This window comes from Phasianus colchicus, chromosome 2 (assembly GCF_987193195.1).
Source record: "Phasianus colchicus chromosome 2, bPhaCol1.hap1.1, whole genome shotgun sequence".
Taxonomy (NCBI): Eukaryota; Metazoa; Chordata; class Aves; order Galliformes; family Phasianidae; genus Phasianus; species Phasianus colchicus.
In genome coordinates, this window is record NC_143437.1 from 32,328,750 (window position 1) to 32,472,928 (window position 144,179).

The 144,179-nt window shown below is 38.1% G+C and overlaps 2 long non-coding RNA genes across 3 annotated transcripts; both read right to left on the reverse strand.

The window, feature by feature from the left end:
• Positions 1-23,690: 23,690 nt before the first annotated feature.
• On the reverse strand, positions 23,691-65,187 carry LOC116232927 (uncharacterized). 2 transcript variants are annotated; one of them, XR_016464664.1, is made up of 4 exons: positions 65,064-65,187; positions 64,353-64,418; positions 62,006-62,076; positions 23,691-24,336 (listed from the first exon to the last, which is right to left on the reverse strand). It is a non-coding gene; the product is annotated as an uncharacterized LOC116232927 (long non-coding RNA). The 2 variants fall into 2 exon arrangements; XR_004167833.2 differs by lacking the exon at positions 23,691-24,336 and adding an exon at positions 61,728-61,885.
• On the reverse strand, positions 40,829-42,846 carry LOC116232933 (uncharacterized). The gene is made up of 3 exons (XR_004167837.2): positions 42,639-42,846; positions 41,625-41,688; positions 40,829-41,427 (listed from the first exon to the last, which is right to left on the reverse strand). It is a non-coding gene; the product is annotated as an uncharacterized LOC116232933 (long non-coding RNA).
• Positions 65,188-144,179: the final 78,992 nt, after the last annotated feature.

Consider the following 144,179-nt stretch of genomic DNA (forward strand, 5'->3'; position numbering starts at 1 on the left):
GTATTTAGTCAGGGGAGCTCTGAAGGTCATATTACACTTGGACTGAATGTTATGGCAGACTGGAGGTGTTGTATCAATGGCTGTATCAGCACATTAAGCAAGAACTTTTGTAAAATGCTGAAAAATTTTCACTATTTCCTCAAAAATCCCTTCCTCAGCCTCAGCCCACTGGCGTCAGTCTCCCAAAGCACCTGCAGGGGTCAGAATACTTTTAATTCACCAGAAGTTTCCACCAAAAAAAAAAAACCAAACCCAAACAACACTGTGATTTGGAAGAGAACAGTTTGTAAAAGCATAATGTTTCCTATGATCTGGAAACACTGCCTTTTGGTCATGTCTCTTACCGATGAGGCGTGTGATGGGGTGTTACCTTCTGTGTGTAGCTTTGCCAAGATGGATTTTAAAATGAGGCATGCAGTTCTTGTGGATGTATTTTTAAAACGCTATTCACAAATCTGAGATCGTGCAGACGGGAATTTTAAAAGCAATTTCAGCTCTAGAAATGATGCTGCACAATATAATATGTAATGAAAGACTAAAATTCAACTTGCTTAAGTTATCGAAAGATGCAAAGTGATCTAATAACAGTGCATTACAAACTTCAAGTTGAAAAAGGAGCTGGTCTGTGCAAAATATGTAGGTATTTTTCCAGGACTGGTGAACACAGCCAGCATGGAAATCCCAGACGTCAGATTGTACGCACAGGAGGCTCAATATTTCCCAGACATGCCAGCCTTATGAGACTTGTGCTGCACTGATGTGTGGTGTACTCAAGGCACAAAGAATTCATTGGACCTAATGTGTCTTTGCATGTGTGGGAACAAAGAAGCATTAGAAGCAGTACAAAACCAGATGAAGAAGAAAGCTAGAGACAGCTTAGATAAGAATGTTGTAGGGCCCTGAGAAAAAGAGAACAAATTTTTGAGACGAGTGCCAACAGAGAGAGGCTTCAGCTGTGAGCAGGATTAGCACCCTGCGTCACAGGCTGCTTACCCAATAATAGCTTCATGGGAGGGAGCAAAACACAGAAATATTTATGCAACAAGGACCAGAATTTAGGGTTCCCATACACTCACGCCTTGTCCTTTACGTGTGAGACATAAGCGACTCTTATGCTTGTATTTCCTTTTTCTGGCCCCGCTAAATTCTTCATTGCACAGTGGCACAGGTTCAACAGGAAAGGTAGAGGAGGCTCTTGCCCCAAATCTGAGGACAGTCCATAGAGGCAATGGAAATCCTTGGAAATCAGCAAATCCGGTATTTGCTGACTTTGCAGGGCACGTGAATTTTCCTGCTTTCTCCAGCAAGAAGCAGGGTGGACCCTTACAAGGAAATTCACTTGACTTACTGCCTCTTGATTTACTAAGGAGTCTACAGATCCAAATTGCTTCACAGCAAGTAGATTGAGGTACTGAAGTGAAATCCAGCTCTTAATTTTCCCTAGAAACAGTTTAGTAAATACCACAAAATACAGCTGTGAGAGGAAGAGAAACATTCTGATAAACAAGCTGTAGCAGCTGAATCTTCCTGGGCTTATTTTTCTGTAATGCTAGCATTACAACCGCTTCTAGGCTGGATGAAGTTGAAGAACTAATAGGAGTGGAGTTACAGCTTGGTCAGTATAGAACTTTTGCAAAACTGGGCAGTGCTAATGAGAAACAATTACCCCATCCACTAATTCCTCACTTCTGTATTATTCACTCCTCTAGGGCTGAATATCTCTGTGTGAAAAAGTGGTGCTCAGCATAAATGTCCAGATAATTATGATACTCACAGTAGTGACAACTGAAATACAGAGTTTGTTTTATGACACAGGTAGAGATAATATCTATAGTATGAAAAATGATTTTTTTTCTAATCCAAAAGCAGAACATCAAGTTGTCTTCATTTTCACCATTTCACATTTTCACAACTTCAACATTTGCTTTTACAGAGTTGGTATATATTGATTACTCCTTGTGAATCTCCTCTAAGTTCTGGAACAGTGGTGATTTTAATATTCAAGTTATACTTTTTTTCTATGCAAATGTTTCTTTTCTGTACTTCTTTGTATTTAATGTTGCACATTACATGCCTTCTCTATTCTTTAGTGGGCTAAGACCACTCTTGTCTCCTTTGTAGCAGTCTCTAGACATAAACTTTTCCATAAATAGGTTGTACATATGAGCAATTGGGTCTGCTCCCAGAGACAGTGATCAAGATGAAACCTGCCCCTATTACAAGCAGTGCTGAATCAGTCTAAAACACATGAGAATAATTTCTCTCTTCTGCACAGAAGTATAGAGTTATTGCAGTAGTAGCTGCAAGGTGTTTCAAAACCCTTAAATGGAAAATTGTGTGAAACTGCAAAACTGAATATGAGAATTCAGTTTAATGAAAACAATCTTTTTGAAAAAAGAATTGTTTAGAACCAGTTCCTAATACATACATACATACATACATACAGATATATACATATATATTTCCTGTCAAGGTAGTCCCTGTTTTCTTCAATCCTATAAACCTTTCCTCTCTGTTGAATTCTTAGCTTGGAATAACACAGTAGTTTAACATTTAAGTCTGGAATAACTGACAGACAGAAGTGTTTGCAGCTTTCTCCTAATGCATCTTGGGCTGCTCATATAGAACATACAAGTGAAAGGACCTGCTTTTTCAATAGAGCCAGAGCAACTGCATAAGCAATCTTAAAATAAAATTGCATTACTAATTTACTTCTGCATGCTTTTAAACAGATAGAAGCTATAAATTAATAAAATTGATTAATAAATAACCAATAAATTCATATGACCGGCTATTTACATATGCAGCTCTTCACATTTCATTTGGATTACTGAAAGCATTGCACATTCTAGCTAAGGTTTTGGGTTTTTTTTTATATAGGCACTTCACGATATTTATCATAGAAATTACAAGGTTAAACTACCAGGGAGTCAATATCTGTTTAACGCTATCTACCAGGAGGCTATCAGGAGAAAAAACTGCTGTGTATAGAAATCCAATTTTGTATTTAAATTGATCATCCTCAAGGTCATGTAGGTTTTAGCTTCTTTAGCATGAAGAAAATCTTTTGAACAAGAAAATACTGTTAGTAAAGATGGAAAATTTGCTGTCAGTTTACAAAAGAAAAGTAGAAGTATTTAAAATGAATATGTCAATCTAGCAAATATATGCATTTTTATTACAGAAAATCTGGCCACCAGAAAAGTAGGTGGATTAGATCAGCATTAGATCTACATTCATTTTCATAGTGCTGCACACTGACAAGATTTTAAATGTTAAAGTATAAAACTGAAAATATTGTTTATTTCACTGCAATCTTCTGTATATCAATAACTACGGTACCAAATAGATAAAATCAAGTAGGATGAGGGACATAGTAGATGTGATCTAAAAGCACTGTAACTAACTTCCCAGCTCAGTAAGTCCAAAGGAAGTTATCTTCACAGAGTGCAAGGCAAGGAACTAATTTTTCTCAAACGTGGTTTTGAACTCTTGAAGGAAAAGCATGAGAAGGTAAAGTTAGCAGGACTAAGCTGCTGGGTAGCTGCTTATCAAGTCAAGTCAGGCCTCAGTTGCAATACTCTTTATTTCTGCTTAAATTCATCATAACTTGACTGAGCTTCAAACTCTTAAAAATTTGACTGAGCCTCAAAAACCAATTCTTACAAGGACAAGAAGTCTTATCCTTTGTTTTGCATGAATCAAATACTGAAAGGAGGAATGTTTAATTATGAGTGAAGAGCAGCCTTAAGCAGAGGCTACATAAATTGATTTTTAAAGGGATAATTTTAAAATGATATTTAATAACAAAATTAATGGAAGTCTCACTTTTCTTTTTCTAAGAGAATTACTCTTAGTACTCTTAGAAAATGTCTTAAAACATCTATAAAATGTCTAAAAACATATGCTTTTTGTGCTAGAGAAATTTTACTTCATCAGTACATTCATATGTGTGAGCCTATTTGGCCGTTGCTTATCAAGAGTAACATGAAAAATGGAAATAAAAAAACACACAAACCACCATCAACACAACCCCCAAACCCACAGGCAGTATTTAAGTGAGAATGCACAACAAGAACATACAGAAACGAGAGGAGGTTGTCAATACTGTTGGCTGTAGAGGTGGGGATGCCTGAGCTAGCTGACCCGGTGGATGTGCCCCTTGCAGATGTCTCTGCTCTTGCAATATAGTTAATCCATAACCCAGACAAGGTATCAGCTGTTAATTGGGAGGCACTGCATGGCAAGGGGGCTATATAAAGCTCTGCGAGTTTCCTGACAGTATTTGCTATAAATTTCTGGGCAGTGTTTCATATTCTGGCTGTGTTCTGACTGTCTGAACTCATGGAAGCCAGGGTAAGACGATCTCAACCTGGTCCTTTAGTATTTAGCAGATCATGACTATTTTTGATGTCTTTATTAAAGCTGGATAGACCTTTCATTCCAAAAAATCATAGCATATTTCCAGTGTTTTTTCTAACACTTTCTAGATTTTAATGCTGATAAATGTAACTGGCCATAAAACGACCAATCTCTACTGATTTGCTTCCATTCGTGTCTCTAATCACCTTCTCAGTTTCTTCTGATGATGTGGCTTAGCAAAAATGTTTAGGACAAAGTCAAATGCTCTTCTGGATATTACAACTTCATGTATATCAAATTAAGAAGTTTGGTTTCTGATATATACCAAGTATGTAGGGGAAATCAGATTTTGATGGTTTGTCCATCTTTGTAAATTAATGTTGCTTATGAGAATAAAGTAGAGAGTTTTTCCCAGTGTGAAACACTACTTCTGTAAATTGTATGAGCTTCTAAATTTCTCTTCGTGGATAGAAAATAATGAGTCTAACTGTTCAGTTTCTTTTGGTTAGAACTGCACACAGCTTGGATACCATTTGCAAAGCCCATATGTCTAAAGCTACTGCAGTATGTTTACAGAAAAAGATTAGTACAAATCAGCATTTATACTTGTTTCAACATGTTCGTTTTTAAAACTTCTTTGGGCAAAAATAGATTACAGATATTTTTTTCAGGACTAACTAAGCCTTATTCCTTCCTTGTTTTCTGTCATGATTTCCCTTTTTGTGCTAATAGTTGGCCTTCCAGAGCTGATTTGAGTATACTAAAAGAACTATTCAATAACATCTGTCATTTTTCTTCAAATTATTAGAAATAAGGTGGTTTGTCTTCTAAACTGTTAACTAGACAGAGAGACTTTGCCAGTTTGGAGTTCATGGAGGCTTCAACAAATGTTAATGCACTCAGCCTATACCAGAAGATGTTCAACATCATGCAAGATCATGTGCCTTTTCTTTCAGGATCAAGAAGACCTATTCAGTAGATCTCCTGTTCTGGCTTGACTAAAATAAATAAATGGATGTTTTAAGAACAGTGTTTTGAGCAGCATTTATCTTTTAAAGTATGAATTTGGAATCATAATTTTAGGGAGAAAGTGGGGTTACAGATAGCAACAGATTTAGGAAGCCAACACAGAATCTGCTTAACAAACTTAGTATGTCATATAATGAGGGGAAAACAGTGGTACAGGGAAGCAAAGCCTGAACAGCAGAGAAGCCTCAGCAGTAAGAAAGGTGGGAAGGAAGCTGATTTGATTAGTATGGATCAAATAGAGAGGAATTGGGCAGGAAGATGTAATGTGGAATAGCCTCCTAACGTTAGTAGGAACTTTCAAGATATTAGCAGTTTCCTAGACATTTTAAGCTTGCTCACTGCCTAGCAATAAAACACATGGCTTTATCAGTATTGTGCTCCTAGTCCTTCACTCCTAGTATAACAGTGCTAATCAACTCTCACAAGCCAATCTTTGATTACTACCAAAAACACTGCCATTGTCTCTTTGTTATTTTCTGTCAGTAAACCTTTTTGAGTTTTCTTACTTAGTAAGGAGAAATTCTTTTTTATAAGGAGAAAGACTTGCTGCTGTACTTTGTCTGCTTACTACTTTGCAGCAATGCAGACTAGCAGTAAAATATTATTTTTCATTAGCCAATTAATCTGGCTCTAGAGGCGATTTTTTATTGCTAGATTTGCAAATAGCAAGCAGATAACTCCTGAGAATATGATTCAGACTATGTACAGCCTTTTCACAATCTATCTCAGCTGGAACCTATCATGGGAAAGCGTAGCACTGTCATCATCCTGACTTGAGTCTTATAAATGCTTTTCCATGCATTCAGCTCAATCTCTTGATGAGATCAAGATTAGACTGCTGCTGCAGTCACGCTGTCCTCCTACTCCATGAAGTACATTTTAGAAGGCTAATACTACTGTTGTCATTAATATTTCCACACAGATGTTGTCTGAAGAAAATGAACAGGTGAGCAGGAAGAGGACAATAGTTCACAGTCCCTCTGACAGATTTAAAAGAGACTGAAAACAACTGAGGGTAAGATGTAACTGCAGTCAAGTCCTTCCTACACCTTCTGAATCAGTTTTTATATCCAGCACCAAGAGCAAAAGCACCTTAAGCCACTTTCCTTTCTTTGGTCATCCAATATAGGCTTCAGTAGATCAAGCTGCCAGTGAACTACATTATTAATATTTTCCTGTTAGTTTAGAGCATTTTCTTTTTCTTCCATACAATAAAACACGTTCTTTGATTTAAGCTGAAATCATAAATTGTAATCATATCAGTTTTTAAATTAATATGGTGTTTTGTAGAAAAACAGTCAGAATAAATATAAAAAGTTTACTTATTTCTTGAATTTCTTTGTCTTCATTCTCTGTACAGTGATTCTGAGACAATTAAAGGTTTGTGTTGTTTTTATTAAAAAAAAAAAACACAACAGAATGTATTTTCAGTTCTGTAAGTGAAGCTAAAAAAAATAACAGTTACACAGTATTTCAAGTCCAGTTGTTAATTAAAATTTTTTCAATAATATTCACGATAATTTCAATTTGTTGTACGAAAAGAAGGCCTCCATAATCAAAGCCATGTTCACTCAGTTGTTTTTGAATCAGGAAATACCTCTTCTGGAAAATCTAAGGAGATAGAAATAAGAATTTAAGAGAAATAAAGGTATGTTAATTCCCTTCTTACCTTCATCCTACCTACAGTGCTATTACTATGAATCTACGTTTCTATGATTCTATAGTAAAGAGCTGTGGTACTTCATAACGTTTATACTTCTGTTGACTACAGAAATGGAAAAGAAATAGAAACTCCACCTTTAAGCTTCCACTTATTTAACTTCTATTTATGTAACTTTGATAGTGGTCAGGCATGCTTCTATCGTACAGTGTCAACTGACCAACACATCTGCCTTCCATACATTGGCAAAGACATTTTTCCCTTAGTTCCACAGAGATTTTCTGTTTTAGCTGAAATTGTTGCAGCTGTCATTATGGCCTGTGGCCGACAGCCTGAATCGTTATAGCTTCCACTGAAAAGCCAGCACCTCTGGGCAAGAGCTACAACAAACTGGAATTTCTATGAGATGAAGGCAGTGGTCGATGCATAGACGTAGAACTCAGTGGGAAGGAAAATGACTGATGTCTAAATGAAAAGTTTATCTGGTGGCTCTGACTATGGTTTGACAGTGATGGGTGATTTTAACCCTGGCTCATGGGTGATCAGCTTTAATGTATATTCTTAGCGTTTGGACTGAGCAATCATTTCAAGATCTGCAGCGGTGTTTAATCACTTGCCTTTCAGATATTAACTTTAAATCCCCACTACACACACAGGCATGTGACAGAAATGGTTGCTGTAATGTTTTGCTCTTTGCAGAAGAGCTATGAAACTCTTTGATTTGATAGAAAATTATCTAGTGAGTTGTTAATAGTTATCATTAGCAACTACATCATTAGTCCTTTCCTAATTCTACCTAATCAGCAAGAGAGGGTTTTAGCAGCTCTTCTGTATTGGAGGTTTTGGTTTTGTCATAAAAGGAAATGAGGTACCTGGGAATTTTAGATAGCAGCTAGAAGTAGTGAAAGCTGGTATTTTTCCTCTTACTGTAGGAAATATGTCTCCAAGTTTCTAGGGTATTAGGAAAGTCTTCTTGTTTTGTTTTGCTTTTCTTTGTATTAATAGATAAGCCAGGGCAGATTTGTCACTGATATCTCTGGGTTCAGTAGAGATCTCTGGCTGAGTAGAGAAATATATGACAAAGAGAAAATGTGTTATTGCAGGAGAGAACTCAAAGTAATTTTTTTTTTTTTCCTCTTTTTACAAAATAGGCCAAAAAAAGTGAAAATTATCAAAAGGAATACTCCTTGGACATTTAGTGTTCTTTCTGTATCAATTAATTTTTCCACATTGCCATGAATAATTCATGTAGACATCTTAGTTTATATTCCACACTTTGTCTTTTTGCTACTTCAATGCAATTTCTAATAAGTGAGATTTAAAGCTTAAGTGCAACAAAAAGGGTCTTGGTTTAACTATGGATTTATAATGAACATATTTTTAACAGAAAAATCCACATTTGTCTTGCTCACAGGCTTACCCTTTTCTAGTCACAGAAGTAGTATAAGAGGCTGTATTGCTTACCTTCATTATACATCTAATTGATCTCAGTTTTTATACATATTACTAACTTAGCCAGACTGTAGCCACGACAATATTGATAACATTTGTAGAATGAACAGGACACAAAACTGTTTACCTAAGAAGAGACATCATTTGTAGAATACTACTACATAGTAGAATACTACCAGGATATTTGCAATTCTTAGATGCAGATTAAGCTTTAGATACTCGCATCATTTCCCATCCTAAAAGCAATTGATCCTGAAATTGTTGTTACTAAGAAATACTTGCTGCTCAGAATTCTTTTTGACTTTGTATAGGGCTGAAGAGGCTCTACTGGATCATTTTTTCCCTTGCTATGCCACAGATATGGCTCGCTGGCTGTCTACCTGATCTATTGGGTGGAAAGAGCAGAGCTGTGGTTAGAACTGCTACTTTACTGCATGACCATGGTTCTATTATTTCATTTTTGTTTCCATTTATCTATTTATTGTCTGATTTGATTATATAGCTGGATCATCCTCTGTTACGTGTATATGCGGTGTATGGCAACTTGGTCCTAAATAAATACATAATAAGAATAATTCAGTGACTTTTCTTACCATGTATTAAGAAACTTTAAGTACAGTGGAAACAGAAGGGGAAACAAAAAGTTCTTTTGTCTCACATTTGTATCTAAGTTTATGGTAATTTGTATGAAATTTTTTTTTTTTTTTTTTTTTTTTTTGTTATACATTAATCCAGTCTATCAATTCTATCCCAATAGCTATCACTAAATGTACAGAAGGCTAAACCTGACAGTTATCCTTTAAATTATATTCACTTAAATGTTAAAAATGTGTCTCTATTTAATCCTTCTGCTGGACAAATATCCTTTCGGGTGCTGTGTTGATTTGATTTCTGATTCTTTGGCTTTGTATTTAACCTCACAGTGAAATTTCACCATTCACAGCACCCAGTGCTGATTTTTTAAAACCTGAGATCTTGATGCAAAGCACTTCATTTCTGATGTAGAAATATTTGATTATATTGCTATCATACAGTCTGAAATTATTGTTTGGAGTTTACATCAGAGCAATCAGATGCCCTGCTTTTTGCAAAACTTCCCGTTCATTCCAAAATACTATTTTATTTGTACCTGTTTTCTGAAAGATTTTCCTCATCTATGTTTTACAGTTCAGAGCTTTGTCTCATTTCAGTCAATACAAAGGTGCAACAGGGCCATAAAATGAGCTTTGTTGACAATCTGGGGACAGTACAGATGACTGCCATCACTTGTTGTGTCATGTATTTCAGATGACTCAGATAGAACTCAGGTTTGACAGTACACTGGCAATTTCTGTCAGTTGGAACAGGTTATTGATGACCTTTACTACTGGATGAAACCTAAAGGAAACCTGAAACTCAATATAACGCTGGGCGGGGGAGGGAGCAAAATTCTCTGGTAGTCCTAGGATTCCATTTAGGTATGTTTTCCTGCTTCTTCCACAGCTATACTGTGCATAAAAGTCTTCCTTTCTCTTTGTTAATTTTGTTAGTACAACAACAACAAACGAAGTGGCCAGTGTTAGTCAAACCACCATTTCTAAATTTACATCTGCAGTCACCACGATACTGTTAAATTATCAAAGGCTGATACCAAGTATCAAATTCAGCAAATAAAGGTAAAAATAATAATGAGCTAAAATAAGAAGAGGGAGATAATTTCTATGGGCAACTAACAAATGCTGAATTTCAGGAAACAGATAGCTATTTTCTGTCACAACCACACATTAGGTTTTACACTGCTTTAAATAGATATAGCATTGGCACTAATTGTAAGTGAATATGAAGGAGAGTGGCAGCAGGAGGCAAGTGAAGGGCTGTTCATCATTACATCACATAAGCAAGATGTAATAAGGGAGTTAGGGCCTGCTGATTTTGTATCTTTTGGGCAGTATCTTCATACCTCAAGGTATCATTTGTTCCTGGTCTCAACTGTCTATCTCTATGGCTATCTTCCAGGGAAACATTTACAAATAGTTTTTTAATTAGCTGGAACCCACCTGTGGTCTAAAGGAAACCCTAGTAAATACAGACAAAATATCTCTAAGACTTGGGGAAGCGCACTGTCTAAAGCTGTGGAAACTTGGACATTTAGGGTAACTATCTGCAAACTGCCTTTGCAGCCTGAAGACACTTCTCACCCACATCAATATTCTCTATGCAGCCTCCTTCAATCTTGGCTAGAATTGCACTCTCTACTTTTTTTTTTTCCTCACTCTCTTTTTTTAAGTGGGCAGTGATGAAGGGGTTTGTGAATAAGCGAGTTAGTCAAGTTTAAAAGCACAATTTCTACAGGTTTTGCAGATCTTTAGCTATCTCTGCTCACATTGTCATATGAAATTGAATTTATATTGAACCTGAGGGGAAAAAAAACAACTCTGCAAGATATTTCTGTAGTTTGGATATTTAAGAGAGCTCACTTCTTGCTTGAGTTAACTTTGCCGTTAAACATAAGTTCCTCCAAAGATCTGGAGAATTATTTGAAGCACTGGCTTTGTGCATTACCACACTGGATATGACTGTCCCAGGAGCTTTAACTAACAGCCACAAGATAAATTCTCTAGGGCAACAGAGTTTCTTCTGCACCTTCATATCTTTGAAATTAATTTCCTTTACCAGTTTTGACAGAACACAAGTTTTGTTAGTTTCAGAATGCAAAGAAAAAGTACTTATTTAAGTGAGCTTCTTTGATTCTCTACTTTCCACTCAGACATGGAAACAGTCCAGACTCTAAATGCAATCTTTGCAAACTACAAGGATCTGACTCTGCTTTCATAACATAAGTGTATCTTTAGTAGAGAAATTGAGGTAATATTTAAAAGACATGCATAGTAGCAAAGGAAGAAAAGACTGTAGTCAGAACATAGGCTGAAAATGCTGGAATACAGCATTCTCTGACATCAAATACATAGCACACAAAAAGGAGAATTAATGTTGCCTGTTGATGAAAGTGGTTGCTGAATAGACCAAATCCTCCTTTAACATGAATACTCATGTAATATCAGTGACAGATAGCATATTCTATCTGGGAAAAATAGGCATTTGGTGACATTTTTAAAAGTTTAGTATTAATTAAAATAATTTGTTTGAATGTTGTTTGTGGAAATGTATAAAATTACATTTTGTAATAGATTATATAATTAAATCACTCAGATTCTTGGAAATGAAAACATTTGTGCTCAACAAATGCCATTTTTAGTTTAAGTCTCTTGCTTGTATACAATAGCAATCAGCAGCAAACACGACAGCATTCTTCTAAGATATGGGAGGTATGGTAGCAATGATAATATTGTGCCTCAGTGACCATTAACCTACATCAGCAAATGCCAACTGGAAATCTAAAGGGTACTAAGACAATTTTCACTGCCCCAGATATGCAGATGAGAAAGCTGAACATCTCTGTATGTATCCAAATGTGCATTAAATGATCACATGAATTCCTAACGGTCAGAAAAGTTACATTCCACTAACTGCTATGAAATTCAGTCAGAAAACAGACCATGAATTATTCAGCAACATCTGAATGAGATTTTCTTTGAATGGTGACAGTTATTTCTGTTACACAATACAAGGAACCTTGGTTTGAGACAAAGATTTTTATTTTCGCTTTTGTTGTTGTTACTCTGTTGCAAATAATAATAATAATAATAATAATAATAACAGGCAATAATACTATTAGCGTATTTTTATTATCAAGATTAAAACCTAGAAAATTAAATGGAACCCACTTCTTCCAGAATAGGGAAATCTTATTTTTGACCTCCAAACCTGGATTTTCTTGGAAGTATTGACTTAAGTTTGCTATTTCCTTTCAGTTTTCACATGCACACTGATAAAAGTCAGGGAAATGGAGGTTTAGAATCATAACAACATAGAACATCTTGAGTGGAAGGGGCCCACAAGGTTCCTGAACACTGGCAGCTGGGGGCCGTGCCCACTGCCCTGGGCAGCCCGTTCCATGCCCATCACCCTCCAGTGCAGGCCCTGTCCCTAACCCCCAGCTGCCCCTCCCCTGACAGCTCCACACCGTTCCCTCGCAGCCCTCTGCTCCTTGTGAGGAGCTGCAGTCACCATCAGGCCTCCCCTCAGCTCCTCTGCTCTTGGCTACACAAACACAGGAGCCTCACTGCTCCTTGCACACCTTGCCCTACAGACCCTTCACCATCTTTGTAGTTCTTTCTTAGGATGCTCTCTAATAGTTTTATATCCATATACTGTGGCACCTAAAACTGCACACAGTTCTTGAGGTGGGGCTGCACAGTGCAGAGCAGAGTAAGACAATTGCTCTCCGGGCCCATTGGCAATGCCAGGTCTGGTGCACCCCAGGGTGCAGTTGGCCTTTGGGCTGCCCGGGCACACTGCTGGCTCATGTTCAACTTGTTGACATTCTATTCTATATTACACCATGGAGTTTGAGTCCAGATGTTCCATACCTTCATTAGCTATCAATTGCTGCATTGTCTCCCTACCTCTCTCTGTCTAAATGAGTCACTCTCAGTGAAAGATATTGAGAAACCCTACCTGTACTACATTAAGGAATAGTGAGGGGCTAGTGCAACTCTTCAGTAACACCAGTTCAAAACTTCTCAAGATGTCTCCAATTCCTAATCTAAATGGCCTAATTACAGAACATTTCTTTGACTTTTATTCACTGTTACAATCAGAAAGGTCAACACAGTCAAAGGACAACATAGAGGTGTAGTAGCAAAGGAACTAGCACAAATGGAATAGTCTTACAAAAGAAAAGGTGCTCATCCATCTCCAACTATCCAGGCTCACAGAGAAAACTCCACAAAACAGAGATCTCCTACCAGATATCCTTCCCCAGTGGCAGTCAACCCTTAAATGAAGTGCAGCCAGGCTCCACCCCTTCTGGTCACACAGCTGAATTGCCTTCACCTGTGCTCCCAGGGTTGACCAGGTTCTTTCCCCAGGTGATCAATCAGTGGTTCAGGCCATGACACAAAAGTTACCATACAGTCACATACACAAATATTGATATGTTGAAACATATATGATATATATATCAGAGTGCTTTTTTTAATATATTTTAAGAGCATTTCTGCTAAAGTTACTTGGCTGATTCAAACTAAATTGCTATCTTTGTTTTTCTCAACCTTTTTTTTTTTTAGTGATATCCTCCCCAAAAGCTGTTGATTTCTCTGTTGGTTTTGTTTTTTTTTTTCATCCTTCATGGGGAGAGAAGGAAACAATTTCAAATTTCTTTACAATAAAACTGTTGCAGGATGTCTAAATACATTCTGAATGATATATAGTAAACACTTTTATATAGTAAACACTTTTTAACGAAATTTAAGAGTAATAAGGGAATATCTACAAGCAGTAAAGTCCAGCATTCCAAGCAAGGTCTGTTTCATTAAAGTACTTTCAGGTATTTCTGAGAGCCAGCAGAAATTGGGAATTTTTAATGCTCCAAAGCTGCCTTCCTCATAAAATTAGCATTCTGATAATCATTCAGATATGTAGCCTGTAGATATATCTGTTACTGGTTACTCACAGATGTGGTTAGCAAATAGCAGACTGATTTCTTACTATTTTGTTGTTAAATATGATCCAGCTTCTCTATTTTCTTCTCTTGCAGCAGGCCAGGTTTCCTCTGCAGAAAACTTCTCTTTTTCTGACACATTTTAGCTAATTGTATCTGTAATGCAACTGTCTGTTTACCAAGCACCGAGTGGCATGCTGTTCTTTTTAGTGTTTTGTAGTACATGGTGATCCTCTAACAAAAATATTTTTTGGTCAAAATTAACAGCAGATCAGATAATTAAAATTGAAATTTCTTATAAATATTTTAAATTAAATACTACTCCCATAACTCTTCAAAGCTTCCCCACTCTGAATTCTTTTCCTTCCACTAAATGATCCTCAAGCAAAACTGGCAATAAGTTGATATCTATCTCTCAGAATAGACACCTCAAATATAGAATTCATTTAGTAAACTGATATTGTCTCAATAATAATATTTTTAAAAGTAAGATTTCATTTTATTTTAAGAAATAAAAGCTCAGGGATGAATATATTTTCAGTCCCTCTTCCAAATATGATTACTACCATAACCTAGAGCAGTGTATGGAAAATATTTTAATGTTTAATTTTAAGGATAATGAAGTTACATGTTATATGTCTATATATGTTATATATATGAATCTGGAATGATTTCAAAGACATACCTTTCTGGAGAAATCATCATCTAAAAATACTTCATGCAACTAGGTACTCTTTATAAGAGAAAAAAACAGGTAGGAATCAGCTAATTTAGTACTTTCAGTATAACAAAAGGTGTCAAAAATTAATGTATTAACTGAGTTGGAAACAGTATCAGTCCATACCTGAAAGTTTACAGAATTTTAGTTTTTAGTTTAAACTTACAAAGAAAAAAATCTTTTAGGAAAATTAACTACTAATACGTAATTAACTAGACTAGAACAGACTACATGTTCTGTTAAATTTGGCAGTAGCATCTCTCTAGCTTTGAGAAACAATGGATCAAATATCAGGGATCCATCTTCACAGAAGAAATGGAATTGCAAATGTCTCCTGTGGTCTGCTTTTTGGTCTGCTTTTTTACTGGGGTGTCACCATTTTACTAACAGTATACGTTGCCCTTTCTCCCATTTATGTTAACACAAAAATTCATATTTTCATTAATGGAAACAGATTTGGATCTTAAAACTTCAGTCTTCCCTGACAATTCATAGACTGTGGTTCTATCAAGAGCAATTGAATCTAAATTCATTCCATAAGGGCCTGAAAAAAAAAGTATTCCAGCAGTGAAATGTTATATAAAAATTTCCAGTGTGTCCTGGTTAATGAAGGTGTTTATGTTCTGTGTCAAAAGCCATAATCCTGTTGAAGAACCTACTTATTGTGTGACTTGAACAAGGCACAGTTTAGATTTTTGCATGCATATATGTGCTTAAGGTATTTTCAGAAAACTCCTAAAAGCTTTTGTTGATTTGAAAGATCTAGTCTTCTCAGTCATTTATGCTCCATCACGTCTTACTAGTTTGCTACCAGTGCCCACAGTCATCCAGTTCATGGGACGTGATGGAGCATGCTACTGTCTGGCCCATGCAAGTGCTTTCTTTGCTTGCTTTTCATGAAGGCAAGAACAAGAATATGAGAGAGAAAGACTAATTTATACACTTGGCCTGCTATTCATTTAGGATCCAGTCTGGGCACATTCCTGGACTGGAAACTGTTCCTGTATGTACAGCTTATTTTTAAGCCTCTTTCTTTTTTCCTTTCAAAAAGTATTTGGTCAGCACACATACATATTGATACAATGATCAGCAGCTTAATGTAGGCTTAAGCAGGCCAAACAGTTTCCAGTAGCAAAAAAATATAACCCCAAGATGAATTCTATAGATGGAAACAGTGTTTCCTTTTCAGGAATGTTCCTCCTATTTTTGGACATTGAGGACTTGCCATAAAGAGAAGTAAAACCAGGCACTCAGGTCTACAAGCAGTATTGTCTTAACTGACATTAACTTTGCCTGGCCACATTTAACCTTTTTTTCTTCTGTTATAGTGGCAATTAGTGAGGCAGTTCTTGACAGTACAGTTCTCTGGGAGATGAGGACCCAAACTGCAATCTGAAGATGCTGACACTGAGTGTGCTTGGTTGTAGATCCCAATTAAACTTACGAGAGCCACTTGGGCTGTAACCACTGCTTATTCTGCCGGAATACAGGCTTTCTTTTTCTTACTGAAAGAACAATACAGTGGAAACTCTTTTAGGAGTGTATCACGGAATTTCCATTTCCTCGTGCAGGATTTTCCTGTAGAAGCCTAATCTGGACAGTTAATGGTTTCTTAGCTGAGCTGTAACATAGGTTTCAAAAGCATATGAATGCTCTCATGGGTGGAATAGCAGGCTACTGGAGGATATGAAATATTTCCTCTATGGAGACATTTACTGAAGCCACTGTAGAACTTCCATGATTCTATGAAAGCCAAGTCTTCTGAAAATTTTCATGCTAATTTATATAGATGTTTTAAAAAAGGAGTCATGGAATTCCATACCTCATATACATTAATTTTCCATCCAACAGAATAACTTTGGCTATCTTGTATGTCAGTGAAAACCACCTCTGTAAGCAGAGTGTGACTGAAAACGAACTAGCATAATGGAAAGTTTCATTTCCAAAATATAATAAAGTTGCAGGAGCAGCGAAGGAAGTGAACATTACTTGCACTTATGGTACACTCATTTATGCTTTTATGAATATGAATTTATGTTTTCCTTGTATGCTGCTGTTTACATAACTGAAATCTACCATGGCATTTAAAACTGGATTCAAATGTTTCTTTTGTTTCTGTTTTTTTTTTTTTTTTTTGGTCTTTTATAGAGTAAATTATGTTTTAATATTGCTATTATAAAAGTTTATGATGGGTAAAAATATTCAAGGACATAGTCTAACTCCCACATAAGCAAGTGGAAAGATTCCTTTGATGTTCATGATGGCTGAATCAGACAATTGATATGTCTACATATAGTAGCGTACAGAAGTGTTAATGCTCTATGAATTAGCAAAGACACTATTATCATCTGAATTTCCAGTCCAGATATATTACCTAAAACAAGTAGTTCCATGAGCAGTGGAATTAATGAGGCCTAGTTTTCTATAATTTATATCTGAGGGTGAATTTCCATGTTATTTCTCTGAAAGCCTTTCCTGTTATGGGAGCAATGAGTGTGTCCTTCTCCTCTCCTGGTTACTTATGTTCACAGAATTTTTAGAAAATGAATACAGAGAGAATTTGGGTGAAAACAGCCAATAGTTTTACTAGGGACTGGCAAATAGGTGACAAAAAAGCTTACAAATGTTATACTTACAAGACACATTCCTGAGCAAACTGGACTACAAGTAAACGAATGCACACACTGGACTTTGTATCATCAGACTTTGATATTATGCTAAGGGAACAGTTAATAAGAAACCACAAATGTAGATTTAAAAGGAGCCAGAAGTAATCTGAGTTTTAATAAGCAACAGAGAAATCTTGGTTATTCCCTTAAACATAGCTATGCATTACATAACCTCTTGACTTCCCAGGGGATGATAGAAGCATCTCCTTCCAATGAGACCCAATGCCTCCTTGAGCTTCCCAGCATAGAGGAAGTATTTAAAATATTTATGGTATTGCTAAATGCCTTTGGGAGTATGTGACTTGCAAGAATTAAGATTTGCTTTGTAAGCCAAAGCAGAAGGAGAACATATCCTGCCTTGGTTCTTCCCTCTGTCCTTTGGTAAATGAAATAGGAAAAGATCTTATTTCATTCCAGGGGAATGCACTCCAAATAACAAGAAAAGTCCTTACATGAGTCAGAGGATGGAAAAGAAGAATTCACAGCATCAGACTTTATGTCCTTTTTTTTTTTCCTTTTTTTTTTTTTTTTTTTTTTAAATTCCTTCCATCCTCTGAATCTGCATTCTTGAAAAGGTATTTGCAGAAGAGTATTGGGCCAAAGCCAAACTGATCATTAGAATTGACTTCCTTAAGTTATTCTGGGAGGAATTTGATCCTAACAGTTGTTGGCTTAAGTTGTTGTTGTTTCTTTGCTTGTTTTTAAATTAATTGCATTAATATTTTATAATTTAGAAGAGATTATAATGTACTTCATAGATGTAATAATCTTATATACTTATATATATATTCTTATATATATACTTATATATAATTATATATATACTTATATTCTTACATATTTACCCACAGTGGATCACAGTAAATAATATAGAAATTAATACATTTTAGGAGTTCCTAGTAGGATTAAAAGTAAACATTTTCTATTTGTCTTTATTACAGTTAACTATAGCTTTGCCCTGAAATGAAAACAATTTATTCTCTATTCCGAGAAGATTTTATATTTTAACTTAAATTAAATAGAAATGAAAATAACATATCTGTGAGGAAGAAATATCAGTGCAAATATTGTTCATCTTTACTTTTCAAGAATCAATATTTTTTTTGTAAAGCTGTGTCATCCAGATCAAGAATATTCAGAAAGACTGGAAGAGCAGAATTAATGTCCTGAATTAAGACAAGTGGACACACTGATCTCAGGAACATCTAGAAAGAACTGGCCAACTGGTTTATATTGACGATTATCATTTGTTCATTGTCAATAGAGTTTTTTGAAGGCTTGCTGATAAAAGTCTCAAAACTTCTCATCTGTACTTTATGACTAAGATTTTCAAGTAACTGGCATTAATTTTGTGAGCGCAACAAGTTGCATAACCTTTGTTAGGCTAATTTGTGTGCCTAATTCATGAGATATTCCTCTCTCTGCCTTTTAGGGTGTGAGATGGGTGATGCAGTCCATCTTTCTGGCACAAGAGCCAGAAAGAAATGTTCTCTTTTACTTCTCTGTACCAAAGCAGGATCTGCAAAATCTTTGCCAGGAGCTGTTGTGTACTGTTGAACAAAACTGTTGTAGTGCAAATAGTGCATAGTTCGAGTAGGTCAAATCAAATATATTTTAATCGTGCCATTTTATCACTTTGCTATCACACGATTCTTCTAAGAGCATATTGATTTGAAATCAAATGTATCTGATTTATGATCCACTATATCAGTTAATAAAACATAGTTTATCTGTGACTGTTTGATACATTAATTTCTGTTCAATAAACCATGTTAGAACTCATGATGCTATTAGGAAGAACTTTTCTTTATCCTGCTGGCTGCTCAAGGAGAGAGTTTTTCAAAAACTCAATGTTAGCATTTTTGTTGCAAACATTTTGCTGGATATAAAACGTCTCATGTGCAGTGCAATACATTGAATATGGCTGTTTGTTGTTCATCTTGTAGTGTATCATCTTATGAAATTACTCCCACATTTTTGAGACCGTGTATCCATCATGCTATGGACTATCCTCTCAAATCTATTTGTTGTATGTTGTTTCCACAACATGAATGTGCAAACACTTTGAAATCAATACAGAATGCTCTGTCATGTAGGTGGTAACCAAAAGTCTCTTCAAATTTGGCTGCATATTTTATAGCACCTGTTTCACTAGCTTTTAGCACCTGCTCTTCTCATGGGAGTATTAATACTTTCTTCAGTAGGAATAACATCCGATCACTTGTTTGTTGATATTCTCATAGGGTATCATCAGTTATAATACTCGAAGAAACAAACAGTATTTATTTCCTTCCTCAGAGTACATGAGCAGGATAGACAAGCCCACAGATCTTTCTTTCTTAATGATGTGGCTATTTCTGTTACAACTAAGTGTTGTCTACTACAGATAAAGTAAGCAGAATGCCAAATTTGTACCTCCCTGTGTTCCTGGTGAAGACAACATGAAATAAGGGGTTTGCAGAATATGGGTTTATGCTTTATACAACCCAGTGCATTGCTTTTTTTGTACCATAACATGATAATGATTTAAGAGAGGGAAGAGAACGGACAGCAAATTTGCACACAGTCTGTCTACTTCTGACACTCCACTTCAGAGTGCTTCATTAGATACTACTTGGTCAGTCTGTGAGAGATTAGGAATTAACTGTACTAATGGAGAATTTCAACACTTATTAGGGCATAGGCCTCCTCATACGGATGTTTGTGCTTGACTATTGTGATCATTTATGTGATCAGAACAGTTTTAAGTGCAAATTATCAGTTATCTCTCCCTCAACTGCATATGAGACAATTACATTGTGATGAGGATTACAAATGCAATATTTCACAGTACATATACATAATTTCCCTAGCCAGACTCTGATTTAAGAGGCCACTGAAGTTTGAGATCCTTCTAGTTTATCAGAGTGGAATATGGATTTTTAGTATAAATGAGAAACAGGGACTGAAAGTTTCAACTTTGCTGGTAAATACTGGATAATCACTGAACAGATTGCCAGGCACTGCTATTTAAAAGCAAATCTGCTGTAACAATTGCCAGTGATCACTTTCTGTCATTTCAGTTGAAAATGAAGATAAATAATGTAGCATTTTTATCAATTATTTCAAAGCATTTAAAAAAAAAAATGTCAGGATAAAAATCTTTTTTAATTAATGAAGAAACTGAGGAAGAGCAAAAAAAATGTGGAAAAGAAAGGAAAACATTATTTTCTCAGTATTACGAGGCAGGTAACCCAGGCACTATGTGCTGCTGTGGGACAAGAAGGGACAAAGCAGAATCAGGTACCTTTGGAACTCTTACTTTACAGCCCCACACAATCATCCTTAGCCTGTAGAGGAAAATAGGCGTGTGCAGTATCTCTTTCTCCTCCTCCCATCTCAGGATGAAAACTAGAAAAGAATGCTCTGTACTTGCATTTCAAAGGCATAGTCTAGTCCTTAGCATGTGGTCTGAATTGGAAAGATACTGCTGAAGTTAATATTAGATTTTCAAGAAAAGTTCTTTTTTATTTACTCAGTCTTTTAAAAAATCCAAATTCATAATGTTGAATGCACAAATTTTATTTTCTATTAACATACTGTAAGTTTCTTGAATTGGTAGCAAACAGAATTTTAAACAACAGTGGCAGATGACCGAAATACCTCTTCAGGGTGACTGGAAGGGACGGTCACTGTTTTACTCGATAGAGTATGCTGAAGTGTATTGAGATAATACGGACTGGATGTGTATTTCTGCATTAGAAATAAGACATATGATTTTGGCGAGAGTTTTTGTCTGCCCCCCCTTCTGATCCAGAGAGCCCCTAATTTAGTATAAGAGTTCATTATGAAAAATGTAATAGACCTGAAGCTGGACGACTGGGTCCTGGGAGCTATTCAGCTATTCCATTATTTTATTTTATTTTATTTTAAAGACACTGAGGATTGTACCATATGTTTCTTTAATTGTATTCCTGCTAAAAATCTGATTTTGATTGGCACAAATTGAATGTATTCCATATATCCTAAACTATTACAAGTTATCCTTACCCTAGCAATTGAACTTTAGCTCTACTTCAGAAAAAAGAAAAAAGTGTGCAAAGGCAATTGTTTTCAAGTCTTTGCCAGATGAAGCTGAATAGAAATACTGTCAGAGTAAGAAATTCAGGATTTGACCCTCTGAGTAGATTTTATTTTCAAAGCAGGTTCCCAGAAGCCACAGAGAAAAGGGAAACAAAGCTAAAATTGGGACAAGGTCAACTGGATACAGAAGAGACTGTAACAAACCTAAAATAGTTCTGTTATTTTTGTTTCAGCTAAAGTTCACAGAAATTTTATTAATAATCTAACCTAGATATTTAGGCAGGAATCAGACAGAACAACTTTTTAATGACTGCCCAGCGGGAAGGTTATATTCATAACTAGTGTTAACTTCATACTTGACACTGACAGATACAGTTACTGCCTTAAATATCCAAAGCCTAAGAAGTATCCCTCTACAAAGTGTATAACACATTATAGAAACTTGAAGAAATCTTTTGAGTGCGTTCATTGTTTGGAAACATATATATTATACATACATATAAACAATGAGAAACACATGTATTTTATCAGGATAAGGTACAATTATTTGCAACCAGTATGAGTAGGAGAAGGATCAGGTCTTATTTTAACATGATAGAAATGCAGACTGGGAAAATTTTCCGAGCAGAAATTCATAATTTCAAATCAGTAGATAGAGTTAATTAATCTTAATTAAAAAAAATGAAGATACTATTTTTACTTCAGACTCTTCTCTAAAGTAATTATACCACAGATGAAGCATATACTTACTCTGATCCATCACCAACTTCCCCAATCCCCCCAAAAAAGAAAAATAATAACAGAAACAAGACTGCACTCCAAAAAAAAAACCAACAACAACAAAAAAAAAACCCAAAATTAGGCATGGGATATCACAAGTCACAGTGGTACTCAACTTAGAGGTCCTTCTGTTGCTAAGAATAGAAATTACCATTAGAAGTCTCTCTGAAAAGGTGTCTGTAATTAAGAATTCATTTTATGTCCAATTTAAAGTAGCTTAAATTTATTTGTTCTCCTTCAGAGGTTATACTTTAACATGAAAAACACTGAAGAGTGTATATTGTTTAGATCTGGGAACATTTCATTTAGATCTATTCTAGGTTTTACTGCTAGTGTTAATATTCTGTCATTCTTTCAGTTCTGCAATGATCTAACAGTGAATTTTTCACTGGTGCAACATGCAGATATTATTCTATTTTATATACATTTAAGTAAATATTAAACAAGTATATAAAATATGTATACAGGGTACTGCAGTATAGGGCCTACTCTGTATGCTTATGATGAAGATTGTTGTCCACTCTTCTGAAAGATGACACTCAAGAATTCAGATGACATGGAAAATACAGAGGTTTTAAATAGTGATACAGCTAAAATGCAAAACTCAGCCAATGACAGCAATATCCTTTCCAAACTCTTTTTAATAGACACAAACTACTAAATCCTTAAACTACAGAATTGAGTCTGACTGACAGCTGAAGAAAAGTGCACCTGGTATTTAGAGATAAACACATATCACTCTCAGTGTCATAAAAAGGTATGCCAGATCCAACCTTCAGCCTGGACCTAGAATGTCACAGTACAAAGGAAAATATTTTCGTTTTTATTCTTTGTCATTATCAGGCTGACTGAGCCAGGAGCTGGCTCTAAGACTTCCTTAAAAATGAGAGCAAAAAAAGTAATGTATTAACATTGTAATCACAAAAATGCCAAAATAATTTGCATACTTTGTTAATAGTCCTAATGCCTTTCCAGGAAATGCACATAGAGTAGTTACTTTTAGTGTTAAAATCATGGATCTGTTAAATGTGTTAGCAAATTATGATCTTTATTGTATAATTAGTAAGAGCTCTTGATTCTCATTGCTTAAAATCCCAGTAAAGCACAAAAGAAGATAGGGGCTACTTTCTCTCTTTTACAGTGGATAAGCTTGGGTGCATGAAGATAAAATCCTGCCAAAGGCCAGGCAGGGAATCCTTAAGCAAAGCCCAGAGCCCTTTAAGTTTCATCTGAGTACTTTAACATCACAGCAGCAATTTTTATCACCCTTTTAATTTCACTGAAAAAGCCTTTAAATACTCAACATCGTAACAGGTGACTGAAGGATGATCTTCAGGTAACTTGAGAGGAGGAGATTTTTCTGCTTTCCACCTTAAAAAAGCACGGGGATATTAAACAATGAGAACTGACAACAAAGGTAAGCTAAAAGCGAAACATAATAAGACACTGTTTTCAGCATTTCAAAAGAACTAAATACAACACATCAGCAGCTTCAAAATCCTTTTGAACAAATGCACTCAGAAACAACTAACTGGCAAACAAAGCTATTAGGAAGATGACAGGCTGGTCAGTGAACTTTTGGCACATCAACTCTATAAAGTGTAAGCCTCTAGAAATATTCCTCACATTTGAGTAAGTATAAAAGCAAATTTAACAACAGATACTGAGGTCTGGGTACTATAATTTGTTGATTTTTACAAAGTTTAATAGTCCCTAAAATGAGAAGTATATCCCTTATTTATTGCTGAAAGGATTTGATTTACTTTAAATTTTAAAGGATGGATATAGTGATCAGAATTTCAGAGATTCAGTCGCATTACTTAGGTTAATTTTTATTCTGCCGAAGCAATATAGAAACATCTTAAACAGCTCTTATAACATAAGATGTCCTGAACCCTATCATATATAATAATTTCTAGATAATTAAGGTGATCTCAATGGACAGATAGAAGATTATGCTAGTTTACAAAGACTACAAAGCATGGTTCAAATAGTACATGGAAATGACAACATCCTTCAAGTCTTCTTCAGCTGCTGGTTTTGTGTAACTATGCACAAGAAGCTGTGTAGAAAAAAAGAATCAGTCTCATTAATAAGGAATGCTATTAAAAAAATGTAGGTAATCATGTCTCATTATCTTTCAAGAACATCATAGCAGAATCAATACAGCTTCAGTGAGTAGACTGCCAGGTTGCTTCCCTTCTCATAGCTTTCAGAAAGACTATCATTATATTTTCAGTAACAAATCTTCACAATTTGTAGGATTGTAAAAATGCTGAATAAGAATGTCTGTTATTAAAAAGGAAGAAATCGAGTTGAATTTTATTTCTAATATCATAAACACTGCTGTGTCCACAAAGTCCATCTGCTAGGCTTTGATTAATGAATGTCATTAATGCTTGAATTTAACTTTCCTCAACAGGAGGACTTTAAGGATTAATATGGGCCTCTGGAGATGACATATGAGATGTTCTGAAGGATGCTAACCTCCCAGACTGAACAGGACAGAAGCTATGAACTGATCTCTAACAATCTCTTCTATAACACTAAACTCAGAGTTACAACAGCAAAGGTGAACCTGCAGCTATGCTGTCTCAGCTCATGATGAGTATCATCTTGTCTTTTAGTTTTTGTTCTTTACATTTTGAATTGTTTCAGCACATCTATTTTATTGTATCTTTCTTTATAATTGCACATTTCAGAGCTACATACTCTGTTGATTTTATTTCTGAACATCTTTTAAAAATGTTTGATGTATGTATGTAATGAGATTTGTATCGTTAGAAAGATCTGTTCAGCATATTGTTTCATTAAGAATGGGTCACTTGCACAATTTTAAAGGCAATCACTACAGTAGAGATCCTTGTTGGCTTTTCTCAGTATTTTTTTCCATTTGATATCCTGTTTGTTTAAATAGCCTTTTTTATAATGTCATGTTTCTTTTGAAATGTTCGCATGTTGATAAAACATATGTATATGTATATGTATATGTATATGTATATGTATATGTATATGTATATGTATATGTATATGTATATGTATAAACAAGATACAACATTGATACAATAAAGACCATGCTGATACAAAATTCAAACTATAGACAACATACTTCAGATCTTAATTATTTAAAAAAAAAAGAAATGTAGCAACGAATTAGGGGAAAAAGGAAAGAAAAAAGCTTATAGAACTAATCAAAGCTGATAAAATAGCCTTAAATGGACAGTCCTTTTTCTCTTTGGCATCTTCTGGCATCTATGGATCTGGACTAAAATAAGCTCATCAGCTACTTTGCTGGACATAAACATTTAATTCACAGTGACAAACATGACTGTTCTTTCTTGTGCTGGAGATTTATCTGAAATTGATAACAGTGTCCTTCTACATTTTCCACAGTGGGAATGTACTCAACACACTTTAAAATTCACTTAAGGGTCACAAATAACTTGCACAAATATCACTATTAGATGCTTAAACTATGAACTGATTCAGTTAGTTGAGCAAGCATGATAAATCACAAATTATTCACCCCACCTTATTAGATGAGCACACAAGCACTTACCAGTAAAATAATCAACTAGTTCTGTAATCTCAAGCCTGTAGTTTTGAAAATCACCAAACATGAATGTTATTAAATTTCAATTGCCAAATATTCAGAGAAAACATGTACTGGAACTTTCTTTCTCTTTTTTTTTTTTCCCCTTTCCTTTTAACAAGCTAATGGAGTGTCTGTGGGATTTTTGCAACAATATCCTGCCAAGCTTTTAGCTTCTACATAAATATCTTTTTTTTTTTTTTTGCATGATCACTGTTCTAGACAGAAGCTCAAAGTCACTTATGGGGGAAAAAAACAACGATGAAACAAAAAAGAAAATTAGAGCACACAAAATACAAAAGCAGGATGGATTATGTGTGATACTTTGAAATACAGAATGCAAACTAAACTATTCAGTTTTTGTGAAATTATAGTATCAATTTGAACAATGAAATTCAGGAAAAATGAAAAGTTGCTACAGACTCTGAACAACCAAGTCTCAACTACATAATTTAAGTATGTACATGTTTCTATGGGATGTGTTAAAAACAAAGAGGAAATTTTTATTTTCCCATGAAAATATCATTTCTGAAAGACTTTTTACCATTGCTCTGCTATATAGAAAATTATTTTTCCTTCATTGTAAAACTACTGAATTGTGGAGAGATGTACTCAGTGCCTAGATGACCTGAAGGCTCTTCCTAAATATCACGCAGAGCACCTAAATTTCACTCCAGCTTTGACTCCAGTACTGCTGTTTCATGCCTGTTTTAAACCGATGTAAAACTGCTGTCCTGGAAAGGAGCAGTCCTGCCTTTCCTCCCCTTCCCATGCTCATTCCTGCCCTTCCCTTGTATGAGCTCTACTGATGTGTAGCCACAGGTAGATACGTCAGCAAACAGTTACTGAAAGCTGCTATTTTTTAAAAATTATATTTTCCCAGAATTAACATGAAATTTATTCAACGCGGTAATAGGAAAGAAGCATCAGAAATGGGATGAACCCTGGACCATGCATGAGATGATATTCATCACTAAGGTGAACATTCAGCAAGAAGCTTTGCTGAAGATTACTATACAAATAGTCAGTTGTCAGTTTCTCACTCTAATAAAAAATGCTTATACTACACCTGACTTGGTCTTTTTTTTACGGTTCTTGCCTAACGGTGTTTTATGTCAAAGAATATATAGAATATTTTTGAATTTACATCTGTAAACTTAATGTCCAGAATCATATTTACCTCTTACTTCCTCTCCTATCTTTCCTATTTTTCCCATCTTACTATGGTGCTGCACATTATATCATCAGTAGACATTACTGTTGTGACTTATATTGAAATATATTATTTATATCAGAAAGCATAGCTCAACATTAAACACAAAGAGATGATGCTCACAACAAAACTTCTTTAAAACTTCTCATATTCAGGCTCAGACATAATTCATTCTTATCCAGAATGTTTTTCCCAGACAACAAGCAACATAATTATTTTTAACATCACACAAGTTCACTCAAGCATCTCTAGAGCTGTGTGGCAGAGCTGTGCCTAAATCTGGTAAACTGTTGCTTCTCAGTGTCTCTGTTTCTTTCTGCATGTGAGATATCTGGTACATCTCAAAGCTAGTTGTTATTTTCCCCTCTAAGCTCGACAAATGGAATCAGATCCATTCAAAACTCTGCTTCAAAGACAGTTTCCTTGTTCTTGTCTTGGGCAGATTTATCCCTTCCTGTGCCTTACCACATGGCTCCCTGTCTTTCACTGCCTGCAATACAGGGCCCCGCTCTTTTCACTCAGACTTCCTCCCACCTTGTTTGGCCCACTCATCTCTTCATATCGGTTTTAAGATCTTCCTTCAATTTCCTGTCATGTTAAAATGTTAATGCCTATTGCATATTCATTAACATTTTGGAATGTGTGTTTTTGAATCTGTTTCTCGCATTGCTTAAAGTTAGGAGGTTTTCCTTGTGCATTTATGCAAAATCACCATTTTATTCTCCTGTAATGCAAATTCTAAGTGGATATGTGAATGAAGAAGAAACACTGTTTTTCCAGGCTGGATTAATTTTTCCTTCCGAAAACATGCTCTTCAGCATCTGTAACCCTCTGTCTGTGTATCACATTAAAGTGATTCTTTGCACAAAAGCCCTCCTGCTGAACTCCCACTGTCCAGCAGAAACTAGACACAGCAGAAGGATGTTCCTTCTTGACACTATCAGAAAGAGTTGCTTCTGACCTCAGCATTTGGGCAACATCTTGACACTACGTATAGAATTAACTGTGAAATAATCTATGTTTATTCATCTATAGCTCTTCCGATTCCCCAGTTTGGATGAGAAATTGTGTCTGCTCCTCAGAAGAAGAAAAAAAATAAAGACTGGAGAAGATGCAGGTATCCCTTATCTTCATGAACCTCATTTTAGCAGATAAAAAGATACTGAGTCTGGAGAGTATATGAGCTGGATCTATTACCACATTTGTATTACTCATGGTTGTTAGAACTGATTATGCCTTCTGGCACCAAAATCTAGTAATCCTTGCAGTCGACCCTTGTTCATGGTAATCAGCCTAGCTGAGGGCATTCTGCTTTTCAGTGTCCTTGTCAATGCTAGCATAGAGATAGAAACATGCTTCTTCATGCTCAGAGCTCTCTTAGGGCTTCAGTCTCTTCATCCTGGGTAGTCCAGGTGTGGCATACAACAGAGACATTTGAAGAAGTGGTCAACAAAACATTATAGATGTGGTGAGGGGAAGCTTGGAAAGTAGTTCAACAGGTGGATTTGTGCCTGTGGAAGTTTATGGGCATGTTGGTAATCTGTGCCAGGACTTTTGAGCTGCTTGCTAATATCCTTGCCAAAAGCCATGGAGCTTAGATTTACATGGAGTATATTTGTCGTTAGGATTGGTATTCATCAAATGTAACCTCGGTATCTTGTATTACTAAATGTTTTGATGCGAGTTGTTTTAATTTTTCCAGAGATAACCCTGGACTTATCTTTAAAGCACTCAACATCCAATCTCCTTCTGTTTTGCCTTTGCTTAGCTCTCAGCTCTCTGTGTTGAGTGTGAGTGGTGACCTTTTTAAAGAAAGGTATCATCACTAAAAGTCTCCTCATTGACAGCATCCATACTCATGTTTTGGAGGTAATGGATTTTTTACTTCTAAAACATTATGCAAAGTTTTGTCTCAGTAAAGCTTACATAGTGCTGTAAGGTGATGTATGCAGCTTAAAGGAGTGGCCCCTCTAAGAGCTGCTGGCATATGGGTTATTATGTATTAGAGTCTGTAAATGAGATACCACTCGCAAAGATTAACCATGTTTCAGGACTGTGTGCCAGATGGTAAAAGCCATACGAGCTGCAGAGCCCTTAGAGATTTTTTTTTAGTTTGTTTTTGTTTATCATAGAGAATATGCTTCTGGGTTCATAAAGTTTCAGCATGTTCTGTCTAATGCGTCATGGAGAAAAATATATTAACTCTATCCTGAATCCAGGCCACCGACAGCTATAAAAATAGCCTTTAAAAGAGGAGGTAGGCAGGCTATTTCCTGGGAGAAAAAAATAGCGGTTTTAAAATACTTTCTGCGTTGATGCTAAAATTAATGAGTTGTTATTATTATTCTCTGAAATGATCTATTCAGAAGATAAAGCAAGATTTTTTGAAACCAACATATTTGCCTGGTAATGTAGTATCGTTCTTACTACAATGAATTACATGTACTTGGGCATAAGCATACATTCAAACAGTACCACAGAGCAGCTTCCTCAGTCAGGTATACAAATGACTGGAGATCCGTGGAAGCCGTGGTGGTGTGAGGTCACAGGCCAGGCAAGTCAGTGCAGGTCATGGCACACAGCAGGCTTTAACAAGGCTCTTGAGTGTACCCTGCTTGGGAGTAAGGCTTGCTGTATATGGTCTGTAGGAGGGCGATGAACCCATGGTTTTTAGCACAGATCTCCTGCGATAAAGAGGACACGCCGTAAGTTATTAAATTGGACTGCAGAATTTCTATTTTCTTTGCTGATGGAAATTCATCTAAAAACAGTCTCCATGTTGGAAAGCAGGCAGCGGTCACGCGAGGTGCGTGGAGATGCAGGATAGAAGGGACCCTTAAGGCAGTGAGGCCCAGGCCGGCCTGGTGTGGGACGAACCGCTGCCCGCACCGCTTCCGTTGCCCGTAATACGGAGGTCTGCCCTCGCCGCCGCGCTTTCGCTGCGGTTTCAGCCACCGCCGCGGAGCGCCCGCCGGCCGCTGCGATCGGTGAGATGGCAGCTCCGCCTCGGGGCGCCGCCAGGTGGCGCACGCGCGCCCCCTCTTCCGCCGGCCGACGGCCGGGGCACGCGGCGCACGGCGGCGTCACCCTGGCAACGGCGCGGGGCTCCCGGGGCGGGGCAGCGGCACCATGTTTTCCTGTTTGTTGTGCCTCAAATAGCTGACCTTGGGAGAGGCGCTGAGCCGCTTCGCCTCGCTGTTATCAGCGGCTTGTTTTGCTGGGTTGGGAGGCTGGGAGCCACGGGCCGAGGCCTGTGCCAAGTTCGGGATTTTTCCACAGGCTCCACTCGTTTATTTTCAGTCCCTATTGGTAACAGTCTCCTGGCACGGAACGTAGGACCCGGTTTTACAGTTTGTGCAGGGGTCCCTCAGAGAGCAGAAGTGGTTATCAATGATGCCTAAAATGCCATAAGTTTATATGAAAATGAAGTAACCTTGGGTTCAGCATGAATGTCCATATTAAAAATCCTCACTTTGTGCCTCGAATCAGACTGAGTCATATCATAGAATCACAGAATGGCCTGGGTTGAAAAGGACCACAGATCATCCAGTTTCAATCCCCCTGCTATGTGCAGAGCCACCAACCACCAGACCAGGCTGCCCAGAACCACATCCAGCCTGGCCCTGAAGTCCCTTGAGCAAGGCTCCCATTGCCATACAGGCTATGGATGCGATCCAGGAAAAGAAGATATTTTGAGACTTGGGGAAGTTTGTGTTGCTCACTGGTAAAATTATTCATTTTTATTGAAACCTGTAATTCCCTGGGTGAATCACGCTGTGATAAACACGGGTAAAACACAGCTTGAGTATTAATAGTAAGCTGCATATGGCTTTGTGTGAATGAGAGCTCAGTGCTCCTTGTTGAGGTGTCTCAGTCTAATTCCAGCTGTAGACAAAATGGACAGCACGTCTACATGATAGACATGGCAGATGAACTGCCCAAATGTTTTATATTAGTACATTTGAAGCGTAAATGGATAGCTGCAATTCTGTAGCTGTAGACAGGGCTGAAGCTTAAGGGTGCTGTTAGCTATAAGAAGCAGAAACTCAGCAGAAGTCTCTACTCCCTTCTAAAAGCTGGGAAATGAACTAACTTGCAGTTTACTTGCTTTTTAAAAAGCCAGTGTTAGGTGTTACCTGCCAGTAAAAATATTCTGTTTTACTCTGAGTGCTGTTTCATCTTACTCCTTGACAGAGCTCTCAGTGCAGCCTATGACAAAATCTGGTACGATGCCAGCATTTCATACAGTTCACCAAAGCACCAAATAGCTAAATCCCTGTGAATGACACCAGAAATAACCATGCTTTGTGCTAGTTTTCCTCCAGGTTTCCTGGTACATTTTAGTTCTCCTTCTTTGTACATCTACAGTAAAGCGTAGAAGCCTCATTATCACTTTCTCAACTCCTTCAGTGAATTATTATTATTTTGGCTAATACAACTAATCTTCCGTTTAGGCATCGGGACCAAAGACAGTTCAATAGCCAGGAATGTTTATGCTGAGAATGCAGTGACCACCCTCATTTTACTTCTTGGCGTAATTATTGCATCACCTCTTAGTTATTTGGAATCAGTTTGCTGATTGAAATACTTCATAGTTCAGTGGTGGTTTTTTGTTTTTTTTTTCCTTTTCTTTATAAAACAAAGATTTTATCAGCTGAATCCAAGCATTCCACAAACAATAACTGTTGTGGAAAGCATCTTGGCAACTCAGTCAGACAATACCCAAGAATGTGTCTCATTGTTTTGATAGCATTACATGCAAGAGGAGCTCCACACCTGTCTGTTACAGTGTATCTACATTTATCTTCAAATTAAAAAATGCATTTAAAACTAATTGATTGGCTGTGAACCATTCTTGGCAATGCTGGAAGAGAAAATGATACCGACACAATAAAATAAAAATAATAAAATTAAAGATAGAACAAAAGCTTGCAAAGGAGCAGTGCCACCTTTGTGGGGACAGGAGAGATTGCTAGCCATGTTGTTTAAAACTTACTACAGGATTTTCTGAAGTCAGTGTAAAGATTTGTACAAATTCAGCACGATTTTGTTCAAATGAAGGATTTTATCAAGGGCAAAATTCAGAATTGTACTTGAACAAGAATTTAATTAAATAGGAAGAACACTATCTTGGCATAACAATGCATTTTTAAACACGAAGAAAAAGGCCTAAGAAATCACAGATAGTTGTTCAGAAATTTAAACTACAAAAATTTACCAGTCCAAAGTAAGAAATGCCGAGAGGTTCATGGTCAGAGCCAGACTTGCAAATTTTGATCTAAAGTGTTAGGCCAATTTTTGATATAGCTCTCCAAGACAGTTCATATGCAGGACAGTCGTATATATGAATGAATCATCACAAAGAATCCCTTTACAGCGGAGCAAGCAGATGCATCCAATGTTTCCAGAGGGGAACAGATGCGTCAACTGAAAGTTAATGCAAGTTTATGGTGAATAGATTTAACCAAGCAAGCGAGGTGGGGTTTTTTGGTTGTTTTCTTTTTTTTTTTTTCCCTTTTTTTTTCCCTCTTGCTATGAAAAAAATACTTTAGAGCTATTTTTCAAAAGTTTATGCAGCTGATAGTTTAGTTGGCTAAAAGAAGTTTTTGGCTTAAAGGTGTAAGGTAAATATTTGCAAGGATCAAAGAGGTGGGAAATGAGGGTAGTTAAGAGGTAGCTACTCAGCAGGTTTTAAATCTCTGAGTGGGCTGTTATCCAAGCAGGTCCTGGATCAATGTTTGTGTCTACCACACAACTAATGCTCTACCAATAAACGCAAATATATATATTGTGCTTCGGATAAGATGAATAAAACACACCCAGAGAGGAAAACTTAGAAGTCTATGTTTTCCTAGGCTGCTTTCTCCTCTGGATTTCAAGAAGTTCTAGCTTTCCGTCTTCCTACACCTTTCTTCACTGACAGAAATGCTTTGAGCTTTGTTTGGAGACATTTGGGTTAGCCACAAGCTAACTTCAGCCAGAAATTCTACACTTAAGTGAAGATGTGCCCTCAGTCTGAGCTTTCTCCTTCAGCTGACTACTGCACCTGGAGATTTGTTGTAAGAACAAGTAGAAGGACCTGTAGGAGTGTGCTTTTAGTAGCCTTGTTCTTGAGAAGAGGATTTAGAGACCTCCAAATGCAGTTGCCTCCCTGCAGCCCTGAGATAATTCTTGTTTTTAAAAATGGGTGAGACACCATCCCATCCCATCCCATCCCATCCCATCCCATCCCATCCCATCCCATCCCATCCCATCCCATTTTCCTGCACTGTTCTTTTAGCAAACTGTGTTGCCTTCTTGAAATCTGATTTTGGGCTGCTTCGGTGGTTCTGGCCACAGCCGAAGGACTGCTTTCTACTCTGTGCCCTGTAAAAGAGAAACTTGATGCTTCCTAAGAGCAGGCAGAGCAAGAGCAGATGGTGAAGAAAGTTGAGGCACTTAGGGAAGATTACGATCAGTAACACGTACAACTGGGCACAAACATAAAACACAGACACCTCTTAGACAACAACCAAGATTAGGGGCCAAATCCTGCATGCCCCTCACAATGCAAGGAGTGGAGGACCCCAGGATGGCCTCTCACAGCTCTTTCTCCACAGCTTGACCCAGAGTGACACCACTGTACCATATTATAGCTGCCCTTGGGTGTGGACAGCCAAACCCCAAGGAATGTGGCAGGTAAGTGATCACTGAAACCCTGGGTACCTTGTGGGCTCTGATAGATTTCAGCCATCTTTTTCCTGGACACAAGAAACAACATAACTGCACTGAGATTTTTACACTGTTCTCCATTTTCTTTATATGCAGCAAAGAGGATAAGATGCAAGTTGTCACTGGCACAGAAGAGGAAGAAAACAAGACACTCTTGTTATGCCTGGAAAAGCCTCCGAAGGCTTTCAGCCTGAAATCTGACAGTTCTCTCACAGACACATTGCAATGGCCACCTCAGCTTCCTTCAACTAAGTGCTTCCATTGGATCCCCCTTTTTTTCTTTTTTTTACTGAGTCAGTGTGTGTCTTTTGTCCTTTTTCATGGTCCACTAGAGTTCCTAGGTCTTTTGCATAGCAGCCTTCTTCTCACCACAAACATTATGCATTAACCAACCTTCAGTATAAATATGCTTCATTCTGAGCTGCTCCACATTCACAGAGACTTCTTTGAAAGGATATGAAGATACACATGCTCTCTCCCTTCAAATCTTGTGTCTTAAGATTCTTCCTAAAGGTGGATTTAGAAAATCAGTCAGTTCTAGTAATGGTAGCTAACCTGAGGGTTAGGTAGGAAGGTAGGAAGGAGGCATTTTTTTAGGCATTTATTGTAATATTTAAAAGAGAATTTTGTATTGAAGTGTTTTTCATCAACTTCATGTTTGCGTTCTATTTGCTGCACTCTTACTCTGTTTCTTAATCGGTGTTAGTATTTTAGTAGCAATCTCCATTTGATTTGGCCTTAAAATCATTTTTCTTAACTAAATTAGACGCGATGCTTAAGAACATCCAGTTATGATTCTGATTTAGAAAAGCTGGCAAGCATTTGTATGTTCTTAAATATGCGAATACTCTACCTGACATGCTTAAAAGTAAGCTTGTCTTGAATTGCTTTGCTGAACTGGAACAAAAATTTGTAATGCTACTTGCAGTATAATTTTTGCTAGTATGATTTTGTTACCTTTTTCTTAATGGTAAGAGATGCTTTCCTTCTCTGAGAGGTATATAAACAATTAAAGCATTTAACTCATTGGATTTGGCCACAGGAAAAGGATTTTTTTTTTAGCACTTTCATGAAAATTTTATCTCTTGGTTGCCTTTAATTATTACCACTAACTTGTCATGAAGAAGAAGAGAGGTCTGATCCACTGACAAAAATGGCAATATTCAGTAAATTCTACAAAATGTTAACAGGTCTGTTGATTATGATTCTGTTGCTTAAGAACTCCCCAACAACCTTATGTTTTTCTAAGTAGGCATGCCAGAGGGGTTGTGTTCAGAACTGGAACGGCTCAAATAATCCTAAATTATGGAAGAGAATGCACAGAGAGAGTTTTCATGAGTCAGTATGTAGAATAACTTTGATTGAGAGTTATGAAAGAGCTGCCTCAGAAAATATGCTACTTCCAGAGAATGCAGTTTGTAACATTAATAATTGCTCTGAGTGGTAAGTGACAGAAAATGAATGGGACTCAAAATCCTTCACATCTTTACAGGCCACGTATTAGAGACAGATATTACATGTCAATTTTGCAGAGATGATTAATCAATCAGGTAGTTAGCTATAGCTTATGCACATTGCAGGTGTTAAAAGCAGCACGTAGCTATTTTGACTGCTGACAGTATTAAAAAAAATCAGAGTTAATTGTCTGTTTCTGGATTATCAGAAGAAATTGATAAGAGCCCACAGTTGTTTGAAACAATGTCAGATACGTTCAGTAAAGTATGTTAGTACTGTTGCTTATCTCCTAAGATCAAGCAGATGAACAGAAAGCTTTGTATTTGGAAGGGCACTGTAGAAAATGAAGTAGAACTTTATTTGTAAATAAAAACTCTGTATCAGAATCTGCCATTTTGGTATGTTTAAGTGAGGTATTTCTGGGCATTACGATTTATCACAGGTATAACATTTTTTTTTCTTGAACAGAAACTGAATGAACATTTTAGAAGAAATAGAATCTATAATAAATACCTCCCAGACATTCTGCATCCATTAGTAGGATATGCATAAAATTATAAGGGATGAAACAATTAGGACAAAGGTGTTGTCAAGAAGGCATACTGCTGGGGGTGTGACATGGCTGCTTTTGAAAGAAGAGATGCAATGAAGAAATATATTGACCAGCTGTTACCAGACAAAAAGGTTCAGGAAGAGAAAAGTGTACTGAAATTAAAGTTGATGGCCATGCAGTTACTGGGGAGGAAAATGACTATGTTTTTTATTGGCCTGAAGGGGATGCAAATGAAAATGTTACAACAAAATCTGAATCTTTTAATACAGATGAAGAGCTGAGAATGAGCAAAAACCAGTTCTGCTCGTTACAAGCTACCTTCAGCCATAGGGCAAATACAAAAACCTTCAAGAGAATAAAACTTATAAATATTCAGAGAAACCACATTTGGCATATTCAATTCTATTCTTCATGAATCTGTTATGATGCACATTGATTAAATATATATGTATATATTTATGAATGTATATGTATATAAAAATAACTCCTGATTTTTGAGGGCACTTATGTATGTGCTTAAACAATGAATGCATTTAAATCCCATTAAAATTAGACAGATGCTCAAATTGTTTCCTGATCGAGGATCCTTGGCAGTTACTTTCAATCTGACGTTCCTTGAAACTGGCTATCCCAAGGGCAGTTCCCATTTTGCAACACAAAGTCAATATGATACGTTATGGGAGAATCTTTTCTCATGAAGACTTTACTATTGTTCCCATTTTCTTTCTTTCATCTAGAATAAAAATAACTCATGCTGAAAATACAGCTTGTGCATACTGTCAATTAAAAACAAATCAGGAAATCACTCTGCTATGTTAAATCACATGTGCCTAGTTATGATTTTACATGCTGGGGAGAAAACAAATTCCATGGTCCCATGGTATTTTGTGATAGTGATAACAATGATTTTTTTTTATTATTTTTTAAAGATTGATTAGAATACATATTTAATGTCTTCAGCATTTCTTGTCTCCTGTAAAGATCCATTTTAGTTAAAGTATTGAGTACTGCTTTTGTGAACACTAGGCACCCCATTCAGAACAAGTTTATTTTTTTCCATGCTTATATCATTAACGTATGCATCCAAAGATTCCTGTGGTGAGTGAAATTATTGGGTTCTCTACTAACAAATACATGTGGTTCCTGTTTACAGTGATGTTTCCAGGTATGTTAAAATGAGGAGTCTTGGAGAACAGCCAGCTTTGATTTTTCGGATGAAAGCAATGTGTCTTGCAGTTGGCTATGATTCTTCAGTAAGACAGCAAAAGGAGATATTAAAAACAGAGAAACTGAGAGAAAGAGTATGTGTTGACCTAACATAGCACAGTGGGTGTAAATTCTGCCTTTGGTTGCACTGAAACAATTCTCCTGAAGTCACTGCTGCAGGAAGTAAGCCTTAATTTTCCACATAATCAGTAAACAAAAAGTTGATGCCACAATGACTCAAAGCAGAGGAAACAGCCAAATGATGGGCCATGCAGACTATCTTCTTGGCTCTTCACAAAACAAGATAATTCACTTGTGGTTTTGGTTGTTTGTTTTTGTTTTGTTTTTTAACAGAACTGCTTCAACTGTTGTTTCTCTGTCTAAGCCCAAGTGAGTATACTGAGATTAGGTAAAATATTTTCTATGAATAAGCACGGAGTCATGAGGCTGAGATCCAAAGAATCATTTTACATGTAGACAGTTGATGAAACCTTTTATGGAAAATTAATATTGAAAAGAATGATGAATGTAATTACTACTAGCCTCTGAGGGAATAATAAAAAAAGCATAAATGTAGATGGCAAATTCATACAACTGCAATACAATATGGCAGTAGAAAAAGGACATTGTAACTTGATGCTGCACACTGAGAAACTGTATCAGAGCAGAAAGAGCTGAAGAAAAGTGCCAATGAAAACAGTACCTGGAATTCCATTTTTAGATTGCTGGCCAGGATGTGTTGCTGGGTAAGGGACGCTCAAGGAGCAGCAACATTTCTGGGAAATATTTAAGAGAAAACTGTGTTCTTAGAATGTATTCTTTTGCTGAGAATGATGGAAGAGAAATGTATTTCAAAAATAAAAATTTAAATGCAAAAATATGCAGAGATAACAATTAAAAAATTGTCTCAATACAAGAACAAGAATAGCCAGACCTCAAGAACACCTTGTTCACTTTGGTGATCTCATGTTCATTTTTCTCAGTCTTTAAGATGTAGGTTAGCTGCTAGGAGTGATCTGACTGCATAGTGGTATCTCAAGACAGTTGTCATTTGTGGAATTTATAGTTAGTCTAGTCAAAAAAGCTAGAAATATAGTCTGTAAAGGATATAGCTGCAAGCATATAAGAGTTGCAGCAAGCACATTCAGAGCATGCCTCAGCCAGTGAAGCTGGCAAAGCAGTCTGCAAGCTTTCATACTAGGGGAAGCCCCTTATTCTTTGGGTAGTATCATTCAAGGCAGGCAAGGCGAACTTGCTGGTCTGGCAGGGCAGGCAGTAGCCAGCAGCTTTGCCTATGCCAAAGGGCACAAAGGTTGTTCGTAAGAGGAGTGTATAAGCAGCAAATTTCAACCTCTTCCTCTGCTCTGCAGCCAAGGAAGGGGTTTTGCCAAATGAAAGCAGTACTAATCCCTTTTTCACAGATACCTGAGGTAAGTTTCACCAATCCATCTCATCTTGACCCTACTCCTTAGGGTGTCTCCAGATCTGCTCCACTGCCCATTAACTGCCTTTAATCCTTTTACTTGTCTAGTGGGCTGAGCTGCTTTCGTTTTCTCCCACCACCAGCTTGCCTGCAACAACCTTCTGAACACCTTTCACTTCTCCACGTACAAGAAGTTGCATTGTGGAATTTTATCTTACCACCCAAAAGGCAGATTAGTCAAGTGAGGTTAATTTTCACTGTCCTAGAGGGACATTCTAGTTTGTGATAGATGAGTTTGTGCAGTAACATTCATCTGATGAATGTGGACCTTAGGCTAGGTCTGCTTCAGCCAACATTACAGCTCAGGGGAAGTGAGTTCATAGACCAAATTGGTATTGAGTGCCTCCTGGACACGCTTCATGCATTTTGGGGCTTTGGTATTCAGTTTAATATCTTAAAAGTATTTAACTTTCAGAGTATATCTTATTTGAAGTGTGGTAGGCCTGCATCTTCTGATTTAGTTCAGTCTGGAAGAAAATTTGTTTGGCTATCTTGAAAAGGTTCCACAAGCACAGAAAAGGGAGATATAAATTAAAACTCTGATTTGAATGCACCCTCAGACTCCTGCATTTTACAGATATTCTTAAGAGCCTCTTCTAGGAGAACTGGTTTTAAAAAGCCTTTGGAAAGGACAAATTAATTGCATCCATCAGTTTACTTTTATCTACTATTTTATTCTTTCAAAGAATTTTGATAGGATATAGACATGTTTACTATTACAGAAACTGAGTAGTTCAGTTCTCACCATTTTATATTAATCTGTGGTGCTCTACAGCTCCCTCTTCAATTATTGTTACAGTGCAAAGAAAAACAACTGAGAACAAGACCATAAACAAAGCCCAAAAACCACACTTTGAATAATATTTACTATGCAAAGCATCTCATTTCAATCTATCAAGCAAATAGAGTTTGTTTTAATGAATAAATTTGGAAATATCACTTCCAGCTTTTTTTGAACATTTGTACCAGTTGGAACAGACAACACCTTGCTGAATAGATGGTGCATAAAATCGTTCTTTTCAAAGAGACTAGGAGATCAGTTACTAGATCAGATACCACATCCAGGAGATGTCTCTTTACCTTAGCAGCCTATCCAATTGTAAGTTTAAATGACAGGAGCACAGAGAAAAAGAGTGGGTTTCCTGTGAAAATGAGAGATGTTTTGGGACATTTATAAGATTCAATAGAATCAGAATCCACCCTTCTTTTGACCCCTAGATCATATTCAACTAAATAAAGCTGCTTCTCAAAAGTGAAATGTTCCCAGCACATCCCGTTTTGACAGCTAAAACCTGACAGTGTAAGGTCTTCCTGTGTGTACAGGACAACCACTGGAAGGTCTGTGAACTTTTACTCTGCTACCATGTGTTACCCTTACTGTGAGATGATCTCAATGGCATCTGCAGAAATAGTAATTCCAAAATAAAGTTATGATTATGAACATGAGAATAATAGGGGAAAAAACATTGTTCCTTCCAAGCAGATGTCATACAGCATAACAAAGGAACACTGGCAGTGGGTTAAATCTGAACTGCACAGCTCTCAGTAGAAAGAAACTGAGTTAATCTGGTAGCACCATCTTCCATGAGCATTTTACATGGGGACAGCTAAAGAATTTTGATCGTTTTAGGTTCGGTGAAGCTGAATTCTAAAAGAAATCAAGATTATTTGTACTTTCTCTCCAGCAACAGGAATGTTCATTTGATAAGATATGATCTCTTATCTACAATGCATGATGGAATCCTCTTTTGCCATGTTTTAAAGGTATTAGTGAGAGCATGAAGACAACTGGAAAAATTGTGAAGAAAAAGTGCCAAAACAAATGAAGTGACTTTCTGCAGTAAATTCTTAAGCAGCACTTCAAGTGCAATTCAGGACATCAAGTAGGGGAAATGAGATACAGGATAGAAGACGAGTTTTCTTCTTGAATTCAAGATGGTGAATCAGCAATGTACAGAAATATAATGCAAAAAAAATAAGACAAAGGGCTACTAAGTAGTCCCTATAAATGTTATATAGATACTGATACTTTTATACTTTCTGGATGAGCCTAACTTTAGATCTTTTATTACAGACTCACAAATAATCTTCCAGTAATAGTATTTAACTATGAATAGTATGTTCAGAGCATCCTCCATTATTAAAGTTAGGAATCAGTTGCTGCTTAAAAAGCAAGTTCCAATTTCTGAAAGACATTTCGTAGTTATTTATATGATTCTGTCTGCCTAGGATATAATGTGATATTTTTTTCTCCCCCCAGACAAAAGTTTCAGGCAAGGAAAAGTAAAATATACATGCTTTTTTTTTTTTTTTTTTTTTTTTTTTTTTGACAAAGCCTAACTATTTGATATTTCTGAGAGGTATTGCACTGCGGAGATGCAGAATATCTCAGGTTAGAGAAAAGTCTGGGATAGAGATGAAATTCTGGATTGTCTGAAGAACACTAATAAAATGCAACCAATTCTGACACGAGGTTCAAATATCATCATTAAGGATGATTAAGTGTTTAAAACAAGTAATCAAAACAAATTAAGAGAAGGCTAGAAGTGCAAACAAAATAATATTGACCAAAACAAGATCTGTCCAGATTGCTGTATTTTTTTTTTTTTAATTTCTCAGCCTATGAAAAATACATCAGGCTTCCAGTAATATTCCTTTCAAAATATTCCATTGCCTTTCTGAGAAAAACAGCTTCAAACAACATTGTCTGAAACAGTTTGAAATGAATCAGCTAACATTCACATTCTGGAACAGTTCACAAAAATGTTGACAAGCACAGAATTCTTCCAGCAGGTTTCTGATTTGACGGATTTGGGTCCTTAGACAGAGTTGTGGGGTAATAAATTGAAGTCTTTCTCTTTTTTGCAGACATCCAAATTGGCTGTTGCCATTGTACCTGAAGCTTTCACATTTACAGTGGGAAGGGTACAAAATAGAAGCCTGTGAAGTGAGGACAAATCAGACAAGCTAATCTCACTTGGGCTACAAAGGAGCCTGATAGCCTAAGAATGGATCTGGTATAATGATTCAGGCATTAAGAGTACTCAATAAAAGAACAGTCAAGATACACAGTTGTGTGAAGATTTTGGTAGAGATAATAATAATCACCACCAGAACAATAATAACAACAATAATACCTGCTAGGAAGGTGTGGGGGTGTTCTTATGGACCACCTTTGGCAAACAGCCTGAGTAAAAGCACCTGTAGGATAAGGAAGTGAAAATAAAAAAAGCATACGTATACAGAGTATCCAAAACATGTAGGGTATCTGCCCCAACCTGATCATATTGAAAAGGACAGTGATTACTATCTGGATAAAATAGCAATTGGGAAATTACAAATAGAAACAGACAGGTCAGCCTGAAAAGACGTATAACAGAAGCATGACAGTCTGTAATTATGGGAGAAACCTCTGAGAAGAATAGTGGCCAACAAAACTTGATGTTACATGGCAGTAAGCTATCCTGCTGGCACCACAACCTTCATCAAGTCCAGAAGAAACAGCCTCCCTCTCCAGGCTTTGGGCAGCCTGTACCCAGAGGGGATGAAAGTGTAGAGGAAACAAGCAGGGGCCCACCCTCAGGGAACCTAGGTTTCTAGGGAAGGGGTGCTTGTGACCCATACCCACAATCTGTATGTATAACTAATGGCTTGTAACGAGGAATAGGACTTACTTAACATTAGCTAAAGGAGGATGTTTATAAGTTTGCAGGCCTTTATTAGCAATCTGTAAGTATGTAGCATTACTTTACCTCATTCTCTCCTCATCCTTATCTGAAGATATAGTTCACTAATTGCCTGCTAATTATCTATTAGTAAATCAATAAAATACCATTATTCCAGATTGGTTAAACTGTGGGCACTGAGCAGTTTCTTTCCTTGTGATAGGAGGAGTGACGAGAAATATTTTCCATTTCATTACTGGGAGATAATGTAGGTTTCCAAAGAGGAGTGAATAGGCAGACATATATATATATATATGTACTAGTAAAGATAATGGAGTGGTAGATATGGATTTACAACCTACACAGAAGAAAAAGATCTAACCAATAATGGACACATTCATGGTAATGCTCCCTGCTGAGAACGTGAAGTAAGGGAAGGGACCTGGAGAATTTTAGAATAAGCTCCATAGAAGTGCTTTCTCACACCTCTTGATGGTGAGCTCAGTAGAGAAAGCAAAGATACCAGGTGGGTAGCCAGTATTAGTACCGTCTTCAAAAGCAATCGGAAGGCATGTCCTAAAGACCCTGAAAAGCGTAGAAGGGAAACCATAGTTATCAGCTGAGGTGGTAAATAGAAAAAGCAAAGTCTGAGACTCAAGATGGGACTCATGCAAGATGCCCTGGTAAATGACAGGAAAAAGCAGAGCTGTCTCATTTAGACATTGAAAAGTAGAGATTAATCTCTTGCTGTTCCACATGGTTTTAGAGAGGGCAAGTATCCCAGGTGTGGATGTAGCAGTAAGTTAGCAGTAAGTTAGATTTCTTCAAAAAGGAGGAGTAGCCTTTGGCTACATATATGGCACTGCTGCATCCTTTTACTTCATGTCTGAATACAAATCGCTGCCAGAAATCTTGAAAGAATTACAACAGCATGGTAATTTTCAGGAAAATTAAGCAATTAATGGCATCATTAGGAATATACAAATAAACAAAAACTTTATAACATCATCATTTATGGGATACTTTAATGTTTACATTGTGATATTGTTTATTATGCTTATATTGTAGCTACTCCTGCTCCAAAATCTCTCACTTTTAATAATCTCTACAGATTCTTGAGTACACTAAAATACTGTATTTTTGGACAATTTTTAGCTTCACCTGACTACCAACTGCAGGTAAAAACCTTTTCTTAAAGCTGATGGTTTGTGATCAGAGATTAATGAAAGCTTTTGTGACCAAAAAGTAATATTAATTTTCTATTATAACACTGATTTTAATATATTTTTCTTGTGCTGACACGGAAGAGCTAAATGGCTTATTAAGACACTCAGTGCAAATTCTTAGTGTGATGGAATAAATATAATTGATAAATACTTGTTCAGCCATTTTCAAAGGATAAAGTCCTTTTTCTGTGGTTTAAGTTCGAGGAAATTTATCTCTATGAAAACATCTGAGTGAATATTGAAGTAGTCTCTTCACCAGAACAGTAGAGGACTTATAGCTTTAAATTGTGGAGGAAATTTCTGAAGGAAAGTATAGTATTGTTATAATATAAACATCTGTAGTTGAAAGAAATGATTATACAGGTAAAATATCAGGTAAGAAAAGGTTGGCTTTTTCCACATATTCTTAAAAATACCATGTCAAACTGGCAGTGACTTTCATATTGTTAGAAGTTGGTTCAGCATGATTTTGGCACCCTATGTTCTGTGTCAAATTATTTGAGCTGAATGCTTTTTTTCCTTCACCAGTTGTATAAGAAGTTTGTTAGTTTTATAGCTCTTCCCTTCCTATCATAAATTAAAAAGCTTAGGGAGGAGTTGCTCCCTTGAGTTACTTCTGAAGTTCCGAAAGTTTTGGCACAGCCAGCTCCTTAGCATTCAATAACTTTCTAAAAGAATATGAACTTTCTGAGAGACCTGCAACAGCTCCATCCTGTAAGATTGGAACAGCATTTATTGTTCCAGGGAGGAGTTGCCTTTCAATTTGGCACAGGAATAGTGTGCTCTGATCAGTGTTGTCAAGTGTTTGCTGCTTGCAAGTTATTGAAGTGGGTTGGTAGCCAAGAAAAGTTGCTATGGTAAAGAATTGTTTTGATTAAAAAAAAAAAAAAAAGGAGGGCAGCACAGACCTACCACCAGGAATAAGTCTGTTGAGATGATGTATTATGAATCAAAAAAGTATAAATACTGGGTTAGTAAACTAGCAGTGCAAAAGTTTTGAAGGCAGTGCTGATGTAGAGGTAAAAAAAAATTACAAGTGAGAGGACGGGGCTCAGGAATTAATGATGACTTAATTGGAAGATTTCATTTTTAGATTAAAAAATTAAGCAAGCTCCCATTGGTAGTAACAGAACTGTATCATATGGATGACAGCAGTTGAAAAGGGAAACCAAACTTCAGGGAAAAATTTAATGAAACTGACACCAATTCCTACATAAATGTTGTGCCCTCAAAGTATTATTTTCTACAAGAATTTCACAGCCTTATCCTGTGTATAATTTAGTATTTTTTCTTTCATACTAAAGCAGATTATTTCAATTTTAAAATTGCAAGATTTCTTAGAAAGTTAATGAGACAGCCACCTTTGTGATGGCTACTTCTACAGAATCACATATAGTTTTAGCCAAAAACACAAACAATCCACATTAATTCAGTGACGGTGCTGGATCTAATTGGACCAGAGACAGCTCCTTCTTCCAAAAGTCTTTTCCTAGGGGATGGAGAACTGTAATATGATGGAAAGCTCAACAATGACAGGAGAGCAGCAAGATCCCAGGCTGCAGTGAGCAAGGATTTCCTCAAACACAACATCAGTGGGCACAGAAATAGGGAGGGAGGGAGGGACGGAGGGAGGGAAGGAGAAAAGCTACATATCTTCAGAAGACCTCAAGCATGCAAGAATCTCCAGAGAGATACCCTTGCTTCCACTGCGAACCCTTAAATAAGGTCTGGCTCCACCCCTTCTGCTCCTCTGGGTTGGCCCTGCCTTCCTACCAGGTGTTTAATCACTGTTTTCAAGCATGTCTTAGCATTTCCACTACAAGAACCAAATCTGGTATCGTGATTGCTTGGTTGGATATCTGTGCAAACTGGCATTCATCCAATTTGTCAATGGCTTGAAGTCATGTTCAGCTTATTGAATACCATTCTTCCAGAGTAGAAAATATGCTGGTGCTTTGCTACTATATTTTTTTTCTAACCTGCATCAGTCTTCAATGGAGAAAATGAGGAAACTGGAGGAAGAGGTCCATACTTCAGCTGGCAACATACAGGTGCCACTCTGAGGACTGTCATCCTCTTACCAGGTGGCACTGCAGGGGAATGGGTCTTCTCACATGCTTATTTCTCATAAGGCATTTTGGGAAGGGGAAAGGAGGCACCAAGGCTGGACAGATGGGAAACTGGGGCAGGCAAGATTTACAAAGGAAGGTTCTAGCTCTGGAGGTTCTAGCTCATGGCAGGAATCTGCAGTGGATCTTCCACCTGTCATCTGCAGGAGATGGGGGACTTGAAATGACTGTTTGGGCAGTCAATGCAAGAGAAGTACTTCAGCTGCCAAGATCATAATGTTTATTATTATCACTGCTGTGTTGTAGCAGTGGATAAAGTGGACCATTATCCACACAACTGAACAATAAATAAATAAATTACTAGTAATACCCTGTTCTTACTCAATACTATCCACTCATAGATTTCAAACCTCTTCCCAAGGCAGGCTGACATTATTATACATATTTTTCTGAGAGGACAGCTGTGATAGAATGACTCCTCCATGGTTACCCAGCAATGCAGGAATATACTGAGACTAAGATACAGATCTCCAGAATGCAAGTTTGGAGCCATATACATGTCTTCCCATGTGTGCTGAGTGTCCATTCTTAATTTTTTTTTTTTTTTTTTTAAAGCTTTTGAGGAGCAATACACGTGCGTTGCCTTCAGTAAATTATTATTGGTACTGTTGCAGACTCAAAAACTCAAACCCATTTTTCAACGGAAGAGGAAAATCTGTGACTAAAAAGTAGGCATGAAACCTTGTTTTTCCAATTGAGTAAACCACATCTGAAAAGGCTGCTTCTTCTGAAGAATGCCAAAACGTCTCTGGCTATATCTCTTGGTCACACAGAATTGTATAACCTGAATCAATACAGGCCAATGCACCAAGGCAACAAAGATGAAAAAGCTGTATAAAATTTGCAATAAGGTATTCCTACAGTCACCTTTCTGTTGAACAAAATTTATCTGCAAGAAAAGAACAACTGATGTTAATAGTTTGCCCACTCTTGAAAGCAGTTACTATGTTTACCTTGATTTAAATAATTACAAAGCAATGATTGCCCAGTGGGAAAGGTGTAGTCTTGATCTGCCCAGCACCTCTGGTAAATCCATGACTGCCTTAACCCATCATTAACAGAACAGTTTAATACTTACAGTATTAAAATGTTCAGATCCTTTGAAAATCAGCTAAAAGCTCAGAAACTCATTTCCTGAAGTGACTTCTACCTCATTATATTTACCCTCCCAGCCATCTCCAAAAAGCCCCATACATATTTGCTATTGGTGAGAGAAAGTCTTGAATTTTTACCTTTTTTTTTTTTCCTTGGTGAATTCAGGAGCAACTTCCAAAGTTACTGTGTATGTCTTAATTTTAAGCTGTGCTTTTTGTCAAGCCTAGGCTTTGTTTATGCACATGTTCTCTGATGGTGCTGAGAGGTCACCAGGGGCTGTGCCAGTATGCATGGAGCCATGTAGGAGCACTAAGCAACATGGGGGCTGTGTTTGCCCTCTGCACTGTGGCTGTTGGTTCATCAAGGGTGGCATGCAGGCAGCTGAGTCCAGTGCTGTGGTATACAGCTGTACACCACAGCACTGAACACAGCTGCTTCTGGCTGTGGCTATCCATCTTACCTCGTGTACTTTTATTTTCCCACTGCCCCATGCAGCTTCCTAAGACTAGGGGATGTTCTGATCCAAGCTCCAGGTGAACTCTGGTGACCCGTTGTTTTATTACTTGGTTCAGTCCCTAGAGGCTTGGCTCATTTTAATTTCAATTCATTCCACAATAGAGAAACCTATAAAATCTGATGATCTGAATCAGAAGTGAGAATGATCTACTAGGGGGAAAAATAAATGTAGGAATCTTAAACTCATCCATTTTATTATCTTACTGAAAGCTACTGATAGATGAATGTATAGTAATGAGAGTGTATCTGAATTAACAATGACACAGCAACACTAGATAAGGGTATTGGTACCCCATATTTAGTCTGCAAGACCTCTGGTCAGGAGGCATTGATTTCCCTTAGTCTTGTATTCACTAAGCTTAACCATTTTCCCATGCATGAGTATACACTTGCTTTCTCACTCTGTCTCTCACAAAAACCCAAAGCATTTGTCTTCTTTCATCATTTTCTTGACATCCTATCATCAATTTTCTGTGTTACCACCTAATTTAATCAGAGTTATCTAATATTAATGCAATTAAAAAAAATACAGTGCATTACAATGAGGCTCAAGCTGAGAATACAAGAGTAGAGGAAGTTTCCAGTTGGGTAAATGGCTGAAGTCCAAAAGCAGTGATACCAATAGTCTGCATGTCTTGCAACAGGTTACTGAAAACATACACTGAAGCAAGTATATAAAAACTCTCTTCATCTTTATCCCTAAGTAGTGTTCTCCCTTTCTTTCTCTTCTGATATAATGGCGAAGTTAAAAGCACAAGAAGCCTGTATTCTTTCCCCCTCTCAGACAGACAAAGTTGGCATGTTCTTTTCTCTCTTTCTGTGGGCTGGAGAGGTCAAGCGCCTTTCCTGAGCCACATATATCATACACAGGGAGAGGAGAACTTGGTGCCATCTGCAGCAGCTTGAATGGGAATAAATTATACCTGTATTTGATGGCTGTGAGTTGCTGTCAGATCAGTGCTTCTGTTTTCCTTGTCTATCTTCATTGTGCAAAATGGTTATGTGAGTACTTGAACTGAAAAGCTATTGAGAATCAGGTTCATTATGCTTTTTGGTTTTGGCCACACATTTTTAGAGAGAGAAAACTATTTACTGAGAAATTTCATCTGAAACCTGGAATACTGCTTGCCAAAACACAAATGAGAAGAAAAACTGAAATGAGCATTTTATATTACAATCTTTAGGAAATATTGGTTTTAGTTTGCTTTTAGAAACAGCTTTTTATTGCTGGGCAGTGACAAGGCAGAGGGTGAGAACTGAAGGGTCACCATTCCTCAGAGCCATTTATGGATTTCTAATCTAAAAGCAATCTTTAAAAATAAACAAGAAGTGAATGCAGTCTATATGAATTCAGAGATGACCCAGCACACAGTTTACAGCTACTTAAAAGAGGAGAATTCAGTGTGTGGGGGGGATGCTGGAGAATTGCCCTCTATACAGATATACAAAATAAAGGTCTGTTCTGCAAGGGAGTTGAACACCTGGACCTTTCTTCAGACATCAGCCTACCAGCCAATTAAGACAGATGAATGCTAATCTAATCAATCTATTACATAATTATTTTTCAACGAAAAAGAGACTAAAATATCTTAGTAGCAAAGATTTCCAGTCAATACCTCTGTATAAGTGATCTATGAGTACAGAATGCTAAATAAAGACTATACTGATATTTGTGTATACACACAGTATACACACACATATGCCTTCTCCCACCCATATCTATACTAGAAAAGAAAATGGGATAGTTGATGCATGAGCCAAGAAAAACATTTATTTTGGATGATGCCTTTTTAGAACTGACTTCTCTGCAGAATTCAAAAAATGTGTTTGAAATTAGAGAGGCCTGTTTGTGGAGGATATAAAAAATAGATGGGAGAAGAAATCACTTAGAGAAATGCTAATCCCCTCCTCCACAACCTGCCCTTTGCTATGACCCTGACCTTTAGTTCTGTCACTTGTAAAGATCCTTAAATATTTGTTGTGATATTTTGGGAATAGACAGGTACAGATAGAGCTATATGCTGTCTGCTCTGACTCATTCCCTCCCTCCAGATGAAGGTATAAAGAAAAATATACTTAAGCATGCATGCAACCACGTTATTTTTCATGCAGCAGGGCATTCATGTTTATATTAAAACAGGCCCTCAAAGTTATCAGTTTTATTAATGCAACACCATGCTCTGAAGGGAAGCAAAATAAACAAGCAGTGATTTCAGTAATCATTATATTTGTATATTTTCTGACTACATAATTACTGAACTTCTGATGCTGTATTTGGTCACACAGATACACACACAGCTGAACACATTTGTTTTATTGCTATCTCAACTCATCCGTACTATAGATGTCCAGTTTGTCTACACTAAATGTGATACGTTTCACACATGCGGCTGTGAGACACGCAACTGTGAGAACAGTTTCTACTTTTATTAATGCTAACTGCTACCATGCCTGCAACTGCCAAATGCTATGCAGCCATTACAGCAAGCTGCTTAATATAGTGGCCAGTGGGAAAGGAGGAGACTTTTCTCTCTCTGTGGCACGGTCAAAGGCAGCAGCTGTTTTAGAGATATAAACATGTACACAGCTGGCTTCTGGGTAGCTGCTTTTGTTCTCTGAAACACTCTTTGCTATAACTATACCTAAGCAAAGGATGAATTTCACATTCTTGGCATTATATTTGAAGACTTCTTGTTGATTTTTGGACTCTGGATTTCTATCGTGCACTCAGTTTTTACTAACTGAGCATACAATGATGAGTATATCTCTCAAACTTGAGGTTTATGAAATCCTTTGGAGTCAGTCCCTCTTTTCTTTGTGATAATCTCAATGCATAACTGAAGCTCTTTTAAAGAAGAAAATACATTGGAATGTATATACTGACCTGGTCCAAAGAATACTGGCTGAAAGCCTTTGGGAATAAAAACCCTGTAATATGTATTGCTGTCTGTGCACCTGAAACTGCTGCCTGCCTGTGAAAAAGTGAGCAGCAGTACTTGACACAAAATACGTGTGTATCATTAATAGGTACTCTGTACAGAGCTCTATGCATTTTTTTAATATTATTATCAAGTTTATGTTACATCAGTACTTTAAAATTACTGATGAATCAGCAGCACTTATTTAGGAATAAAGAGGACAGCACCATTCTGGGATGGTTTTTAATATGACTGATCGGTTTCCTGTACAGACAGTACCAGACATGTGTCCTGTCTTTAGCTATTCCTTTCCTTGAGTTCAAAATTGGGCTGTAGTATTTCATATGTGCATTGAATGAGCATGAGTTGTGTGTCACATGCCTCACGTGCCACATGTGACTAAACAATCACCACCCAAACTAATACTCTGAAGCTCCTACTTGCAATTGTATGAATACTTAAGAAGGCATTGTGGTCTCCTATGCTTATTTGTCATGTTCTAGTAGTTAAGGTCTTGCTTGTTATAGTTAAAAGATAGCTTTGATAAGCTAAAGGACTCAAAGCTGGAATGTGACCTGTCTTCTGTGTCACAAGAAGGAATGTGCTATCTTTTTAAAACTAATCTTGCTGCTTGAAAGCGCTTTGCAGCCATGCAGCTGACATAGTGTAACAGTATCAAACGTATTCTATCTCCAAGAGAAAACAAACAAACAGCTGGATGTGATTCTCCAAGCAGTCATTCATCATGACATGTAGAGAGCGTCATGAGTAGAGATGTTAATATAACTTACTTCCAGGGTTACTCTACATATCTGGGACAATTGTTCTTACAATAGAAATTGGAAAAATGGAGCTTCTGCAGTTGTCACACACTTGTTTTTACCTACTTACTATTAATGCAGAATCTCAGAGCTGGTCTAGTAGCAAATAAATACACAAAAAATGTGAACTTGTGATATACACTAGCAGTTTCTGTCTCCTGCTTTACACACAGGAAAAAAAAAACCAACCCATGCTCTATATCCTACTGAAGCAACTCAATTAACAAACATCCTGCTCTTATGTTTTCGGACACTCCCTCCTCCCGTAATGATAAGACCTTGGTTAGAGATATTGAATATTGATTAATTAGTTCCCTGGAGACCTCATTTTTAAAGGACAAATGTTGACATTTTGAACATTTCTAGTATCAATTCTGCTGTTTTATGAACTCAGTTGTCAATTTAAAGAATAAGGCTCTGTAACATAAAAATACAGCACTGAAAAATCTACATACTGCAAATTTACCAGGAGTGAAAACTTACTTTTACTCTAGAGTACAGAGACTTCTTGCAGTTCAAATAATAGAAAAAGCAGAGTGCTTTACTGGCATTTTTAGGTCATGTTTCAATACATACTGAAATATTCTCTTTTATTCCAGAGTTGTTCCAGTTTGAATTATTTTCATATTTCTTCCAGCAAATTCTGTTACAGAGTTTTGAACTCTCATTAGAACTATGATTTATTTTCTTGTTTCAGCTGTGTAAAGCTATTGAAGCAGTGGGGCTATATTGGGAGCTAACTGGGTATCAGATATACAGAAGTATAATTACCATAATACAGACCAAATGCACAGCTACTGTAGGAATTATATTTGCATTTAATTTAATGGGTATTCAGAGCAAGAGAGGGGGAGATGATTTGAAGGATAACTTTTTAGTCTTTCACCTTCAGTATTTAAAGTTGTAAAATTCACTAGTAGGAAAAAAAAACCAAAACCAACAGTGAATAGAGAGGTCAGTAATCTAAACAGAGGATAACAGGCTTTCATTTTTGCACGTAAAATGTTTTCCTAAAAAAGATGACCACTATTACAAGTGCTGTTATGTGTGGCTGTAGCAGTTTCCAAGTGAGTCATCAGCTGTGTTTGGATCCAGACTTTCAGTTTTACTGCGCAGACACCTGCAACTTGAACTAAAGGATTTCCTATATTGGCTGGCAGAAACAGCAGGATTTTATAGTCTCAGAACCATCTACTTGGGAAAAAGTAACACCCTGAAATAGTGAATTACAAACTCAGGAATTGCTTGACCGCTACATTTGGCAGAGAACTTTTTGGAGGTCACGTGGCTGCAGGGTTGAAGGGAGAAAAGGACTGATGTCACCTCTTGTCCTGTGAAAGGGACACCCTGCAGCTCCCCAGCTCTCCCCAGGGGAACCCTGGCCCAGGGCTCTCCTCTGCAATAAATGAAAACACCTGGGGTTGACACAAGAGGTAGAGCACCCCAAATGACTCAGGATCCTGAAATATGGATGGAATAATGAGTTATTTTTCCCATCAGTGGAAATCACATAGCTCTACGCCTTTGAAAGTCTCATTAGATCTCCACCTGCATTTTCCACCACCTTTTATTTTAAAGAAATGTATATTTCACCATCTGATTTTGCCATGAAGAAAACCTAAAATAAACATACACCAAATGCAACTGCTACAGAAGAATTTTAGTGCTTTTATTCAGATCTTGAAATAGAGGGCAACCTGCATAAAAAGTTTCTAGGACAGTTCCTTTAAAGGATGATCTCTCTTCAGTAAAAAAATAATGTAGTGTTTTTTAAAAAGAAACCTGTTTGGGTTTTGGCAAACCAGGTTTTTCTTTTTATAATGAAGGAATTTCTTATGAAAAATACCAAAATGCATCAAAAGATTGACATAAGAGAAAATGCCTGTATCTTAACATGAAGATCTCTTAATATCACATGGCAAAAAAGCTCCACTTTCTGAACAGGTTTAATGAGGTTGGAACTATTCTGTTCAATTCAGTGGAGCTTTAGTAATTTCAAGTTAATTTTCTTAGGATAGGGTTGAAGATCTGCACAATTCACTGTGATTGATACCTGATTTTGGCTGTCAGTCAGCCTTTTGTTTTCTATTACAGGTCAGCTGCCAGTAGGCAGAGGGATCATGGGACCACCTTTGTCCACCAGTCAAGTGTCTCCCAAGGTAACTGTAATGAAGCCTTACCACCCATACTCAGTAGATGAAATTCTTTAAAATGAAGCATGGGAATGTCTAATTTTTTTTTTTGTTCTTTAATCCTAATTTTACTCCTTGCTCATAGCCACTGTGTCAATGCTTCTGCACTGTGTGCTTTTGCAACATACTCTGAGAACTTAAGATTACAGTTAGGCAATCAAATGCCAGGATGTGCAAGCACCTCCCTCAAATTCTTCTACCTCAGAGTTTTACTCATTTCTTCATACTCTGATCTGATTGAGCACAGCCTTATGGCCACATTTCCCTTCTTAGAGAAGTCTAATTGAACTTTCTGTTTCATCCTGATTAATCTCCTTCATTTTATGCCTCTTTCATTTTGGGACACATATTGGTCTCTGGGAAGAGAGTCCATTTATGACAGTAGGGATTGACTGTTCAGGTACAGTTAGTCCACAGTGGTTCTTAGTGTATAATCAGTTCTGTATGAGAGTGATTTTCATAGCCACCTTAGATTGGCTGGTTTGAATTCACATTCACACAAGTTATTATAGATTTCCTTGTGTCATATATATATTTTATTGCTGGACAGAAACAAATGTTCATGTCTCAATTTCTGGGGGTTTTCCTTCTGAAGGTTTTGATAGATACCAGGGAGATATTTTTTTCCAAATCTGAGTGCAATCCTTTTAAAAGTACTATCCTGGGTTAAGAAAAAATTCATCAGAAAACAAGATTTTTTTTTTTCAAATTTCAGTTATTACCAACCTACCCATGGTAACTGTGTCGATTTTGGTCCTTTTTAAAGTACCATGTCTCAAGAGCACAGGAGCAAACAATTCCAAAATGTCGAGTCAAGCAGATGAGGCAGAAGGCCAGCCTGGCGGAGCAGGAATACCCTTCCATAGCTTAGGCAGAAAGTGTATTGCCCCTGGAAGTGACATTGAGTGACACAGAGACTACAGAGACACCGCTCACCACCACTGTAGAGACAGAGTCCAAAGAATGGCTATGAAGACAGTGTAGAGTCTGGAGGGCAAGGTGTATGAGGAGTGGCTGAGGTCCCTTGGTTTGTTCAGCCCAGATAAGAGAAGGCTGAAGGGAGGCCTCATGGTAAAACATTACTTATGTAAACATAATATTCCAGCATTATTATAGGTTTCTGTTGAGTGAAGAAGGTTTTTGAAGAAGGTTTAGTTAGTTATAGTCTAACAGGCTAGATGAACATGGTCTCACTTAATTTTGTTATTTTGGTTTACATACGTAAATGGAAATCCACACTTAACCTTAGAAAAACTAGATTGCTTTCATACTCCACAGGAAAAAAAAAAAAAAAAAAAAAAGGAAAACCAAGATATCAGACTGCACGGATTTCTCATGGTATGCTGCCAACATATTGTTCATCAGGGAAAATATAGAGTGTAGTAGCCCACATATTCTGTACATTTCCCATTTATACCAGCTGCTGCAATCTCACGCATTTCCTTTCTTGAACTGCAATAAAGATATTCCATACAGACTTGTTTTTGAATAAAATGAAGCCATATGTCATACAGTGATAAGACTTTCCCGCATGTTTATAATGCAGATGCCATTCTATTCCTTGTCCCAGAATTTAATTAACTGACATCTCAATACATAGCAACTCAGTTTGTTGGTCACTAGTTCAAAACCTTCTTAGAGAACTGCAACCCAACATAGGCTTACTGTAAGCCAGTATCTCTAGCACAAAGAGCGTCCAAAATTGTTTGAAGACAAACAATCTTTCTCTCTCTCTCTCACTCTCTCTTTTTTTTTTTCAAGCAGAAAATGTTGAGATGAAGACTCAACATTATATGGTGTGTGTGAATTCTACAGACAAAAACGTTCTCAGATGAGCATATAGGCTCTGCGTGTTCTTTCAAAGATGTTAGTTAATGGAAATATATTGGCAATGCCAATGAAACACCTGCAAACAAAATCAACTCACCATGCACAACATTAAGAAAATGAAAACCAGGACATATCAAAAATATTGGAGATACCTATTTGTGCAACTTCCAAATAACAGTGAAGTAAAATTCTCAAGAGAAAAACAGAAAATGATTTTTGTTATTGCTGTTAGTGGTTTTTTGCCTTTTTCATCAATAGAGTACACAAAACTAGCAAGGAAAAGTTATACATATGCCAAATATAGCCGTAGCCCCAAGATACCTGTGAGCTGCAGGCAAACATTCCAGTCATGTGGATGTTAGTCACGAGAAAATAGAGGGAGAGCCCACAGAGGAGCACTGCAGGAGGGTGTGAGGCTGTCTGTGCCTCTGCTACCAATAGTGTGCAAGTCACAAGGGTGATTTGTCAGAGAAGGCCTCTCTTTCTCATTGCAATTTTTTATTTGGCCTTTTCTCAAACTGAATTAGATCTTTGAATCCCTGTCCTGAACAGACAGAGATAGCACTGCGTTGGCAAAAACTTATTCTATTAATTCTTACGCTGGTTTTCACTTGAACTGTTCCAGCATTGGGTGGCTGTCCATCCTGAGAATTCTGGACAATATTTGCTTTTCTAATAAACCATCACTGAAGCTACAGTGTAAAAAGGAGACTAGGATGGAGGCTGTGACAAAGGGCAGGAGTAGGAAAACCACTGAAAATAAATAAAGCTTTCAGTATACTTCCCATGGCACTTTTGGGTGCTGAGGTCCAACTCTACCAGGTTGGGTGGGAGTTCCTGCACTCCTCTTCCATTGACATGTAACCAATTGCTTCTGGCAGTTTATATCTCAGCACAGCAGCTAAAAAGCGTATCAAACACAGAGTGTTTTAAATTCTGAACAGAATGTTTTACATGGCTTCACTGTGAGATTTTCATTCATCCATATAATAGCTATGTGCTTTGACCAGACAAAATGGTTTATGATTTTTGCCACTTGGAGCATTCGTTAGTGGTCTGTGCAATTTTTTAAATGCTTTCCATATACACTTCTACAAAGCAACAATTATCTAAGATGGGAAAATAAAATAGGTATTTCTGTTTGAGCATAAAGATGAAAAGAGGAAACCTGACAGAACTGAATATTATAACTTCTGAGAAGACTGAAATTTACCAGAGATCTTCTGATCTTGAGGCTTAAAATCTAAATTATTGTGAAGAAATATATACTTTTTTTTTTTTTTTTTTGACAGAACACTCTGATTTAGCTATTTTCTCCCAGTATTTTTACCTTTTTTTCCCCTTTTTTTTTAAATTCTAGTTACGAAATTAATTCTTCCTAACAGTAGCTTTACTAAGTAGCTCTTCACCTCAATCTTTTAGTAGGTTTGATTGCTTATTACCATATGCTGGACAATTGTGTAGATATTTTAGTATGAACTAGAGATAAATTATCCTGGAAGACATTCATTGTTGTTTTGGGGTGTGCTCTGGAGCCAAAGCAGTATTGCCATGGAAAATCATTGAAACAGTGATGCCTCAAACTAGTAAGTCACCATAGCAACCAAAAAAATAATGACAGCTGTACTAAGAAATTTACTAATAGAAGCCCTTAACACATTTGTCTAGTCTCTGTTGTACTTCATACTTGTTATAACCAGTAGAATGATTGTAAGAAAGTCAAGTGCAGAAGAAAAAATATGGAATATCTGCTTTTTTCACACTGATTTTACTTTTTTGGCCTGTCATCTGTCTGACTTTCTCTGTAGCCAATATAACCATCACAGTAAAATGTAAAATGGTTGATAATGTAGCTCAATTGCAACTAGACTTATTCTAATTTTAGGTATTTCATTTGCTATGTGCTACATCCAGAGCAGAAATTTCTCATTTATATGCACAAAGTAAGGTGTTCTGAAAACAAATCGGAGGATTCTCATGCTCACAATTTCAAAATTATTGGAAAATAATATTAAAAATTAAATTAAAAATACATAAGTTAGAGAGACACTGTTTTAAAATGGCCTTGCCCAAATCAAATTACTGACTACTGATGAAAACCAGAAGGATTCGGTAGAATCAAAGTTACATTGATAAAACACAAGATACATCACTAACTTTGGTCCACTAGAAATGTTCAAACGCACCACAGAATTAGGTCACTGACTATCTAGCCATTGAGCTAGAATATGTAGCAAGAACAGTGCCAGATGACATCAGTTTAAAAGACATGTGACATTAGCTGCTGATTTTAAGGAATCAACTTCATTATTGAAAGGATACATATATAAACAGCAATTATATCCAGTGGGACAGAAATCTAAATGGGACCTTATGAAGTGAAGAGTTAATTACAAAATTCAAAAGACAGTGGCTTCTTAGATGAAGCTGATTTTATCTTGATTACATCTTTACTGTGAGTTCTGCCAATAATACATATTCTTGGGATTTTGAAAAGAACAATTTAATAAACCTGAATATAATTTTGAGACAATCAAATGGAAGATATGTAAACAGAAAAATTAGAAAGATAATTGTCCGCTGTTGAATAACATTTTACTAAATGCCCAAATTACATATTTGTGAATGATGCTGTTGCAGAGGCTTAACGAAGGAGTACTAAGGGTCAAAGTAAAATAAAAGCATCTATAAATCAGAGTGAAAAGTGGGGAAAAAAAAACAACCTGGTGAAATCATAACAATAACTGTCTTACAAATTTTAGAAAGTAGTGGAAACAAAATGTTAAAGACCAAATCTATGGTTAACAGATTTAAGAATAAAGAGACAGCCAGGGGCTTACATTGTACTGGGATTCCCAGTAATACGATTGTTCTGTAGCTGTATGATGATAGCGGAACTGGAAAGAATTCATGGAAATCTGAGTCTCAGTCACTTTGTATTTGCATTTGGGGAAAGCCAGATGGTTTAGTCATATGATATGATGATGTAATCTTTTAATTTTAACCAGTTAGATGGCAGTTTTTTAATGTTCCACATTTTTAAATCTGCACGTCCATTTAACAAGCATCTGATACTTTAAAAGAACTAGCAAAAGACCCCCATGGGCACTTAATGTAGATGACTAAGTCTTCAAACTGGGGAAGTTTTAAGAAATGGGAAAAATCTAATCTTGTACTGATATTTAAAAATGATTTCAGAACAAAATCCACCTGATATCTATGAATGTAATTAAAAACAATAGGTCTCAATAAGGAAAGGAAAGATCATGGTAGAAGTTTTTCCCAGGTGAGCTTTCTCCCCTATATTGTTTATTAATGAGACAAAAACCTAGCATTTTATTGGAAAAGTTTCCCAGACCACTAAAACTCATAGAGAATTACATGACAAATAGGGTTGGAGAGCGATGTGGAGCAACCTGAATTTCTTGGCAACAAAGAAAAAGATGACATTTCTAAGAGTCCGTGTAATGTGGAACAGTGTGAAACACACCTAGAATGTAGGATGGAAGACTCCATGCTGGGAAATATGGGCTGAGAAGGATTTGATTTTATGATGGACAATCATACACATGTATCTCCCATAGTGCATCCTGGACAAAGTGCTAAAGTGATCACTGGAGTATATTCAGGAGAATATGAATAGAAGTGGGGAACTTGTATTATCCAAGTGCAGATCTGCTGTGAGTGTAAAGAAAAGATGCTACAGAGGCCATAGCTCTGTGATGAAGTTTGGCTTGGAGCTTTGTTGTCTGAGGGAGGAGGAAGGGCAGGGCACAGCTTCACCTGTGCATTTGCTGGGAGCCAGCTTAGCATCGCCCTGTTTCATCACTGCTACTGGTACTCTGTTCTAAAGTGTTTTATTTTTTTATTAAAACTGAAGTGTTTTATTTTTTTTTTATTATTTTATTAATACAACAACAAAGACTCAAAAGCTTTAAAAAGGAAGAAGGAAACTATGAACGTGCTTAAAGAATGGATGTGCTTAAAGAAAAATATGAGGACTGCAAATGCAATGCCTCCTATTTTATTACACTGGCCTATGATGTCAGATATTTGCCAATATTTGCTGCTATGGCAGTAGAGGCTGAACCTACCCAACAATATTCCATTACTGTAGATGCTGTGTGACAGATGGCAGCAGAGGGGCAGTCTGACAGAATGGTGTCTGACAAGTGCATATGAATCAAAGGTGTGTCACTGAATTCCACCATGTGAAAAAAAATGGCACCCACTGACATTCATTGACGATTGGTAAATTTTTGTGGAGGCCAAACAGTAGATGTGAGCACAGTGAGGTGGTGGTGGTGCATTTCAGAAGTGGCAACAATGGCATTGGTCACCTCTGCCGGTGCAGATTTTTATGGGTACGGCATGCAGGCTCTTGTTCATTGCTGGCAAAGATGCATAACTAATGGTGGTGACAATGTTGAAAAATAGTGTTTTGTAGCTGAGAATTTGCTCTATCAAACAGTGTTATTGTGTTCTTTATCTGTTCTTTTCTTTCCATGGAAATAAATAGGAAGCATTACTTTGAGACAGACCCATGTACACTGAAAATGAGGGATTTAAGTTCAAAGATTTTCACTTAGTGAGCAAGAAGAAACTGGTATAAAGGCATCTTTAATTTCTCTGGCAAAAATTAGACAAATCCATTGCCCAGAATTAGAGAAATGTAGGCTTAAAGTAATTGTACAAGAGTGAAGGGAAGTGGCCACTGAAGAAACTTATTGAAGACTGTGGTGGGCTTTCTCTGAACAGGAAATCTGACATCGAGATCAGTGTCCAGTATGGTATAGCGGCAGCACTGGTCTTGATACAGAAATTAATACAAGGGAATCTTGTAGACGTGGGATGGAAAGAGTCGTATTAGACAATCAACAGATCCCTTTTAATATCTTTTAGTAAAAAAAGTGAAATGGGAGTCATATTCTGCTGAGATGGTATAGGGCAAGAACTTAATGGTATTCTTAAAAAATGTGCTTTGCAAATAATTTTAATATATAAGTTAATTATCAAGCATATAAGCTCTTAAATTAACTCAGTCTTCACTACATAATGAAAGTTTCATTTTTCTGATTGACATGATGGAAATTCACATAAATTACTGAACATGAACTTTGGTCTCTAAAAAAGCACCTTTAGAGCTCTACATTTCTGTCCATGTATGACAGGGAAAGAAAAATGCAATGCAGCTCTAAAAGTTCCCTTTATTTCTCAGAGTTTTTTATTTTTGTTAACTCTAGATTCTCCTTACTTACTGACTATTTTGTTTCTCCTTTCTCACTTCCTGGCACCTGTTTCACCTTGCTATACCTGCTAGCATAATTTTGCTTGCTGTTGAATCACTGGTCTCAAAGCTGATTCAGCTGTCCATTCTTCTTCCACCCTCCCCTATGGCTTGGAGTGAATCAGAGCTGTGCCTTCCCACAGAGCCTCCATGAAGAATTAAAAATAAGGAAGAAAGATTTTTACAACACAGTGACACACCCTACTGTTCTTACGATCAGTCATTCATTCTGTGTTTTTCCCACAAGTGAACAGGGAAGGGCAGGTTTCCTATATCTTTTTCAACCATCCAGTAGCTTTCCTGGAAATCTGGAGAGCCAGGTTCCTTTAGAGGTTGTCTTAGAAAATCATATAACATCTTTGCTTATCTAGTCTTTGTAGGTTCCTCTCCCCCTCTACCCCCCCCTCCTCTCCCAGATTAATCCCCACTGGTCCTCTGAAATGTCTGTAGAATTGTTTCAGTTAGCACTCTGCCTCAAAGACATTTACAGCCTCAGCATTACTTTGCTCATGTGTATGCTTGAGTGTATGTACTATCCTACATCTGGAATGAGGAGTTGTATTAAAAAGAAAATAATTATAAAAATAAAATGAAATGGCCTCAGATGGAAAGCATTTGGAAAGGAAAATACCAAGTAAAAACGGAAAAATAAGTATGTGTCAGGCCAGCTGCAGGTTAGGAGCAACTCCCAGAGAGCCAGTGGGATTTGCTGGTGCCCTGCATGGGAAGGCAGAGATGAAATGATACAAGTAGAGCTGGACTACAGCACTATGGTAACCATGTTCATAGCCATACTGCATAGCCTGCAGTAAAGGCTTCTACCTTTAGCCTCCCTGGCCTTAGGAGTATTCCTCAGAAGGTAAAGACATCCGTTCGAGTAAGACTGTACCCTTGGATAGTAGTGACCAAGAGCAGGTGGCAGAAAGCTTCTGATGGTGCAGTTGCCATTATGTATGGAGTATTCCTGCCTTACTTGATAAGAAATGGAAGTTCTCCTCAGAGTGAAATTCATGCATTAAATCCTTCTCACTTTGTTTTTGTGCAAGGCTCAAGGAATCCCACACTGTGAACAAAGCATCATACATAGGGCTATTTGTCAGCGTCTAAGTTAAGAAATAATTTTACTACCTCCCTTCATGGGATAAATTGTACAAGTGTGGTTAGACATGATTTCAGAAACCACACAAAATCAGCCACCTGATAGCCTCTCAATTTCACGTTAAAATAAATTACATTGAAGAAGCATGTTTCACAACAATATAAGATGAAAAAAGGTAGGAACAAAGATTTGTCTTAGAAAATTATTAAATTGTTTGGCCTTTCAATAATTGAACAGGCTTCATTACCATGCAAACAAAAAACAGGTTGGCTATTCACCTTTGGGAAGATGGCATTTGCATTGCGATAATAGAAGAGAAGAACCTTAGAAAACTAACTAGATAGCATAAAAATGCAAATTACTGCAGCTAATTGGCTGTGCCTTCTTATACCTTCTGAATTATTAATTTATGACCAAGTAAATCTGCTCCTTTTAAATAATATAATAAAGAACAACACTGGAGTCTGCACTGTTGAATGGATAGTGTTTGTTCCCTTTATTTTATGGTGAGTTGCTCTTTTTGTTTGCACTGGTAAGATGCTAACATTGTTCTGTCAAACGATGTAGGCCCAGCACTTTTCTTATGCAGAATGACACCATTATATTGCTAATTCTTAAGTCTTGTCCACCAAAAGGAAAAAAAAAAGACAATGCCATTATTACAGTAACGCAAATTTCATCTTGTGCTATTGACAGTAATGTTTAATCTGAGAGCAGATGAATAACCCAAAGACACTTACCTGAGGATATGTGAGTAATTCCATCCTTTTCAGTGATGTAACATAATCATCAGTAGTGGCTGTCAAGGGTGCTGGAGAAAACAAAATAAAATGAACTGTTTGATAACAAGGTTAACATAGAGACATTTTTTCCTAAATATTACTTCTTCTCTCATGCAGAAAGCTTGGGAATTTTCTGAGGAGCTGCCCATTCTATCTGGGATTTTTAGAGTCACATTACCCTTTGTTGTATAGGAGCACAATTGTGCAAGTAATAGATACGGTATCTTGTTGGGCTGTAAAATCACTGTGTACACACAGCCATGGTGAGGCCCTCACATGCACTGTGTACACTCACTGAGATTGTGCAGGGCATGGAAAGTGTGCTTAAAACTTTAAAAAAGGGCTCAGACTTACTGAACTTGCATTATATAGCCCAGATGCTCTTGTGGAAACTTAGATTCACACATTTAAGTAATTCTGTGGGACAAAGATTTAAAAACTAATCTTGGATTGCATGCTTTACCTTTTTTCCCTGGAGCTTCATCTATATTCTGATAACATGCCTAAAGTAAAAATACCCATTGCACTGAGTACTTTTTCATAGGTAATGCATACCTGACCAGGACTAGAAGTTTTTGTGGTCTGTGGGGTTGGCTTTAGAGGACACAGCCAGCAACCAGAGGCAGTGGGTGGGAATACCTGTCCACTTCTCTTGTGAGGAAAAAATGTCTGCTTTACAAATGTCTGCCTATTGAGGTGAAGTTTATTCTCCATTTTAGACCTCCAATAATTTCTGTTTGGAAATGTAGCCATAACAGCTTAAAAGCTTCGTTGCTTGCTCATGTGTTGCTTAGTGCATGGTATCCCAGAACACAAGGAGATCCCCATGCCTGGGAACTCACTCCCTGTCTCTGCTGTGGGGCACAAGAGCCACCATAGAGAAGTAGATGGTGAGGAAAGCTTTGCTCAGGTTTCAGAGTTCTTGCCAGACTGAGGCTTCAGCTACGAGGACAACAACAGCGAATAATAAGTCCATGGAATTTCTAGTACTAGAGATAGATAAACAAAAACTGAAGAATGTATAATCTGGTTCAATTTTATTTATTTATTTATTTATTTATTTATTTATTAGGAGTTTCTTAACATGGCTGCATGAAAGTTTGGCCTAGCTCTTGTTTCTTAGCTTCCAAATACCTCACTAGTATAAATGCATTTCCTAAGTGGGACAGGAATGTATCTCCACTTTACAGAGGAAAAATTGAGATATGTAGGATAAGTGAAATAGCTGACCAAAGATGCCTATGAAATCTCAGTTTGGCACTTAAGCTACTGTCCCAGTTCCTGCACAAGTCACTACACTGTCTTGTCTGCCATCTGCATTTTCTCAGAATAGAATCATAGAATCACCAAGGTTGGAAAAGACCTCCAAGATCATCCAATCCAACCATCCACCTGCCACCAATATGTCCTTTAGTACAAAATCTAAATGTTTCTTGAATACATCCAAGGACAGTGATTCCACCACCTCCCTGGGCAGCCCGTTCCAGCACCTAGCCACTCTTTTGGAGAAGAAATTTTTCCTAATGTCCAACCTGAATCGCCCCGGCACACCTTGAGTCCATTCCCTCTAGTCCTATCACAGTTACCTGAGAGAAAAAACTGACCCCACCTTGCCACAACCTCCTTTCAGGTAGTTGTTGAGACCTGTAAGACCTCCTCTGAGTCTCCTCCTTCAGCCACTCCTCCTAATACTTGTGCTCCAGACCCTTCACAGCTCCATCGCCCATCTCTGGACACACTCCAGGGCCTCAATATCTTTCTTATAGTGAGGGACCCAAAACTGAACACAGTACTAGAGAAGCAGTCTCAGCAGTGCTGAGTGCAGTGGTACAATTATGTCCGTGCTCCTGCTAGAAACACTGTTTCTCATACAAGCCAGGGTGCCATCAGCTTTCTTGGCCATGTGGGCATACTGCTGGCTCATGTTCAGCCGAGCATCAGCCAGTACCCCCAGGTCTGTTTCCTCTACACAGTCTTCCAGGCACACTGTCCCAAGCCTGTAGCAATGCCTGGGGTTGTTGTGGCCAAGGTGCAGGACCTGGAGGTTGGTCTTCTTGAACTTCATCCCACTGGAACCAGTATATTAAGCATGGGGCTTACAGTACTTAAAATATTAATGAAACGTTACAGCTGCCAAACTAAAGCCAGCAGGAGCAGTGAAGAAGATACCCTCACATATCATCCATAAAAGCAAGAAAGGAAACACCCCAGGGATAAGTATTTCAGTAAAAGTCTGTAGCTGGTAATTAAAGGCATTTAGGTACAGAAGCATTTGGAATAGAGAAGTGTGGAGCATGGCATTTACCTAAAACTTGCTGATAGTGTCTGCTTCTGCCTCTGCCATTGCCAAACACCTGGAACTGGATTCTCCCTTAAGTTGGAAGAGAAGAGTAACAGATGTGTTTATGCTCCATGAGTGATTGAAGAAACAGAAAAAGACCAAAAAGAGATAATCAGAATCCGTTGATCCCCAGAGAGAAAGGAGCACAGGGACTAGTCATTTTCGTTTGACAACAGGCCAAGAAGCAGAGAGCTTAGCCTGCAGCAAATTAGATAAAATATCAAGGAAAAATATGAATTAGTCATGAAGGGAATATTTTAGAATCAACATCACTGAGACTATTTAAGGCTAGACTTCCTAAAGCACAGCTGGAGATGGTTTAGGGTCAATTTAAGTCTCCCATCTCAAGGAGGGCAGTGGAGCTCATGGGGAATGGGCTCCTCTCACGTCCCAGCCACAGTGGCTGTTGAATCTTGCTGAGGGTCTTCTTCTGCCCTCATGAGAGCACAGATCAGAAGAACAGCCCTCTCCCTCTGTCATGTTTTAGCCCACTAGCTGCACACTCAAACTGCATCTGAAGAGAAGCAGAGTGCTGGAAACGTGCAGATCTCCACGTTTTGCTGGGAAGGAGGTAGCATTCACAAAGGCCTGGCATTTTCAGCAAGATGCACAGAGACTTGTAAACTGAACTTCTTGAAGAGCTTTTGGAAATGAAGCCAGAGTCACGCTTATTACCCCAAAAGGAAAGAAGCTCAGTGTAGCTGACCGGTAAGTACTGACACACCGTTCACTACTCTGGGGAAGTCACATCACCTCCCCCGAGCGCGCCGCCTCATGCCTCAGGCGGGATCCTGGTGCAAGGGCGCCCTCTGGTGCCGGATCGGGGCGCGGCTCCGAGCCGCGGCTGCAGGGCTTCCCAAGATGGCGGCCTCTTGGAGGTGGGTGGGAGTGATTTGAAAGCATCGCCTGGCCGCCCACATCTCCGCTGCAGAATGGCTGTGTGGTACCCACCCCTGTGCCCAATGGACATGGCTGGCCAGCTCCTACGTTTTCTCCTTCTGTAGTAGGCTGACTACAGAAGATGAAAACTGACGAACCCACACTTGCAATTTTAGTGACTAACTAACTAAATAATAAAGCCAAGCACTTTCAATTTGTGGGTATCATTTTATGTAAGACCACTGGAAGCTGTAGAATGTGTTAATTTGCTGTTTGTAGTGGTGCTACTGTTGCTCAGTAACTGCTGTACCTGGGTCTGTTGACCTGAAAGAAAGCGACTTGGCCATGTGTGATTCCAACAGGCTAAAAAGGAACAAGCTAAGGATTTGTGCTTCTTTTTTTGCCCCTACTTCCTTTCTGTTGTCATTTAACTTATCAGTTGATGCACATTTTACTTTTAAAATGACAAAACCCAGGAAACTCTATAATATTGCCATGTGGCTTCTGATGACAAAATTCACCTTTCCATTTCTTTCCAATGCCAAAGTCCACTAAATTCTTAGTGGATTTAAAATGAGATTCTCTACTTCATGTTAAATTTGTCTAATTCTTCTGGGAGCAAATGAACAAAAACTAAACCCATCGGTGTTAGTAAGCATGCCTAGCATGGACACCAGCACAAAGCTCATGTAATGTGCTATCGGTGAAACCTGCTAAATTTTCTGTTAGGGAGTTGTTCACTTTGTGTTTGTGTTTTCTTTTCAAGCAAGATGCTGTTGCCAGTTATGAGCATAATAGGCATAGAATTGAATAACAGATGTAGATCCAGTCATGGTTATATATGCAGGAAGATAGGGTATACATATGCTCAAGTGGCTCAAGCAAGTAAGTGACATATTATTGTCTGTCTGTCTGTCCACCTGTGATGAGCCTGTTGCTTTACATTTCTTCCCAAAAGATTTACTAGTACTGAATGCACTACACTTTTAGTGACTGAGGGAGTTATTGACAACACGTTTTTAAGTTCTTGTCCAGTAGGAATTCCATTTCATCTTGCTGTCTTCACAATTGTTGTTCTACTGATTTTTGTGATTAAGGATGCATACTTCAGTAGACATCAATTGCAAAGGAAATATTACTTAGACAGCCAGATCATCAGAGGACATAACTCACTTAGGAGGAGATGAAGACAAAATATTTACTCTGAGAACTTGCTCCTATCTGTATAGTGATACTAAAATCTACCTAATATGTTTTTATGATTTTGTTAGAAAGCACATCCTGGCCTTCGAATGAACAATTTAAAAAAGACTGGTTTTGGTATAGTGAGCATTTTTGAACAAGACATTTCACACAGTATTTCATATATTTAGAAGCAGAACTTCATTGTTTCAGGAAGGTAAGAGCATCCTAGGGCAGGGGATCATCAAAACTGTTAATAATAATGAACATTAATATATTACTTTTGAATTAAGCCACATATTCTTTTTCTCAGTGTTGGAAATAACTGAAACTGAATAAAAGAGATAGAATAACAGAGGGAAATAACAGCTTTTATACAGGATTACGATAACACTTATCTCTGTGTTGAATCATGGCAGAGCTCTGCTTAACCAAATGATTTATTAGGGAAGGGACTTTAGCTGAATGACTTGGATTACATCATGGGAAACAAAGAGACAGCTTCTAAGGATATTTTTTCTTTGAATTTGTAATTCTCTGAAGAATTAGAACTCTGTATAAGTGCTGTGAAGTCCATTGACTTATGAAATTTGTGGAAAAATTACAGGTAGGATGAAGTGACTCAGAACTGAGTTTAGAGCTTCCTATTGAACGACATGTTTTATAATAAATTATTGTTGTTTCTCCTTTTATTTTGTTTATTTTGTTCATTGTGTTTGTTTTGGTAAGGTAAAAAAATATAACTCTTTTAGTATGACCCTGATTTTTTTATTTCTTATTATTCTTTGGCATAGTTACTGACATAAAGCCAAAGAAGAATGTTTGGGAGACTAACAATTTGATGCAATGCAGATGGTTCATTTTGCAACCATGTTTATGGGAGACTCTGGAAAAATAGTAGTATAACAAGGATAGAAATACTTTCTTCAAATTAAAACTTAATTGAACTTCTATATCTTGAGAACTTGTCACTGCTAGGTGTCATTCACAGCATGTGGTTCAAACTGTTCAACACCCATCTGATGAATACCCTAAGCTTTGTTCAAATATTGTTCTTTTATTGAGTAGCAGCTTCATTAACTGAAGGTAAGTGCTTCTCAAGAAAGTATGTCTGTCTGTACATATGTTTAGAAAAGAAAGACTGAGTTCATTAACCCATTTCTGTGGACCTTGAGAATATTGTATAGGCAGCAATGCTATAAAATTTTTCACAGTGAATTCAATTTCTGAAGAACAGATGAAAATTGCTCTGTTATCTTTTGTAATTAGTTACTGTCCTCAGATTTCTGCTCATAAAGTCATTGCTTATAAGTAGGCCCTAGAGCATTGTCAGGTCTAGTTTCAATAGGGTGAGGTCTGTCTGTAGTTTGGTGGCCCTGCCTGTGGCAGGTGTGTTGGAACTTGATGATCTTGAGGTCCCTTCCCACCCATGATTTAAAACTACTAAATAGTTCAGTTGGTGGCAGAGTTCTGTGCTTTAGAAAAATCAAATTACTTATTTTTCAATCTAATTTTAGATACTTCCATTAAAAAACCCTGATGAATGTTCTGAAGCGATGATTTAATAGAAACTATTTATCAACCTAACACTTTGCTTTACAAATAAATACTTCATATAATGAGACATCTAGAAAAAAAAAAAAAAAGAAGAAAAAAAGCCTACAGGTAAAGTTACTTAAAAATATGAAATTGATTAGAATTTCTTAATAGAGATATATACAACAGAAAACCAAGATGGTAAGAGAAAACCCCACATTCAGTGGTGAGGTTCAAGTGCTTGTTCTTAAACAAATTGGAATTCTAGAAAAAAAAAAAAAAAAAGGATAATTCTGCCCATTTGAAGAAGTAAAGAGGACAAAAAGATAAGAATTTAGCAATGTAAGAATCACATGAAAAACAGATAACCAGAAATAAAAAAAGCCAGACAAAACTAAATCTTCAATAATACAAAAGCAGACAACCCTCATGAAAATCTGTAAGTTTGTTGGACTGTTCATAATCAGAAAATAAGAGTATTGCAGTATGATATAAGTTATCTCTCATTGTTTGTCCCATGGATTATTATGGAATATATTGTTATGAAACATTTTCTTTCTACGGATAAGGATTTTACCAGGTCAGGTTGCTGATGCCTGCAAATAATGAATTAATCTTCAAATATTTTAAAGCCAGAGTGTCTTTCAATAGATAAATTGTATCTTTGTATTTAAAAATCCCTGATCATTTTAACAGAAATCTCGTGAAGAGTGAGATTAGTGAGATTACATTTTAATTGAATTTTATTTTCAAAAAAATGCTTCGTACTTTGTGAGCGGGATGGCTGAGGGGAACAGGTAGTCATGAAATGAGAGCTTAAGTACTGCCACTGAATGAAAGACAGAAAACCTCTCTAAAGTGGGATTAAACAGTTAATTTTTAATATGGCCAAAGGTTAATGTTGAAGTGCCTCAGGCTCCTTCTCTGAATACATGCACGTGTTTGCATGCACATTCCTCTTGAAAAGCAGGTGAGCACTGTGACTGAAAATATGCAGTTGACAAAATGATCCAGGTTACTTGAGTGAGAGATGACTGGAAAGCTGAGAATTACAAGAGCAAGCTAAAGCATTATGCTAAAGCATAAACACTGGAAGCTGAAAAATGCTGCTGAATAATGCAAGGCAAGGCAAGAATCGCTTGAAAAAGTATCCTCAGTTACCCAGGGAAGAGGAAGAACAAAGTATTATTGCTGTTTTAAGTGGAAGTCGAAGTAAAAGATGTTAGAAATCTTAAGGGGAAAAAAAAAAATCTTGGATGAACCTATTTATCAATTAACAACAACTCTCACTCTCAATTATGGGTGAAATTTTAGTGCTGGAGCAGTAAGTCAAAGAAAAATCATTACCATAGAATCAGAATTCCTTGTTGACAACAGTGGTGTCAGGAATTCACTTGTTTTCATTTATAGTCATGGTTTAATCATGAGACTATTAAAGATGATGGCCAAGTTCATCCTGCAGCTGCATTAATGCTCTACTTGTTATAAATTTCACCCAGTGGACCAGTGGTCCAGTCCAGAATTATTATTCTGGGAAAGTAAGCATTTGCTAAAACTCAACAGTTTAAAAAATACCAACAACACAGAAGGACTCTTACACAAACATGTCACAGTTAGAAATACTCAGTGAAAATGCATGCTGATTATATTGAAATGTAGGGAAAATTTTATTGGTCTGTCACTCAGTTTTCATGACAGGATGACATCTCCATTCAGTATTTATCTATTTTTGAACTTAAATGCATGGTTTTAGTTGCATTTATTGTATTCCTACTGTTCTACAAAACTGGCATGTTTATAAATAATTGTATAGCTGATATTATGAAGTGTGAGTTTTACAGAAACACAGCACCTTGGTAGCTGTCACTAATATTACTTCAGTTTTAAAGCAGATAATGTAAAGTACTTCAATTTATTTTTAACGTAATCATCACCAAGAGGCCATAGGTGTGGAGCTGAACACAAAGCCAGCGAGTCCTTTTGGTTCCCCAGTGATTTGCATCACATCTCTGCTCATACTGAACTCATTTAGATTGTTGCTTTAATTCCTGCTCTGCAAAGTAATGGGCACAATTAGCAGAGTTCTTGATGATTCGCTGAACTTTTACCCAGGAAAATAAGGGCCCAGGCATGGCCTTGATCTTGCCAATATCACTGCTCCAGCATGCAGACTTAAACATCAGCACTGCTGGGTTTCCTCTGAAGCAGCTGTCTGAATAGAAAAAAAAATGAATAGCTACCAGTCACTTTCAGAAATCAAAAGTGGCTCCCACAAGTTAAGTATGAGAGAAATAACACCTCTCTTTCTTTGAGGGGTGCAAGAATAAGATCTACAAGTTTAAAAAAGTGAATTCAAGCATATCTTGATGCTCAGCCCTTAGGAATACTGTCTGTGGTCTCTAGAGAACCAGACCCATTTGATCCCCATAGGAATGCAGCCTGTGATGCTACTGGCAGAAATAAGATGCTGCTACTCTGCTTCTTCCCCAGGTGAAAGCAGTGCTTGGAAGGAGGGGGCAAAACTCAGCAAAATAGGAGTCTGTTTATCTTAGCCTGCATTTCAAACTGTGAGTTCACCAACCTAATGGCATCCACTGGTTTATGTTCCTGTAAAGTTTGTAAAAGCTCCCAGTGAACATTTTCTGGACTGATTTCAATTATTGGGAAGTTCACTGCATGGGGAACCCAGCTCCTGATGAGGCTGGACAATACCATTTGCAGAAATCATGTTTTGCAAGAGGTATTTTGCTTATAAAATTTTCAGTTTCCACATGACATAGTATCTAGCACAGTACAAAGGTTTTTATTCTTGTCGGGTTTTAGAGGATAGTCTGTGGGGTATAATGTACTCTTAGCTACCAAAACAAACCACTTCACTGGTTCAGAGGAGAGGCTTGTAATAGCACCATTTGTTCAAATACTGGAATAAAAGTAAGCAGTTAATCTAAGGAGTACCGACAGACAAAAAGCAGCAGCAATAAAAGCTAATTGTCTGGTAGCTCCAGGTATATTTTTACTGAGTTTTTCAATCCTAGCCTAAAAGCATATGTTAAAAAAAGGCTCTACTATCTTCACAGATCAAGCAGCTACAGGAGCAGACAGCAGTCTCATTTCTCTACATACTTTTCTTTCTACCCCAACTCTGATTCAGCTGTCTCCATTCAGCAGAGATTTTGGTATTTTTGTGTAGCTCCCTCTGAAGTTCTGCTCAGTAGCAGACAACTCACAGCAACAAGGTAATTTCCTTATGATTCCACTTAAGGTACACAGGAGCATACGTGTAAGGAGAAAGTCACATATGCATGAGGGGAAGCTCTTCACAGTGTGTTTTTTTTTTTAGTAAAATAGTTTTTTTTTCAGTGAAAGCAAGCTTAAAATACTCCTGTCAAGGTCAGTAACATAATCAGGACTTTAATTATTTGTTATGGTTTGTGTACAATGTGCTTTAGAAAGTTGACTGATACCTAGAAGTCCTGAAGCTTTTCCATTTGGGCCTGATTTTGTTCAATGCAGCCTTTCAGCCTGGCCACTGGGAAGCTCATTACCCTTTAAGAAGAGACGCTCTAAATTGTCTCCCAGCATCTGTAACTTGAGTCAAGGAACGGCATTCTACTGCAGCTTTACACTGTTGGAGCTCCTTCTGGTTTTCCAATAATTTGTTTATTTGCCTAACAATAACAAAAGCCACAGGCTCCAATGATTTTATATTCCAACCCCTACCATGAAATAACAGAGCTTTGTTTTCCCTGCTATATTTATGTTGATTGTTAATAATAAATACATTAATTGATATTGCCCCTTAGTAATGGATCATGAGCACTAAGACTGTGCACCATTAAAAGAAAAGTTATTTGCTGTTTCAAGTAATGCTCTTAAACCAGATAACCCTTAGCAGACCAAGTATGGGAAATCTTTTTTTCCTTTAAAAGACACTTTGTCATAACCCACACATTGATCAGCACAGTTGTGCCTATACTGTATTTGGTTATTTTTATCTAACACCTGGCTGCAATTGTGCATCACTACTGAAACCATCAATTGAGCTATTAAGAAGGCAGACACATTTAATAACCCCTGCAGTTCTTATCACAGCAGGGCTAAGTCTAACAGCGATGTTCTTCTTAACATAAGCACTGAATTTCAGTGCTTTTTATTATTTTGACCTTGTTTCATTAGAATTTGACGTTCTTCAGTCTACTGTGAAAATATGTACTTTGTATTTTGCAGATTTTGTTGGCTGTCGTTAGTGGGCTGGTGTGGTCAGAAGTCCAAGTGACAGTGTTCACAGAACAGAAGGAAAAATCAATTTAACTTTAAAATATAAGCACTTACTGAGCTTACAAAGGAAATAATGGAGGCAGGCTCTTCTGCCTGGCATGACAGTGAGATCTGAAAGCAGAATGAGATACAGAGGAAAAACAGTATAAGCAGCTGGAGTGAAATGCCATGTTTGTTAGGCAGAAAATCAATAATCCTCAATGGGCAAATCTTATAGAAACCTTTATTCTGACCCGCTATATTTGGAAATTACAACAGAAGAAACAAAAGTTTGTTACTTGGAAAAATCCAACCTCAAGTTACCCATGTTTACCAAGCTTAGTGCCTGGAATAATTCTTTTGCAAGGGAAAAAACAAGTAAGAAAGATTTTGCTGGTGAGAGATGAAAGCATACTCCTCTGGGAGCAGATAGCGCATGGATTTTATCACATCAATTCCTCCTACTTCCAGATATCCATGCTTGCCTAAGGAAAGCCACTCTCAGTGGGATAGTCAAGAAACCCAACACAGTCATAAACATTTCCAAAGGGAAAAATGGAGAAGCAGCAGCTTGGGGAACACCATGGCCCTTCATGTGACCCTTTGGAGTGAGCAGCAGTCCCTGGCACATCTCAAAGGAAGGGCATTTCAGGAGGTGCAGCCTGGTTGGGCCCCCGAGAAGAGTACCTCAGGGAGAACCTGACCTGGCCAAGAGGCTGCAGGATCATGTTTTCTAACCTGCTTGGTCAGTCTGTAGACTGCCAATCCTAGATGTTCACAAATCAGAAGGAAAGTCTGACAAATGCCTGAGATTGGTTAAAAACTCAAAACTGAGATTTCAAAAAGAAAATACATTGAGGGTGTGGTTTATTGCCTTCAGGTTTCTTAGCCTACAGGGTGCACTTGAGTCTTGTTTTTAAGTTTCTCTTTGCTACCACGAGGTCTAGGAAACTTACTTAAAAGTGTAAGCCAAGATTCTCACCTAATCATTTGACTGTGGGAGCTGAAAAACATAAAATTATGCGAGGTGCAGCGCTAATTTCGAGTGGGGCCAGGCATATGGCAAATGCTTGGACAAGGCCTCTCAGAGGGTGAAAGAAGGCAGCCCAAGGGGTGCAAAGAAAAGGTCTGAGAAATGGAGGCAGTGAGGGGAGAAGACGGGCACTGGAAGAAGTCCTAGCAGACACGGTCAAAGCCTGGGGCCATGCAGCAGTTATGTGGCCACGAAGCTGCTCACTGGGGCAGGCCTTTGCCTGAGGATGTTGGGTTGAACTTTCAAAAGAAGCTTGGAAAATGTCCTTTCCTACCATGACCCTCATGAAAAAGTCCTCTGTGAAGCCTCGGCCCAACAAAACAGCTGTTTACTTTGGGCAGATCGACTTATACTTCTACAGAAGCTGAGACTGTTTAGTTGATGTATGGAAAGAATTCTGCAACAATTGCTACACAGAGAACTGGATGCATGGAATGACCAGAGTGAGCGGAGGATGACAAATGGCAAATCCAGATTAGGAGTAACTGATAAAACAGTGACCCTTGACAGATCCAGTGTAGCTACTCTTAATAGCTACACTGTAATAGAGTAATAAGAGTACAAAACTTTAGAGTCTGAGAAAGTCAAAGAGCAACCAAGCTGAAAATAGGAAACAGCCTTAAGGTCACGAACATTTACATTTTGCAGTTTTCATCTTTTAAAGTATCAAGTCAAGCCAGGAGTCGATTCAGGTGCTGAGAGCTGTGGAAGGCCTGAGCTTTGAATTAGCCTCACATTAGCTGTGGGATACTTCAGCATTCAATGTGAATGTAGAGACGAGACTGCCCTGTAGTTCAAGCACAGGGCAGGATTTAGGAAATTAAAGTAGTGCTGCCAATTCAGTCAGTGATTAGGGAGATGCATATACTCTGTGTGAGCAGTTGTATAAGTGATTGTATGGAGCTATGTGTGCAGACCTGAATGACTTCTCAGTGTTCTTCTTGTGGAACAAAAAAATGGCACCAAGCTCCCTGTTGCTTTTTTTTTTTTTTTTTTTTTTGCTTACATTTGGTGCAGAAATGCCTGCCTTCCACAAGAACCTCTCTGCCTCTAGAACAGAATTCACATCTGCATTTCTGCATGCTCTTTGCAGTGTTTGCTTTAACAAGTGTTAGGTGTATAACACCATGGGCTGGTCTGTGCTGGAGGAAATAAATTCTTGAAGGTGGTAAGCCCAAGAATGGGCCTCTGTCCCCTCACAGTGTAGATGGCATGTGAGGAATAGCTGCCCACTTCAGACAGCTGCATCTGAGTCTGCAGATACCCCTTTTTCTCTGTCAAGCAGTGTCCTTACATAGCCTCCACAATTTTCTACAGAAAACAAAGCAGTATTTTATTCACACATAAACCTACTCAACTGGAAGAAGATTTTATTATTCTTACTGCTGTGTTTAACAAATACCTTGATCCACTGAGAGCTAGTTAGCGTTTAGGGTTGACTACCTGATATTTACCCATGTCTTCAAAGACTCTGCAGTTGTATTGCATATTGAAAAAAATTAGGCAGATTAGTCACTTTTGAAAATCTCACTAAACGTATCAGTTCAATGCATTTTTTAAGAAACTTAAACTAAAATAGAACCATGAAATCAAAGCCAATCTAGCATTAGTATTCCACAAAAGTAAAAAATGGAGCATTGCTGACATCAAATCAAAATCAAGTCAACAAATTGACTGCAGCACTGGATCAAAATGAAACAAAATTGCTAACTTGATGAAAACCCACAGTGTTTATGAACTCTGACAATCTCTGAAAGTGCATGTCTGTTTAGCCAGGAATTTCAGAAAGTACTTTTTTTCAAAGCTCAACACAAACTTAACACTGAGCTGTGTTATGTAACAGCAAAAGAACCATTTCATAGCCAATTATCCAGCTTCCTTCTTTGAATCCTATTTCCTAGCAGTGACTAATTCCTACCCTCATTCTCATGGGTGGCATCCTACATAGCACAGGCTTGGAAGAGGGCACTCCTGATAAGCAGAAGTTTGACAACAATTATTTACCAGAAATTGAAACTGGCAATTTCAAGTCTGGATTAAATAGAGGACACTGAAAATACATTGGAGCACTTTTTTTTTTTTTTTCTTTTTTTTCTCCCAATGTTATATATAACTTCTATGCTTTGGGAATTTTTCTTTTCTCCTCTTTGTTAGATATTTGTGCACATCTGGAGGTATGCTACACTTTAAGTCTAGGAAACTGAAAAGTATAAAAAGATCTGGGCCTTTTCTACTTAACAAAATAGCAAAGGAAAAAAAGGATGACTTAAGACAAAGGTGGTTTAACTGTCTCTTGAGCGCTTATTCCTACAAACTGACAGAAAAGATGTAGGAACTGCAATTGAGGAGTGGAATGGCAGTGGTATGGCCACCTTTGAGATATCAGGGCCCTTTTTGAGACTGGTTAAAGGACAGACTAGTGAAAACCTGGTGCTGTTGGCTGATGCTTTCATTTCTCTTATCCAGAGAATTCAGAGGATCTGAAATTTCAGTCCTTTTCCAGCAAGATAGGCTGTTGTCATGAAGTCAAAGGCTGTTTGAATTTTCAGACATTCCCCAGCCATGTTTGCAGGGCTTTTCTCCATGGACAAGCCATGAATCTGTGTCGTCCTTGCAATTCGGTCCAGCAGGGCTCAAATTCACTCTCACACAGGAAGCATTGTTAAAACAAGTTTCAATCACAAGTGCATTGTGTTTTGCACACCACAGATTTTGCACGAAACAGATACTTTAATGAGCTCAAGTGTACCACGCAGATGGGTAATAAATAATGTGAGCACACCTAAATGCTTTTGAGGAAGCTCCTGTATCTTCCGTGAGACAGAAGTCCCAAGATGACATCATGTCATTATTTTATTGAACATCCAACGTTTAAATGATTTTTTTTTAAGTAGCTGTTTGGGAAAAATAAAGTGGAGAACAACTTGGCAACAAGCAGTGTTGACACTGTCTGTCAGCAAAATTAAGAAATAAAAATGTACTATGTGTTTTGTTACCTCAGCTACTTTTCAGAGGTACTTGTTTTCTGTTTTGGAAATGATCTAAATCAGACAGCTCCTCAGCAGGAATATTCATCTTCATATGTTTTATGCAGTAATATTTATCAATGTGAAATTTACTGTAAAATCTTAGTCTGTATGTAAGCTATTTTTTTTTTCAAAACTGCATTTTATTCTGATATTTTCTAAGTAGCTTTTCTGAATATTTTCCTTGTTAATACCTTCAATTCCCTGCTAGATCTTAAAATGCTGAAGGGACCAATGAACAATGTAAAGTGCAAATAGTTCTTGCCTGAAAGGCAGCAATTTTACATCATATGTGGCTCATTTTTAAAGATTTTTTTTTCTATTTTTCTTTCCTTTTGTTCAGTGTAGTAGAGCATTTTCTTAACACTTTGTGGAAGAAAATGTGCAACTGCACCTCACAGCTTTTTTACAGTGTTTACAGTCAGTTGTTCCTCCCTTTGAGCTCATGGATCCAATCTGTGTGTCAGAGGAACAACAAACATTTATCTCACAAGACTTACTTCATCAATATTTGAATCACTGTATGCATATCATTCTTTTAAAACATAAAATTAATGCAAAACACCAGAGAGAATGAAAACTGGGGAATGGTACAGACAATATATGTTTTAAATAGAGCAAATAAGGGAAAATAACTTTTGATGTAGGAATTTTTATTCTGAAAAAGTGTTCATATTTAGAAGAGTTTGAGGTTTTCTTTATTGGCTTTAACTCCTTAAGTGAAAACTCAAGATTAAAGCCAGCAGAAGAGAGAAGTCTGCTTTGAAGAATCTTTTAATTCAGATCAATTTTATGAACGATTTTACACACATATTAAAACAAACTGAGCTTACAATTGAATTTAAGTAAGGCTGCAATGGAATATTAGGAAATCTTAAATGTAAATCTATCTGTAACTAAGAAATCCTTCAGTCTGGAATTGCTTTGAATGGGAAAGGTTAGAAATCTGAGATTATTTCAAATTTAGGTCTATTTTCGACTCCAGAACAACTTCATCTTTTAATAAAAGTTTAAAACTGCAGAGCTGAACTCTTGCTTTCTAGAGATCAGCTAAAAAAACTCCACAAATCCAAACTGATTACAAAACACGTTACAAACAGGTTACAAACATGATGATATTTCTCATACACAAAGTTTTGCATAGGAAATTGCAGTTGTATATAAATTGCTAGTTCAAAAATAGTTTTCCATAAGGGAACATACCTAAGCATGAATACAGGGAAGCAAGTTAAATTGGAGCCTTCAGGTTAGCATTTTTGGACTGAATATCTTCTGTAGCAGAGGCAGCTGAGAAGAATGATAAAATGACTGGGTAAAAGCTCTCCTCCCAGTTTGTGATCCCAATGATCATAAACTGGAAAACTGTGATCATGTTTGCAAGCCATTAGAGTCTTTTCCTATAACTGGGTTTATGTTGTGTATTTTAATAAATGCAGCATCACTGTAATAGCTGCCTCTGTTGAATACAAAGACTAGCCTCTGTTGTTTCTTCCCATGAGAAAATATTTTCATCCATTTTAATAAGAGAATTTCAGCAGATATTTACATCAGTTGAAACTAATAGCAGAATTCCCATTGGCTTTAGTGAGGTTAGGGCTGATTTTCCTTACTTTTTTTTTTCCTATTCAGTGCAAGCAATAATTAGAGATAGCATTTCTTTTTTTTTATCAAAGAGTTCTGAATCTGCCCACAAATTAAAACTTAGTCTGGTCATCTCCTGTGTCCCCACACCCCAAACTGGGTAGCTGTTGCTCATATTCCTCTGGTTGTAGAATTAATGCTTGCAGTAGTTACGGAGGTTTTAAAATATTTCCTTAAGAAAGTTATATGCTGTGCATTTGTGAATGTTTTTTAGCTTGAATCTCAGATGTCAATCAGCTGCATTGCTGATTTATGAGCTGCTCCTGTTTCCAAAATCACTTCTATTGTTATAGTCTGACAAACTACTCAAAGAGTTCAAAAAATGCTGTCTGCAGGGGCTAATTCAGCTCTTTTTTTGTGGCATTTCATTCTTCCCCCCTGCCATGATTACTGTCCTATTTTTTGTAACGGTTGTTAAATCATCAACTAATTATGTATTATCAAAGCTGCACATAACAGTTGAGTTTGTCTCGCTGCTGATGTATATAAAAACAAGCTGTGTGAGTCAGACAGTCAGGGTATGGACAGCTGTGTCTCCACCATGTGCCTGTGGTAGCACTTATTCACACCTTCCCTTTGTTCTCCTGGGCACTTTGTACTACTGCACAGCAAGAGTAGGGACTGACTGCTGCATTATGTATGCTTTCATGGCTTTTTATTATTAGTACGGGAGAATAAAAGTGCCATAAAGGCACGCGTTCTTTCTGGAAAAATTTCTCAGTAATGCAGTAGCTTGTATGTTCGGGCAGTTGAACCTTGAAAAATGTGGCAAAGACTGCTAGATGCCGACTCGGCTTTCTGGTAGTTGCTCCGGAGCTTATTTGGAAGAAATAGAAAAACTAGAAAAAACCTGAATCTCCTTCCATGCTGCAATGGATTCAACAGTCTGCAGATTTACATGCTTGTGCCTTAAGAAGCCTCTGTGTTTTTATTTGTTACAATTCCCTCACCTTAAGCAACAATAGAAGTTCTATATTCTTTTTGGTATCCAGTGAATCTCACCTGGTGAACCTGTGTAATACTGAAATGTGGAGGTTGCTACTTTTACATATCAACTCTTCTTTAAAATAAAGGTATGAGGAAGGATTTTCATTGTCTGTGCAGTTTTGTTTATGATAGTTTACAGAAATTCTAAACTTTCAAGTCTTGATGTGACTTGTCATCATTTCTTTAAACTATTTTATTTGTTTGATATTTGGCAATTGAGGTAAAGCATGGTGAGGGAAGTTGGAGATTACCTAGTCTTGGGTAGGAGGCTGGGAATTCTTTACTATATTCAGTTGCCACTACCTGGAGTAAGATAGTGAACTTGACCAAACACACTAACAGTAACTATCAAATTTGTCAGTTTGTTTTCTGCTTTGAACAAATTGGAGAAAAAAAACAGAAAAAGGGAGGAGAGGAATGGAGGGGAGAGAAAGGAAGAGGAAACATAAAAGAATTATTAAAAATGAGGGGAAAAAAAAAGAGGCTTTGATACTTCTTTTCTTTCTATACTTGCTGCAGTCAGATAGCCTTACTTGGTTCTGGAGACAAGGCAGTTGAAAGTGCTGTGCACTCAAGGCCACAACACAGGGACAAATGGATTTGTAATTGCATGGTCAGACCTTGGATTACTTTCTTGTGAGTGGCAGAATGATATAATTTGTGAATTGCATGAAACAGATACCAGAAATATAGTATTTTGGCCCAAGGAAATTTGTGTTCAGGCAATAACTTCAAATGTTTTAAATTCTGCACTTTTGCAGATGACACAAAATCCTTTTTGGTAGTGATTATATCACCAAGTATGTTATTGCAAGCCCTTGCTTGTTACCTATTCAAGCACTACAAATGATTTGTGAACCTTGCCTTACTCAGCTTTTTTCTACATTGTCGTATAAGTTTTTAAGACAAGAGCCCATGGTAATATATTTAAGATTTAGCACATTTACTACACATAAGATTAAGCACAGCTTTATTTCTGCTCACTCAGACCTGAGAAAGGTTAGAGTTATGGAAACCCCAACATTCACATTCCCAGTCGGATAAGCCCAGCTAACAGTGGAATTCAACTTAACAGTGAAGATGAAAATATTAGGTGCTACTGAGGTACAAGCAAGATGCTTCAAGATGAACAGTATAAACCAATCTGTTGTTGAAAAATTCCGTTAAGTAATACGTCAAGTTTTTATTCTGAATTTCTTCTTGTGAAAATTTTACAATATGAATTAATAACCAAACTCATTTCTTCTAAACATATAGAATAATTACATTCAACACTAATAAGAAAACTCACACATTTTTAGAAGAAATTTTGATCTACAGTGTTGTCTTTTTTTTCCTTTATGTTATGGAAAACGAAGTACTGAAGTAATTTCTCTTGAAGTCCATTATTTGATATATCTATCAAATGTAATTTCTTACTTATTTCCCTCTCTGAATCTTTTTAAAGTCTTTCTTCCTATGGATATTCTTTTAATTTCTTCATCTATTTGAAAGTATTTTTTCACCCTTCCAACATTTGCTTTGTCTTTTTTTTTTTGAAATAACATTAGAAACATAGTATTCCATATGCAATGCTGGAATAAAATATAATCAAAATGTCAATACTTGTTTCTTATTCTCTGAGCTCTGTACAATCTGTGTCTTTCAAGGCTGCTGAGTTATACAGGTGACTCCCAGAGCTCCATCTTCTGAACAGTGCTTCTTAATTTATGCACATAATATTTGAGGGAACTGGAATGAATACGAATCCTAGAGAAGAAATTAAAATCAAAAGGAGAAATAAATTGAGGTACAATAAGTGACTAGAGAAAATAAATAATAATCAGCCAACAAAAAGTCAGGCTTTTCAATTATTTATACCTTCTGGAGTAAAATTAAATTAGCTTTGAGGAGACATGCATCAAAATTTTCAGCTGGTGTAAATCTTCACATTATTACCATGATCAAGACCTGGGGATGTGGTAGTGATGTACTTTCCAAGTGACCACTTTGGCAGCTTTTTCAGCTGTGATCTGAAGAGTGGCAGATCTGTGACAGACATTAAAGACAGTGCATCAGTTCACTGAAAGAGAAAATCCAAATGTGGCATTTACTGCAGCGTATTTTCACATGACTTGGTGAAAAATGCCAATAGGGGGTGAGAAGCACGAAGGGAAGGAGGTCTCCTCACATACACATACCATAATGGCTTGCCCCATGCCCTCATAGATACTGTTCTCATAGAATGGAGGAGATACTCTAATCCCCAGTGCAGGTAGGAGCTGGCTTCCAGCACTGTGAGCTGCCTTCTGATGGGAATATGCAACACATCTGTGCTGTTTCTGTACACGGACAAAACATCATTCAGGGAATCACACTGAGAACACTCCTCCCACCCCGAATGAGATACAAGCAAACACAATAACAAGTGCTATAATACAGCTGTCTACCCTCACTATGCACTGTATGCCCAAGTAGAAACTATTTCACGCTGACCTGATACCATCTGAAAATTTTCTTTGGCTATCTAGAGTCAAGGAACTGATCTCCCAACTGTGGGTGAAGAAAGAGCTAAAAATGTGCACACATTGTGTGTGTGCTGTGTTGTGTGAGTGTGCTTTTTTTCCCTTCCGGGAGCGATGCAGCATGGCAGGGTGGGGACGTGATCTGTCACTGGTGTTACTGTTAGCTTTACAATAACGATCTTTTGATATTTGCTGTTAAACTCTGTCACGTATTTTTATTCCATCTTCAACAGGTGTTAATCTCTTTGCAGAAACAGCTGAGCATTTGGCTTTGCTCAGCTGTTTCTAATCAGAGCCAAAGGCAGTCCTGAAGCAATCGGAGTATTTCCCTTTTTAAATTGGCTATGAATATTTAAAAGGAAACTCGGCACGTTGCTCCCTCTGCCTCAGTAATACCTGCTTATAATAATGCAGAGCCAGCAGGAGGCTGGCTGTCCAATTTTGCTCTTTCAGTATGTACTAAAACATCCAGGGGACAAGAAGGAGGGGGAACATTGGCTAAAGGCCCTTCGCTCCCAATTGCTGCACAGATAGAGAGACAAAGTCCCTAAAGATGAAGTCTTCTGCGCAGTAGCTGTGGCACACACAGTAGCTGGAGGACAGGACAGCATCCCTGGCTATAATAGCTGCAGGTTAGCGTATAGCAAAACATCTTATGTCCTTGAAAACTTATTGCTGGGATGGCAACAAATTTATTCCATCTCTCTGCCACAGAAGCACACTCTCAGGGATGAAGCTCGTGTGAAATCTGTCTCCAGGGTTCTGCTGGGGTGGTCTTTCGGCACTGGCCACATGAAAAAATTCCATCAGGGTACAACATCTGTTTGTTTGTAGTACATTAAGTGAGTTTGGGGCCTTCTAAGTAGCTATAGTCACTGGTGGATGTATCAGTCCCTTTCAGATGTCTGTGTCCATAGTGGTGAAAGTTATCTGGCTTACCCTTTGGGATGACATTTATTCATTTGAGCACCGTGTTGTAACCACAACAATAGCACTGCCTGGCTCAACTAGAGGGATCTATGTCTATCTGTAAATCTCAAATTGCTTTACAAAGGAAATTCCAGAAACATAAATCCAGGAAATTCACAGTAAATGTCAAACCTGGAAGAAATCCAAACACGTACTGGTATTAAAATGCGCATACCAAAGAAATGTTATTAATTTGGTTTGCAAAGCAGAGCATGCTGGTAAGCGGTCAGTCAGACATTCCTGTGTATTGATCAGCAAGTGTCCCTGTGGAAATACCCTGGAGCAAGGCAACCTTGCCCTAACAGCTTGCGATTGTGTGGCAAACAAAACCCCTGCTTCTCCTTTCTCTGCAGCTGCTCTGCCCCTGTCATCCAAAACACCTCCCTTGCTTTCCTTGTTGCTGAAAGCCTGAGTCAGCCCTGGTGGCTGCAGAGCTGGGGTGGAGGAGGTGCTGAGCAGGGAGAAGGACATCCTCTGGTGCTGCCCACCTGGAGGCTCAGGCAGTCTTCCAGTTATTCCCCCTTGCCAGGTGCCATGTGCAGAAGTTATGGCAGTTGAGAAGTCAAGGGTGTGAAAATCAGCTGTAGCCCTCTTGTCTTTCAGTAGTCCCCTGGGGCTGTGGCAGGCAGAGTGATTTACTGCAACCCTGAAGATGTCCTAATGCATACATATATTTCCCCACACCTGTGGATATGGTGGGGTCAAAACCCTTGTATTTTTAATCTGACATATTCTAGAAGTGTTTCTGCAATGTCAGTGTTCAATATTTTATTTATTGTTTAAAGTGTTACTGAAGAAGTCTATAAGATTTTTTGCAACATTCTGTCACACTGGAAGAACCACAATGTAGGACTGTCTTTTGTTGCCTCGTGTGTAATACTCTGTGCGTGTAGGGAAGGTTACTCTCAGGAGGCCCAGAGGGGCTATTTGAGTGTCACAACAGAAGCCTCAAGGAATCTTATCATTATAGCTGCAGAGGTAGAGGCTTCAATATGCCCCCACAAATCAGCAATATCCCTGTTGTGTTCCTGTATTCACAGGTGGGAGGCCTGCTCCCACAGCTGCCAGCAATCTGTTCTCACTCCAGCTTCTCCACATCTCCCTGGGCCTGCAGGATGGTGCTGGGCTGGGATCTGAGGAGCAGTCTCACTGGTGCTGAGCAGAGCAGGGCTATAAATGCTCTTTATCTGTCTGTCTTTCTTTCCACCAGCCTTTGAGTTCTCAGCCTGCCTCACTGCGCAGAGGCAGATGACTGGCCTCACTTACATGAGAGCAAATCCATCCTGTCCTCAGACCCGATCCTGTTGCCGTGGAGAAGTCCTCACTGTTCTGGAAATGAGGACTAAAAAACTGATTTTTGTCAGTTTATCCCAAACCCATGGTCCCTGGGGAGCAAGTGCATTATTCAGAGCAATGTGGTGGGCTGTGGAGGAAGAGCTGTCCAGGAGTTAGGCATCCATGGGTTCTATGTTGATGTTAGAGATCCCTGAGCTAATGCTGTGTAAACAGACATGTTCTGCAGAACAGTGGGTGCTGCAGTGGCACAGACCTGCTGGCGGGGCCTATTTGCCTTTTGGCACCTCTTCATGAGACCACTGCTTATTGGGTCATGAAGTCTTCCTTGAAGGGACTGGAAGAAATGAAAATTTTAACCCATCGATGGTAACAAAAGCTGACCACGAATATAGAAACACAACTGGGAAAGCTGTAAGGAATTAAACAATATTTCCCAGTTTTCTTCTTCTGTAATTATTAAACCAGCCCATGGAATTATTTCTCTTTATTGCTTTGTAGATATTGAACAAATAGGTAAGTCATAAAAATGTGAATACTTTCCATTTGAGACCAAGTAGTATTAAAGCAAAGTGTATTTCTGATGAGGTATCAAGAGAACCATGTTACTCAGTGTATACTGTCAGAAAGAAATTTTTTCCATTCTTATTTCTGCTCAGATGTTGTACTTGCGCATGCTATACAAGGTAAGAAATGAGAATTGAGCCCCGTAGAACATAGAGGGTTTATATTTGTACAATAGGCATCCTATTGGAAAAATCAATGTCTAAGTTTCTGTTTGCTTCTTCCTCTGCCCCTGATCAAATAAAGTTATTAATTAGTATTATTTGTAGTGCTGTTGCCTTTTGAAAAACATACTCATTAAAAATTCTTCTGGGTGCAAATGATGTTTCATAAATTGTTCACAAGTGCAATTTACAAATGAGATTGACTTTGAATAAAAAGTACAACATGTCCAAGAGATAATCAGACAACACTAAATAAAAAAAAGATCTGTTTGTAGAGGAACTGTAGCACAGTAGCATTATTATACTTCAAGCCTAAAAATAAAATAAAGAAAATAAGTAAGCTCTTCACATTGCCTAGATTGGTTCTAAAGAGTTGGATACCTCTTTATAAAAGCAGCATTACAAACCTGCACCAATTTCTCAGCTCAGCCTGCAGCTCATCCTGGGCCTTACTGTATGCACCCATACATGGGTTAAAAAAAGGCCCTATAGGTCAGCCTTCTGCGCTAGAGAATGCTGGTCTCGCAATGCCTCAAAACAGGGTGTCAGGAAATTTCCCAAAACCTGTTTCTCTGCACTTGAGCAGCTATCTCAGGATGGCAGGCACAATGAATATACATCGTTAGTTTACCCAGATCTGAGCTATGGCCAGCTTTACTCCAAAGCCAACAGATGTTCAAAGGTGTACAGTCACATGCTACATCAGTTTATGGGGAAAAGGGATAAATACACCATCTGGCTGATATTTTAGTTTACAATCTGGTTGCCCTGGGGCTGGGCAGGTGTATTGTCTTCTCCATGGCTGCCCTGGCTGCAGAGTTGAATCCCCCCAGTCCCCTGGGGAAGGGATCAAAGCTGGACACAGCCACTCACATGCCCCACAACACAACCATTTGGTGCTCAGGTGAATGGCTGACTCACTGGGATGCTGTTCTGCCCTAGTAACACCAATTTATGTCTTAAATCCATCTCTCTCTGCCTTCATATACCACATCCAAGTCTTTAGAAGTACTGTAAGTCAGGTACAGCCACAGTCCCGTCCCTGCAAGAATTTGCACAGTTTATGGCGATGGGTGCCAAAGGCTGCTGTCTTCCTCCTTCCCCTTCTCCTGATGCTGTGGTTGGCTATCAAAGCAAAGCAGAGGAAGTCCAGTCAGGTTTTGAACCCTTTTAACAAACTGATGGATCCTACTTCTAACAAACTTTAAATATCTCAGTAGAGCATAAAGAAAGGAAAAAAACTGATTTTCTTCCATCTCTTCTCTTTTACTGCTACCCATTCTGTCTCACATTTCCTTCCCAAAGCCAAGAGGTTTGGATTGTGCTTTTGTCCTTCTGGCTTAGAAGGTGCTGGCTTTGATGAGGGAAACTAGCTTGCTAGAAGCTGAATAGTTATTTTGTTTACAAGGTGCAATGAACACTCTGACCATCAGTTGGTGAGTCATGCTATCAGATACGGTGAAATCATTAGCCTGGCAAATGAGTAGGGCAAATGTAGGCTCTCCAGTGCTGCTTCAAACTGTTCCTTTCTCTGTCAAAAGTAAATACAAATTAACCTTCAGCAAATGAATCTTTCAGACTCCAAACAATTATTCAGAGTAAGAACTATATGCTGAGAAAGTAAGGGAAAATCACCTTTTGGAATTGCATAGTACCTTATAGTATGCAAAGAAACTGTTGCCCATGAATATTCTTTTAAAACAGGGACAACAAAAAATGTTATAGTAAAACAACTTCAGTGCTAGTCTAAAATCTAGACTCATTTATTCTCCAAAGTACCTTTGAATAATAACAGTGTCTTGATAATTTCCCATCACAAATATCATCAGCTAGGACTATCATATCAGAGTGTTATCTGCATGAATAAAATGTCTTTCCTTTGAGAGAAAGAATTTCAAAACTCTGATTACTGGTTCAGTGTGACAAACAGTGGGAAAAGACAATCTTCATCACTGTCATTAAAGAAAAAATATCACAGCTTTAAAAGAATAAATCTGTCTACAAAGAAAATTTTAAGACAAATAGGACAAATAGCCCTTATTAAAAAAAAAAAAAAAAACAAACCACATTTGAGATTTTATGTTTTTTTAAAAATATATTAGCTGATAATAGTAGTTCAGAATAATGTTCTTTTTCATATATTCAGTGTGCGATTGTTTCTAGCACTGCACTCCTGTTGCAGGATCCTGCTGGAGAGGTAATGTGAAAACATAGACAGGCTTTATCAGCAAACAGAACTAAGAGTTTTGCCATCTGAGCAATGAATTAGCTAAAAATATTTGGCTTAAGGTGGCCTAGGACACCATAAATGTGCATGCTGTGGAGCTTTATGTCAATAGAGGCATCAGGCTATTTTAATTAGAGGCTGCATTTCTATAAGGATTTCTTGCAGGCAGATCTTGTGCTGAGATTGTATTCCTGTTCGTAAACATCAAAAAAGATTTTTTGTCTCTTTATTGCAATGAACATTTTCACCCCCTCAAAAAAAAAAAAAAAAAAACACCCTACCAGGCTCCAGTCACTGAATCACAGTAGCAAATAATTAGAAACGGAAATACCCTGCTGGGATATTCAGTTCTCTCCTCTTTTAATGCAAATATATTTCCTGTGATACATGCTTTTTTTTTTTTGTGAATTTAATCTCGAATGATACACTGTGACCATTTCATCATTTTCCTGTGTGCATAATCCTGCAGATTCAACTATTAAGTACCTAACTTATGCCTCATTAAACCTGTTTTTATCTCTTGGCTGTATCCTTGTTATCATATTATTTAAGAATTAAGGAGAGCTGTGGGAAAATCTGTTTGTATGAAATGACATTTAGATTTCTCCAAAGCCACAGATGTAACATTTCTGAGGTGCAAATATGTTTGGTTAACCTTTTGTGTTTGCACATCCTTTGAATTTTGCATTTCTAGTCAGGTCAAGAATCAGAAATAGCAAAATACATCAAGAAAATCTATTCTTATGGTATTTGGGGAAAGTAAGAGAATTAACATTTTAAAAGGCCCCTTTCTGTAACAGTTTCTAGGCATTTTTTGAATAACAGAAGTAGTTAATGGATTTTGCCTTCTTTTGAGAGCCCATGGAGTTATCCCAAGTAGTTTTTCATTTAGTGTTCTGTAAGCCCCATGGTGGACATTAAATATGACCTCTTCTTTGGAGAAAGACCAAGAAATGGAAGTAAGAAATAGGCAACTTTAGTCAAAGACGCAATTATTCAAAAGAAACTTTATCCTTCTTGTTTGGAGCCTCTCATTTGACAGAAGATTCTCAGAGGATGGTGATCTAATAACATTTCTGCACAAAGTTAGGAGAATAAACTAATTTTGTTTTATATTAATGAAGTATTTTAATTTTTCTGTGTGAGTTATTCATAGACTTTCATATTTCCAAATTATTAAAATGTAGGAATCTTATTTATTTTACAATATGTATATTACATAGTTATATATTATATTATATGTTATATAAGTATACAAAGGATTAGTGGAAAGAGCTTGGATAGTCCGAGTCCATCATCACTGATCCTATTCAAACCATGCCATTTATCCAGGAAAAGCTTTTTTAAATCCAGATAAGATGTACAAAGCACAGCTGATATCAAGGGTTTGATCACAAGGTTTGAAATTAGTCTCTGAAAGAGACATTGAAGGTGGGATTCAGGCACTAGATTAGTGCTGTAATGGATAGTATTGGTTTTACATTCCGTTTGCATGCCTTCTTTCTTTCATAGGTGGGGATCAGTAAGCCATGCCTAGGGGAGAGAAGGCTGAGATGCTGGGCAGACAGTGCTTGGAGCTGTGAGAAGGGTCAGAGATCAGAGGGGACTTTTGTAGCCACTCAGGAAGCCACCAAGCAGAAGCGAGCTCTGCAAGAGTATGGTATGCACAGAGTAGAAAGGACTGTCTTTGGCTGCTTCATGCACATTGTGAAAAATATGGATTTATTTAGACATCATAGAATCATAGAATCATAGGATGACCTGGGTTGAAAAAGACCTCAGCTCTTCAGTTGACAAAAGAACTATTCATTTCAAGTCTGAGTAGAGACTCCCGAATTTGGTCCTGTCTCTGAATTATTCATCAACGCTAGCTTTATTTCTCCAGTTCTCTGTGAATGTCTTGTGATCCTGGAAGCAAGGGATTTGACACTCCAATGCCCCACCTAGCCCACAGTGCAGAGATCTGCCTTTCATCTCTTCTTGACCTGAATGCAGCAGCTTGTGTGGAAGTGTTTGAATATCAGTTCTTGTCCTCTTGTCCAGCTACACTTGATAGTAAATTGGATAAAATTTAATAGAGGTGATAATTACTTTTTCCACTAACTGTGTCCTTACTTTTAATTTCATTGTTGGCTAATGATCTGTCCTTTCATCTTGAGTGTCTGCAGGGCTGAAGAACTGTTTCTCAAATTGCTCCCAGATGAATAGATCAGCAAGTGGCTACTTCTTAGGCATTTTATGATACTCTGCAACTAATTAAATCTATTTCAGGAGATGTAAATCAAGGAAGGATTTTTCTTATCAAGCACTTCACAGCTGCTTATCTGAAAACTCTCTACAAATAGAAGGAAATGTTTTTATCCCTTTATGTTCACTGAGACATCCTTTTTGCTGGTTTCATTTGTACCTGAGGTGTATACCTTGTAGGCTGGATTGGCACTCCTGTTCTTGACCATACTTACAGGGATTGTCTTGATCCATGTTCTGGACATTTCTGGGTTGTAGACAGTCTGCAAGCAGCACAGATTTTCACTATTATGTGTAATTTACAGCTGGAGGTACGGAGTTATTGCAAGATACAGAAAAGCTGTTGGGCAGCAAGGAATCCTTACTGTGCTTAGTCATGAATTTATTTTTGGTCTGAACCACTGCACAGACATATAACCTCATAATAATTCACAGATAAAGAAAAGTACTTTTGAAATTAGACAAAATAGATGTCTACTTGAAGGTCTGAAGAGGACAAAATGCTCACCAGTGCAATAATAGTTTTACCTACCTTTCCCCAAGAAAATCAGTTGCTATAGTCTACTTCTTTTTCTCTCTTATTTCTTCTTCTTCGTTTTTTTGTTTGTTTGTTTGTTTGTTTGTTTGTTTTTAAGGGTTTTTAGGATTTTGCAGCCTGAGAGCAAGGAGGTAATAGATTGAAAATAGCAAATGATGGAAAAATGTGTGGATGCTTCTAACCATCTGCAGAAGCCATATGAAACCAAAAGAGGAGCTTCAAAGGAGTTGGGAGAAGGCACATTTTGGTGGTTCTTTATAATTTAAAAGGAAAGTGGACATCACATACTGACAAAACTATTCCCATCTTTCCCATTGTCTGACTTCCCTGTCTTCTGACAAGCACGATGTTATTCCACTTCTGCACCATTTAGAGGACCTCAGTGATGTAGAATATATAGCCCCATATAACTATTGCAAAATCTGGAAGCCTTATGTAAATGTTGTTAAGTCAAACCTATCCAAAATACTATCTTTTCCCTGTCCCAACATACAAAACTATCCCCTTTTCAGAAATGATCACCTTCAGTCTAGATACCTAAGTGAGATGATCATCCTCAGAAGATGGATACAATCACGTTTGCAGAACTACAGTGGATACTTGTTTTCTTTTCCTGGTCATCTCTCCTAAGGAAGAGGAAATGGGAATGCAAGTTATTATTAGCATCTGTTCTGTGTTTGCATGTCCAGAATACTCTTAGTAGAAGAATTTGTTTTAATAATGTACTCTGAACAAAATCTTCTAGGGATAAAAAATAAGGAAACCTTGCATACAAGAGATAGGGAGACTAGGGAGACAGGCTGACTAGGGAGCAGAAAGAGATGATGTTAAAACACATAGAATTTTGTCTGCCCTCTTTTTGGGCTATGGGGAACCTCTTTTATTAGGATTTGCAGAGTGGTATGTACATTATGCAAATATTTTATATTGGTTTACTGCTGTTTTCTTCTAATTCATTCTGTTCTGGAAAAAGCTTCTGGTATGTAAGCACAAAGTTGAAAGTCCTGCAGTCATATAAACTGTAATTTGTTTTGTAGTTTTTTCTCTGAAGCAGACTCATTTTCTTTCTTCTCAGATGAATTATGCAGTTTATGGTCCCCTTGGTTCTGCCAGTGCAAATGTTACTGGAGCCATGTTGAAGAATGGATCAATGAAACAAGGAATCAGCAAGGGCAATGCCATTGCAGGGGCTCCCCAGTGATCCCCAAACCAGGATGATTAGTTTCTGCAGGAATGCAACAAATGAAGGGATCCATAGAAATAGGGAAGAACGCTTTTAACTAAGCAACCACTCAGGAATACAAGAGGGCAAAGGGTTAGATGGAAAAAGCTGAGATGAGTTGGTGACTTTTTAAAAAAGATGCAGGAAACAGAAGTGAGGACTGGATAAAATCCTACTAGCAAGGCAGAAAGGGCTATGAGTGCCAACAAGCAAGCAAGCAAAGCAAGGAAGGAGAGAGGAAAAGATGGAGCTTCTTGAGTATGAGGAGGAGGAAGAACAGAAAAGCAGAGACCATGGGCAGGCAGAAATCCAGATTCAGTTGTGTTGGAAGCCAAATTACTGAGGTCCCTCAGGAAGCAAATCTGGGGGAAAGGAATCGAGGTGAGTTAGCAGTTGTTTGTAGGAACAGCATGAAGAGCACAGCTGCAAACCATCCCTGTGTGAGGAGGGGCAGTGAGAGACCCACCAGCCTCATCTCTGGATCCAGAGCAAGAAGGATGTGTGCAGAAAATGGGACCTAGGTTGAATTACTACGGGTGAGCATAAAAAGCTACGAGAACCAAAGACAACGTCTCCATTACAAGGTTATAAGGTTACAAAGACCACTCTAGAAATGAGCAAAAATAGGATGTGCATAAACCACATCATAAGGAAAAAAGATTTTACTTGCCTCACCCTGTCCCTTGACTATTTTTTCTGTTGTTCTGGGATATTTACTGAGCTTATTTTTTACCTTCTCTGATCCCTGCCCTTTTTAAAAAAGGAACATTTCCTGTTATATTACTATGCTTGTTTAGGAGCAATGGGACAGACCTACAGAAAGATGAAGGGAAGAATCCAGAAATGACAAAAATGGGGGAAAAAAACAGGATTTTTGGTTGAAAATACTGTACAAATTAAGGTTATTTAAGTTAAGGAGCTTTTGCAAAAGCAGTGCTCGTTTGTAATCTACATGCTGATGGGGAGAATCGATCAGCATTGGCCCGTAATAAAAATTTAAATTCCCTTGACTAAAAGAAGCATCTGAAATACAGACATATTTCAGCAGCTTAAAACCTTCAGCTGTAAAAAAATCCTGGGGCGATGAAGCCCAGGCACAAAGATGCCTCTAGGTGGGTAAAGAAGGAGTGAGCAGTGTTCCCAAGGACCTATGTCTCACCTAAATTGTGACCCTTTCTGAGAAAGCAAGGACCAGGGTTTCTCCCATGCTTTACCAACTTGTTTCATTCTTGAAACTCACACATTTCATTCACACTTGGCCATGTCTGTCTCTCCAAGATGCCTCTTTATTTTTTTTTTCAAAAAATTCAAAATATCTTTTCGTATTTCCTCCTTCACCTTAAGTACAACTTACCCTTTAGGTATGTATGTATTTATTTTCTTAGCAGGTAATCAAAGTTCAGTGGTAAAAGTTCATATCTGATGAAGAAAGGATTATTTCTTCCCAGATTTGGCTATTGCTTTGAGGGGAAACATCAGCCCATTCCTTATATACATCTTGTTCAGCAAAAGACAGGTTTGGAACTTCATGCACATAATTATATTTGAAATCAACATGAAGACTAGCACCTACACATGAATGATGTTTCAAAATCTTCCCTGTTATCTCCATCACCACACCACTTTTTTTTTTTTTTGGTAAGTATTCACTGCGAAAAGTTCATTTTACAGAATTTTTTTATCATTGCTGGGTGTGTGTAAAATAATCTATGCAGGCAATTAATTTGAAGAATTTGAGGACTATGAAATATTTTAAACAGTTTTCCCATCAATGGCAGTTAAACTGAAGCAGTTATAGTGATTAGGAATCCTTTTCCTGATTTTATGCTGATATTTTTTCAAACAAGGACATAAAGAAGGCCTGCAGGTACAAGCTGAGTATTACAAAGGAAGCTTCTTTTCTTCAAGTCTTCAGAGCTTCTAATTTTGTTTCCCTAGCTGCACATGATAAAAATGTGTCATATATTTATTGGTTGGTGTTCTACCATCAGGTGAATCATATGCCCTGAAAATGTAACAGTGATTTGAGTTAGGGCAAATTCATCTTTTAAATGCATCCTTGCCTATTCTTTCAAACACCTCATTGCTTGCTTGTCATTAGGTCCTTGCATGTATGTGAAAGTATAAAGTATAGATAGATGGTTTGTGGAGATTCATTTACACTGACATGATGGTGCTATTCATGTCACTCCTGGCTGAAATAATATAGCAATCTAAAATGGTAATAAAGAAAACTTGGATGAAAAAAATGAACAAAGAGCTACCTGATGACCCACTGGTGTTCTAGTTGATGCACTTGGCTAAAATTGGAAGATGAATGTAAAAGCATGAACCTGTTATTTCACTTGTTAGGGGCTACGTTACAGGAGGCTGAAACAAAATGGAAGCAAAACTGGCCCCGAGCACAAAACACTGGTTAGGAAGTGGATGGAAAACATTAATAATGAAAAAACAAACAGATGCAAACCCCAGGTTCTTAAGAGACTGTCTTGGAACCTTTTTACCTTAAAAGACAACTTACTGTTAGAAGAAATTCAAAATAGTAAATATTTTACTGTGACTTCAGTTTACAATGATGTGATATGCTAATAATCTCCTGTGGCTTGATTGACCTTTGTCACATGGTTTGTTACAACTTAGGCATTTATATATCCCTCTGGAATGGTTTGATCATGTTATAAAAACACTTTAAATGTCACAGTGCTGAAAATTATTTCAAAACACGGAACAAACCAAAACAATCTGTCAGCTTGGATTTCAATTCTTTGTAATTTCTTGCTTTACAAATCCTTTTTTTCTTCCTTTTTTTAAAAATGCATGGATCCCAATCAGGTTGCATTTCCCCATTTTAGCTAAGCTTTTACTAAGATTAGAGAAACAAATGAATCTGCAAATTGCTGTTATAAGAGAAAATTTCTCCATCTGGGAGGTCTCACTGGTGTTCTCTATCAGGTGAAACAACTTCATATTATTATAATCGTTAAAATAAGTCTAATGCTGAGTTTAAGTTCAATATTAAGCAATGGAAAATACAAAAACTAGTCCTTGTCTCTGAGAGCAAGAAGGGACAAAATACCAGCAGTGTGGGTGGGTGGAATGGCAGCCAGGTTGCAGCCCAACTAATACTCTCACACCAAAGACTTCTGTCTCAGTGCTGGGCTGTTTGGCCTCTCAAGATAGCAAAGAATTGCCAGAATCTCTGGTCTTGATTGCAAAACTGCACCCTGCAATACACCAGTGAGTTACCTTATTTTTCTGCCTTACCTTGTCCTGCCCTAAAATTGTTGTTCTTCCTTAAGCCTATCTCCAGTGTATCTCCCTTCTCCCGAGCACCTGAATGTATTTCTCCCACACTTTACCCAGCAAAATGTATTCTTTTTGTACCAGTCTCCCCTCTTGCCCATCAGCTGGTTCCCTTTTTGCTCTGCCCTGATGCTTATGCCCTCTCCTCATGTCACCCTCTGCTCCCTTACTACTCTCATTTCCAGCACCTCTATTAACCTTTATGACAAGATCAGTTCTCTGTGCCACTTCTCTGTGAATTGCTGCTTAACGAGCAAAAGGGTGAGGTCGGGGGCAAAAATCTTCTTTATTTCCTCCTGCTGTCAAGTCTGTAGATTCCTAAGAATCTGTAGAGACAGCATGACCTCATAAATCCTCTGGTCCATTGGCTCTCTTTCATTTCTTTATTTTAATTTATACATGATCCTTATTCCTTAGATCCTCCAAACATTAAAGCAATTTGCAATTTTCTTGGGAGATTCCAGGATATTGTCATAAGACTGGAAATATTAAAGGTTTTACACAAAACTTATTGAAGAGACTATGGGATTCCTTTTGCTCTTTGAACACACTCAACATCTAGCCTCGCATTTTTCAAATTTTTGGGATTAAGTTGTTTGCAAAGCTATGCTGTATCCTCTGAAAGGCATTTCTTAAAAATGTGGCCCATATTGCTTATTTTACATGAAAAGGTAGAAGGGAAGAAAGCTCAAATAGGTCTGTGGGTGACAGGAAATCACTTTCCCAGGTCCTTTGGAAATCAGCTTGGAGTGAGCTAATTTTTGTTAATATTTTTGCTAAGTGTTTTACTGAGAGTTTTGTTAATTTTCTTTGGCTTTTTTATGCATCATGCTAATTTCTCCAGCGTGCTTTTCTTCTGCCACTGATAAGTTGCTCAGACTTTGTCCAAATGACAATAATTTTATGGACAATTTGACCACATTATTATAAATAAAACAGAATTTGAGTCTAGTTTAATACCATTGTTAGAGAGAAGAAGAAATAGTTGAGCATTCTATTAGTAATGGGTGAATGCACATAGCTCAGCTGCAGAAACATTCTGAAGAATCTGTTTTCTTTCATTGCATTTACAGTATGAAAGATGAGGATCCAGATTCTCTTTCCTAAATGTGACTTCTGTAGATTAACCCAGAAACTATCTGGTATAGATGAAGGGAGAGTCGAACCCTTCCATTTTGGCTGGATTGTGCACTGGCAGAGAAGAATAGGAATGAAAGAAAAACAGACTTGATTTACTAATAATACACGTGACACGATTTTCAGAAATTGTGCTGATAGGGCAATTTATAAAAATTGTTATAGTATATTAAGGAGAGCAATTTACAAAATCCACTTAGAATAATAAGCTGAACAATTGTTGGCAATGCACCTATATTTTCCAATCGTGTTTATGTATAAAACAAATTTGCTATCTGTTCTCATTCACTCTATGTTATGCAAATACCAAATACGGACATGTGCAAAGTGAAATACTCAATTTTTTTGTTTATCTACAGGTTGCATTAATATTCACCACATATTTTAGAAGTATTAAATTTTGTTAGGTGGAAAAGATTTCTCAGCTGGACCATTGCTGAGGATTTGTGCTTGTCAGAATTACTGAAAAACGATTTTCTGAAACTCTTCAGCTTGTCAGTCAGACATATAGCTCAGCATATGAGATGAATACATTAGAACAACAATAAACTACTCTCATATAAATGAAATGCTTTAAAATCCATTCAGAGTTTAGTTGTCCCTCCCTCCCCATGTATCACTGAAGATTCAATAGCAGATGCTACAGTGAAGTTGTACATGGCTGAAACTGCATAAGGATTTAATACAAATCCTTAATGGACAAAATAATAAATGAAAGGGCTGTGAGATGTGCTGCTTCATCCGTGCTTGTAGATGGATAAATCTTGCCCTGGAGTTCCTCTGCTCCTGGGAGTGGACTCCTGTGAAGAGCAACTGCAGCATCCCAGGTAGAAGGAGGAGCAGCACAGTGTGGATAAGGACCAAAGGCAGATGAGTTTGCACACTGCATTCAGGGGGTGTCCCATGGCCAAGCACAGAGCAAGCTGTAGGGCTGTCTCCACACTTTGTGCAATCTGTGCCTGCAGCTCAGCTTCCTCCACCTTGCCTGCCTTTTCCTACCATAGCTCTTTGCTGCTCTTTGTGGTGCCCCTTGACTAAACAGAACAGGCTAGAATGTCATGGTAAAGCTAACCAAGTGGGCTGTGCATATCCGCATACTGACCTGAAAAAGCCAAGCTTACATCTTGCCAAGCTCACTATTTTCAAGGCAACAGTGTGCACAGGACCCTTTGTGCTCAGGATTACTCCCCTTGATGACCTTCAGAGTGCCCAAAGATCAACCCCAAGTGAGCACTTACCCATGGTTTGGCTGCTAGGTGAGTTAGGGGTTGAAGGTGAACACAGACTAATTTAAAAGAAAAATGTAGAAGTGACCATGGGCATTCATTGATTTAGTAGGGAATTATACACATGAGGGTGATGGGAACAAAAGTAGTAATAGAAGTGGGTCACTGTGCACATAAGTGATTACTATAAACACGATTAGTACTTGTGTTATTTCTCTGGTGTGCTCTGGTTTGCTGCTTCCCACCTTGATGCAACAGAAAAAAAGCCTCAGGCCAGCCAACATCTTTCCCCTCCCCACAGAGAAACAGCCTGACTCATGTTTATGGGGACAATCTCTTCAACGTACTCTCTTGGAGGGGACAGCACAGCTCTTCACTCTGGTCTGCAGAGTGAACTATTTATCTGCCACTGCAGATAAATAGTTTCATTAGACAAATGGGGAGAAAAGCAGAGTTCAGCATATGATTCCTAGTGGAAGTGTGATGACGCACTGTCCTTTAAGGAACTTGAAGAACTCCAAGGAGCTTTTTTTTAAAAAAAATAATAGGACAACTGAAATATTATGGATATGGGAGTAGTCTTCAGTTTCACTCTGTTCTGAAAAGCTGTATCACTCCACCGATATAAAAGACCTCTGCTCTCAGCACAGAATTTAATTTAATTCTTTTTAGATGCCATTGTTCAGTTTACTTTAACCAAATGACAGAGTAGAGGGCCAGCCCTTTACAATTCAGCATAACGGAGACATGTATATTTGCATATTCTTCTAAAGCATGGCTGAGAGTGGAATTTTCAAGATAAAATTTTGAATGTGAATTAGAATAATTTGTGAGTCCTTACACACCTGAAAAAAGTCCTACTAAAGAGTGATACAAAGAAATACATAAGGGCACTCTTTTCAAATATATAATATTTTATATTATGAGTTTGAACATCTTTGCAACTCTGTTTTTTAACTCTGAATAGTGCCAATTTATCAATTACTCCTTTCTTTATTTACCAATGCATGACACTCCTGCAACATTTTCATGCTGGTACAACTAAAGTACCTGTATATCAATAAAAGCCATATTTACTCTTCTGTTACCATTAAATTTATTTTGCTTTTGATTCGTTTCTTCTCTTGCACTTTGGCATTTAGGAGCTTTCTGAGCTGTGGGATTTTCTGTCATTGTCACTGTCAGCTCCTGCCAATCCCTGATAAGGGGATGCCCCTCCAGTCACTGCTTCCTCACGCAGAGTAATGCACGAGGAGGCAGGAGAAATGAGAGCACATGAACACTGTTCCCACTGTGAAGCAGTCTTCATCAAGAAGGTGCACTCCAGCCACAAAGCCTGACAAAGAATGTGAAGATAAGAAGGAGATGAAGTGGGATTTTCTTATCAAATAAATGCAATAAGATGTTATCTGAATATAACTTTGTAGAGAACATAAATATAATGCTGAAAACTATATATTTCAAATAAAAAACCCTAGGACCTGTCCTGTCTTTGATTACCAAATTGACTACAGAAAAAAAAAAAAATAATAAAGTCATATATACTATGTTTTTGGTCAGTATATTCATTTGAGAAAACATATTATACACTTAAGTGGCTTATTTCCTCTATGGTGACAGTTACATTACAGTCTCAATATTATAAACGAAGGCAGATTCTTCCTAATCATGGAACTCTTTCAGCCAGTTAATGGGCAAAGATATCTGAACAAGTTAAAAAGATTGGGCTTTATATCATAATGAAATTATAATTCTTAATCTGTGTGTAGGATTATTGTTAATGCTGAAGTTGTCTTAAAGTTCGTACAAAAATACCCATATGGTACAAGTAGTGAACACTGGTGGTTGTCTTAGAATCTTCACGTTACCAAGAAATAAAATGAAAACAATTCAGATAAAACTATACATTTGCACATATCTTAGGAAACCAATCAGATGGAACTGGAAGATCTAGTTTGATAATGCAATTCTGGGTAGATAATACAGTACTGAGTACAGGACACTCAGCCAGAAGTTTTTTCTAATGGATAACCTAGACTGCACTTTGACACTTTTAGACTAAATATAGACTTCCTATAGACGGAGGATACTTTTGGCCTCAAAATATCCTCAAAACACAAGATGAAGAGGGAGATTCTTTCACTGGTACAGTACTGTGGTAGCCAGGGCAGTCACATTATCTGGCTAGGTAGCAGGACATCTGTATCAGCTCAGGAACTCATATTTACTGTAAAAATATCCCAAGAATTTGTTGGTTCTTGCTATATGGACTATTTACTCTTGAGAGAGGACTGGAAGTCAAGCAATCAAAATATAGTGACCATACCAAAAGTTAATAATTGCTTCTTGTAGTTGACATTGGATTTCCCTCTTTCAGTGAGGCAATAAGAATTTTTTTATAATATCTTATAAGAAAAATGATCCAGGTTAACTGATTTCAGTAAGTGAAATGGACAGAACTGGTAAGTGGCGTGGCTGGGAGCAGTTTTAGGGAGGGTAACTTGCCTTGTGGAAGCATGACCAGGTATGCCAAACATGCAACCTTCAGCCTGTTTTCTGAGGGCAAGATACTGTTACACAGAGAGAAACTACTGATTGCTGTCCCCACAGGAATGGTGAGAGCTTGCATGCACATAATCATTACTGCTTTCAAAGAACTCAAACTTGTTTCCTGGAGAGGACATGGAGGTTATGGTTAAGCAATAATTTTCTTTTGCTAATAGTGTGTGATCCTCTTCCATGCAAGGATGCTTTGGAAAAGGAATTGCAAATAGGAGGCCTATTTTGTTTTTTCCAGTGAGGGCATAATTTGTCCCTTTTTTCTTCTACTAAAATGATTGTTTAGTGGTTACAGTGGTGATTGCTGCTTGCTGTGTTTAGAACATCTTTTAGAAATGATTTGAAAGCTGGAAAGAGTATTCATAAGAATCTTTGCTTTATCAAGAGAAATAAAGAATAAAATCTAATAGAGTTGACTGCAGGAAGCGGGTGGCAGTAGGCATAGTGGTGTAGGTGGAAGGAATATGAACCCAGTCATGATGCATGCAGCATGGTGTTCTCAGATCAGAGACAAAAAAACCCACACTTGTTCTTGAAAGAAGGAAACAGTCACTGAGTGTGTATATCCGTCATTTAAGTGTAATAAAAATAAAGTGCAGAAAATCTGAACTCTTTTCTCAGTTCCAAGAGACTCACTGAAATAATTTAGGGAATGCTTTGTTCTGAAGAATGTCAAAAATAGATACTTGAGACAGGAAAGTGTCATGAACTTCTTATCAGATAGAACGCTTGACCAAAGGAAGACCAAGTAGGAAACTTCTGCCAGATCCCTAAACTTGTTACCAGAAGCTACTACATAAATTATATTAGTGTAAACAGGTGCTGAAATAATGACCAAACCAAAACAGGGTGGAATGAAGTGGAAGGGTAATAAGCTTCAGAGCAAGCAAAGATCCTGCTGCAGATGAGTACTTCCTAGCAGGTGATGAGAGATGGAAAGGCATTAGGTTAGTGCAGGCTGAAGATGTTGGGGATGAACATTCCCCCCAGGGCTCCTTTTGTAGAGCCCCAGCATTTCTTTGGGGTGTGTCTGCCAGTCCTTCATCGTGGACTGGTTGTGGGTCTTCTGGTGTTACTAATGGTGTGCTCTATGCTGAGCAAGATGAGGGTGTCTGTGCTGCTGAGAACTGCATGCGCAATACTGAGATCTGTGATCACTCATCTCAGATATGTCTGGCTAGTGTTGGCTCATGTTTCCTATTAATGCAAAATAATAAAAATATTATTATTATGAAAGTCAGGCTCAATGACAGCCTGAAATAATGAGGAAAAATTCTTGGCTGCATAACAAAGTCCTCTTCTGAACAGCATAAAAGTATTTTTATTTTAGTTACTGTTTATTCTGAACACAAAATGTGCCCTAGAAGTAGAGAGCACTTATTGTTTTGCAGTGACTCAATATCACATTAGCTCAGGAATTTGTTTTTAATTTCCAGAAGGAAATTCTCAGTTCAGGATTTGGAAAAAAAAACAACAAACAAACCTAGAGAAATAACAACAGCAGCAGCAAAACCCACCCCAAAATACCAGGCTGTTGCCAGCTTGATTTGTATGGTGCTTTTGTTGAGTACTCAGCACCCTGAATTTAATGAACAATTATCAGCAACCTTCCATCCCTTCCCTCGGTATGACTAACAAAGATAAGTTTCAATGCCTTTTTCCCTTACTAAACGATAATGAAAATCTACCTCAGAATATGAGGGGTGCTGGGTGAGGAGGCTCTACTTCTGTTTTCATTGCAGTTGAATAGAGTGTGTTAGCCCATGGTCACATTCTGCTTAAAAAAATAAAATGGCAGGGTCTTCTACCTTTAAGCATGGAGTTACGTGTTCCAGGCTGCCTGTCAAGTTGTCCCCATGTGAAGTAAGTGCTTGACTTCATATTACAGCTACTGTACTCATCTTGTCTTCTCTATGAGGTCTGGGGCACATTTATCTTCTCAAGGCCAAGTTTAGTGGAAAATGAATGGAAAGCTATGGAAGGTATTGAATGAGCTTAAAGCATGGCTTTTAGATAATTTACACAAACCATAAAAATAACCATTACTATTCAGTGGATTTGTGTGTTATTCCTGCTTGCTCTTGACAGTGCAGTTTAGTGCAGAATTCAGAGCAGGTCTGAGGCAGAAGTTGGGGAATACTGATGTGAAACAAAGTCAAAGCAGAACAGAATCCTGATAAATACAACAGGCTGAATTAATTCATTTGTTCCCCGTCTTATTCCTGTAAGTCATACATTGGTGACCCAGCTATTCAGCTTTCCTTCTGATCTGGCCCCACGTGCTAGTTTGGGACTGGCAGACTGTTCCCGTGCTCTGGATCAGAAATCTCAGATAGACCTGAATGCAATGACTAAAATAAACTCAGAATATATTCTGTCTCATTCCTATTTTTTTGCAATGGAAAAACAGGGACAGATTGCAAACGTTTTCCAGAAACGACTCTTTATCTGTAGTGATGAAACCTTTATGTTCACATAAATCAGTCCTTACAGCTCAGAGCTGATCACCTTGCACTGCAGCCACATATATGACACTTTAGGTCAAGAGATGGTTTTCCCAAGAATAAGAAGGAAATGTATTCGTATTCTTGCTGTTTAAATTCAATCGTGTTCACTAGTGTACTTGATTAATTATTTGAGAATCTTACCATCACAAAATTAATTGACATAAAGTTTGTCAGTGTGTTTACTTAGATAGGCTTTTGTGCATAAAATCTCCAAACAGGACTTAGAAAAATGGCAAGTTCATCTCTGGAATGGATTGAGACACACAGGGGGAAATATAATAACAAGAAAATATTAAAAATAAGAGACTGAAATTTGCTCTTCATAATTTGTTTTAAATTAAAGTGTAAAATCTAGAGACTTGAATTCTCAAACAAATCTGCTATAGCACCTGATTAGCATTTTCTGAAGGAAAAAACAAAGTACTTAGATAATGCAGTCAACGTATTATAATTAGTGCATTTAAATATGTGCTTTCCTTAAGGGCAGATACTATGTTAGCAATTAGTGTTTTAGAGATTTTTTTGCAGAAGAGGCTATGTCTCATTATATAGTCTTTTAGACCCATGTTCTTTTTTCATAAAGAAACCAGTTATCTTATTTACGGATTCTTAAGAGCACAGAGCTGGAAGCATTAAGTATTTATGCAAGCACTTGAAAGTATAGCACTGGAAATGCAAGCTCTTTCTTTTCCTGCTTGTCTTATATACTTTTTTTTTTTTTTTTAAATTGGTTTTGTTACTTCCAGAGTGTTACAGACTTTTGTGAAAAAACAAGCTTACTTTTCACTTACAGAATGTATACCTTGAGCCAAATCTTCATTTCTCTGAGTTTTTATTCAACCATAACTTCTGACTTACTTAGAATCTTTCCCTCTCAGTTTTAATAATAAGTAATTTTCAGTAATTAAAATAAGAAATCACATCATTGGAATAAAACCAAATTATCTTTTGTAATAATAAGTATGAGAAAGGGGGCCTCATGTGACAGTATTAAATTTGTATTTAGTGTCTCCTGGCAGTTCACAGAACAAAACAGAAGAGGATTAACTCTGTTTTCTATTAATTTAATATTTTTTTCCAGTTACTTTCAACAGAAGCAGAGTTGGAACAAACACTCTGCTTTTACCCATCTCTCTCAGTGCCCAGTGCCTGAACTACATTAGATACATTGCTGACAACCCAGAATTTCATCCTCAAGTAGAAAATGCAGGGGTGGTGAAAGCTGGTTATACAGAACAGAGACGTCCCTGTAGATTTACACTGGAATCAGTTTTATACGCTTATAGTCTTTGGAGCAAGTCCATGAAATGGTCACGCACTGCAGTCAGTGCTGGTACTTGTATGCTGCTCAGCCCTGCGCTTGCTAGAGTCATCTCATTTATTGCACATTGATCTTCATCTGCCAGACCATTCTCACAGGGAAGCACTGAAAACTCAGAGGTGTTACTGGCAGCCCACAGGTCCCCTCAGTGCAGGGTTAGAGCACAGCTCTGCAACCACCTGAGATTTCCCCAAATGCGGCAATAGTTCCTGGCTGAGGATCCCATGGGTGAAGCCCATCTAAGACTGCACTGGATTATCTTCTCCTGTGTAAAATCAGACCACTGATATTTCCTGACTTTGTGGAAAACAATTTTAATTAATTTAAGTAAGCACTCACCTTGCTATCCATCTCCAGAAAGCCAAGAGGTTCACACTGGGGCACTCAGGATTTCACAGTAAGAAGCTGCAGGGAGTCTTGCAGTCTCCTTTTTCCTCCAGGATATTCCAAGTTTTTCTTCACTGTACATAGTTGTCTGGTCTGAAAATTCCCGTGTCCTGATTCACACTCACAACTGGGTACTACTTTGTAGGAAGCAAAAAACTAAAATCCTTTCAGGAGCCAGAGGCTCAAATTGCTCTCACTTAACTTTAGACATCCATATACGAGTCGTTTGAGTCATACTGTGACCACTATGATTAATGGAAAGAAAGAGAAGATCCAGGAGTCTCATTTATTTCATCTTTATGTAGAAGTCAGAAAATGGTCAGATGAGACAAACTCTTAAGGACCTATTTTTTTCCACTAAATGGAAAGACAAAGATTTGGCTGAGGAGTAGATATTTCTCTTTTAAATGTCTAAAGTTGAACACCATCTGAATAGAAGACCACCTCAGTTGACTTCAGTGAGCATTAGATGAGGTCTGATATGTGCAGTAAGAATGTGTATTTGAAATCATTATGATTTATTCAGATTTGCCTTAAATATGCACCATTGTGAAGCTTCAGTGCTTAGCAACCTTTTAGAAGGAGAATGCTTAGAGCAATTTAATGGTGACTGCTTCATTGATGAAACTGCGGAACAGTCTTGGCTTAATCTAAAGGTCAGAGGGACAGAATGTAATTCAATGTTTTCTATTTCACAGTCTGAAGGTTAAAAGGTTTCCAGGAGGGAGAAATCAGACATCATATCATTTGTGATGTCCAATGACCTCTAAAAATAATATAGAGTTCAAATAAATATTTTTGATAACCACCTAAATAATATAAAAAAATATTTCACTCAGACTATTTAGTGAGTTTGCTGTTCAGATCAGTGACCTGTTTCATAGCTCTTGGATTATTTGAGAGTAAAAGCAGATTAGAAATATTTAAACGTCAGTAAATTTACTCATGGATATGGGAGCTAAAGTTTGCTGGATCAGGTTTTTAATTTGAAAAAAATAATTTTATTCCCAAGGAAAAAATAAAGTAGTTACATTGATAACATTCTATCATTCAGTTCACTGAGATGTAAATTCCATTTTACTTACTCAATAACTACACAGAGCGCAGCAGAACTTCCTTAGATAAATAGAAAAATGAGAGTTTATCTTAGTTGCAGTATAGCAATTTTCATCCTGTGTGTAATAGCATTTTTTTTGCCTTCTTCGTCTGTAATTGCCTTTTGTCTTTTATAGCATGTAATAAATTACTTTTTATAGTCAAGCACTTTCACTTAAGTGAGTTGAAGTTTTATTGTTATATTGTAAATGTTCATTATACTTAACTTTCCTATAGGTGAGAGTCATTTCTGGCCTTCCCTAGAGAGGCTGAAATCTGCTGCCTACTGATTTAGGTGTTTCCCTGCATTTTGCCTTGGTTATATACACCCAAATCCTTTTAAAACATCTTATTTGTCCACAAGCAATGGTCCTTCAGTCATGTCTGTTGAGAAAGGCTTGTGTCCTTCTCTGTTGTTCAGGACACATGGTAACTTCATGTACAACAGTTCAAATGTGATATATTTAAAATCAAATGTTAATAAAATAACTTGCCTATCTCTGAGACTATAGAAGCTCTAAATGTGACCTGGTTAATGCAGCTGTTTAAGTATGCATACAGAAATTAAAGTTTTTCTGACAACACATGAAAATGCACTCTTAAAGAGTGCATTGGGAACCTCACTTTCTTTCTCATTTGTTGCAGAACCTCACAAGATGTATTTGTTGAAAGTTGTATATCCCACTTCTGCAGTTCCCACGTTCTTTCCCTTTATCTCACTCTGACCCAAAATTAGAGGGAAAGAGATGTTCTGCAGAGAAGCTGTTTTTCAGCACCTGTTGCAACTGTGGAAACATAGATTTCTGAGCAAGATGAAGTGGACAGGAGAATCAAAAGGGTTACAACTCCCTCACTGATTCACTGGCAGTGCACAAAGAAAGCCATATGCTACGGTTGCCTTTGCACAGATTCCTTTTCATGTTATGGTTGCAAATGCCCACAAATGATGTCTGTGTTAAAAATTAGTTAATAGAGTCTTAAGTAACAAGATTCCTAAGGAACCTGGTGACCATCCAGTAGCTATTGTGTAGCTCTGGTTGCTAGGACATGTTTTACACTTTGGAGAAACTCTGTAAATGAAAAAAAAAAAAAAAAAAAAAAAAACAATTGAAAGGCTGCTTTTCTGTGATAGTACTTCTACTAGCCAGTGGGAATGAAGAAGTAAGCACATTTCATAGTGATTTTCTTAGATTTCAGGAACACAAAATCTGTTGCTGGAATTCAGGAGCAGTTCAGTTATAAACAGGGTATTTATTACCTCAGCAGAGAAAAACAGATAAAAGTTGAGTGGAGGTTGTAGCCTGAGACAGAAGTGGTGATAATCATATCTTGTTAACTTAGAAAAACAAGGACCTAACCTGACATTTCTGTTCAATACTGACTTTATGAGGAATAAGGATATCTGTTTCCTCTAATACTGTCCTTTTCCAGTTTTGCTCAAATATTCCTATACCTACAGACAGAGAAATGTGAAACCACTGAGTGCTCATAATGCTCCCTTCTGGCCTTAGAAATCTATGAATCTGCTTACACACGATGGTAGACCAATAAGCTATATACAATCTGCACTCTCAGAAGCCCCTGTGGTGTGCTGCACTGGGAAGCAAATAATACAGTGCTACATATAGTGAACAAATTACAGTGTTGTAGCAACCCATGCTGTCAAAGACTCTAATAATGACTCGTGAAAACACTAACAACTAAACTTCCACACGAAGTTCCTGTTGGGCACACTATTGTATGAGAGGAGATAGTTCATGTTTGCACTGGAGAGAAAAGGATCTTGATGGCTTAAGAGCTTCCTTTAATCAACTCTAACTTAAATCGTACCTACTGCATCCATCTGTCTTTCCTTCCTCTATTGTGGGAGTTAAAAAGTCAGATCTATTTTAAGGATTACATGCTAAGTTGGCCACAGACTCAATGTGTTTGAGGGAGTTGCACTGTTTCTTTTTAGAATTGCAATATCTGCCAAAAAAGAAGCTTTTGAAAAGGTAGGAATCAGTGGGCTGTTGCTTGGCTTTGAGATGGAGTGTGTGCCCTGTGGGAGTTTCTCTTAAAAGATCTCTTCTGAAATTTTTATTTCCATTTAAAGCTTTGTTGATCACCCAAATACAGAGCTGAGAAGCTGTGTGTTTGCACAAAATAATAGTTGGCTCCTTTTCCTGCTCATCTACACTCACGAAGTACCAATGATTTTTGCATAATTGTTATTATCTCCTGTGAATAATGACTGAGAAAGCTGGGACAAGGCACAATGGCTTTGAATTAAAGGAAGGTAGATTTAGATTAGATATTTGGAAAAAAAAGTCTTAATCATGAGAGCGGTGAGGCACTGGAGCATGCTGCCCAGAGAAACCGTGGATGCTCCATCCCTGGAAGTGTTTGAGGCCAGACCGGATGGGCTTTGAGCAACCTGTTGTGGCTGTCTAGAGCAACCTTTCATTGCAAGGAATTTGGAGCTAAACAGTCTTGAAGGTCCCTCTTAACCCAAACCATTCAATGATTTTATGACTCTTTTTTTTTAAAAATTTATTTTCAGTTAATTATTTATTAGACAAACAATTTTGACAGGCTTCTCTGTTTTGTGGAAATATTTATTTTAGAAGAATGTTTTTTTACTGCATGCATCACATCTGGAATTCAGTAATTTTCTTTAACCTGATTTGTGGTCTAAGTCATAGGATGGAAGTTCCCAATCAGAGGTTCAGATTAGATGAAAAGAAAGGGTAATTAAGAAAATAATCACAGATTATTCCAGAAGAATGAAAACTGTTTGAGGTAGTCAGCAAAAGAGAAAGCTTGCCTATCTTGACTACATGTTACAGAATTTCTCTATCTGTATGTCACGCTAAATGGAAGTATTTTTCATAGATCATACACAATTCAACTGTAAGTACCTGAGCTTGACTCCCATGGCCATCCATGGAGATGGATCTCAGTGATCATAATCTGTTTGGACAATCCATTTTCTGAATGTAGTTGCATTTGTCATTCCAGTGAGCATAGTGTGTGGAGATGCTGCATCAGTGTTGACTGATAGTCTGGCTGACTGGATAGTGACTTCTTGTTCCTGCCTGCAGATGCTGAGGGGAAAAGTCCTGAAGACACACATAGATGTGGTGTGGGGAGCATAAGCTGCCTCTCCTTGTGGATCCCAGGGACTTATGGAAGATTTGTATATGGGATATTGTACTGGGTGGATATGTGACCCACTTGGTCAAGGCTGGCTGCCTTTGACCTCAAGATTAACCCTAATGGTTTGTGTATAAAATCCTTTTTCAGAATGTGTGTGTGCGAAATGGCTGATACACTACTGAGCCATTTAGGTTTTGATTAATACTTTACTCTTTCCACTTAAAAATGCCTGTGTTCTTCTCGAGAGAAAATTAATGGCCAGTCTAACTGCCTGAGTTTAGAACCTGTTTAGTTTTATCTCTATTGTAGTAAATGACAACATAATATGGTGAATTTTCTGGTCTAGTGTTTATTTAACTTGCTTAATGCTAATGTGCCAGCACCGGCTACTGGAAATAGGGAGCTGCTGTGTATTCCTCATAACATAAAATATGTTTGCTACATTTATGGATCTAAAAAGCCAGATGGCTATTTCATGCCAGGTTTCTATCTAATCCTTTCACTTTATTGTGAACTTTATAATATCCACACACTACTGTGCTTTCTTTATTGATTCCATCATCACAAAACCAACAAGTTGCGGGAGAAAAGGTTTTGGCAGTGCTTGTTTGCTTTGGAAAGATGTTGGAAATGTGTTTAAAATAATGATAAGTGGGTTCTTTATGACCAATTCAATGGGAAAAGTGAGATTGATTCAGGTAATTGTGAAAAGTCAGCTTTTCTTAGAAATAAAATATTTGCAAACACCTTGGAAAGATTCAGAAAGATTGGAGCTGTGCTGCTGCCAGCTGTGAGCGGTGAGAACAGTACTTGCCAGGATAGATGCAGCCGTGCCTCACTTGCTTTCTTCTAGCAGCTGGCCCTGCGTTTGCCAATCTTGTAAATTAACAGAGGCGCAAACTGTTGCACCAAATAATTTTAGGTGATGTATTGTTTACTGGGATCATTAGCTACTGCTGTAAGGTTAAAAAAAAACAACGCAGCCTGTTTGCAATTTATCTTGTGTCTCTTCAGAGAATGAAGGAAAACAATGACCCTCCAGCTGACCCTTCCCTTAGCCTCATCAATCACGACTGGAAACCAAAACATCAAGACCAGCTCTTAATAGCACAAGAGATCCATCACCTTCTGTCTGCCTTCATCATTCACTCTGCACAATCTCTGGGGGTATTCCCGGGCAGGGCTGAAGCTGTTGGGGCAGGATTGTGCACCTGACTGCTTTATCTGCAGGCTATTGCCAACCATTGGCCAGATTGTAGCAGTATCTCTTTTGTGTGTCTTGTTGCCATGTTAAAGGTAATCACGTCTGGGAGCATGTGGCCCCCATGAGCTCCAGAAGCCCTTACCTAAAGCTCATCTGTAGTTGTTTAACTTCTCTGTAAATATACCAGTGAAATCTTCAGGGTGGGATGGTGGGCTCTTTATCAAGAGCACATAAGAGACTGTGGTATAAGGTAAGTATGTACAGCCATGACCACCAAGAGACACTATGAAATATGAAACCATAGGAGAAGGAGCAATAAGACTAGACGTGCAGGCTGGTTTACTGCCAGATTTGGGTGATTTATGACTCTCCTGGTGTCTGTGAGCTTCTGAAAAAGGTCAGAAGGTTCCTTCTATTTAAAAATTGGGATCCAGGAAAGCGCTTCACATAATGAAAGCAAGGAAAGTGTGGTATGTATGTGAGGATGCAAGGTTGTAGGAGATGGTGAGGATGTTTTTGTTGATCAGGGAAAATGTTTCATGGTGTAGAAGGAGGCCAGCAACTTTTTGTGTGTCTGCCTGCAGGGCATGGACTGAGTAACGTTACTGGTAGAATAGGAAAGGTGAGCCAAAAAATCAAACAAATGCTACTAAAAGGCCAATGAGGGGAAAAGTCCTCTCGTATGAAAACATAATACAAGTATAAAAGTATAGTTTTGGCATAGACTTTCAGTTCTATCTCCATATTTATGTTGGTATATCAATATCAGAATCATACTCTAACTTGAAGGAATTAGGATGATAGCAAAAATGTACTAATAATTTTGATTATTGTAGCAATTGATACAAATTCATCAAGCAAGATAATCTCCACTGTATGACTCAGTGTGCTGTGCTGAAAATAATTCTGGTTTGCAGGAAATTCTTTGTGAGCAAAGCAAATATTTTAGGTGAAGTGAGACTGGCTGCATTTCTTATGACAGGCAAAGATCACAGTCAACTAAGAGAATTTTTGTAAATTTTGATAGTTGGCTAGGATAATATCTTTACTTTCTGAAAACACACCTGTACAAATGTTATACCATTGCTAGTACCGTGAGATTCTGTTTTTTAATCTATTTCCAGCATAAAAAAATGAAATTAAAAAAAATGTAAGGCTTTGGAAGGTTTTTCATCACCCCTTCCTATAAATTCTTATTGCACATTTTTGCCTGCCCTTTTCTGCCCTTTGCCCTATGTTCAGGCATTCTGGGAAAAAAAAATAAAAAATAAAAAAGAATAAAGGAAAAAAAGGTAATATAGAAATTTCCTGGGTCTCTTTTGGGGGGAGTTTTATATGAGCACTAGGCACAGTTATTTCATTATTTGGCTTCCATTCAACTCTAATCTTTAAAAAATTTTTTTTTTTAATTTTTTTTAATAAGTGGTGTTTAGGGAGTGAGGAAGGAAAGGGAACAGTCTGGCTGTCCGTTGGCTTTCTGCTGGCTCATTAAAAGACATTTTGAGATGAGCTAGAAAGACCGTATGTCTCACAGTATTGTAATGTCAACAGGAAGAATAATTAATAATAACAATAATGGCACTGCCACCCGAAATCCCCAGCTGGGGCTCTCCCCACATTTTATTTGTTGTTGTACAAATTATCAGACCAATTATATACTATTCAGCTTAGTGAGCAAAAGTTTAGGGGATATGATGAAGAGGCACAGCACATAAAATGACTGTGAAGTATATGGCATAAAAGAGTCTTTATAATTTTGTATTGTAACTCTTTTTACAACTGTAGATTTAACTCTACAACCTCTTCATGTATTACTTACCTCGCACTTAAACGTTTGCCTTAGTGTAATAATATATCTGGAGTTTACAGGGACAAACAATTTTCTGATCAAAAACTATTGTCTTTCATTTGGGAAAGAAGATTGTAATTGCTGTGCACATAACCAGGAGCATAATGAATTGCTATGTGTATAAAAGAGTGTAACTTTTAGCATCTGTGGAACTATTAGCTCTAAGTAACCAAAAAACCATGATGTTCTTAAAGAATTGCCACTATTTGCCTCATTTTAAAGGTGAATGTCATACATATATAATTAAAAGCACAATGGTAGTAGCTTAAGTGAATGGAAGAAACAAGAAAAGGGGAGGAAATTAAATTACACATTCTATATAAAAATAAAGAAAGTGAAAGGTCCTAATTTAACTCAGTTGAATCAAAGACATTACTACATTAAATAACGAACTTCATAAGTAATTCATTTAATTAATGCATTAAATAACGAACTTCATAAGTAATTCATTTAATTACAGAAATACAGAAATGTGAAAAAGAATCATGTTTTTGCAAATGAATGTTAGTACTAAGTATTTAATGAATGGAAACCCTTCATAAAATCATCAAAACTCTCATTATAAAAAGCTATTTGAGGTTTGTCAATGAGATTTGTTAAAAAATATGGAAGATATATAGAACAAAACTCTACTGACATTAAAAAATATCCAAACAATTAAGCATATACTTATCTATGGTCTGATTTTTGGGTGGTCCTATATGGAGCCAGAAGTTGGACTCAACAATCCTTATGGGTCCCTTCCAACTCAAAGTATTCTATGATTCTATTCTATCATTCAATGATTTTTCAGCACAAGACGGCTGTTCATATTTGGCAAAGCATTTCAACATGTGTGTACTTTCACATATGTGGTATATCAGATATATCTGTCATACGGGGATATATTTTGATCTAAAATTTAAAAACTGTACTGACAGTTATAATAATGTGCTCAATGCTTTGTGAAAGTGAGGGGAGTTCACAAGAGAAGCTTTGTTTGCTGCAACGTTAGAATGCTTTTGTTGAGTACAAGGAGAAAGGAAAAAAAATACTCATTTGCAGAGTGTTTTTGGAATGGAGTAAAGTTTTGAATGGGTGGAGTGGGATAGCCACTTGCTGTTTAGATGATATAAACTTGGACCAGGGCATATATAAATTCTGAAGACCTGGAGGTTCAAGGTACTTTGAGATATATTTCAGGATTTCCCTTGCATGAAAGCCAAGAATGTTAACACTCACATTTATTATTTGCTATCCTAAATGAAACTTCCACACACGCAATTAAGTAAAATGAAAATATTGCAGCTGAAAAATAAATGTTAGAGGATATAAAATACCTGAATATGCAGATACATAATTGTTTTTCCAGTAAATCTAATTATATTCCCGAATACAATACATTTATACAGATAGTTTTGATAGTTCTGCGGATTTAAAGCAAAACAGAGTGCACATGAAGTATCAGGAATTTCTATTTCACAGGCACTTAAATATTGCCTTGAACTGTAATTTCATTTAAAGAAACCAACTTTTCTAGTAATCACCTTGCAGTGATTAGAATTAAGCAAAGTACATATTTTTGCAAACTTTCAGGGACAGAGGATTACTAAAAACTTTTATTGCATGTAACTGTAACTTACATTTTGGAAACAACTTGTAAAACTCCATTTTTTTTAGAAATGTTTCTTATAGCATTGCATCTGTTTTTCCAAAACAACTAAAATTTTCTGTATGATATGAGTGACTGCAAAAGATAATCAAACTTTTACCTTGATGATACGTTAACTGCTGGTATTTAAGCAGCTAAATGTGGCTTAGGGAGAAGGAAAAAACTTTCTAATTGTGTTGATTGAAGTAGGAGTCTGCCTAAGAGTAATAAATAGCATTTAGCCTGACATCTATAAACGTATACATAATATTTATGGCAAGTGTGGTACCTGATTGGTATCACTGGGTTTAGGGAGGGTGTGATGATCTAATCCTAGATTGTTGGTAGCGATGTGATCATCTGCAGTGAAAATGTAGAGTCTGTCCTCTAATACACCTTGAGTCTTTTCCACCATTTTCATTTCTAGCATAATTTTGAGGCTGATGTTAGGCTCTAAAGTCTAACATGAAAGCATCTGTTCTCGTAACTGTTGCTTAGAGTGATTAGCACAGCACAGGGGAGGAGTTGTCTCCAGAGAGTGGCCTCCTCATCTCTGCTCCTGCCCACTGACCTGAAGGGGAACTGCCAACTGCAGTGAGTCTGTTGAAGAGTGTTAGGCAGGGGAAGATGAGGTGAGGGAGGTGATTGTCCCCCTCTGCTCTGCTCCTGTGAGGCCCCACCTGGAGTACTCACATACTCACCATCCCTGGAGGCTCTCAAGACTGGGTTGGATGGGGCCCTGGGCAGCCTGAGCTGATGGGTGGCAGCCCTGCCCACAGCAGGGGTTGGAACTGAGTGATCTTATCGGGTGCCTTTCAACCCAAGCCATCCTGTGATTCTAAAATGACAGAAACCTGCAAGTTATAATACCTTGTTGCTCTTATGTCTCCCATCCCAGGTAAGAGTACCAGTGTGCAACTTCTCCCCTTGCCTGCTGCAGCAGCTGTGGCTCAGGAAGCCTTGACCTCGTGCACTGTGCATACCTCAGCATAGACATGAACTGCATATTTAGGGAGGTGCAGAGTGGGTTTCCTACATTTTGCATATGAACTTTGAGGATATCTGAAAAGCTGAAGAGCTGACAGAAGTTGGTATCTAATACCTTGCGAATTGGCTGCATAATGTCTGCCACAGTGTCAGACCCCTATGAATTCTCATAGAAAATGTTATGTTCCAAGTGCATACATTTCTTTTTAAATGGACAAGGCACTCCCTTCCTGTGTACCAAAAAGGCTTCCAAAAGACAATTAACAGATTCTTTCCTGTGCTGTCGTGTTCCTGAGAACATTCCCAGCTATTTCTCTGCTGGGACGTGGAGTCCTGCAGGAAGGTAAAGGCAGGAGTTTTCCGTGCCCAGCATCACAAAACAGGCTTGTTTGCTGTGGAGTGAAAATTTTCAGCCTGCTTCATTTAGAGAACATATGAGCACAGATAAGCTCATTATGTAGCTGGATTTGCTCCATCTTCTTTTTTTCTTTGTATATCTATTCACAGCTAGAGATCCACTTGTCATTTTCTAGGCTTGCATGCCAATACCTTTGTGCAGAGGTGGTGAGCAGCAACTAGCTATACAGACTGTCACCTTTCTGCATAACATCTCTAAATGTATAAATGTGATCAAAGAGCTGAGATCAAATAATATTGCAAGTGGCCTTGGATGTGCACAAGAGGTAAGGAGGAGATAAGTACTATGAGGATCAGATTATATCTCCTCAGGTCACAGGCACAGAGCTGTCCCCATGCTGATAGAAGTGGGTGGAGGGAAGCACCCAGACTCCGGTTTCTAAATAGCAGCATTGAATGTCACACTTTGTACTTACTTCAGTTAAACGAACTCAAGGTAAGCCAAGAACACAGTGTTTATCCTCAATGACTTCTAGATCTGCTGGCAACGTTGGTTTCTCCTGAGGGAAATGCTGGATGTTGGCAAGACTGAAACGTTACACCTTCTTTATCTGAACCATTAGAAAAAGCATCCTGTTCCTGTTGCCTTGGCAGCAAATGTCGGGTGTGTTTTTGCATGTCTTATCTTTTTATGTGTCTAGCATGCAAATAGGTCAGGCCAAGTGAGGTCCATGTCTGAGGATAGCCCTGAAATAGTTATTGGCTAAGACAGTGTGAATAAAGTGGAGGAAGATTAAAGTCTGCAGAAGATATATTCTAAAATTGAGCTCTACTCTTTTGCAGAACACTTTCCATAGCAAACTGTAAAAACCTAAATGCTTTGGTCATTTAAAACTAAATGTAACAAAAAATGGTGTGAAATGTTGGGATTAATTTTAAAGTGTCACAGCTATGAACAGGATGACCTAGCTGGTATTTGCCATATTTGGCTGTTGCAATGTGGGATAGAGTAGATAGTTACGGTCTGTAGTATAATATTTATAATATTTGAGAATTAATTCTGCCACACTTGCTTCTATTTTTTACTCAGTTGTGGTGAGTAAACATGGGAAAATCAGTTTCTCAGTGAAGAGCACTGCTTATCAAAAGATTTTTTTCTTCCTATTTTGCATCAAATAGGGAAATATAAGTAACAATGCTACAACTTTTCTTATGGTGCTTCCACATATAAGTAAAAATACTGCTACAGACAAAAGTGGCATCAAATGATACACAAATGTTTGTACTTGAGGATATGGTTGAGGATATGGTGACATGTAGTATAAAGATTTCCAAAATTAAAAGGTTAAAATCGTTAAAGTAGAAGAAGTAATTTTAGGCCATCAATTGCATTAAAAAACAAAATAATTGATTTTGTATACTAACTCACAGAAGGCAGTCAGCTTGACATAGTGGGACACATAGGGAATATACAAATGTTATCTTTCTGCTAACACTGGGAAAATAAAACTGTCAAAGTCGCTTACAATTAATGTAGCAGAAGAACAACTTAATCAAATATAGAACATCATACCAGCTTAGCTGCTCAGCACAATTTAGTGTTGGATGTGCACTATGGGGACTGCTTCATGTTGTGGACATGGCTAACTGGACACTAGAGAGCCCCTGTAATTTCTGTGATGAACTGCAGCTAATAAAAGGATGACTGCATTAATAGGGTTAAGGAAGACCTCATGTTTCTGTTAGCATTCAGAAAACAACTCGAATGTAAGTGGGCCTCATATATAAGAAAGAAAAAAACACCTCTGATCCCAACACTTATATGTGGTTTGTCTTGTGAAAAACAACAGTGAAAATAAGTACCTGAGCGGTCTAGATACTAACTGTCTTTCTTAATAGGCCACAACATATTTAAAATACAATCAATATGTTTTGAAGAGGTGACAGTGTAATTCCCAATAATCTTAAGAAACGGTTGAAATCAAAACACATTAATCTTAAAAATACAATCTAGGCTATCTGGACTCAGCAAATTGATGTTGCACCAAGCAGATGTAAACCAACTAAAGCCTGGCAGCAGGATTTATGTCACGTCTGATCACTGCCTGCTTTTAGCAGCCATAGGAGCCTGCTGCAGACTAATGGAGGGGTGGTGAGTGTGGGGTGCTCTCTGTTTCATACACAGAGGATGGGCTGTTCACTTTGTGGGGAGGAGGTGAACTCTGTTCTCCCCAGGGCCATGTCCGTATGTCCTAAGGCTTTAGCTGCACCTCTTGTAAATCCAGTCTTGAATCCATAGATAGATGATCCCCGAGGTCGGTCTTGTTCCTCACAAAATGACAATGCATTAGTTCAGAATAAAATGGATATTCTTGAAACAGACTGATATCAAATAGAACAGCTCTTATTTAAGTTCCTGTAGAAAGAGGTGGGATAGAAATGAGAGGGGTCACAGGTGCCTCAAACCAAGGTTTAAGTAAAGCCCATCTTAATCAGCAGCTCCCCTGAGAGGTGGAAATCAACATCTAGAGCTGTGATTTTTGGCAGCGTTCTCACTGAGAAACAACTAGATCAATTCAGCTCTACACAAACATTTTACTCCTGAACTGGGGACCCACTTGCAAAGATTTAGCCTGATGTGAATAAAAATGGCTACATTATTAAACACTCAGAAAGGCAGATCTTAATGGGAGTGCTGAAAGGCCTTCAACCATTCACAGCAACTGCCCAGCTGGGTACCACTCAGTTAAATAGTGAGTAAATGAAGGCCTTTGGAAAGAAAAAAAAAAAATGAAAAAAACCCAAACCAAACATCTTTATAAGAAATGTTAATTATAAAGATAAACTCCATAACATAAGTGCATTTGGAACACAAAAAGTCATATGTATTTTTCTTTTCAGAGGCTCAGAGAAAGGCACCTGAGAGGTGGAATTGAACAGAACTCCCTGGGGGTTAAAATAAACAGCACAATTATATCAAGACCCAGATTATACACTTACATTGCTTATGACTTTCAAGGAAAGTAAGCTCAATTGTGTGTTATTGTGCAAATGTTCAGCTTTTGATAGAGGAGAGTAGTAAGATATCAGCCAGCTGCAGCTTTCAAAGTAGCACAGTTACAAACGAAATACGGATTACTTTGTTTTAGCTTGGTAATTAAAATCAAGATTAATACATACCCTCTGTGATCAGTGATGGCCACATGTTTAACATAAATACAAATATAAACATCCTATCTTCTTCCCATGAGGACAATTTCTGCTGGAACATAAAATTCATACAGGAAGATTTACTGTGAAACAGTATCTAAATATAAAGTGTTTCAATACTGTTTGGAAAATATTTATTTCCTAAAGTCTGATTTTCCATTAGATTAACTCTGATAGAAATTGAATTACATATATATATTTTTCTACAGTTATCTATTATTTTGGTAATCTTAAACACAGTTTATGGTTTACTTATATGGAGCCTTAGCACGAAATGTTAAAAATGCGCAAATGTTTCAGATGTAAGCCATCTTTTCTTAGGCTAATAAATTATTAAGACTGATTCATCTATGCAGATCATACTTCTGCTCTTGGCTTCCACCCAAAAATATATATTCTTGTGGTTATGAGATGAAATATTTTTTACCTGATTTTAATCTACGGAGAAAAAACAATATATCATTGTCTGCCTCTGAACAATAAAAACAAACTCCATAAACACTGTATCATTTTATAGGAAATCTGTAGTTACTTAGTTTGCAACAGGAGACTTGTCATTAATACCATACAGACATTTTGTTGTGTATTGTTGGGAAAAAAAGAGATAAGACTGGATAAAAACAAAACTGGCTTGCATTTTGGGAAGGTTTTCAGAAAAAGTTGTACTTTCAGATTTTATAGATGCCAAAGTCAAATATGAACATGTTTCGTTGTCATTTTGGGTGACTTTAATATCTGTTCAATCAAATGGTGGAAAAAAAAAAATACTCATTAAAATGTTAATTGATGTAACAACCAACAGCTTTTCCCTAAATAATCATTGAAACAACATGAGGTAATATTTCATTAGGCTCAGTTTATGTAAGTAGCAAGAGCTGTTGTGGAAGAAATGACGTTATAGAAAACATCCTTGGAACAAATGAACAAGAGCGAATCCCATTTTGGTTAAGTGGTTTGATAAACAAATAAGACAATTAAGACTAATAAATTTGAAGCATAACTTTGATGAAATAAGAAAGATAATTTTTATGAGACTGAACTGAAGAACATAAGGCTTGAATGCAGAGAAGACTCACAAAGCCATTTATATCATTAAGATTTTCAGAATGAAATACTAAGGGGAGAACAGATAAATAACTTCCATAATATTGAGCCTAGGCAGGCAGACATAGGACCTCTAAAATAAAAAAGTTATGATGGGTGAAGAGTTGTGTGTGTTGTAAGTAAAACATCATAGTACTTAAATGAGAATTGCTAAGTCAAGCTGACTCATAAGTACACACACACACACACAGAAAAAAAAAAAAAAAAAAGGTGAAAAGATTTTTAACTGCATATTTATAGAGAAAATAGTGGAAACAAAAAGGAGTAGTAGACACATATTACAAAGGGTCAAGTATTACTCAAAACTCAAAAAAGTACTGTAATTCCTTTTCAGTAGAAGAAATGAGGTAGACTGCACAAGTAGCTGGGATGCATAACTGGAAATGGATACCGATGGTAGTGTTTATGAAATGCAGGTCCTGCTTTACCAACCTGATCTTCTGTGATCAGGTGGCCCACTTAGTGGATGAGGGAAAGGCTGGGGATGTAGTATACCTAAACTTTAGTAAAACCTTTGACTGTGTCTATCACAGTATTCTCCTGGAGGAGCAGACAGCCCATGGCTTGGACAGGTATGCTCTTCACTGGGTAAAGAACTGTCTGGAGGGCTGTGCCCAGAGAGCGTGGTGAGTGGAGTGGCTGGCCACTAGTGGTGTTCCCCAGGGGTGAGTACTGGGGCTGGTCTTGTTTAATATCTTTATTGATGACCTGGACGAGGGTATTGGATGAATTCTCAGTAAGTTTACAGAATACACCAAGTTGGGAGGAAGTGCTGATCTGCCTGAGGTTAAAAGGCCCTACAGAGGGATCTGGATAGGCTGGACTGATGGGCTGAGGCCAGCAAGACCAAGTGCTGAATCTTGCACTTCAGTCACAACAGATCCTTGCAACATTACAGGGATGGGGCACAGTGGCTGGAAAGCTTCATGGCTGGCTGGGTGTGAAATAGCAGTGTGCCCAGGTAGCCAGCAAGGTCAATTGCATCCTGGTTTGTATCAGAAACAGTGTAGACTGCAGGAGCAAGGAGTTGATTATCCCTTTGTACTCAGCACTGTGAGTACACACACTGGTGAGGCCACACCTTGAGTACTGTGTTCAGTTTTGAGCCACTCACTACAAGAAAGATATTGAGACCCCGGAGCACATCCAGAGAAGGGCAGTGAAGCTGATGAGGGGTCTGGGGCACAAGTCTTATGAAGTTGAGTTGAACTGGGATTGTTTAGTCTGGAGGAGGCTCAGAAGAGATCTTATATCTCTCTACAGAGACCTGAAAGGAGTTTATAGAGAGGTGGGGATGGCCTCTTCTCAAAGGTAACTGGTGATAGGACAAGAGGTAATGGCCTTATGTTTCATCAGGGGAGGTTCAGGTTGGATATTAGAATAAACTTCTTCCCAGAAAGAGTGGTGAGGCATTGGGACAAGCTGCCCAGGAAACTGGGGAAGTCACTGTCTGTGGAGGTGTTCAAGAAATGTGTAGCTGTAGTACTTGTGGAAGTGGTTAGAAGGCATGGTGTGGATGGGTTGGTAGTTGGACTAGATGATCTTAGAGGTCTTTTCCAAACTTTATGATTCTATAAGTTCCTGTAGACAATAAGGAGTAGGAGTTTTTGCAGAATTTTGGCAGAAATGACACATGACTTTGCTAGTCCAACTGTATACTTCTTCGGGAAATATATAGTTGGATATTAGCAAAGGTAGTACCTGCATTTAAGGGGGGGTTGGAAGGAAGTGTCTTGGTAAACATGGTTCTTCCTAGATGCATGGATGAGATATTCAGTGGGAATGTTTACTTTTGTTAGTGCCTTTTATCTCTATTGGGTAGAGTCAGAAGCAATCACCTTTGCTGTCTCCTGAGAGTAAGATGCATTAAGTGGCACAAGTGTCCCTTTTCTTCTCAACAAATAAGCACTCTAGAAGATAAAAATTTATTTGCACTTCAAAAAATGTTGAGGGCTTCAGGGGCAATCAATAATAGCATACAAAAATGTAAAGTGTAGGTGACTGAAGCAAAAGACAAGATTTCCATGAGGGAAGGAAACTTTCAGCAAACTTTCAGAAACCTGGAAGAGAATCCTCAGAAGGCTCAATAAATGCAAAAAGTTATTGGTCTGGAAAACAGGCCAAGAGTAAAAAATACATGTTTGCAGTTTCCCAAAGGAGACTAAAGAGGGTTAATCATTCTGAGTTTACTTGACCCCTTCGTTAGTATATATTCCTCATGAAGGAATTGAATTTTACATGAATGATGAGATCATCCAAAGTAAAGCTAATAGTGGTAGTAAAAAGTTCTCAAGAGACCTAAGACATCAAGTTTCAGAGGACAAGGAAATCTCTTAAGAGTTAGAAGCAAGAAAGAAAACAGCATTTATTCTCAGGCTGATCGTTCCAAGGGGCCACTTGCACTGTTTTCTAGCGCATACAGCCCCAGTAACCTTGAGGAGAAGACAGCTGGGTAGGAGGGTGACCTGGCATGTCCATGAATGCACACCAGTGTGTTCCTGGTTGATACACCCAGGAGTGTTTCTGTAGATTTTCATGTTTTAATGTTATCCCTGCAAGAAAAGGGGCAACAATTATTATTTTGTTAGAAATTTCCATACTTAGATTGTAAACCCTCAGAGGCACAGACCTCCATTTTATGTGGAAAAAAAAAAAAAAAAGTGTTTTGATCTCAGCTGGAACCTCTTAGTGTTACTGTAAAACAAATAAATCCTAAATACATATTTACCTTTAGATATCCAGGAAAAGAAAGCCTATTTCTATGATACCTGCTGCTGTTTATGCTTTGACAACACTGAAATTCAAAGAAGTAAATTTGCATGCTCTTAAGCTGAATTCCCCAAAGCCTAGAGGTCATTTATACTGAGCATCTATAGTGACAACACTTTCTTTCCCTTAGAGGAACTCAGGAGGATGAGAGAAAACTGCACAAACCCCAGAGTAGGGTGATCAGGTAAGACCAAAGACTTATCTTATTTATAAGCTGTGGGCAAAAAAACATCATTTCCTGAATGATATCCCAGCTACATAGACGCTTTAGGTCATACTAACATCTGCCTTTATACTACCTTTAGTGGCACAGCTGTACAGTCTCAAGTATTTTCTCAAATATTTTCCTTTTCCTGTTCATTTTTTTGAACTGATTTCTTCCAAGCCACCACATGAACAGTTCTTCTGTTTCTTTGTCATGCTAAGAGTGAAAGACAACAGAACAAACCTGATCAAAAGACAGCAGAACAAACCTAATCAAAAATATCAAAGTAAGAACTACAGAGCATAATATTTTCTTCCTTTAGGATGTTGCAGTTCCAACAGCCATTTAGTGCATCCTCACTCTCCCCAAATAGCATCATTTTCTCTAGGTCACAGCCAGTCTGGCAGAAAGCAGTAAGGAATTAGAAATTTGCCTGTATCAGATGAAAAGGATTCTCTTATTATCAAAGTGGCCAAGTTTTAGAGCCATGAATCCACCCCAATACTCTCACTCAGAGAAGTGAATTCATGCCAAGTTGATCAAGGCAAGGAAGCAGGGAAGAGTAGAAGAAGGTTACAATTTGCTTGTGCAGTTCTGCTCATTCCACTAAATCACACTTTCAAATATGAAATTACAAAAATACCTGTTGTTTTATCCTATGCTGTTGCTCTTACATAAAAATGTGAGATGGCAAATATACAGCACTGTTACCAAGCCTCAGTATGACATCGAGCCAGGAATTCAGAAAAGAGAAACAGAATTAGTGGTGCTGAATGTGTTTTACTCTCTTTTCCCTCATTCTGCCTATTCATCATTTGAGGATGCTTTTGTTATGAATTACTGTGCTGGATATATCTGTACGACCTGAGGACAAAAAACCTTATAAGAAAGTCCTGACCTGTCATTTGGCAATATTCAAAAATACATGAACATTTTAAAATTCAAAGAACACATTCCATCCTTTGTTTGCCATCATCATTTGTTGGGTTGTAATGGAGTCTTGTGGAAAAAGTGTTGACAAAATTTTTGAGTTAAAATATTGATGATTCAGGACAAAAAAAAAAAAAAAAGAAAAATATACCTTTATTAAATCTTGCCAGACAGTTCTAGCAATGTTAGCCAGTGATTTTTGTGCTGCACTTTGAAAACACTTCCTCAAATGTTTAATAATGAACTTGAAGTCGTCTGTAGTTTGTTTCATTCTTATATGCTTCGGAGATAATTTATAATTCGAAATGATATGTGTACTTGTTGTTACCATAATTATTTAACAGAAGCTGAGTGGATTCATTTTTTTTCATTTTTTTCATACTTGAAATTTTGAGATCTTGGTCTTAAAAGAGCAATTTTAACTAAGGCCAGTACAAAAATGTCTCTTGTGAGATTTTGCAAGTTTTCTTATTCAGGATTCACTAAAAAACCTTGCAGCATGGCAGCAAGTGAACCTTTAGGAAAGGAAGAAGAGATCTGGGGAAAGATGAATGAAAAATCTACTTGGCAGAATTAAAATGCAGTAGCAGTCTTGTCCCCTTTAGGGAAAAGATTAGGGAAAAGAGAAACAATGAACAGATAAGTTCAACATAATTTTTGATGAATGTAATGTTCTGGGCCAGTCTGACATAACCAAGTTCCATTTCCCTGTAAACCTTGGGAAATAGGATGATTTAAAAGAAATATTTTCCCCCAGACAAGAAATAAATCCTTAAAATTTTTCACAAACTCTTCCAAGTTGAACGTGTCTTTGATTTTAACCCACTTGCTCCACAGGCCATCTCCTTCTTCTCACTACTTCCACCGAGATAATTGAAATATGGAGGGATAAAATAATAAGAGGAAATCAATTAACTAATTACCTCAAGACTCTTAACAAAAAAAGTCATGAATAGCAGAAATTCCACTGCCTGTTTCTTGCAAAATTCTCTTTCACACCTTTCTCACAAGGACACTATGGCCAGTTTTGGTCTGATCCTTCACGCATTTCCAGGCTACAGCAAGCTACAGGAACCAGGAACAAAATCCAGAACTCAAAACTTGAAGAAATCCCATGGTGACCTGCTTGAAACAGACTCATCCTCCAGCTAGGCTGGAGTTGAGCCCTGTCTGGAGGCTCTCCTTTAGCCTAAAGTGCTATAAAAGGTCTTAGGCTTGTTCCTGGTGTGTCAGGTGGAACAGCTTCATGGACAGATATGCCAGTGAAACGCTGCAATTCACCAAGGTGCTATGTAACCAAGGTATCACAAGGGACTTGCCAGGATGTGAGATGGATCAAGATGGGAAGGGCAGTTCTTTGTGCTCCTGTTCCTCAGCTGCATGTAGAGAAACACTGTGTGCTGATATTTCGATTCTGATATGCTGTTCATAAGAAGGTAACTCCCTTTTTCAGAAACAAGTTGTATGTTAGTTCTTTAGCATAGTTATGTATGACGCACCTCAGAAAGCCCACCTGGTACTATTACACCATACTATCATGTTTTCAACTCCCACATATATTTTAGTATCAGCTGGTTGAAAGCTGCCTTTTATTCTACAAGTGTTTGCTAAAGAGCAAAGGTTAATTGCAGCTGCTGTAGTTGATTTTCAGTGTGCATATCTGAGTAGCCTAAAGAGTTGGTAGTTGGGAATGATGGTCCTTTTGGGAAAAAAATGGTAGGGCATATATGGAAATATAAGTGAACTTGGCCCTTTCCCTTTCCTGTCATGGTTACCTGTTACTGCCAGGGTCCTTTCCTGAGTACTGGATTACTGGGTTTGGAAACAGCTGTTACAGATGCCTTGAGATATCAGCTACCTATATGAGTATTCACAAACACATACTGACTCAGTGGTAGCTGGTTACTGCTGAAGGTACATAGGAAGAGAAAGTAGGCTGTTTGTTTGTTACAGAGTTTCTAAGTTTCTCTCTGGCTAAGATTAATTCACACTTTTTATCTTCCCCACTTTCTAGTGCTGTTCAAAGTTTGGCACATTTCTCTAGAACTGAGATAGTTAGGTTGTTTTATTACAAATTTTGTGCAGGTGACACATGGCTGCAGCATATGGAAACTTCCTTTGGCTTTCCCTGGTCTGAGAAAATGTGCTACAAATGAGAGAGCATTGAATACATCCTGGGGTCATAGAGGCTGTGTGCCTCAGGTGAAACAGTGGTCTATGAAAAGACTCTGAAACTGGTATCTGAGAGCATGTGTGAAATGTGTGGATAGCAAGCTAATGTGGCAACGCAGTGTGGTGTATATGCAAGAGTAAATGTAACTGGAAATGTTTGGATATTTTGTTAAGCCTGAAAAGTAGGCTGAGGATTTTGATAGTACGTCAAGGTATTTGTTATAAATCAATAAACAAAAAGTGGTGCCGTGTGGAATTTATCTGAAGGTTATTTAGGATGTTAGCTATTAACCAGCATATGTGAAAGGAAGAGATTGGCAATCTCTTTTGAAACCATCTTTGATGCAAATAAAAGAGTATGCAAAGGGCCTACTTCTTCAAAATTCTTCCTAACACAAAATTCTCCCTAACATCAGTTTCTCCTCCTGCAGGGTATGCTCTGCTGGCTTTGATCAAGCTCTGCACAGCTTTCCAAATAGCAGCTCTTGATGGCGATGTTCCCAGTACCTGTGTGGTTTGCAGTTCAGGCAGTGGCTATAAATGGTATGTGCACAATCTCGCTAGGAATCTTCTTGACTGTCTCCCACTAAAAGAATTCTTTCTGAGTTTTCCTCCCAGAAGAAATCTCATAGCAAACAAGTGGATGCTGTAGACAGTATAGAAGAAAAGAAACCCAGAAGTGCATTCAGAAACATATACATTTGCACTATGAAAAAGAACAGAGTTCCAGCATTTGGCTTTACACTGTGTTGATCTCCATTTGTAGAAATGTGCAGGCATATAGGAGACTTGCCCAGACACATTTTAGCTTAATAGCTGTTATTTAGGAAAAGGAAGAAAAATATTTGGCTGCCAGCAGTAATTAGAAAATTACAATCAGTAATCAAATAACTACCAGCCCACTTCCCTGAAAGTTAAGCAAGCATTAAGAATTAGCTGTAATACAAGGGTGTAATTCGTTACAATGACAAATTATTTGTTAATGTCCGTAACACTTTGCCATAGCAATTAGTCATTCTTGTCATTTGACTTATCTGGAATTCTTACAAGACAACCATGAAATTGTAAAGCATAATTATTGACAACATTGATAGCTGACTTAAGCTTCTACATTTTTGAGGGAAGGTTTTAGAAAGATCAAAACATATTACGTACTGTGGTAATTGCTTACCACCCAAGAAATACATGTTCTGAATAAAAATTTAACTAAAAATATGTTGTTCTTTTTTCCTGTTGGGGAAAATTATGAATGGTGATCCTGCAGGAAACAACAAACTTTTGTTCTTTGAAAGAAAGACAAACAGACTATTTTGTCTATATGGGATTCAGACAGTGACTGAACAATGAGCAGCCCACCCCCTCACATGTTGAACTGATTAATTCTTTGCCAAGAGGGATCATGAGGAACCTGGATTTAAACTGCTTTTAAAGCTTCATTTGTTCACCATACCTGCTGCAGTTGGTTTGTGTCAATCCTGCTGCAGTTGGTTTGGGTCAATTAGAAACTTGATATCCGTTTACTAGTAAACAGTAGGGAAAAGAAAATAGCAGTATGCTTTATTACAATATATGATTCAAAATGATTTGCTCCTCCTGCTCGTTTGCCATCTTGTATATGATTACTCTTGGATATATCATAGGTGGCAGAGGAAAGGAGGCTTCGCAGAATACAGTGGGTGTACGAGGAGAAACATCTGCAATCCGAAAACCAGCCAAGCCTGGTGCTGGTCTGCTGCCTCTGGTGGCTTGAAACCTGTGCCTGTATCTCTAAGAATTAAAAAAATGAAATAAAAACATTGTGAGAGTGCTTCACATAAAACTGGTGAGAACATTGATCCTCGGGCTGCCTAATTATGATTCTTGTGTGTGTCACCTTTATTTGTACGTTTGTCACATAATTCTCACTCTGTGTCTGGTTTGTTTTGAGGAAGATTTCACAAGAGCCTAAGTAAACCATGTGTCCAATTTTTAAATTTGATCTTTAATGATACACAGAATCTGAAATGCCTAATAATAACATCTAAAGGCAATTTCACACTGAAGAAAACATCTTGCTGGAAAATGAAAACCAACTGACTTTTAGTGTTTCCAGTACTCAGTGTCAAGACAAGTGGATCAAGTGACCTCAACAGACTCAAAAGGTGGGACTGGGTGAACCTGATGAGGTTCAACACAGCAAAGTGCAAGGTTTTGCACTTGGGCCGGAGGAATCCCAGGCATCCATACAGACTGAAAGGAGCAGTTCTTGAGAGCAGCCCTGCAGAGAAGGACCTGGGGGTCTTGATAGATGAAAAACTTAACATAAGCCAGCAGTGTGCTCTTGCAGCTTGGAAAGAAAATGGTATCCTGAGCTCCATCAGAAGAGGGGTGGCCAGCAGGGACAAAGAAGTGATTGTCTCTCTCTACTCTGCTCTTATGAAGCCCCATCTGGAGTACTGAGTCCAGGTCTGGAGCCCCCAGTACAAGAAAGACAGGGAGCTGTTGGAGAGGGTCCAGAGAAGAGCCACGAAGATGATCAGGGGACTGGAGCACCTCCCCTACGAAGACAGGCTGAGGGAGCTGGGCTTGTTCAGCCTGGAGAAAAGAAGGCTGCGGGTGACCTCATTACAGCCTTTCAGTACCTAAAGGGAGCCTACAAACAGGAGGGGAATCAACTCTTTGAAAGGGTTAATAACTGCAGGACAAGGGGAAATGGTTTCATGTTGATGGAGGGAAAATTTAGGTTGGATGTCAGGGGCAAGTTCTTTACAGAGAGAGTGGTGAGGTACTGGAACAGGCTGCCCAGAGAGGTTCTGGATGTGCTGTCCCTGGAGATGTTCCAGGCCAGGTTGGATGGGGCCCTGCACAACCTGGTCTAGTATTAAATGTGGAGGTTGGTTGCTCTGCCTGTGGCAGGGGGGTTGGAGATTCATGATCCTTGAGGATCCCTTCCAACCTGGGCTATTCTGTGATTCTGTGATTCTGTGGATGCTTGTGGTGACAGCAGCCCCGAGGAACTCTCTTGTGGTTACCTGTAGCTGTGTAGTTATGGGACTTTGCCTTGCTATCTACTCTTTGGCACAACCAAGATGGTGTCTGAGACCTCCTTGGGCCTTTCCACAGTATCCCCCTCATGAAGACTGAACTGAAGAATATGTAAGCGTATTTTAGCTGTCTTGAACCTATCTACCTGCACTAGCTTCTACAGTAGCCTTCCCTCTGCACTCCTGCCTTGCATCTCTCTTCACCAGCTCCTGAGGACACAGACTTTTGTAAGAGGATTGCTTTACTCCTATCTGCCACAGGGATATAGATACTTTTGTTGTCTTCTTATGATATAGTGCTTCTCTCTTCTAGGTGAGCTATATAAACTCCTGATGTGTTAAAAAATATTTGGTAGGAATAGGCAGAGTAAACTGTTGCAGTGAAGTTTTAAGACTTGCAATGACATTCATAGCACAGGCTAGACATCTGAATGCTTCTTGAATATCGAGTATCATGAAACTAAAAATTAGAGCAGCTGAAGTCTGTGCTTTTTACATGAATAAGGAAAATTCAAATGAGTTTTTATTAAAATTCCCATCCATCTTTAGTTATAGGAATACTGAATCAGAAACAGACTAAGCTGAAAGCAAAAACTTCATTTCCTCATGTGAACATAACATCTGAGTCCCAGTGCCCATGACTATAACACCTGTGCTTTGATTTGGGCCTGTATTTTATGTTTAAATTGAAGACATGATATTACTGCTAGATAATATGTTTCATTTTTAGGTCAACATTTTCTTACCTTGCTGGACTCCCAAGAACTTTTGCACAAAAATATGGAGTAAGTGCAAAGGTACGAAAATCGGAGTGTGCTCCAAGGTTTTTTTTAATCAACCCGTTTTTCCTGACACTAGCTCTAACGGGAGCTGAGAACTCCTATGCTTGATATTAGATCCACAGCTTTTCAGTAGAGTCCTAATGTTACTAAAGTTGGCTCCCAGATAATTCCCATACAACAAAGATTTTATCTACTGTGTTATTTCAGTACACTTGCAAATAAAACTTTGTCAGATTAGCACTTAGAAAATTTAAGGCTTATTGTGACGGAAAACTGCATTTACAGATCTTATTGCTTCATTATGATGATAAGAGCTCAGAGTCCTTCAACACTGTTCATGTTCTCTTTCTTACAGTCACAAAAGGGCAAAGAGAATTTGCACTTACCTATTTCAAAATATGTTTTGTGAAGGCGTAAAGAACTTCTAAAGGGACTGATTACAGAAAATTACCTTGCATTGTATGAGCATGAGTTGATTAAGTTTAAAATAAATACAGTCATTTCAGGAGGGTAAAGTTTGAGAAATTAAAGGAAGTGGTTAGTAAAGTCAACTGGACTGAAGTTCTCAGGGATTTGAATATGGAGGAGGCTTGAAGTCTCCCTTAATGAAAATTACAAAACCAAGTAGGAATTTGCCAAACAAGCAGAGGGGAGAAAATTGTAAGGAAAGATTTCCAAAGCTGTTTGGAGGTGAATAGCCACCTCCAAATGTTGGTAGGAGTAAGCATACAGCAAATGAAGAATTATTGCAGGGACACACCAGCAAAAAAATTTGTTCATGCAGATCAGAAATCACAGAATGAAGTAAAAAATGCCAAATATCAAGATGAATTAATACTTCTAAAATGAATGCATTCTAAAAAATTATTTAGCCTATAAGTGAAGAGCTTGAGAAAAGAAGTAGGGGTGGCATATATTGAATATGGGATAGATGTTCAAGTTAAGTGAATGTACCTCAAATACAAAAGTAGCACTTTTAATCAAGAAAGAAAAGTAAAATGGCTCCTGGGAGTCAGGAGTAGCAGCAGAAGGCATCACAAGAGAGCTGGAAGCCATATGGGAGCAGGATTGTTCTGGAAGCCTGAAATAATTCTGAAATAATAAATTGTTGTGAGGAATATCAATGTTGAAGAAAAGGAGAAAAAGGTATTTAAGCGCTGCACAGCTCATGTGGGTAGATGCTGGGCTCCCACAGAACTGTCTGTCAAATGCAGATCAAAAGATTATTTTATATGGTCATCTTCAATTTAAGTTGGGAGTGTTGAGACCTCAGTGGCTGCCAGTGCTCCTGTAGCTGTGGAGGGAGCAGGATAAATGCCTGCATGTACATGGGAATGCCTCCAGCAGAGCAGCAGGAACCTCAGCCCCTTCCTCTGAGTCTTCCATTGATAAAAAGACATCCATGAGGCTGCTCTATACTTCTGTTTAACTTGTAGGAGGACTCTGGTCCTGGGCCCAGGTGGGGTAAGAAGGAAATATGGAGTTAATGTGTACCCCAGCCCTACAGGTACTTGAGAGCTCTTGCTGGAGGAACTGGTTTTTGAATATTATGTAGAACAAGGGCCAAGTGATTGATAGTGGAGCCAACGCTGAGAGCATGGTGTGCAGAGACTAAGTAGATGACAAAGGTGAAAACAAAGGGTTTGTTATGGGACAATGCTAGAAAATAAGCCTGCAGTTTCTTTATGGAAGAGCAACACTGGAAAACAAAGACAAGAATTGAACTTTGTCCCTAAAAGTCAGCTCGTAATTCTTGCTCAATAGTTAGAAAACTAACAGAGCCAAATTTTCCATTTATTAATTTTGTTCATTTAAGACACAGCTTGCCATGTCTTTGGAACATAAAATTACTTCAATATTTACAAATGAATGGCTAGCATTTCAGGCTAATGACTCACTAAGTGGCCTTCCATAAACAAAGGTTAAGGAGCCTTTTGAGAGAATTTTGGAAGAAATACTAAAGGACAAGGTGCATGGAACAGAGGACAGAATTCAACTAAGCATTTCTAAAAGCAGATCACACCAGCATAACCAAATATTTAAGTATTGATAAGACCACAGATCTTCTAGAAAAGTGAAAATCTCTAGATTAAATAGAATCTCTCTAACTAACAGTGAAGCATGAGAAATATCATGTTGGGAAACTATTATCTCTAATGGAGAAGATGAAGATGCGTATAGGCTGTGCTGCAAGAGCAACAGCTATATGGAGAATAGGCTGTTCCATTTTTTGGACTGATTTTCATTAATGATCCTGATGCAAAAAGTAAGCTAGTGAGACTGGTTGACCAGATGGATGGGGCCCTGGGCAGCCTGGTCTAGTATTAAACGTGGAGGTTGGTAGCCATGCCTGTGGAGAGGGGGTTGGAGATTCATGATCCTTGAGGTCCCATCCAACCTCTGGGTCATCCTCTGACACAAGACTAGGAGGCATCACCATTGGTGAAGGGGAGTCAGGTAGGAAGAAATTAGAGAAAGATGAAAACTACGAAATGCAGTAGTACATGTATCAGATTAAGGAGTGCGAACCAGAATAATCAAAGATAACATGATACCTAAAAATTAGAATTGGAGTTTAGTTTTGGATTAGAATTTGGATTTGTTTAATTTGTAGCAGGGACTCTGGTCCTGGGTCCAGGTGCGGTAAGAAGAAGATATGGAGTTGATGAGTCAGATTAGATTAGTTAGATTTGGATTGGAATTGGATTTTAGATTACCTAGCCTGGTGATTCCATGTACCAATGAGCCAAAGCTCACCCTTTCAATCTTTTAAATCTGAAATGTGCTCAGATTAGAGAGAAAAAAAGGTGATCAAACAGAAAATAAAGGGAGGGGAGAGCAGGAAGGCAAGGACTTGGACCAAGGACAGGTCAGAGCTGTGACCAGTTCTTGCAGTCTGTCCTCTCTTCTTGCAAACCAAGGAAGGTCCACAGATCTATCAATTTGTTAGAAATGTGTGAATGTCCTGAAATGATTTTATGTGGCAAGCCCCTGTGATACACTAAGGGAAGGCACACTGCCTCAGTACTGACCAGTAGTCAGTTGCTCCTGAGAGGCAATGAAGCATCTCAGAAGAGTGCTAGATAAAGAGCTGAGGTCTTCAGCTCCTGAGTTATCACTTCAGAACAAGGTATGTTACATGCCTCAGCTGGTTTCTTTACAAGATCAGCTCAAAGTTTTGGCATCAGAAAAGTCTGAGCACCAGACATTATCTCGTCACATTCACAAGATGTGACAGTATTATAGAACCAGATGCACTGCTTATCTTGTTTGTGAACTTAGCATCCAACATGAAAACTTCTAATATGGAAAATGCTAACAAAATTAAATGAATTGCTTAATTTAATTTTGCTTCTCTTACTTTCTGCCCAGCACAACCAAATTTTAATTGTCAGACAGCTTTGGCTGTCTTAGAACTGTTTGTGGTAGCTAAATCTTTTGCTGAAAAATGTCCTATGCAATTCTTCCGTAATTGTGAAGGAGTGAATTCCCTGGATCATAGTGTTTTATTTGTTCTAGCTTGATGAAATTATCTCATCTTCTCTATCTCAAAGCCTATTGGCCATGTTTCTTTTGCTTTTCACCCTTCTTAGCTGTATCACGCTGTTTGATTTTCTTTATCAAAAGAGACCAGGATACAAAAAGTAAATGAGGGAAATGATGTAGGCACTGGCAGTATGCTCACACATGTAGCAGTCAAATGTATGCATCAATTTTTTAGTAAGTCATTCTCCAAAATGACATCTCAGTGATCTCTGCTCCCAGCTCATCCCAGCCATTATGAGGCGTTTTGCTTCTGGTAGGCATCACAGAATATATATGTCATGAGGAGGAACATGAAGGAGATAAGAAACATCTTTCTGGCTTGATTCAGGGAGTGAAAAGGGATCAGTGAGGGAAATTTGCCTGAAGCTTCACAGATATATTTGCAAAAAGGGAAAAATATGCATTCAAGACTGGCAAAGCTGGAGCAAGAGAGTCAGGAATGATGTGACGGGAGACGTGATAGATGTAACTATTATGGTAATACAGCCTTGGTCTGCTACAAGAATTTTTAAACCTCTACATATTTTTATAACCTGTTCACTTTAACTCAACTTTCACAGATATGCCTTGATGTAGGGCAGGGTGTTTTGCATATTGATACTGAGAAATTCTGCCTGCAGCTTTCCAAGGCTGCTTATAGATAATTTCTTAATCCATTACCAAGAAGAATATTTGATATATTTGCTTGCATTAATTAAACAGATATAGAAATAGATGGGACATTTTTCAGCAACTCTTTGAGGCTTTCTGAAGAAATCAGTTGAACAGTGCATGATTGTTGTCCTTAGGAAGTAATAGGAAATGAAAGTTACATAGATTATTTAACTAGTCGTCTATTTAAAAGCATTTACTTACAACTTATTATTATTTTTTCTTCTTCTTGCTAATGCCAGCATTAGCTGTACAATGATAAAGAAATGACATATTTGAAGGGGAAAGACCCTTCTAATAACAAAGTAATTTAATGTAATTACAAAATTATTATTTGTGTATTCTTTATGTAAATACATTCTTTGAATTCTTTTCTAATACTTTGCAAATTCTTCATTAAAAATTATTTTCTTATTGCCTGACAGCAACTCTATAGTTGCTGAAAATATTTCCCTTATTTAAAAATAAAACTTCTCTACATTCAACATTCTGAAAATAGATTTGTTTTCTTTACCGGTATTTTCAAAACCAAACAAAGAAGATTGTTGTGACCTGTCTGTTGATAGACAAAAATCATGACAGAGTAGTACAGATCCGACGCCCCCACTGACTTGAGTTCTAATACAGATTACCAGGACTAATTTAGTAAGAAGCACAAGACTCCTCGATAATGAATTTGTTTAGAGAGATACTGTAAGATATCACTTCTAGGACAGCTGGAGGATGTACTGGGCTTTCTACAATTTTCTTTCTGTTTTCCTCAATGAAAACCTCAGTCTCCAAAAAAAAAAAAACCAGCACACTTCCCATTTGTTTTTATCAGTAACACTTGCTATTTAAAACTGTTTATCAAACTGCTGCAAAATTTTCTTCTTCTGTATGCAAATCAGGTTGCAACCTTATATGTTTCTCAAACATGGTATTGGCTGTGGACTGAGGAAGTATGAATGTCTGAGTTTATAACAAACCATAAATAAAACAAACCCTACTCTTCTCGTTGAGCTTTCTTGGCAGTTTAATTTGAGAACACCTTCCTGTTATGATAGCTGGAGAAGAATTTCCTGCACATATCTTCTGTGAATGCTATAAACACTTTTTCTTTGCTGTGAAGGATATTTTGATGTCCTTGAATGTAGGAGGCACTGAATCTTATAGGGCAATATTACTGAGGAACATATTTTCATTAGGTCCAGTTAGCTACTGAGATTAATGGAGCAAACTTTGGTCCTTTCCAGCTTGGCAACATTTCTTAGACTCCTTGCTTGTTTCTGTCATTTACTAATGTGGGACATTATGCTGAGATCTGTTCAGCACTTGGCTATTCTCTCTCTTTTCTGAAGTGTTTTCTCCAATTAATCATCACATTTCTAAGTCTGAAGGCACAGAGTGCCTATTAACAGTAATGTCTAACTATTGCTTTTCCTGTTTTGTATGACAGGCTGGGTTTGTAAACAATTTAAATAAATCCAGTAAATTGTCTTGGCCTTAGCCTTACTGATGATTTTTCCTGTCTAGGGCTTGGTAAGGACCATGCAAAGATTCTGAAATCTGGCTGCTTTGCCCTCTGTGAAGATGAGGGCTCCTATTGCCAGGGATTGGAAGAACTCCTTCCCCACAGAGTCCCTGCAGGATATACTGACCAACCCCTACGGCCACATGAACACGCACACTGCCTCTTTCAGCCTCGCCCTATTTTGTTACTGCTGGACAGCTTATTGGATGGGGTTGAAGAGACAGATGCGGGAGGACAGCTTGGTTCACACTGTTTTGGAGATCATTTTGGCTTGTAACAGCTGGCCTGCGTTTGGGGGACCTCACAGCTGCACTGATATAAACAAAGGCCTTCGGTGGTTCTTGGCTGGAGGAAGGACAGCCTCCCTCCCCCACAGCTGCAGATCGCAGGACAATACACGCCCTGTGCTACATAGGGAGCAGCAACTTCATTTTCTGCATTCACCAGATGAAGTTTATCGGCTGGTCAGGAGAATGGAATAGCTGGGTCCAGCTTTCTCTCTGCTCCTTCCTTGCCATGACCATATGGCAGTGTGGCCCAGGGAGAAAACCTCTGGGGCTGAGCCTGCCCTGCCTGGCAGTCCACTCCTCTCTGGTGATCCAGTCCTGCTGGGGGTCCAGCCCTGCCTAGCAACCAGCCCTCTCATCCTCTGTGCTTGGGGCCAGGGCAGTAGTTGGTGGGAAGAGAGGGCTGCACTCTGGTGCCTACGTGTGCCATCACTTGTCCAGGGCAAATCTTTTAATTCTTCCCTGCATCCTCTTGCAATGGCCAGGGTCAAACAATTTAGCCATTATTGTATTACCCAATAGAGTACACACATACACACACACACACACAAAAAGAAGCAAATCTGGTTTTGCGTCAAGGGAAAATAAAGTTGTTTTTGTTTTTTTAAAGCCCAAATGAAATCATGGTGTTTTATGGATATTTGTGTCATCTTAGGAGAATGATTCCACTAAGACTAAAACAAAGAGTTCTTTATGCTAATAACCTTTGAAATGAAAGTTGTTTTCTCCAGAGATCTTCTTTTACATAGAAGTTTTTCCCACAACTCCAGGGAAGAAAAACTTACATTGTTTTACATAATTAGTCAACAGAAATATGTATTAAGGTAAATATATGCCTGTTTTGTTTTGTTTTGTTTTGTTTTTTTCCCTACAGTGAACAATAACTAACTTTAATTATCTGGCAGATACATGTTTTTAAGTCAATCAATAGTTTGTCTGTAGAAGCTTAACAGAAAAGTGCTATTTAAAATTAGAGCAATTACCCTAAATGCACTATAGCTACGTAGCATCAGCTTTTTACATTCAGTGTAATCTTACATAAAGATGGTAAATCACTTTTTAAAACTCCTATATGCAGCAAATGTGGCCCTAGATTTGATTAAAAATCCAAGAAGAAACTTTGAAATTCGCTTATTAAATAGACTGTAGCCAAGCAGATGTAAAGAACATAAGTGCTACATAGCTTTTAATCATCTCTCCTTATGCTGTTGTTCTCAGTGCAGATGTTTTCTGTGGGAATAACAGCTCCTTAAGGGACACAGCACTACAGATTACTTCCTGGAAAATTTGGCACAGGGTGGCTTAGAGGGAAACTTACAGATTTGGGTTGTGTGCTGGCAAATGGGAGAGAAAGGCAAAACAAAGTGTGTAGTAAGTGAAACAAAAGCACAGGCAACTTACACATCCCTTGCCAGCTTTTAAGGGAATAAAAGCACTTGAGATTTTGCAGTGTCTTACTGGAATAATTAGAACTGCATAATATTTGGAATATTCAAGCCCAAGAAAAGCTTAAAAAGATTAAAGGAGAGAAGTTAAATCTCCTGTCAAGGAAGGAAGAGCCTTGGCAGGCTTAGAGAGAATGCACACGGAGGACAATCCATGGCCTGAGCTGGGTGTGCTTCCTTGCTGTTAGCAAACACATGTAGACACATAATGAATGGGAGCTGAACGATCTTCCCAGAAAAAAAAAACATTTCAGGGAAAATAAAGAGATCCATTTATTTGTTTCTTCCAGCTTCCTAAAGGTCTGGCACTACAGGCCTCCCAGCTTCCACTTTTTTCAAACCAGTCATATCACCTGCGGCAGTGCAGTGCTAGATAAGGACAGTGTGTTGAAATTTATAGGGGAAGTTTGTCATTGCTCACCTGTTTCGTGTTACTGCCGAGGGGTCAGTAGCCATTTATTATTAGGAACTGTCATTTTGAAAACCAGTATGATAGATCTAATGCTTGGCCAGTTTCTGATGCCTTTATTGTGTGCTGCAGGACTTTTCATGATCCAAACTCTGCTCTTGTCTTTACGTACTACTACTACTAATACAAGCAGCAGAAAGCAGGCAGCTGCAAAACAGAGCTGTGGGGAGAGCAGTGTGAGAGACATAGGTGCCTTAAGACCCGAGTTCAAAGGAGGGATTGGAGGGCTGCTGCCTACAACTTGAGCACAAGCCCGCATAAGGAGGATTACATTCAAGATTAGACAGGCGCTTTTGTTGTCTTTGATCCTGGTTTTGTAGATGACAGCAGGTTTCTAGAAGCTGTGAGGCTTATGAGAAGGCGGAGGATTTTTATAGCAGGTGGGAAGTCGTGTCAGGTAAAGTGTGGAAATGGTGAAAGAGATGGCTGCTAGCTGGTAATAGTTGGCTGACATCAAATGGCATGGTCATCATGCACCATGAGGGCTGCACTCCTGCTCTGGTCAGGTTTCAAGTGTCCCTCCTTCTTTATAGCCGGATGCAACTAAGCACTCTGTGGTAAGGAATAAAGACTTTGACACTAGATAGAGATGAGTGAAACTCCAGTGGGTGTGGAGGGCAACAAGTTTTAAACATTTGCTCTGCTGTTTTCTTGCAATCAAAGCCTGTGTTAATTTATGAAAAATCAGTCTCCTGACATAAAAAGCTGCACATTCATCAAGCAGAAATAGAAGCATATGTAATGCTGATGCCAAACTAACCTTTATATCAGTAGAGTAACCCACCCTCTCACCAAGCTAACCTGACTGAAGACCAAAGTGTAAGAGAGAGGAAGGCTTGACATCTCATACTGACTATCTATCCTACAAGAGTTCTTCTCTTCTTTCAACTTGGAAACATGCTTTGGACCAAAGTGTCAGTTTTTACAAGTCCATGCTTTCTAGTGAAGCAATTTCTTACCACGAGATTCCTGTCCAATTCCACTTACAGTGTCGAGTCCTGTTTGCCAGTTTAATTGAGACTAGAGAATGTTTATTTTGGTCTTAGCAGACTTAACAAGACTTAACTTAGTAAACTGTGGTGATAGAGGAAATCCTCTGATGCCAGTAATCAGCTGTTGTGATGTTCTGCAGAGATACGGATTTCAGTGGTGTCCTCATTTTTCTGGCCAAGGGAAGCACAGCCATATTCAACCTACTGACATTTGTTTCTAGAGCACTAGATACCTGCACACTGATCAGCTTGTTGCATGCCAAAACCTTGCAGGATCAATGTAATTATGAGCTATGCTTTTGTGTTTAACCAAAGAACGGGTAAGCTCCTTTTCTCAGTGTCCTAGGTTGGGCAATGAGGCATGGGCAAATTTCTTAGTTGCCCCACTTCATTTACCTCCTTTTGTGCTTCGCTCTACTGCTGAGTGCAATCTCCCTTACATCTGATAATCCCACACTGTGCTGAGGGACTGTCTCATTCACCACAGAGCCCCAATTCCCCGAAAGTTTCATCTGAAAGATACAGCCCTTCATTCTCTGCTAGTGATCAGAGCTTCAAGATCTTTTTTTTTTTCCCTCTTGCTATCTGCTTGGACTGGTCTCTTCCCTGTGACACATGTTGACCATGTGCTGGGTGAGCATTTTCCCTTCTAACATAAGTCACATTCCTGGTACTGCTGCATCAGCAGCATCTAACTGGATGGGAGCAAGAAAGGAAATGCTGAATACATTTGAAAAATCACTCACAGCCAGGCAGCTCAAGGACATGACATATAAACTTTTCAGAACATGCTTTAAGGGGCAGACATTCACTTAACCCCATCTGGAGCACGTAGCAAGCTGTTTGCCTTTGTTCATTCCTTTCGACAATTCTGGTGACGACAGCAGCAGATACTATTTTTATGAAGCATACCACGTGGTGAGCACCTGCGTGAGTAATGCTCTCACTCCACAGTATTCTGTCCTGCATACTTTTTGTAGCCTCAGTTTTATTGCTGGATTGCAGTTTTTCCCATTAAAAAATGCAAAATTTGTATTTCCTAACACAGTCTTCACAACAGGTAAAAAACAGATAAAATATAATAACAAATGGAGTGCTGAGAGCAAATGGATTCTTGCAAAATGTCAGATGGAAATGACTCTGAATCTAACAAATTTATTGTGATGTCCTCTAATAGCAAAGAAGACATGGGAAGAAATAGGAAAAAAGCTGTGATAAGCATAGAAAATATCCATTGTTTACCATGAGAGAGGTTAAAATGTGCTAACTACTTATCAGGTACACAGAGGACATTGTGCCAGGTGCACAGATTGATGGGTTATAAGATGCTTTGAAATCTGAAGGTCATATAGATGGCTTACTGCAAATTAGATATTTAAGCAGATGGCAAGGGTATTCGGTAGTCCACCAGGTTTGAAGAGGGAATTTTCTAATGTTGTACAAAAATGCCAGTAAATAAATAATAGTAATTAAAAAAAAACAGATAAGTGGGCTAAACTGTGCTAATTACTTGTGATTTTCCACATTAGTAGTCTTGTCATTTTTTACTTAAAGCAGTTTGTTTTTCTGTAATGTAGCCACTAGCCTAATCACACCTGATGCAACATACCAAAAGCATGGGAAGGAGAGGTGGGTCAAGGCTGGTTTTCTGAGTGAAATTTCATGTCCATTTAATGTCATGACTACCTTTGAAATTTTTCCTTTGTGAAGGAGAAAGTAATAGAGTTAGAAGGAAAGGAAATTCAAACAATTATACCTGCACCTTGTTACTGATATTAGTGACAGAAAGGGGGACATGGAAAAGTAAACAGAAAGAGAAAAATAACCACCATGAGAAGGTCAGGGTGGGTAAGAGACAAAGTAAGGAGAAAGAAAATGTGCCTTAGTAACTTCAAGTTTTTTTCAGAACAGTAAAACACACTCCCTGCCTGTGGACATTATACAGTTGACTTAGCATTGGGGCAGTACTATGCTGACTACTGGGGAAGTGGAAATAAATGGAATTCTGGTTTTGAGGCAGGACAAAAAATAAATAAATAAAAAAAATCATGGAATGCCTTAGGTTGCAATGGGCCTTAAAGATCATCTAGTTCCAGCAACCTGGCCATGGGCAGGGTTGCACTCACTAGATCAGGCTGCTCCCAATGAGCTCTTCTCCCAGTCTGTATACATTGCTGCTACTCTTGGCCTTGTTGAACTTCAGTGGATTAAGAATTGGTTGGCTGGCCACAGCCAAAGGGTTGTGATCAATAGTTTTGCATCAGGGTAGAGGCTGGTCACAAGCAGTGTTCCTCAGGGGTCAGTGTTGGGCCTGGTGCTTTTCAACATCTTCATCAATGACATAGACAATGGCATCAAGTGCACCCTCAGCAAGTTTGCAGATGACACCAAGCTGAGTGGTGTAGTCGATACACTAGAGGGAAGGGAAGCCATCCAGGGGGACCTGGACAGGCTGGAGATGTGGGCCCAGGTGAACCTAATGAAGTTCAACAAGGCCAAGTGCAAGGTGTTGCACTTGGGCCAGGGCAATCCCAGGTGTTTATACAGACTGGGAGAAGAACCCCTTGACTGCAGACCTACAGAGAAGGACTTGGGTGTCCTGGTGGATGAGAAGCTGGACATGAGCCAGCAGTGTGCACTTGTAGCCCGAAAGGCCAACTGTGTTCTGGGCTGCATTAAAAAGGGGGTGGCCAACAGGGAGAGGGAGGTGATCGTCCCCCTCTACTCAGCTCTTGTGAGGCCCCATCTGGAGTACTGTGTCCAGGCCTGGGGCTCCCAGTACAAGAAAGATACGCAGCTCTTGGAACCTCCAGAGAAGGACCACTAAGATGATCAGAGGGCAGAAGCACTTCTCCTATGAAGAAAGGTTGGGAAAACTGGGCTTGTTTAGCTTGGAGAAGAGAGGGCTGCAGGGAGACCTCATTGTGAGCTTCGAATACTTGAAGGGAGCATATAAACAGGAAGGGCTCTTTACAAGTGTGGATAGTGATAGGACAAGGGGGAGTGGTTTTAAACTGAGACAGGGGATGTTTAGGTTAGATATTAGGGGGAAGTTTTTCACTCAGATACTGGTGAAGCATTGGAACAGGTTTCCCAAGGAGGTTGTGGATGTCTCATCCCTGGAGGCATTCAGAGCCAGGCTGGATGTGTCTCTGGGCAGCCTGGTCTGATGGTTGGTGGCCCTGCCTGTGGCTGGAGGGGTTGAAACTAGATGACCATTGTGGTTCTTTTCAACCCAGGCCATTCAATGATTCTATGATGATTCTATGAACTTAATTTAGCTCACGTGAGTCCACTTTTCAAGCCTGTACAGGTTCCTCTGGATGGCATCCCTTCCTCCTATTGTATTAAGTGAACCACTCAGCTGCTGCCATCAGCAAACTTTCTGAAGATACACTTGATCCCACTCAATCTATGATATTGATAAAGATATTGAAGGAAGCCAGTCCCAAAACTGACTCTTAGAGAACATCACTTGTGACCAGTTTCCACCTGGACTTATGTCCATTGACCACAGCACTCTGGCTGCAACCATCCAATTAATTCTTTATCCATTGAATAGTCCAGTCTTCCAATCCATGTTTCTCCAATTTAGCAATAAGGATTTGGTGTTGGGCCACATCAAAGGTCTAGCAGAATTGCAGGTAGATTATATCAGTTACATTTCCTTTGTCCACTGATACCATCACTTCACTGTAGAAGGCCCTCAGATTGGTCAGTCACAATCTGTGCTTGGTAAATTCATGCTGGCTGTCCTACATGTCCCTTAACATCTCTTCTAGGAAGATTTACTCCACAATCTTCCCAGACACAGATGTGAAGATCACTGGCTTGTAGCTCCCCAAGTCTTTCTTTCTTAAAAATAGGAGTAATGTTTCCCTTTTTCCAGTCACCAGGGACTTCACCTGACAGACACAGCTTTTCAAATAATGAAGAGTAGCTTGGCAGTTCCTCAGCCAGTTCCTTAGACCGTGCGTAGGACTCATACTCATCTATGTAATGTAGTACTCAATGGCTGAGAGAAAACCATTATTCTTTATGTGCCATTTCTTGAAATAGAGGTGCTCCAAACAGAGAAGAAGGGAGGTGTTATTAGCATCACTAAGCAGTAGCCTATACCCTTTCTGGGATGCGATTCATTGGCATTAAATTCAATGGCAAAGAATCACACTTAAGATCGAGGCATAGCTTCACAGGAATGGCTTAGATATTCTCTTGTTTTCTTTTGTTTTTCCTCCATCAAACAGGGGCCCAAGAGGAAAGGAATGCTGGAGAGAGCCACTACAGTGTCAGAGGTCTATTTTGCCACCAAGCAACACATTACTGAAGCAAAAACAGAGTCTCTTTCTCTGCCTCTTGAATAGTCTGAGTCAATTCAAGAGAGTGGAAAGGTCAGAATAATTAGGTGGAAGCACTCTGTTCCCCATTCAGTGGGGAAAGAAGGGAACTTTGAGTGTAGCTTTGTGCCGAGAGAGGATGCATTGCAATGTGTGCTTCCTCAGTACTGTTCAAAATAAACCTCAGCTATAAAAGTACATGTCATGGCCTCAGGATCTTTTATTTGTTGAGACACACAGTTATATTAGATGAAAGAATGATGTAAAAATGGAGGGGTCTCACGACAAAAAGAACATGGCAGTCTATGACAAAGCTATTTTCAACAATGCTCAATACAGAGGTATTATCACTACATTAAGTGATTTTATTTATTTTCTTTTTTCCAGTATATGGAGTATTTAAGAAGTATTCACAGATCTACAAATGATGGTTATGATTTGAGAGCAAATATTAACTTCCACCTGGAAAAAATTGATGTATTTTAAGGAAGAGAGTCAAAATCTTAACAATTAACATTTTTATTAAGAAATTCTTTTTATAGCAAAATGCCTCAAGCATTCATAAAATTAATTGTCCAACTGCACACCAGCTGATACAACGAACTGCATTTTAGTCAGCAACCTGACTTAAGGTTTAGTAGTCATACCAGTAGGTAGATGGATTCATATATTCTGGAATGTTAATTGCTAGCTTTTAGAGAAAAAATTGTTCTCTGCATTCTGACAAGGGTGAGATCATAAAAGCAGGAGTGTTGATCCATTCTAACCCCAGTGGTACAAAACACTGCAAGGAAGCTTGGTGGTACCAAGGGAGACTAACGGTTCAGCCAAACTAGTGCCCTGCCTCCAAGAGGGACAAATAGCCTGAGGAGAGGAGGAAGCAAGGGTAAAGCATGCTTCCCCAGAATACTTCCCAGGTGCTCTCAGCCAAGAAGTGTCCTTGCATTTAATGTCCATCACTGAATCCTCTGCCATAGAGCAGCATCACATGAGGGATGGGGTAAAATGACACTTTCAGCACCCAAAGCAGACCTACACACTCTGATCATCTCCAAGGGCCAGGAGTTTTGTGTTTGTCACCCTCAGAGAACACTCATGGGGCTGAGTGAGCCAGAAAGTTGTGAGGAAATGTGGCTATGCATGGCTGCCCTCCACACTCCTGGGACATGTCCCTGCCCAAAGTTCTGCAGCTAAGCTCTGCATCTAACAGGGCTCTCACCCATCAGGCACTGCTGAGCTCTTTTTCAGTAAGAGAAAACTGCCTTAAATGTGTCATTTGAGTTCTGTGCATGTTTTTAAAAGCAATATCTGCCACCAAGTGGAAAATGTTATCATTTCACCAATATTTATAGATTATTACCAGTAATAATCTTAGCATTTATCTTGTTTGTTACTGTGAAAGAGTTCAAAGCAGACAGGTAGAAATATGTGTTATTGAAACACAATGCTAATCGTCTTGCTGGTTCATTTTCAGCACAGATTAGAGACTTGCTGAGGCACAGACTGCTGAGCATAACATGGAAAAATAATAGAGGTCTTGTGGTTTGGAGACAGCCCTTAGTTCTTAGCATCTGTAGCTGGATGTCTTGACACAGAAGACAGGTCTGCTGCAGTACTGGAACTGCAGAAATTCACCCTCATCTGAATCTTTTGAAGCCTTGATTTCTATTTCTTGTGCTGAACCTGGACTGCTGCCTTGACTTAAACCATCTTCTAATCCTGTCTATAATGACCCTAGTGAGTTTAGTTGCAAAAATCCTAGGAAGAGTACCCTAATGCACCAGTGGTTGATGAGCTAACCGAAAATATTTCCATCCCTGATACCTTCTAGAAGAGCTTCAGCAGGGACCTGTGCTATGAGAAACTGGGCAGAAGTGAATACTTTGGCCTTTGAAAGTAGTGTCAGCCATTTCTGGCTGTTCATTTAACATCAAATGAATAAAAGTCCACTCTTTCCCAGCTTTCCATGAGTGAGAGTTGATTTTATCAAAGCTACAGTGCTTAAATGAACACAAAATGTTTAAAGAAGTTTTATTTGCTAATATTTGCATCAGGAACAAGAGGGGTGCAGTGAGACATATTCCTTAGCTAGTGGCTGGACCAGCTCTGCAAAATGACTTTGTCCCACCTGTGAAACCTGGCAAAATGTGTAGGGATTTAATGACCTTTTGAAGGTGTCTAGCTAAAACACATTTTATTCAGCTATGGATGCTCCAAGATAGGTTAGAGTTCCCTGCCCATAGAAGAATGCCAGAAAACACAGAAAAATCAGCTGGATAGTATAGCATGTTTACAGGACTTGACTTCTTTATAAAATAACATCACTTTTCTGTTTCCTGTGGGCTTTGACAGGTGTATTATGTTCATTCTGGAAGGAAGGCATACCTTTGAAGGTAAGTGCTATTATTTGGTTTTATTTTCTAGTTTGGTCTTCTCTCTAGCCTGGAAGGTGGCAAAATGCATTGTAGCTGAAGGCTGTATAGTAGTATTGACTCAATTGATGTAGATGTTATTTACTTGCTCTGAGGGGCAGATTGAGATTTGCCCAGTTACTTGTGTATGAAATGACCTTTCACTGATACTATAGCCTCATTCCAGAGTAGCAGCAGTGGCCCTCAGCAAGAACATTTGGGTTTCTGCTGGACAGAGTGCCTACTACATGACATAGGAGGAACAGTAGACAAAATGGTAATAATGGAATTTCTCTCTGGTACAGAACAAGAACACCAGTCATGAGTGGTTATGTTCAGTTCCTTATCAACTGAAACTGGCATTTAGGAAAAATAATATGCACTGTAGATAGATTTTCCCAGTGAAAAGTTCTCAACAGCAGCAAAGCTCTCAGCTACCTGCTCCTTGCAGGAGGAAAACAGGTTGGTGCCTGCCTTAGCTGATGGGAAGCATCTGGCAGCCTGCACAGAGCATGCAGCCTGGCATGAAGCTATCCCCAGGAACAGAGTTTCCTTACCGTTTCCCTTAGTTTTCTTGGCACGTCCCAGGCTCCCAGTCCCTCAGGGCTGCCTGCACACACTGCTTTAATTGCATTGCTTCCCTCCTGCAGTCAGAGTGCCTGCAGTGAGATGGATTCACCATTCTGGTTCATCCTTTTCTGGGAAGACCAGCCAAGCTTAAATCATAGTTACTCAGGAAATTTCAAGATCACACATGTAAGCATAATTGAGACTGGACATAAATAAATCAGAACAAAAATGAAGTTTGACTCAAACTCAGATAACATGAATTTTTTTGAGTTGTTTTTCTGGTCATAGAATGTGTCGGTTGTCAGATGTTGGCCCTGGGCTCCACTGTCCTCAGAAGATCTCTAAGTACCAGATAGCACTCTGGAACAACCAGACCTTGCAGAAATGCTCTTTTAGCAGACAGTCC